The following is a 123,263-nucleotide window of genomic DNA, read 5'->3' on the forward strand; positions in this document are numbered from 1 at the left end:
AAAATAAGCAAACGTGAGACCTACGGGGAAGCCAAGATACACAAGGTCAGATTTACTGGGATTTTATTTTTGTTCATTTTGTCATAAAATGGAAGGCCTGCCCAATCGGAATGAGTCTTGAATAAGCAGTCTGAAAATGGCACCCCTGCACTGCTCGCGCTTAGGATCAGTTATCTGAAACAGAGCTAATGACAGGTGCAATCATACATTAAAATCCATTCAATCTGCTCTCCTGTGGGAGGCAGCCTGCCAGCCAGCTGGGCAAGACTGCTGCCTGTTGTGTTTATTCACAGATACATTATTCATTGAATACAATAAGTCCTTGGAATTACCAAACTGAAGCCCTTTGTGTTGCAAGGAACAGGCTGCGGGGCTCATCTGGGGTATTGTCGAGGCATTGAGAATTCTGTCATATCCGAACCCACACCCACCACTTCTGTAACATTTCAATATTGCTTGCAAATGGATTTGCAGTACATTATAATTTAGGATGGTGGTTCACATGTACAAAAACACACAACAATCCTCCCACTTTTTTTCCCCATTGCCTCCATCATCTATCAACCTCTCAACACAAAGCAGAGGAGGCATCTCAGCTGCTCACCAGTGAAGATCAGCCGTATTGTGCAAGCCAACAGGATGTATATTACTGTCTAGGTAAATGAATGACCTTATTGCTTTGTTTTACCATTCACTCTGAATTTGTCCAAGTAAAAAACATGATTATACAGAATAATCTAAAAATCATTCGAGATTGCTATATTATGATTCAAATACAAATGTTTTTCTACACAAACCTCATATACAGACGTTAATCTGAGCTCTCCAATATATACAAAAACAGCAGCATGTTTTGAAACTGTTGGCAGCAGGTAGATGGCACTGAAGGAAACGAATTCCTCTCCCAGCAGGGAAAGCGCTGACAAACTGCTACAGGAGACAGTGACTGGAGGGGAATGCATTTCTTCAAAAGGGGAAGGGAACTGCTTTATAGATTGCCAAGTTGTCTGTAGCTCACTAGAATTAATTACCCTGCAAATAAACAGTCTTACTTCTCTTACAAACACATGCAATAGGAACTCTTCAGGAAGGGTACGCTCATGTAACTGAAACTGCGACATTGTGACTTGTGGCTGCAGATAGCAATGCATCAATGACCTGCAACCAAGCAGCCAACACACAACGAAACCTGCCAGCTTCTTCACACGCAAATCTGTTTAGAATGTGCAATTATATTTCCACAACGGTTCAGAAGAGCTGAAGATCAGCAGGTGACCCCACCAGCAAGTCAATCCCCTCTTACACCAGCTGACGCTGGCAAAGTACCCCTCCCTGGAGGACACCTGGCCAGCAGGGGCTGCTGCAGCGCTGTGAGGTGAAACCAAGGCACACTGGCACAACCTGCTCTCTCCTGACTGCACCACTCCCAAAGTGATGGAGGCTGTTTGCAGTCTTCCGAGATCACCCGTGATGATTCAGCCCTGGTTCAGAGACAACCACCTACTGCCGGAATCCCCTTGGGAGTGGAACTTCTCTTAATAGTTGAGCCAGTCATGACCACTACCTTCCATCACACACTCTTAGCATCATAAGTTAGTGACATGGAAACACCTCCTCAGTACACTTGAATCACAAACTTCCACCACACACCTTGATGTTGTTACAAAAAAGTCTATTTTAAGGAAACACTACATATAAATAACACTGAACACCATTTTTTTAAAAAGATAATACAATTCTGAAGAATGAAAATAGTTACATTGATTTACTGTATCTGACGATTAATTTAAAATCTTTAGAGAGCAATACAATATTCAGCCGCTTTCACAGTTCCTAATGCCCTCTCACTTTCCTCCATACTGAAGCACACAATGTGATGAATGAGGAACTTCTTTGAAATCATCAGACAACAATGACCTTGCCTAATATTTCTGTACTACTTAGGTGCATCTCTGCATCAAGATGTGCTCATTACCCCCCACCCAACCCCCCACCCCCCCCCCCCCCCCCCCCCCAGTGCTCAGTACTAACTTGAAATGTCCGTCTTTTAGATATCCAGTACCAAGCTCTTTGTACTGTTTGTTGGCTGTCAGTGTGTGAAATGCTGTGTTTAAAGCTGTTGGCTCTAAAAAGGCAGGGTACTTATGCAAGCAAAGAATGATAAAATAAGAATGAATCCATTGTGTTAACACACACACACACAATATCCACATCGATATGGCAGAAGCCAGGACTGGCAATCCCAGTCCAGACACATCTCTCTACACTTTATAGTGATTAAGAAGTCTGGTTTTATTCCCCTGTGTTTGTAGTGAGTTTAGAGATCACAGTGCTTGTGAAGTGCCTGCAGCAATGTGATCCAGAGCCTCAGGATATGGAGGAGAACTCCTTCAGCAGGACGTCCTGGCTCAGGGTATTCAGGGAGACGTTCTTCCGCACGTTCAGGCTAATGGATCTTACCTGAGAATTTCAAAAAGGAGTTAGTAATCTCGACATAACAAGGGGCACATTGACTGTGAGATAAGGATGCGATAGTCTAGGAAACTTTTACAAGTCGAATTAACTTGCAACCAAGAGAAAATGACTCGCCAGGCTATTTAACTTAAGGTGTCATTTCTGTGTTACTTAGTGCTGAAAGAGTTAAAAAGCTAGCAACAACTGTAGAGCATTTGGGCCTATGAAAAATAAACCAGATTCTTTTTTCTTGTTTTTTTTTTTTGGTTTAATTTTCCTACATATATTTTTTTCTAGCAGAAACTGCAAATGGAAAAGCAGCATGACATTTTGGAGCACACTTAACCCCCTTTCTCTCACCAGCTCTTTGAAGAAGGCTGCCTCTTTGGGTTGCTCCGAGTATCTCTCATACTGATCCAGCCCGTCCTGCAGCTTTAGTGTCAGCGTGTCGTAGTTCGAGCGCACCACCTCCAGCACCTATAAGCAAGGGCAGGAAAAAAGCTGTGAACTACAGGCAACAACAGAGATCTCTCCACAAGGATGGAAGGAACAGCAACACAGGCAAGAACAGAGACCTTACCCGAGCGAAGAGCCTTGGAGCAAGGCTGTGTTGTTGAGCAGTCTTATGCAAGACAGACATGCTGCTGCAACACAGCACTTTCACTGCCCTTGTAAGAATAACGTTTGTTCCCCATTATGACAAGCCGAATACATGTGTTTTGCTGCTTGACAGGACACTTGGGGCACATGTGAATACGTCCACAGAGATTTTAAAACACACTCAACCGTCATGTTCCATGTGAAATGACCCAGAAAACCCTGTTCATCAGAGGGCAGCAGCGCTCCTCATTTCAACAGAAAACCCTGTGCATCAGAGGGCAGCGCTCCTCACTTCAACAGAAAACCCTGTTCAAAGGGCAGCGCTCCTCATTTCAACAGAACACCCTGTGCATCAGAGAGCAGCAGCACTCCTCATTTCAACAGAAAACCATGTTCATAGGAGGGCAGCAGCGCCCCTCATTTCAACAGAAAACCCTGTGCATCAGAGGGCAGCGCTCCTCATTTCAACAGAAAACCCTGTGCATCAGAGGGCAGCGCTCCTTATTTCAACATAAAACCCTGTGCATCAGAGGGAAGCGCCCCTCATTTCAACAGAAAACCCTGTGCATCAGAGGGCAGCGCTCCTCATTTCAACAGAAAACCCTGTGCATCAGAGGGCAGCAGCGCTCCTCATTTCAACAGAAAACCCTGTGCATCAGAGGGCAGCAGCGCTCCTCATTTCAACAGAAAACCTTGTGCATCAGAGGGCAGCGCTCCTTATTTCAACAGAAAACCCTGTGCATCAGAGGGCAGCGCCCCTCATTTCAACAGAAAACCCTGTGCATCAGAGACCAGCAGCGCTCCTCATTTCAACAGAAAACCCTGTGCATCAGAGAGCAGCAGCGCTCCTCATTTCAACAGAAAACCCTGTTCAGAGGGCAGCGCTCCTTATTTCAACAGAAAACCCTGTGCATCAGAGGGCAGCGCCCCTCATTTCAACAGAAAACCCTGTGCATCAGAGAGCAGCAGCACCCCTCATTTCAACAGAAAACCCTGTGCATCAGAGGGCAGCGCTCCTCATTTCAGCAGAAAACCCAGTTCAGAGGGCAGCGCTCCTTATTTCAACAGAAAACCCTGTGCATCAGAGGGCAGCGCCCCTCATTTCAACAGAAAACCCTGTTCATCAGAGGGCAGCAGCGCCCCTCATTTCAACAGAAAACCCTGTGCATCAGAGGTCAGCGCTCCTTATTTCAACAGAAAACCCTGTGCATCAGAGGGCAGCGCTCCTCATTTCAACAGAAAACCCTGTTCATCAGAGGGCAGCGCTCCTCATTTCAGCAGAAAACCCTGTTCAGAGGGCAGCGCTCCTCATTTCAACAGAAAACCCTGTGCATCAGAGGGAAGCGCTCCTCATTTCAACAGAAAACCCTGTGCATCAGAGGGCAGCAGCGCCCCTCATTTCAGCAGAAAACCCTGTTCATCAGAGGGCAGCAGCGCCCCTCATTTCAGCAGAAAACCCTGTGCATCAGAGGGCAGCGCTCCTCATTTCAATTCCACAGCCCCTCCAGCAGGCAGATCCTTACGGGAAAGGCAGCTGCTCGTTTCTGTTGCGACAGGTCTGCTCTATAAGTATGCAAGCTGGTAGCAATCTCAGACTGACTGGACTGTGACAAGCTAACACTCATAAGAACATAAGAAAGTTTACAAACGACAGGAGGCCATTCGGCCCATCTTGCTCGTTTGGTTGTTAGTAGCTTATTGATCCCAGAATCTCATCAAGCAACTTCTTGAAGGATCCCAGGGTGTCAGCTTCAACAACATTACTGGGGAGTTGATTCCAGACCCTCACAATTCTCTGTGTAAAAAAGTGCCTCCTATTTTCTGTTCTGAATGCCCCTTTGTCTAATCTCCATTTGTGACCCCTGGTCCTTGTTTCTTTTTCAGGCTGAAAAAGTCCCTTGGGTCGACACTGTCAATACCTTTTAGAATTTTGAATGCTTGAATTAGGTCGCCACATAGTCTTCTTTGTTCAAGACTGAACAGATTCAATTCTTTTAGCCTGTCTGCATATGACATGCCTTTTAAGCCCGGAATAATTCTGGTCGCTCTTCTTTGCACTCTTTCTAGAGCAGCAATATCTTTTTTATAGCGAGGTGACCAGAACTGCACACAATATTCAAGTTGAGGTCTTACTAGTGCATTGTACAGTTTTAACATTACTTCCCTTGATTTAAATTCAACACTTTTCACAATGTATCCGAGCATCCCGTTAGCCTTTTTTATAGCTTCCCCACATTGTCTAGATAAAGACATTTGAGTCAACAAAAACTCCTAGGTCTTTTTCATAGATTCCTTCTTCAATTTCAGTATCTCCCATATGATATTTATAATGTACATTTTTATTTCCTGCGTGCAGTACCTTACACTTTTCTCTATTAAATGTCATTTGCCATGTGTCTGCCCAGTTCTGAATCTTGTCTAGATCATTTTGAATGACCTTTGCTGCTGCAACAGTGTTTGCCGCCACTCCTACTTTTGTGTCGTCTGCAAATTTAACAAGTTTGCTTACTATACCAGAATCTAAATCATTAATGTAGATTAGGAATAGCAGAGGACCTAATACTGATCCCTGTGGTACACCGCTGGTTACCACACTCCATTCTGAGGTTTTTCCTCTAATCAGTACTTTCTGTTTTCTACATGTTAACCACTCCCTAATCCATGTACATGTGTTTCCTTGAATCCCAACTGCGTTCAGTTTGAGAATTAATCTTTTGTGCGGGACTTTGTCAAAAGCTTTCTGGAAATCTAAATAAACCATGTCATATGCTTTGCAATTATCCAAGCAGAGAAAGCTTTAATTGGGCTGCCTGCCATGCACATTACATACTGTCCTGGCTGCCAAGGAAGAATTCCTTTACATTCTTATTTATGGGAGCACAATTCTGTTCAGGAGATAATCTGGACCGACTCAATCTTCCAGTAGCCTAGCATGTTGTGTGCAGGTGACAGTGGTACCAGCCCACTCTTGTGTCAGTCACTCTGCACACCTCCCTATTTACCCGAACTCAGGTGCTGAAGTCTAATACTAGGCAGTCATGTTGAACACACTGTATGATCTATGTAATGTTCATCAGTATAACGTAAATAAATCAACAATGAACATTCAGAGAGGGAATGAAATGGTAAATGAAATAAACAGGAAGGATAAACACCATGGCTGTGTCCTTTCAAAAGGGTTTCAGTTCATTAATCTTTTCTGCAGATATCTGTGTAATTCATTTTTAATTACGTCAGTGCCATTTTTATCTCAATTTCTTTATTTTTGGATGACTATTTAATTTGAATCTTAACTTTTATAGACAGAGGGGGTGGATTTGTGGGAGCCCCTGTGGATAAATATCCAGTCAACCAAGAATCTGGCTGCCAGCACAAAAACACAGGACAGGCAAACTTCAAAGTTGAATGTATTTTAATATGTCTGTAAATTTTATATATATCTACGCATCATACGCCACACTGTAAAGGGAAAAAAAATTTTTATTGAGAAAAAAAAATTCTGTATTAAAAATACAAAACTGAAAGATCATAATTGGATAACTTTCAACCCCCCTGAGTTAATACTTGGTGGAAGCACCTTTGGCAGCAATTATAGCTGTGAGTCTGTTGGGATAGGTCTCTACCAACTTTGCACATCTAGATTTGGCAATATTTGACCAATTCTTCTTTACAAAACTGTTCAAGCTCCATCAAGTTCCTTGGAGCGTTGATGGACAGCAATCTTCAAGTCATGCCACAAATTTTCAATTGGATTTAGTTTGGGGCACCGCGTGGGTCACTCAAGGACATTTACCTTTTTGTTCCTTAGCCACTCCAGTGTAGCTTTGGCTGTGTGCTCTGGGTCGTTGTCATGCTGAAATGTGAACTTCAGTCCCAGTTTCAGCTTTCTTGCAGAGGGCAGCAGGTTTTCCTCAAGGACTTTGCTGTACTTTATTCCATTCATTTTCCCTTCTATTCTGACAAAGTCCCCAGTCCCTGCCGATGAGAAACATCCCCATAACATGATGCTGCCACCACCATGCTTCACAGTAGGGATGGTGTTTTTTGGGTGATGCGCTGTGTTGGGTTTGCATTTATATAATACCTTGCATTTAGGCCAAAAAGTTCCATTTTAGTTTCGTCAGACCACAAAACTTTTTGCCAGATGTCTACAGAATCTCCCGAGTGTTTTTTTTGCATACTTCAAAACGGGACTCAAGGTGAGCTTTCTTGAGTAATAGCTTCCTTCTTGCCAGCCTACCATACAGGCCAGATTTGTGGAGTGCTTGGGATATTGTTGTCACATGGACACTTTGACCAGTCTTGGCCATAAAAGCCTGTAGCTCTTGCAAAGTTGCTATTGGCATCTTGGTAGCCTCTCTGATCAGTCTCCTTCTTGCTCAGTCATCTAGTTTGGAGGGACGGCCTGATCTAGGCAGGGTCTTGGTGGTGCCATACACCTTCCACTTCTTAATTGTCTTGACCGTGCCCCAAGGGATATTTTTTTTTATACCCATCCCGATCTGTGCCTTTCAACAACTTTGTCCGAGAGTTCTTTTGAAAGTGCCTTGGTGCTCATGGTTGAGTCTTTCCTTTGAAATGCACTACCCAGCCGAGGGAACCTACAGGAACTGCCGAATTTATTCTGAAATCATGCGAATCACTACAATTTAACACAGGTGGAGGCCACTTAACTTGGTGTGTGATTTTGAAGGTGATTAGTTACACCTGAGCTAAAATTTAGGATTGCTATTACAAGGTGGGTGGACACTTATCCAACCAACTATTTCAGTTTTTATTTATAATTAATTTTCTACAAATTAGAAGTTGTGGGGTAGGATGTGTAGATAAATGAGAAAACCAAAACAAAACAAAAAGAAAACCAAAACACTATTTTAATTCCAGGCTCTAAGGCAACAAAAGGTGAACATGTATAAAGGGGTTGGGCACTGTATATACACAATATATAACAATACATATATAAATTACAAGTAAAGCAGAGCTGTCAAGAGTGTTTGGCAAAGAGACAAGAAAACGTTCCAGCCCAGGTCTGTAGAGAGTAGATATTATTTCCATGTGTAATTCGCATGCAATGATTCCTGAAGAACTGCACCAAGTTCCTAGAGTCCAGGTGTCCACACCAACAGCGCAGCGACCCACCCCCTTAGCTGGCCCTGTACAGTAACACTGGGTAACCATGGAGACTGAACTGCTTGCACAGCCCCCTGGGGTGGTGCCGAGTGCATGCGAAAGAAAGGAAAGTCAGAGCACAGATGATAATATTCCAATCTCGTGTGTTTGAAGTGATCAACAAAAAAATAAGCAGACAGGTACAGATTCATACCCACACTCTGACCATGCACATTATCACACTGCAATTCTAAGTTGAAAAAGCATCAATACAATCCCAGGCTCTGGTCCCCTAAGGGAGTCTCCACAGCTCCAGAGTTAACAGTGGGTCAGCAGCAGGTAACAATAATACTGCCTTCAGTGACTGGCAACTAACTTATTTATAAGAGATCTATAAAACAGCACCTGAAGATAACTTTGATGCAGTTATTTCGAGGGGAAGATTAGTTAATGATCTGCTCAGCTACACCCAAAGCTAAAAGAGAAAATTAACAGCAGATATAACCCTTCGTTGAGAAGCTTCCGTCTCAGAGACTTTTTAAAGCTTTTGATATTGTTGTTTTTAAAACTTATAGGGAATGGGGAAAAAAAAAAAAAAAAAAAAAAAAAAAAAAAACACACCCAGTGAGCTAGAGAGAATATAACATTTCCAGTGTTGCTAAAAACTGGTACACTTCTGAAAAACTGGATCTTGTTAAAACAATAAAGTTGCACTCCTCAGCTCTCAGCACATAGACTAAATCAAAGGTGTCCTCAAACAAGAAAACAAGATTTTGATGTTACAAATCCATTACCAGATATATCTGTCCAGTTTACAACACAGAAGAAAGTTATTGAAAATCAGCATATAGAATGAGCCACAGCTATACATTGGAACTTTTTCCAAAAAAAAAAAACCACCACAACACAGGATGACTGCCAGAAAAAGGAGAATATGGTGAATGGAGCGTTTAACCTCAAACTGGCGTGGGCGTTTACTGCACTCCAATTCCAAAGCACCAAGAAGAGAGACCATTAGGATGCAAGAGGATAGTTTTGGCGAAATGAATAGCCATGTTTATTACTGAAACCTCCCCTTGGGGGGCAGGCTCTGAATGCAGCCAGAAGGCATGTTCTGATCAGGACCCCTGCTGGTTCTAGGGTGCCCAGTCTATCTGCCCCCAATGCCCTTAACTTGCATCTGGTTTGAAGGGTGCAGGAGATGTGATGGTATCTTTCCCACACAGGGAATCTTTGCCTTAACATGACAACCTGAGAGGTATTTCAGATGGCTGATTAAAAGAGGATAGAGACATGCACTGTTAAAACTGTTACTGTAAAGCCATAAATACTTGCAACCAAAATATTTGGCAAATCACAACCATAAAACCTATTCTGCTCCAGAAATGTTGGTGACCTGTTGCAATATACAAAGTACGCATTGTTAGTGGAACTTGATATTCATGCCAAAAATGTTTGCTCCCCCCCCCAAACATACAAAAAATGCATAACAAAAAGGCTCCTAAATATTTTTGGTTTTATAGTAATAAGTGGTAATACTGTTACTGAGTAATCAACAGTATGCCCTTTTATACTTTGTTGCAATTATTTGGCACAACATTATAAATATGTTTTTTGTCACCATGTCAGACAGCAAGGCGTATTCATTGGTTGGTGTTGAAATGCCTCTTATTTTTCATAAAGTTAGTCATCGCCAATTTTTTACCTGGTTTTTCTTCCCAATTTTGTATCCCCAATTATTATTTGTATCCTCAGCTCACAACTCGCAATACTACAGGGCACACCTTAGATGAGCTGTGTCATTTTCAATACTACAGGACACACCTTAGATGAGCTGTGTCATTTTCAATACTACAGGACACACCTTAGATGAGCCGTGTCATTTTCAATACTACAGGACACACCAGATGAGCTGTGTCATTTTCAATACTACAGGACACACCTGAGATGAGCTGTGTCATTTTCAATACTACAGGACACACCTTAGATGAGCTGTGTCATTTTCAATACTACAGGACACACCTTAGATGAGCCGTGTCATTTTCAATACTACAGGACACACCTGAGATGAGCTGTGTCATTTTCAATACTACAGGAGACACGAATGACAGAAGCTCCAAATCAGATTCAATTAATTGTCTTTACTGTAAATCAGTGAACATGAGGAAACTGCTTGTGTCAGTGTTGATTAGAACAGAGTTCAGGGCAGCTCTGACACATGCTCTCTTTGCATTGCAGTCAGTACCTGCACACAGTGCCTACTTTTACAACCATTCAGACACTCTGAGTCACTGGAAGCACCATGAACAGGTAAGAGGACAGAAACAAATAAAATCATAATGTACTTACTGGACAGAGCTTTGCAATAGAATATGAATTTGATAGAGGTCAATGGTTTTATTAGGGCAGTGTTTCTCAAACTGGGGGTCAAGACCCAAAAGGGGGTAGCAAGGCTATTGCTGGGGGGGTCACATGATCACAAAAAATACTGGCATAAACTTAAGATTAGGGCTTAGTTTAACCAATAAAACACTGGGTACAAAAAGACTGGAATTGGATACTCAATTGACATGGACTTCACCCCTTTCTCATTTAAAAAAACAAAACAAAAAACTACTGCAGAACAAAAAAACTAACAAAACCACCTTTGACCAGTGTAGCTGGGCAATGCCCCTCCTTATTGTTACAATCATTATTTACAAATCAGAGGAGTCTGCAAGTAGACGGTACCGATACCATGCAAGGTGTCAATGCTTCCCTCCATTTCTGATGGCAAAATGAAATCTTAATTCACATTGTTTCTTGTGTAACCTGGTTATTTATTTTACAGTTGCAAAATTTGGTCAAAATAAAAGTGCATTTTATATTCGTTAAATAAAAGTTATGACCGCTGTTACCCCACACCCTTTTAGAAAGGCTCCAGAGCAGCTGACAGCAGGCGTAATGTTTGCATGTCCATGCTTCATACAGGGTTCCTATGCAGTATGTACAGTCAGTTCTTATGATATTGTACTGGGGGGGGGGGGGGTCACAGCCTGAAACATTTCCAAAGGAGGGCCCAGCAAACCCTGTATTAGGGAATGGGGCAACATGTAAACAAATGTGGAAAAAAAGGGAGAACATTTAAAAATAAATAAATAAAATACATACATACATTCAAATAAAACGCTCATTTGCTCCTCCTGAAATCCCAAATCCATAGGAATGTCTTGTGCTTTGGTACAGCACTCACACCAGCTGTCCAAGCACTGCTGGACTTCAAACCCACCCTGCCCCTTACCTGGTCCTCTGAGAGCTGGGAGATGTGGTTCACAGCAGCGTACGATTCAATCTTGGGGTTGAAGTGGTTAATGATAGCTCTGAAATAAAATAAGAAATACTTCTTTAGATAAAAGCCCCTTGGTTGTGGTTTGCACACAACACAGGTCAACATTAAGTGTTTATATTTAGAAATCACTGGCAGTGTTTACAGAACTCATGGAAGCCAGGTCCTAAAGACACACATTACAGGTTAGTCACTGCACTGGGTTTGAACCCTGGGTCTCTAGTCTCCCACTCGTTTGGTGTATGCCCTCGGCAAAACTGTCTCCTATAAATAATGAAACAGTATTACAATGAAACCTGTCAGAGGCTTACATGCAATGCAGCAACCATGTGAGCACAGAACTGCACAGCACAGCATCGAGGAGGATTTCTGAAACTAGCAAACTTTAAAGGAGCAGGGCTTTGAGCTGAAAAACAAATGAGCATTAAAAAAAACCCTAAATGAGGGAGTTAGGATTCTGAGAAACATATATAGCTGTGGGGGTGTTGCAGCAATATGGCTTTACTAGTGGGCAGCTAGAACGGTTCAGTGAAAATGTTTTTCACTCTCCGCATAGCTGCTTTTACATTCAAACACACTGAGCAACGTTTACACGCCACTATAACCAGGTGCACAGACAGTCCATTACATAAATATGTAACCTCCTCCTCCTCCTTTTAATCTGCTAATGTACTGAGAATGAGGCATGCTTTATGGATGCCCAGAGCCCAGCTCCTATCTGTCATCACAGTGACCAAGCTGATTTAAACCAGCACTGTGAAATTACTACCTTTCCTGCACACCTAATGAGTTTCAGTCTTTTCTTAAGCTTTCCAATTAACGCTGCTCATATTTCTAGTCAATTATAATGTATTACACATTTATGAGAAACCTTTGCCTGACATTATTACAAAGTAATATTTTAACAAATCTCTATAACGAGAGTCATTTGTGCACTGCAATGCTTAATATTGAAGAGGTGCCGGGCTGTATAATGTAATTGTATGTACTGAAGGTAGAGTCTACAGTGACACAAAAACTCTGAAATCTTTGAGCCAAACATTCAGTTTTAATGGCTCAAAGAGTTTTCGTAGGGACCTTCATAGTCACGCTCTCACCATAGTTCTTCAGAAGGATTCAATACTTAACTCGTTCTCATTTATATTCATCAATAAAATCTCTACCTGTATAAAAAACATGGTCGCAAAACAAACAGAGAAAACGCATTGTTTGTTTGTCGGCCGTGTTTGTTAAACAAATAAAGAGATTTCTTCTCCCTGTGCGCACTGCTCTCACACACCTGTCTCTGGCCTTCTGATGCTAATTGGCTGAGAGCTATGAGCTGGTGCCAACAGCCATTGTTTTTTAATGAAATAATGGCAGCAAGCAGCCAAGGCTTAAGCCACAGGACAGGACATAAAAAACTCAAATGAATGTGTTTGCACTGTTTCTGCACACTTGGTGGCCCTCTGCTGCTATACATTTCACACTTCATATCATAATTCCATTTGCTGTTTTCTTAACACCCTGCCACTGTGGGCTACAAAAACAGGGATTTTTCTTTGGGTACCACAAAGAAAATAGGTCTCATATACAAAATATCTCTTCTAATCTTAAATAGCATGCTGGGTTTGAAAACCCTTTTGGAACACAAACAAAAACATGTTTTAGCCACTATGACAACAACACAAGCCTATTTTGATAAGCAATGGGTTCTTAAGGAACATCTTTTGCCCCAGCTCCCTTTGTGACTCTACCACTGGGGTAATAAAGCATGAACCCATCACTGACAACTTGGTAAGCAGTATGTACCCCAGGAAAAGAGTTCATTAAGAATGCCAAGAACTAACCAATTTAATGACTTCTCTCCTTTTTTTTTTTTTTTTTTTTAATTTACTAGTGTGTTATCTAACTGGGACAAAAAGTTTTTTAAACTTGATCGGAAATATATCAATTCCGAGTCGGATCAGTTGCGATGGTGGGATGCGACAGGAGGCTTTGACACACGACAGTCAAGTCTGGTGAAGAAAAGTGAGACGTCCGGGCGTACGTCGGTTGGGCTCGATGTCGCAGCCTCCTGTTACGTCGAAACCTCGTCGAATGTCTGTTCGGGTGTCCGGCCCCACAGACTGGTCAGATGTCCCACAAGCGGGGCGCTGGCCACTCGCACTACCTGAGAGGACACCCTGGCCGACCTAGGCCCCCGGCCCCCATGCGCCTTTACCGGATGCACCACTTGGGAGCCCTATAATGATTGATGAAGCACGCTTCAAAGATTGGATGCATTAACCAAAGACAAAATGACTTGCCAGTGTTTCTGCAATATATTAACATGTCAAGGGTTTGTATCAGTAGTTTACATTAGCATAGATTGAGGCAATACTAGTATTTAAGATGTTACAGTGACTATGTGTTTTTAGATTTAACTCAAACTGCTTGCATTCTGTAATGTTATGAACTACATAACTAAACAAGCTCCTCGTTCACATGGTCTTCATTACTACACTTTCCCAGAGTTGGTACATGCTGTGCCATTACTGCTCACCACTGTAGTGTGTGCAGAAGAGCAGCCCAATACCACAGCCATATGAGGGCTGCACAATGGAAATGAGACTGAAGGGTTTAATTATCTTTCCAAAATCGAAAAAGACTAATTCCCTTATTAATGAACACATTAGAAAAAACAAGCGCTTATTCATCAACATTAAAGCCTCTAATAAAAGACAAGGCAAGTTAATTGAACGATTACCAAGTAATTGATTGGTCATTAAAAACACTAAAGAGTACAAGATCTTCAACTGAAATGTTCTGCTGTTACATTCCCTTCCACGCTCAAAGGTGCTTGTTCTCGTATAGTTTTTCTTTAATGACAGGTTTCCCCCAGTCATTTTAAGTCTCGTGTGTTCTGAGGCCAACCTCCCTCAGTGCGAAATATTATCGTCAAACGGCTTCTCGCAATTATACAGGAACCTATTCTCTATTTCTATCTTCCAGAAACACAATATGATGATTAATTGCAGCAATTATCTTGAACAAAGAATAGCTGAGTTTACTTTGCACAGCAATGGAAATGGCATGCTGAGCATCCTGTCAGGTAGGAAACATGCCACAGAAAGAAGGGCAGCTCTGGAGGGACTAGGAGGCACAGAGTGCCTACCTCCTGCCCATTCATCTCTCTCAGACTCCTCCTGACTGGCATATGGTCTCTGTTTTTCATGGATTTCAGACTGAGCTGTATGTACCACATGTCTCAATTTGGAGCATCATTTTATAAAGAGAGGCATTCACAGTCTTATCATTCAGTAGGTTTGTTGTGGATAAGATTTTGTGTGCCAACTGATTTCAAGAGTTTAGTTGTAGATTTTCACATCAAGTTCCTTTCAGTGAAACACAGCAAGCAATGGTGCCATCGGTCAATAAACAGGCCTCCACAATTCAGGCATTAGCTAAAGGAAACCAGGAGAAATATGAAAAGGTGCAACGTTTTAGAAATACTCAAAAGAAACTAAATTCAATGACAAGCGCTTTCACTAAGAGTCTTTTTCCGTGTCAAGACTAAGTCAAAACATGTGTCACTGAATTTCATTTCTTTCAGTATTTATAAATGCACTACTGAATGTTTAACAGTTCCTGATTAAACATCAAGAGAACACAAATAACTGTTCAGTAAGAATGAGCCTCTGGAGAAGTCGTGGAACTCAAATGAAATGCATGCACGTCTGACCCACATGGTACTCACAGGTAATTGTACTCAGCAAGAAAAGCGCTAAAATGGGTCTAAATGAGTGCCATGTTTCAGCAGTGAATACTGAATGATGAAATTATCATTTTACTTCAACGCAGACCTACTATGTTCCTGCCCCATTTTTAGCAACATTATTAGTCACAAGATCAGGACTTTTATTCTGCTCACCCCGCTCCAAACACCTGTTATTGATCACCTATTCCTTACCAAACACCTGTTACTGATCACCTATTCCTTACCAAACACCTGTTATTGATCACCTATTCCTTACCTGATGTTGACGAGGGCGAGAGTCACTTTGCTAGCAGCTTCTTTCCACTGCCCAGCATTCGTGGAAAGCCTCAGCACTGAAACAGGAGATGAAATAACATGCCGTCAGTGTTTCAGGTCTCCTATTAATTCAGGGAGGTTGTGATTGTATCCACTTTTATATCTGGGTTAGAGAGGAAAAAACTTGGGAATCTTCCTCTCATTACATTGCCACTACATCCCTTTGTGCATGATTCAAATGAATATTTTACTTGATGCATAATTTAATTCACAGCCATGGCAATAACCTACTTTGCATAGCTGCTGTTTAGAGAAGTGTTAGGGAGGATAGATTTTAAATTAAAAACAAGATATAAGTCTAAGACATGTATTTATGTTTTATTTATAAACAACTGCAAATTGCTTAAGGTGTTACTCTTAAACATCAAAGGAGGGACCTATTTGTTCCTGCAGGTGTTCATCAGCTATGTTCACCATCACACGGTGGTTCTCTCTGCTTGTACTCTGTACTGGATGCCAGAAGCATGCCATTCCACACACAGAGATGCAAGGGTCTGGGCCTGAGAAAGGGCAAAGGATGCCTAGCGGGTTCCTTCCATCCCCATGGACAGATATGACTACACAGTGTGAGCTCCAAGTGTTGTACAGAACCTGGAGTCCTGGAGGGCAGGATAAAGCAAATCTACACAGAAAACCTGAACTGTATTACTCTTGCTTTGCTGAAATTACAATTTTCAAGAGTACACATAATAGTCTACACTAAACTTGCAGTACGGATCAAAGCTCAATAAAATAGCCAGGCTCCGCAGAGCACCATCTAGGTCTAGTACTCCTACAATCATTTTGTAACAAGCTCGCCCCCCTAATCACATTAATACCATTCCTTTTTTCCATCAAACTTACATTAGGTGCTTTAAGCCAAGCTGATTTTATATCCCATTAAAAAAGGTTCACGGTTATTCAAACGAAGTATAACTGGTACCAAAAATATCCACTATCAATTTCAATTCCACGACGAAAGCGACAAGTGATATTGCAAATCTAAACGAATCTGAATGTGCTGAGCAGTTTAACTCCAGTGAAATCAAAAGAGATTCAGAAAATCAAAGAGATAAGTGGATGAAGGCCAAAGGAGACATCCTGCAATTTGACACATCTTTACTACAGCGTTTCTTAAAGAATCTGTTCGGGTCCTATTTCATCCAGGTTTAACCGTGTTACAAGGGGTGTTTCCACTACAGACTGGCATAGGAGCCAAATAACTCGGGTGCTAACCCTGGGGAGATAGGTCTGGGGTCTTACTGCCCTGGTCAGTTATCAGTACATAACTAACAGCCTACCAACCATCAGGACCCTTCGAAAACTGACCAGGATCAGGGGTGTCCAATCACAGCCCTGGAGGGTAAGACCATTAAATACTAACACAGGAGGCTGTGTGGTCTGGTGGTTAAAGAAAGGGCACTTCTAACCAGGAGGTCCCGGGTTCAAATCCCAGCTCACTGTGTAAAGCTGAGCAAGTCACTTAGCCTCCTTGTGCTCTGTCTTTTGTGCGAGACGTTGTAAGCGACACTGCATAGTTCACACACCCTAGTCTCTGTAAAATAAACAAACAATACTATGTGTCTTAGTGGAGGTTTCATTGGTTCAATTAACAATTTCGAACACGGTTGAAACAAAAGACCAGAAGTGGAAGGGGCAGCTTTGGCCACCCCTGGTCTAGATGGTAAGTTCTGTGCTCAATCACTAGGAACCAAACCGGACGGGAGCTGATGGTGTGAACGGTTTCTAACTTTTTTAGATTAAGGAATTTTCTTTCCTTAATCTGTCCACTCCCATCTCTTAGTAGGTAAAGTCCCACTTACCCATACAGTAGAGGTTATCAAAGACCTGGTGCATCCTGACGATCTCGTAATACAGCTCATCATAACTGCTGGGAGTCGGCAGGAAGGTGTCGCCGTATGTTATAAACATGTTGAATAAATTGATCACCTGCAGCATAAAGAGATAAAGGAATATCCACAATTACAAGTGCACACAATACTAGAGCCATGTAAAGATATCTCTCATACATCCCCATTGTCACAGATGCAAGAGTCATGTAGAGATGTCTTTCATACATCCCTATTGTCACAGATACTACAGCTATGTAACTATGTCTCCAATACATTTTTAAATGCACTAAGATAAATTATCTTTACACAGGAAATTTGGGTAGACTGCCATCATCTGGATTTCTACTTTTCAATTTGACACTTCTGCATTCCTCCGAGTTTAACCTTACACCTCAGAAAGCATACAGTCAATATTCAGTGAGTATTGTTTACTGCAGGCTCCTGTTACAGGTTAATGAAGTAGGATGTTATAAATGGCATAGTTAATGAAGTAGGATGTTATAAATGGCATAGTTAAGCCTCCTTACAGCTTAGGAACCAAGAAAGAATGTGCAAGAAAAACTTACCAGCAGTGCCAGGTGAAAGACGTTGTATTTGGTCAGCAGAACGGTCTCATTTGACATGAGAAATTTCACCAGGTTAATGAGCGCTTCAACAGAAGAGAAACAAAGACCTCAGGACTCTGTATGAAAGCCCCCCTATTTCTAGTTCGGGTACTTCTAAAAGCTACGATAACATTGCCCCCCGATTTGGAGCTCCTTTATAGAAAAAAGGCCCAAGCAGGACTCTATCTCATGACTGAACCTGACAGTAACTTACTATATAAAGATGCAATAAAATCTTTTTTTCACAAAGCCATTACAAAAAAAGAACATCCTGCCACCATTTGACAGAAGACATAATTTCCTCTATGTGGTCTATATGACAGGATCTGTGTGGTGTAATTCAGAGCCAGGGTTTTTAGTTTTCAGAAGTCAATATCCCTGGATGATCCTCCTTGCATTAGCTTTGCTGAGAAGGCACAAGCTCAGCGTAATGAAGGGAACCAGTGATTCAGGCGATGCTGTTACTGTCAGTCTCGTAATGAAGGGACCAGGGGGGTGCTGTTACTGTCAGTCTCGTAATGAAGGGCCAGGGGGGTGCTGTTACTGTCAGTCTCATAATGAAGGGGCCAGGGGGGTGCTGTTACTCTCAGTCTCATAATGAAGGGACCAGGAACCAAGGGGGTGCTGTTACTGTCAGTCAGAGCAGTTTGCAGGTTTCAGATCTCATCAGGTGTACATTTGAAAACAATAGTACAGATTCCACATACAGACTGCCAGCACAGAGAAATGACTGGACATAAGTCTGTCCTGGGGGTTGTCTACACACTAAATATATTGAAAAGCTGCTAGATTTCACCTTCAATTCACCACCACAGCTGCTATTTCACAGCAGTGTTTTTTTCTACTATATGGAATGTGAAATACAGGACAGACACTGTACATGAATGTTTTGAACAGGTACAGTTGACAACACCCTGAAAAGCCCTGCTGCTTTGGAAGTTCACTTTAATTACTTCCAAAGCTCAGTCTCTGGAAAGGCACATTGTCTGCGACCCATCATTCTAATTATCAGCAGATTCAATTCACAGGTTTTAATTACAGCCTGGGTGGCCACCAGTTACAAGCTATTCTTTGGTTAAGAGATAGCAGCACATCAGGAGTTGAAACTCACTTCTATGGGTTTAGAGTAAGCAAGTTGGGGGCTTTCACAGCCAAGCATTTTTAAAATTACAATTTCCAATTCACCCCGTTTCAGCTTAGTGCAACCAGGTCCTAATCAAAACCCCTTCTAGCTGAATGCCTTCAATTAAAACCGAGGTAGAGTTTCCTTCCTTTCGGAAGGATTAACAGCAGCCCACGAAGATACATTTCCCTGATGTGGAGCATCATATGGACTTGTTAACTTTCAAAGTAGCCAGGAAAAGCGCTGGAGCTGCAGCCTCATACCTCCATGCTGTGCATTTCAGAGTGTTCTATTTCCAGTGCATTCTGGAATTGCTTCAGTACAATGTGTTGGCTTGTGCACTACATACTGTACTCTATACATAGCCTTACCTGACCAGAGCTCCCTCCAAGTGTAGTGTAGTCTAACTCGGCACTTTTTCTGATAGCAGATCAGCTTGTGAACTACCTGCACACAGCGGCTGTGATAGAGGACAGACAGACTGGTGTCAGAAAGAGGGTTCTTCGGCTAAAACTCTTTATGCAATAAAACTATTAACTACTCTTAACTTAACTATTAAACAAAACAAAACAAAACACATACTTTCTTCTTTAAAAGTATAAAATTGTTGAAAAAGCCTTTAATTCTATAAAAATGTGTATCAATTAAAAAAAGGTAAAGAACTACCACAAGTCACTGCTTTATTCACAGGTCATAAATAGGGTAAATGTACGTTCTACCAGGATACAGTTCAATCTGCATGGGAGTGCGTTGTGTTAAGCTTGCTAACTGGTTCTGTGCCCTCTTACAGGTAGAGGTCCATTGGAAACTCCTTCATCATGTGAGTTACTATAAATTCCACCATCAGATCTGCAAGAAACAAAGTCAGAAGCGTCAGGAGCTCACACAGTTCAGGAAGCCTCTCTGGCTGCCTTTTGTACTCCAGTCCTAGTTTTATTCTACATTACCTCTGCTTCCCAGCTTTCGGGTTAGGGAGGTTAGGATTAGGATTAGGGTACCAGGTCATATCAATGACTTATTCATTTTTTAAATCTTTGTGTTGCATTAATACAAGTAAAAAATATTTGGGTGAACCAATCCTGAGTGCAGATTCCCTTTGCTGCAATTTAAAAAACAAACAAGGATGCCTGTCCAATATTGCAGGGTTCTCCCAGTACAACATGCTGGGGAATAGAGGGCTCCCCTTGGCGTTTTCCAACAGCCCCCACACATCCCCAAGCCAGTCTGATAACCAAGGAATTTCCAAGTTCTAATAGAGGTCAAGTCAGTCTGATGCAGATTATCTAGTGTCGACTAAGAGTGAAACATGTGCTCACCTAACACTGCACACACCAGGGGTCTGGAGCAGATATTCTTGTCTGCTCCCTTCTTCCTGTGTCTCATGGGCTACAAATGAAACAGAAGCAAAGGTGTGATTAACCTGGCACAGAGGATACTCCAATGGCCAGTAGAAGTGGACTATAGGAGGGCTATAGCAAATATAACATGAACTGTGGCAGATCTACATTTAAAATGTAACCCATGAATCATTCTCCATCTTCACTAGCTACCCCGTGACTATGTCCCGAGTCCTCCGGGGAATGCACATTTTTGACTCAGAAAAGTACATTACAATGTAGGGAAGTAGCAGACAATCTGTGCTACAGAAAGTACAGTATGAGCCCCACACTGACAGCAGGTGGACACATCGGCACGACAACAATGGAGTACATAGCAGGCACAAGGCATATCAGCCTAAGGGAGAACAGAAGACCTTTGTAGTGTTGTCATTTGGTATTTCCTAGGGAAACAAACAAGCTAATGGGGTCTAGTCATTACTCCCAGCAGAGACCCTCACCATTCTGTGCAGGTTAACTCTGAAATTCATGTTGTCGTCGTGCAGAAATGCATTGGCGTATTGATCCTGCAACACAGACAAACAGTAAGAGAGGGAGAGGGATCAAAGATCTTCAGACAGCAGAGCTGCTCACAGAGACACCTATCCAGCACAGGCCTTCATTGGTTGACACACAAAATATGTCGAATCAGACAGCCTAGAAATACAAATTGGTCCCACAGGGCTTGAAGGAGGTAATGCTCATACAACATACTGCTTTTGTGCTTGTTTCACATGACAAGGTGCTACTGCTGAGGTTGAGATTACCTACCTCTGCTATGCACGTCAGAATGATGAGGCACAGTTTGGCACTATTCAGTCTGTGTTCGTCTGAAAGGAAGGAGAGTCTGTTTCATTACTGCTGAACATAATGTGGATGTGCAATTTTTAAATGCCGTGGTTTTTGCCTCCCGTGTTGATTGCAGAGCAGCTCTTACCTCTGGTGTCCTGCATAACGATGGAGGAGTACTTGAGGAAGGTGATGAGCAGATTACTGGTCTGGAGGTTGGGGTCAAGGGGCAGCTCTGTGGAACTCATCACTGAAATAGAAGGGAATGCCTGGATGACTGGCTCCTTCAGAGGGGTTTACAAAGCACTGCAGCTAGCTTTACATGCCCTGACTTCAAAATGAAACCTCTCAAAAACAGTGCACCAAGCACTTTCAATTCAGCGCTGTATTACATTGCAGAGAGCACAGGCCCTTCAAATACCAACACTAGCAATGATAACATTAAAAATATAAATTCAAGTTAAGATGAATTAGTGCTGAACAACTCCCCCAGGGGTATTTTAACATGAAAGCGTACAGAAAGGGTTTCATAACCTTGCTAACAGTCTGTGTACAAGCTGGTGAGAGGAGAGTTCTTATTTACCATCCACTGAGGGAGGGGCAGTTCCCAGCGGTGCTGTGGGCGTGGTTGGAACCGGGGTCGAGAGTGTCGTCACCAAGTCAATCTCTGGATGACTCTGCAAAGAAAGTAAACAACATCACAATTACAAATCTCCCCTGCTACCTATAAACAGGAAAGCAGCCAGGCGTAACACAGATATATTCAGAACTATCGCTGCACAATATACTGTAAACATAATAAAAATGTGTAACGATGCACAGTACATCATTCTATTACTGCTAACGGCAACAATAACAGCACAAACCCACACTTCACACTTCCATCAAATATCAAGCACAGTACAGTATTTTACAGGTCAAACAGCAGCGCTTTTAACAAACCCTACCTGCGCAAGGACAGTGATAAAGTTTCTGTTTAAATGGACTGCTTCGTATAAGGCCAAAAGAATCGCTTCATTGGTCCTGTGAAAAAAGGAAAATACATTGGCTTCTAATGTTCAGGACAGACCCGCCAAGATGCAGCATCTTACTTTCAGGTAGGTCTTGTCCCCATTCCCCATTGTGAAAGCAAATGTAACTACTTGTGGTACTGTATTAGAATTCAGAGGCAAAACTAGAAGGAACCAAGGTCTGGATTCATTCAAAATGATGGCAGTGCCATAACCATTACCAGCGACAGCAATGGCAATACTACTATCTTAATATTCACTCAGACCCAAGTCAAGGTTTCTAGAGCTTTAACACACAACAAGCGTTTCAAGGTTGGAGGATGGATCTGAATTCATTAAACAAGTTGTCACACTGGGGTTTACAATCCTAGAAAGTGGACTGAACTTCTGTTCTGCTGATCTCAGACAGTGCCCATGCAAAGCTTAACTGCGAAGCCCTAGCTGGGTTGCTTAGCTTCAGAAATGCAATTACAGGAGATCCCGATTCATGGCTCTATGGTTGTAGGCAAGGAGTGCTAGGTTGCTAAGCACGTCTCTTTAGAGATATAGAAAGTGTGCATACAGGATCCAGAGGGGTCCTGTGGGCACAATGTTATTCTTGATTACAGCTGTCCTGCTCATCAAGTAAATGTCGAGATAAAAAGCTTTAAAGTGCAGCAAGGTGAAATCAACTGGAAACTGAATGAAACAAGATAGATTATACTGTGCTTTCATTTTAGATAAGCAAAGAATTCAGTCATAAGCTCTTGAGTTTTCATTTTGTCAAATAAAATGGGAATCTTATGTAACCAGACGCACAGTCAATTTCACTTCAATGGGGTAAGCTTATGAAATCCAATAATACCATTGATGACTTCACAGATTACATTAAAATGTAATATATACGGTCTTAGCTTCTTATTTTTAATCTAGTGTACTCACAAGCCTCGACATCCTTGACTTGTGGATATGAAGATGTCCAATTATGGACCGCATTACAATGAAACACTAGGGTATGATCAGTAGAAAAACAATCTTGTCTGTTTTACTTACTGTACAGAGATCTTCTCCTCTGCATCTGCAATGAACATACTGCCCACCTGTGGATAAACAGAGGTACTGCACTTTGATACAAAATGTATTATTAAACATGAATAATTTCAAGAGTGCTGTTCTTAACAGGGAAGGCTCGACTGTCTTACTTGTTCCAAATATCTTTTGTCATTAGCTTTGAATCTTAAAAATAAATAAATAAAAACTCTATTTGGAAACAGACATGCCAGAGCTATGTTTAAATTAGAAGTCGCAAACTACTGAAATGTAGTTTTGTCACTGCACTTCAGCAGTCCCTGAACTCCTCTCATCCTTCCCGAGTCCCACCTCTGCTCTAGCAGTTTTGTCACTGCACCTCAGCAGTCCCTGAACTCCTCTCATCCCATCCTTCCTGAGTCCCACCTTTGCTCTATGTTAATAGCCCAGACCAAGACATCATGCATGTACTGAAAAACACCTCTACATACACAGTTCGATTGAGAACCAAGATGATAAATACATATAGCACAATCTGAATGATATTGAATGCAGGCTGAGGGTACACAGTTACACAAGCTAAAAGGCAGACAGCAAACAGAGGCTGCCAATGTGGAACTGGGAAGGTAAAAAGTATGAGGAGGACTTCAGATAACCCTTACCATGGTGGTGAGTGCGGAGAAAAAGCCCCCTTGGTTCTCCTCCTCTTTGTCTTTGTACTGCCTGTAAGGAGTGACCTCAGTTACCCTATCAGTACACAGCTCTCTACCACACTAACAACAGATTTACTGTGCACACAGGGCAGATATTACCAAGACAATGTCAAAACACACAGTGCGCACAGGGCAGATATTACCAAGACAATGTCAAAACACACAGTGCGCACAGGGCAGATATTACCAAGACAATGTCAAAACACACAGTGCGCACAGGGCAGATATTACCAAGACAATGTCAAAACACACAGTGCGCACAGGACCGATATTACCAAGACAATGTCAAAACACACTGTGCGCACAGGGCAGATATTACCAAGACAATGTCAAAACACACTGTGTGCACAGGACAGATATTACCTAGACAACGTCAAAACACACTGTGTGCACAGGGCAGATATTACCAAGACAATGTCAAAACACACTGTGTGCACAGGGCAGATATTACCAAGACAATGTCAAAACACACTGTGCGCACAGGACCGATATTACCAAGACAATGTCAAAACACACTGTGTGCACAGGGCAATACCTCCATGCAGTGCTGTGATGACACCTACCTGTTGTACTCTGAAAGGGCTTGTGAGATCACCAGCCCCTTTCCCTGCAAAGACAAAGAAAGTTCTGATTATCTATTTGTTTAGCATTCAAGAACACTGTGCAATACTGCTCAGAGAACACAGAGCAATTCACTTACATTTAGTGTGGTCTCATCGTCAACTATAGACAATTTTACTATGTACGGGTTTACAGACTGCAAAAAAAAAGTAAGAAATACATCAGTTAGTTAGGCTTTCTAACACAGTGATATCATCAACATGAACCCATAGCTTCTGCAAATCTCAATACCAGTTAAAGATAGTACTTTAGCCTTTTCAGCATTTAGTGTTTCTATGCACACGGATAGGTCACCAGTGTGCACTTCACGTCTAAACAGCACGTTTTTACCAACAGAAACAGAAGAAAAAGACACATGGACTGTTACATTCGATTTTCATAAAAAGCTCTACTTTATGTCAGTATTAAGCAAGCCTCTCATGCAACTCTAATACCACCTGCTTTTCTCAGCCACATCTTATAGAAACTCATGATTCAAATGGCCAAGCTAAACATCGCTCCAGGATCACCTGAATGTGTGTTTTAAAAGTGTTGTATTATGTGTATGCTGTTGTGATTTTAAAAACTGGTACATCAACCTTGAGGGATAAGATTTGCTTACGTTCATATAGTTGTGTAGCTATTTTTTTGTTTGTTTTAAAAATCACATCGATCTTTTTGGGATAAGATTTGCTTACGTTCATATAGTTGTGTAGCTGCTTCCCCACCACTAAAGACAGATGAAAAAGAAAAGCTTGCCTCGTATTTCCTGTAGTTAACCAGAAGAGCCAGGAGGACGACTGTGTCATAGCCATGCTGCCTTCTACTGGAAGAACTGGAGAGGATCTGCAAAGCAAGGCTGTGCAGTGAATCATGGGAACCTGGGTCCTGTAACTAGCAGTGTTGCATTCTACAAATCTGACCTTCCACATTGATCCCTGTGGTATAAAAATCCTAACAGTTACCAGATGACACTCAAAGGAATGTTTTAGTCTGTGAGATGTTCAAACACAAGCGCTAAACAGACCTGCACGCCCCATTCCCTCCACCAATAAACTGGTTATTAACATAAAGCTGTAGAAACACAGCGAAGTAGACTAACATTTTGGCAAAATGCTTTCTTCAGTGTAATGCAGCAAGTTACTGAAACCAGTTCATTTACACTGCAAGAGTCAGCAAAACTGCCCTCTGTCAAAGAACAGATGAAAGGAATGCTCTGCACAACGGCGTATAGAAAGGCTGCTGGCATAAGCACAAGAAACAGCATCACGACTGTATGAAAATATGGAAACCATTAGAAAGCTTTTTTTTTCCAAAAAGATTTTAGTAATGCTATGCATTAACTTAGTGAATCTGTAAAAGCCCTGCCATTTTAAATATGTAAACATTACTATACCAGTGTGTTCCAAGCTGTTCTAGTGTTTATTAGCACCCCCATTGCCCTGCTCTTTCATACACCCAACAGAATGTGTAACATTTCAGGGCTGCTCCTTCACAAAGCAAAATCAATCCAACAAATGGTGTGCAAGCTGCAAGTCACAAGCTTTCATAGAAACACACATCCATCCATCCATACAAGCCAACATGTAGCGCATGTGTGAGCAAGCCTCTCTCTTCCAGCTCACCTGCAGAATGGCCTCGAAGATGCTGTTGATCATGACGTACTCCAGGATTGTGTTCTGGCTGATGTTATCAGTCACCTGAAATGCAAGGCATTGTAAAGTCACGTCCCAGTGTGGCAGGGAGGGTCACACCACTGCAGCAGGGCTGCCTACTAATGGGAAACATCTACAATGGCTTGGAAGTGTATGCAAGCATGAATATGCTTTACTTTCCTAACATTACAGTACTGTGGGTTGAACAAAGAGACTGGGCTTAGCCCACATGAATACAATCAGCACTGACAGGCAGAGGTGCAGGTAGACCAAACGTCTCAACGCAGCAGGGTAAGGTGGCACGGGTTCTACCAAATGAATGAATGAACGACAGAATGAAACTTTACCGTCACTAAACAGAGAAGAAGCTTCAGACAGAGGCTTTTTAGGCTTTCTGATCCATCACCACACAGCAGTGTATCCAAACTCTCCATCAAGTCCTGAAATCACAGAATGTCGCAGTCAAACATACAAGGGCACAGTATTTTACACATTAACCTGAAGAAGAAAATAGCCTGAAGAAGAAAATCAGTACTATAAAGAGGACTCGGCTAGAAAACGTTTGAGAACCACTGGTCTATTTTCTCTTGGTCTAGTTTGATAAAAGGCAGCTTTCTCCTCCACGTCGCTTCCCTTCCTCCCCACCCATCAGATCCATTCCTCCCTTCTCCCTGCCCCACCCTCACCTTCATGCGCAGCTCTGCCTTGTCAAAGCCCATCAGCATGTTGATGATGTCAAAGCCGGATGTCGACTTATTCTTCTGGTGAACCCCTCGAAACAGGGCACATAGAGTCTGGAAAAAAGTGTGAAACACAGAAGTCAGTCACTGCCACGGAGCATCACTGAAGGATGTGAAATAACCTTTTAAAACAAATGTCTGTGTTAAGTTTCATTAATCTGGGGTTCAAGGACTCGTGGACACCCTGGTTTAATTGCCAACTGTACCTTTTCATTAGCATAACTTACATTTATAAATTAGATTCCCTCCCCCATTATGTCTGTGACAAAATTCTCATAACTTATGATGAAATACAATGTTATAACACTGCACCTTTTTTTTTTTTTTTTTTTTAATATCAACTTTAAAATGTCTTTCATGATACGAGGTTAACATCCCGTTTCAAAGAGAATGCATTAATTAGACCGCTACTGCTGTTGTATTAAATCCAAGACAGAGACAATTAGTAAGACGGGACTGCCTCACTAATGCATCACACAATAGTTTTGCAATTATTCCCAGAAGAGGTTTTTAATGTCATTTAGCAATTTCTCCAACCAGGTCAAGTAAGTAATGAAAGAACTGACTGGTTCAGTCCTGCAAAAGATCTAGCGTTCCCTCCCCAAGATCCAGATCCCATGCTGGATCCCATGTTGATCCCCCGCTGATCCCATGGACCCTGCAGGAATAACAAGGCACACTGCCCTGGCTTTGTTATCAGCCACTCCACTGGCCCTTACCTGCAAGGCATTTACAACTCTGATCTGGTGCTCCTCTCCCAGAGCCTGAATGCAATGCTGGAACAGGCTGTTGATGTTGTCTTTGATTTTCATCAGTTCATCTCCATCCAGAGATTCCAGCTTTCCCTCCAGGTACTCCAGATTCACCTGAAGAAAAGCAACACTTCATTACCAAATGACAAGCGCACAACAGGCACAATAACTAATGCTAAAAAACACGATTACAAGTCAAGCTGAGGAAAGCTTCTTTCGATTTTTGTTCTGAGCAAACGCTGCAGTGTAAGCAGACGACCATGCTGCTATTGTGCAATTCCTCACAGAACACAAAGAACCTTGATTTCACAGCAGAAGATATTATATGAGCAGCCCAGGGAGGAGGAAATGTGAACAATAATAGGCTTACTAACACCAGTGTGCTTTATACACCAACAAGCATTCAGACAGGCTAATAAATGCAGACCCAAATTCTGTTGCACATTTCACCCACTCAGATGCCTTTCTTGCTAAATATATTGGTATACATGAAAAGGATGGATTGCTAATGAAATGATTATAATGAGCAATCTATCCCATAAGTGCGTTGTACCCCAAGTGGTATTCATTTACAATTTGGGCAGCTTCAAATGCCAAGACTGGAGTGATTTAATCCAAGCTTTATAAAGAATGCGTTCTCTCACCTTCATCAGGAACAGCTCTTCCCAAAAGCGCGGGTTGTTTTTTGCAGGGTCTTCCCTCTGAAATGAGAAACAGAATGGATTTTGTTTCCTTTGCAGAATGCATTTTCAGGTTCTGGGTGGGGTTGGAAGAATAATCACATATTGTGATAGTTTTAGTTTCTTGATTATTTATTGTACTGAAGATGCATCATTAAAAATTGTATTATCTACAAAAACCATGTTTCTGACAGTCATCTAAAGGTAAAAAATGAGAAGCACAACTGCTGCACAGAAGAACGTGTGTGTGAGAGAAAACGTTGCAGTTAACAGGAGTGATGACCCTAGGCGTGGCCAGTTCAATAGGCAGCTACCCCCCTCCTAATAAAATATTACTCTTATAAAGATGGTGTGTGGCAAGATAAGCAAGATGAGCAACGTGAGAGTGAGAATACTGCCCTTACCACAAAGACCTCCTCATGCATCAGGACCACGTGAGAATGCTGCCCTTACCACAAAGACCTCCTCATGCATCAGGACCACGTGAGAATACTGCCCTTACCAGAAAGACCTCCTCATGCATCAAGACCACGTGAGAATGCTGCCCTTACCACAAAGACCTCCTCATGCATCAGGACCACGTGAGAATGCTGCCCTTACCACAAAGACCTCATCATACATCAAGACCACGTGAGAATGCTGCCCTTACCACAAAGACCTCCTCATGCATCAGGACCACGTGAGAATGCTGCCCTTACCACAAAGACCTCATCATACATCAAGACCACGTGAGAATACTGCCCTTACCACAAAGACCTCATCATACATCAATACCACGTGAGAATGCTGCCCTTACCACAAAGATCCTATCATACATCAGGACCATGTGAGAATGCTGCCCTTACCGCAAAGATCTCCTCATACATCAGGACCACCTTCTCCTTCAAAGGCTTCCTAGAGGCGGACGATTTCCGCAGCAAGCCTGCCTTCTTCTCCACCTGGGCCATGGTTTGGGGTCTGGGAACAGAAGTAACAAGTCAATAAGACATTGGGAGAACTAAGTTGAGGCACAGAAGTTTAAAGTTCTATACAGTTAAATGTCAGAGACAGACAAACTGTGCAAATACTGGTGCTCTACAGCAGAGGAACTGTGAAGACATGTCGGTTCAACCATCTGCATAAGACAAGCACACAAGAGCTTAAATGCCAGCAATCACATTGGCTGTGGGCAGCATGCCTTTAAAACTCAGAGCTGCAATGAAATTACCACAAAACGTTTCCCATAGTCTCTAAGCGACAGGCTGTAATTTGTGGCATCGTCAATCTCCTTCTTAAAAAAAGTGGTATATTCTTCGAAGGTTTTTTTTGTTTTGTTTTTAAATCCAATATTAACCAAAAGAAACCTGATTAAAACGCTGTTTTCTGTTATTTTTTTTGCAAAATAAGAATTTAATGATTATTACATTGACATCGTATCAGTAGTCAAAATTATATGTTTTTTTACTCTTTTTTTCGTGTCAGTAGCAAAATACAGTTGGCTTTAAGAAACAAACATCACATCCTGTGTGTGGCAACATAACACGCGGCCTGTACACGCCTCTGCAATCCCCGATGTTTCCTACTATTAAGTATGCGTGTTTCACAACCTTTGCTTCCTAGAACTCGCAGGCTCCAATCTCATCGACGTTTTGTTCTTTATTTATTTATTTATTTATGTATTTATGTATTTATTTATAATTAACGTTAACACATACATTTCAATTAAGTACTCGAATAATGTAATCTAACAGTGCATTTAATATAATTTGCTCCTTTTATCAACACATTTTAAATAAATAATACCGGTTTAATTTCGATTTACACAAAGAAAAAAAAAAAAGTGAAATCGTCCGAACTTCTATCAATAGCGAAAAACCTGCATGGAAATATAATTGGTTTGTGCTGACCTTAAAAAAATAACTGAATAATATGCCAAGATACTCGCACTTCCAATTAGACCAAGATGTGTTTGTGACAGGTTGCAAATGGAAAGCAATGAGTTTACCTGTTTCACTGCAGACCTGCGATATTGTCTGCTTGGCTTATGTGCGATTTCCTCTCACCTGTTTTCGTATATTTTCTTAAATAGCCATCCCCACTCACTTAAAAACACAGCACGCCTCGTCACTGTCGCAAGACCAACCCACCCGACATCACGTTATACATAAAGCCTACATGGTCCTAGTGCTGCAAGCTGAATTAACGGGTGCTGTGTTACAATTTTTATTGGAGAAATTGAAAAAGAAGAAGAAATGGAGGGATAAAAAAAAACATAACCGATATTTAACTCAATTAAAAAAAAAAAAAAAAAAAAAAAAAAGGCTTGACCAATTTAAAAGCCCATTTACTGTTTCACAGAAGAAGAAAAAACGTCAATTAAATCAATGTTACTATTAACACGTTTCTCAGTTGTGGTCGATATACACGAATGGGTGAACACGTATCAATTGAATTGTTAAAGCACAATACACAATACAAGTCGGGAGGAAATACCGAAAATCTGAAGCCCTGCTACAGCCCAGCATGGCAGTTCAGGGGAATAGAACATTGTCCCTTTAAATCCTCTCTGGACTGTTCAAAGTGCAGGATCAGCTGATTCACACCACCATATACTGTAGAGAGCCTCACGCAGCATCATACTTTAAGGACAGAAGCAAGTAAAGTAAAAGTTAAATAAAAACACGCAACCTCCCTAAATTGGAAAAACAGAAAAAACCCATCTCAGAATGAAATTGATGTCGGAAATGAACAAACTCGTGATGTCAGGATGGAACAGACACAGAGAGAAGTGGCTAGGTTGTGTGAGCAAGAAACGTGTTATTGCAGCAGTGACTGGGAGAGCAGGCGGACTCGAGGGTGTGGATTTAACACGGATGCTGGTTATGTGATATTCCTGTACTCGTAATTTACTTTCCTTTTCGTGTGGGGTATTTACACAACATTCGCTTCTTCCCACAGGCTCCCCAGCCAGACAGTAAGTGACGATGAAAGGATTCGCGTTGGAGCAGATAACAGATTTCACTGATTTTACCAGAGGCGGCGATTTGACAGAGTTTTTAAAGCAAACTGATAATGTGTTTAATATGAATAACTGTCGTTCTTATCCTGTCCGGGTCAGCCCAGATGCACAGCACATCCACGCCATTCTTCAAAAACCAAAGCGGGGTCTGGTGACTTTTGACAGGATCCAGAGAGTCGCTGTCGCTCAGAGCCCCAGCTATTTGGACACGGGCTCCGCCCTGTCGGTTCCGATAGTGGAGCTGTTATATTTAGACAGCGGCAGCAAAAACAGCTCGGCGCTGGTCGCGGTGATTCTTCAAAACGGTAAAGCGGAGTTTTGGAAATACTGGGAGAGAAAAGCTGGAAGGGATTTGTTGCAAACTTCAGACGTGTGCAACAGCTCCAGCGCTAAAGTGGTTTCAGTTTGCTCCAGCGCCAAGTTCATAATCTGGTGTGAAGAGAGAGCCGCTTCAGAAAGCGTTTCAGCTTTCCCCGCAGCGCGTAACAACTTCAGATACTGCATCTGCAAAAGAACTTACGAGCGCGAGGAGCGGGGTGTCCGCTTAGGGGGTGTTAAAATATCCTTACACAACAGCCCCTGTTACAGGGTCCTGGCATCGCGGGGAAATGTTTACCTGCTGCCAGACAATCAGGAGGCAGCCCCTGGCAACGGCTCCAAATTCTTCCTCACTTGGTCCCCTAAACAGGACAGGATGACTGTCAGCAGTGTGTGCAAAGGAGCACTGCTGAGCAAAACCCTGCACTCTACCAGAAGGGATTCTGATTACAAGACAATGATTTCAGAGTGCATTGGAATACTGGCTACAATCAGACCACCAGAAATCTGTTCCATTGCCCCTACCAGCTGCGGTGGGCTGCTCTTGGTTCTCAGCTCAGGCTACATTAGTTAATTGCAAAGTGATGGAGTTCTGCAGCAGATCTAAACCCTGGCATTAAGCTGCCCACAGGACTGTAGCAATCAGATCAGCATGCAGATCTACGGCAGTACCCTGGCTTGCATTGTGTACAGGACACTGTACCTGGTTGACACCAGCACTGGCAGGCTGCTGGAGAACATTGCACTGAAGACCAATGGCATGCTGTTTCTAAACTCCAGGCAAAAGAATGGCATCCACTTCCTTTCCAGTACAGGGATGTACTTGGTGAAGGAGTTGGGGGGGGACCCCACCAGCAAGCAGCTGGGCTGCTCCGACACCGCCAGACCAGATGCTGCCTTGGTGGAGGCAGTCTTCGAAGAAGCCTGCAGGTACTACCAGCGCCGGAGCCTGAGCAGCACACAGCTGACTGTGGAGAAACTGAAAAGCGGGGGCATGTTCCAGGCGCCCATCTCCCTGTCTTCCATTCTCGGGGTCTACATGAAAACCAAGAAAGACAGTGAGTTGCCGCAGGGGGAAGGAGGTTACTCCAAGCTGCTGGCATCGTTGGGCACGGAGCTAGAGAGCTTGATGGCCTTGGAGCAGCTCAAGGCATCGGTGGTCAGCGCCTCTGATAGAAAGCTGAGCGTCTCTAGTGAAACTCTGGTGGGGCAAGAGGTGAACCGCCTGTTCTTCTCAGACCTGGACAGAGACAATCTGCTGTACCTGAACGTCATTTTTAAAACCTTCCCCCGAGAGTCTTGGCAAGCCCTGCAGGCTAGTTTGCGACTCGGGTCCAATGGAGAGGGCTTCCTAACGGCCAAGGCAGCCCCAGAGGTCTGGAAGATGGTCCTGAGCCCCGTGCAGGGAGCCCCGGCCCCTCTCTCCAGCAGCCAGCAGCAGACCCCCTCTAACGGAGCAGTGCCTGTCTTTGAGCTCATCTGCCACTCCCTTTTCACCTTCCAGCCCAAGTGGCTGTACAGATTTGTTGAGCTGGCGCAGCAGCAAGCAGGGGTCTCTTCCTGGAACTATGGGGGCAAGGAGAGCCCGGAGAGCGTCCCCTTATACAAGCGGGCCCTGCGTGTGCTGCCGAGGGAGGGGCAGGCGCAGGAGTTGCAGGTGGAGCTCTTGCTCTGCAGCCAGAGACCGAACGCTGTCATGCAGGCCATGCTCATCCTGCTGGAGCTCCGGCGCTGGGAGAGGTTGGCCGAAGTGGCCCAGCGCTTCTCTCAACAGAGCCCCCTGCTCAACAAGGAGATCTTCACCACCCTTCTCTGTGAGGTCTCACAGCACTGGGATGTGGACCCTTACCTGGACCTACTTTGGACCTTGTGTCCCAAGGACATGACTGTCACCAGCAGAAGTGAGCCCGGACCATTCAGAACCGACAGGAACCAGATGACCATCGGGATGCTGAAGCCGCTGTTGAACAAAGTGCTGCAAAGAGAGACCAAGCTGAGCCAAAGGTATCTGGACATCCACCAGTCCCCTTCCTTTCCCCCTCCCACTCCTCCGAGGCAGTCTCACACTGTGCCCAGGTCAGTCACAGAGCCCGCCATGCCCACTCTCTCTGCGCCGAGTATCTCATCTAGTGTGAACAACACCAGCGTGGATAAAAGCTGTTCCAGTCCCCGTCATGAGAATAAATAGCAGCTCTGCACACATTCTCACCTCCGGGGACTAATGACGAAGAAATCAACAAGCGAAGAAAAAAACAACCGAAATCACCAAAGAGATTTAAAACCTTGCTGGAATATGTGTTCGAGTGCAAAGATAAAATATAGAAGAAAAGTTAGGATACATATTCTCTTAACCAAAGTTTTTTATTAAAAGGTCATTCTTTGTTGTCAAAGCTTAAGGCCAATGGACTGGCTTTTGTTTTCAGTTCTAAATATGCAGCCAAAGCAGTTTTACAGTCAAGGCTGTGGTTTTTCAGAGTGGTGCAGATGTATTATATATCTGCCTGGATATTACCCTGCAGCCTGCTGTAGAAATGGGATTTGTGTGCTGCTGACTAAACAGATGCATTGCAAACTGTAGAATGAGTGCCGTGACAAAGTTAAAATGCCACTAAAGCAGCACTAGCAAAGGGCATGGAACAAAGTGAGTATATCATGTAGCGCACTGTAGATACCATTCCTGCTCTTGGTGGCTGAACAAAATGCAATGCAGCCATTCGATTTAATTTCTTATCTCAAGTTTGAGCTTCCTTTTAAAGGTAATGATGAACTCTCAGTAAAGCTGCTGCTTGTGTTTAATACCCGATCACACACCTGCCTATTTGCCTGTTTGTAGGATGTAGCCAATGTTGATGTCTGCATTGTGCACTCGCTCACTCACTCACTGAGATATGCATATGCACACTCCTCAGAACAATCGGCATCTTTAAAGACAATGACACACTGAATCATATTCCACTGTGGTGAATTCAATCAGTTAGATAAAGACAGCAGTCCAGTGTTCTGGGGAAGCTCCGTTTCACACTTTCCATTGAAGTTTGGTGACCTTATATATATTACACATGTGTATATATGTACTGTGTATATCTACAAAAATAGCGTGTATGTTTTATTTATTAGGTACCATACATATAATAATAATATCTTTATTTTTATATAATGCCTTTCATAGTGGTCCACCATCACAAAGCGCTTTACAGAGGTAGGCTGTGAACTGTACATTATATGCAGAGTCACTTACAGTAGGACATTGTAAGTCCTATTGTTCCCTACATATCTTGATTTTAATATAAAGTAGAAAGAACCTAAAATAGTTGCACTCACATTTTTTAATTTCTTTGGTGGAAAGTGTGTTATTTGCATTGTTTAGATGCAGACATCTCTATCTTCTATCCTAACCCTTGTATAATCTAGATTGAGGCCATGTGCAGTGTCTGTGTGTGCAGGGCCACGCCTCTCCGCAGAATGAAGCAAATAATTATTTTAATTTCTCAAATGTGTAAACTGTAGCATATTGCTGAAGCAGACCCTAAGTTGTGTGTCTGTGGTGAGTGAGTGCGTTCGTATGAAATCCTGTGCTGTCTCACACACACATGCATCTCCCTGTGTGTCTCTTTATCTTTGTGCCTTGCTGTTTGTGTGAAATCCTTTGCTGTCTCACACATGGATCTCCCCGTGTGTCTCTTTATCTCTGTGCCCTGCTGTTTGTGTGAAATCCTGTGCTGTCTCACACACACACGCATCTCCCTGTGTGTCTGTTTATCTCTGTGCCTTGCTGTTTCTCCTCTCTGTGCTGATTGTGCTGGGATGTTGTTTGCATTTACGCTGCAGCATTGCTGTTCATTTGCATCTTCCTGTGATCAGAGAGAGGAGTGAGGGTCACTTTGCAAGGATGAAGCAAAGTTTCAGGCTACATTAGCATTAGCATTAGCTGTTTGTAGCAAGCAAGCTATTCACAGGGGTTGTGAGATATTCATACTGCTTTTCCATTCAATTGAGACAATCCTGAGGTCATGCGAGGGATGTCCCGGAAACAAACCAGATAACACATTCATTCATTTTCTTTTGAAGACCTTCATTATGCCTGAGTGATGTTCTGGAAGCATCCTTTTTTAAGTTTCTGATTAGTATTTATGGTAAAGTATGCTGAACAATCAGTTAAACAGATATTCCACAACGTTGACCTGCAGGATTGTAACCATTGTAATCTCCGATTAACAGAAAGCAAGAGGAAGCAACTCAGAGTTACTAACGAACTGGGTCCCCCTAATTACAAGAACGTTCTATGTTTGTTTTCACGCCTCGTAAAGCTCCTCACCCCCCCCCGATATTAAACACCACACACAACATTGACCTGCATTGAAGACAGGCTTCTGGGTTCACCTGATTTTAGTGTTTCGATGACAGTAGAACACGCAGTGCGTAAAGAGGGTCCTATTTTATTTTTAGCCTGTGTTCTCGGCCTTAAGCAAAAATATTGGCCCACTGACATCTGCTAATGAGAGGCAGTGTGTGTGAGAGCTGCTTGTGCTAATGAGAGGCAGTGTGTGTGAGAGCTGCTTGTGCTAACGAGAGGCAGTGTGTGTGAGAGCTGCTTGTGCTAACGAGAGGCAGTGTGTGAGAGCTGCTTCTGGTAATTACTGGATTTCTGTGCTTCATGGAGAACAGTAACAGTATTACAGCTTTGCTCCAAACTGTCTGTACATTTTTAACACTAAAACTATGCATTCGTACACTCAACCTTGCTTGGGTGTCTATACTGTGCATGCATGTGTCCTAACAGCACAGGTATGTCACCCTTTCCAGTGCTAAGAGCCCATTTTAAGAATGCTTATTTCAGCTTTAGCTTCTCTAGTGTTGTATTCACAGCAGTGGAGGGATTATGGGTGCTTTTGCACTGTGTGATGGGTTTTCCATACTGTATATGAACAATAATAATAATAAAAAACAGTGCTGTGTTTCCAGTGATTTTATTTGAATTGTTCCCACTCCTGATCAAGAGGTTGTCAGCGTGTGCTTTCACAGCACCTGTTATTCCCGAAGCAGTCTGTCAGAGATGGGCTGCTTCTGTTTGCACTGTGCATGAATACTGGATTGGCAGGGTGTCCCCGCCTCTGTGCTGATTTTGTGTTTCATGTTGTCTGTTATTTTGTACTATTGTTATACCTCCTTGCTGTACACTCAACCCCATGTGCATGCAACATTCATTCTTTTATACAGCTGTGCCGAGACTCAATTGCTAATCAATCATTCACTTGAATCTCAGCACAGACTGCACATGGACTAATCTGCATGTGAAGTGATGGTGCACTCTCTGTGCTTAATTACACTTATACATTTTACATCACCTGTGCTACATAACCCACACTCTGTGCTCTACTATAATAAAATATGCAACAGACAGCATGAAACACAAAATACCCGGCCACCTGGACATCTCCTCATGCAGCTAACATCATAGTGGTGCACTTCCATTCCAATACAGATCACACACATGCAGTTTACAATGAAACACAGGGAACAGCAAACACGCATTTACAATTAATACAAAAAAATCAGGTGCTAGATTCACAGAATTACATTCTTAGCAAAAACATGTCAGAAAACAGTTGCTGGCCGGGTGGAACGTGGGTTCTGTCTGCGCTGCACTGCGTCCCAGGAGGGTATAACACTTTGATTGGCCACTGGAGTATGTATATAAAAAGGAATGACCGATTTCAACAAAAGAAAGCACAACACATCAAGATAACAATTTAAAAAGAATAAAAACATTATGTTGGATTTTATATTAGCAGTAGTGAGCTCCCTAGTATGAAGCAAGGCACCAGTACAGTAGAATTCCCTGAGCCATGTCCCTCACTGCTGTGTCCAGAGCTTCACAATGGTTGTTCTGGGGCTTTATCACTCACAGACAAACAATCCCATTGACTCTGACAACAAGAATATGGCTTTCAACACTGCACAGCACTGTACAGGGCTGATACAAAGACAAAAGGGACACTTAGCAATGCTGCTGTGGAAAAAAAAAAAAACTGATTCACCAAACAATGGAACTTGGTGAAAACTACAAGATTCTCTGAGTTTCTACATGGTAATATCTGAATAGCTTAATGACAGTCCTTGCTGTTGCATGGAAAATGAAAGTGGAATAAATGTGTGGATTTTTCTCAGGGACTCCTCTTGGAAGATGGAACCCTTCATTTTTTTGCACAGCAGCATAGCCTACATTATGACATCTAGTGCAAGTTATACTGTTGGGGATAATCATTGGTTTAACACAGAGAATGACTGCCTGTTTGCAGTAAAGCTGGGTGAGATGAGCAGGGACGAGGATGCAAGCCCGGCTCCAGCTCTAGCTCTTCATCGCTGCCCTGGGAATGTTGCACATGGGAATGGTGTCCCTGAAACACAGAGAAGCGAGGCTTCGTCTACAACAGACTGTACTGGAAACAATCAAAACAAAACTACTCATCCCTGGAACACCACAATGCTGTTTCATCTTTGAGAATGAAGTGTTTACATATATTTGAATTGAAATGTCACTTGCTTCATAATGTGGTCAATAATCCTTACCCTATCAATGCACTAGAGTGGACATTTTGAAAAGAGCTTTGAAACAGACTGTAAAGGTGTAAGTGTTAACAATGAAGAGAGAAATGACAGGTACAGTATTAAACAGTTGTATCAACACATGGAATTCTAGATTTTTCAGAACACCGCTACTTACTCTATTCGACAAATCACAGATTTACAGTTTTTATGTCACTAAAACGCAATTATTATTTGTCTTGTGCACACATATGTATTATAGGAGAGGTCTGGAAGAAGGCATCTCTCACTCACTCATACACGTCCATATATTTCATCCTCCTGTAGAATTTGGCTAGTTTCACAGACAGGATTATGCTGGGAAGCAGGAACATCAGACACCACCCCATGCTGAACCAGAAAGCATTCTAAGAGATGTAAAATAAAGAAATTAACCAGATTAATCACAGTCAAGTGTCTTTGTTAAGTGTCTGTTCTGCATTACAACGTTACAGGCTGGTGAAGAACATGGTTGTTTCCTGGAAGAAGATGAGAGTTCCCAGTAGAAATAGCTTCTAGGTTTCAATGGTGCAAGACTGAGCCTATCATAATGGAAACTGGGAGTTGAAATTCCTTCAATACAAAATGAAGATTCAAGTTGTATTGCTTTACAGTGCAATTAGAGTATACTGCCACCTGGTGGTTCAGGCAGCAAGTAGCAATTCTGTTTGGGAACAATAACAGGTTTTTACAATATCGTTGCTATATTTCTATGATATCCCCTGACACTGTAGTAACCCCTCCCCACCCCTATGACCATGGCTACTGAGTGAAAGGCTTGTTTGATGGAATTCTAAATCTGAGTGACACAAAAACACTTTTCAGCAGCTTGAAACCTGGTTCCAGGAGACCTAGTTTGAGGCAACTTTACTGCATCAAATCCAAAGTCTACCCTGGTGTGCCGCGCAGTCTCCTGAAACCAAGTTCCAAACTGCAAATACACAATTGTTCCTTCAGCTTTACAGTGGGTGTGACATGAGCGGATGACCAGGATGAAAGACATCGTTTTAAACTGACCAGGGAATCTACGATGTAAACACAGGCGATGAGCTCCACGGCGTCGATGGCGTTAGCAGCAGGCTTGCAGCGAGCGACCTTCTGTGTGATCTGCAGGACGAGAAACAGTGCAGAGACACTTCATTCACCGAGTCCTACCAGATCAACTGCAGCTACATCTGCTGCTCCAGAAACACTGCTGCAGCTCAATACAACTTAACACACTGCCTCCTTGCAGGAACATTGTTTTCTTATGGATATTGCCTTCACCGGTTGCTGTAGGCTTTTTGCAGCAGGCTCGGTTATACCCTAATGGGGGCTCATGTACTGTTCTGAGCTGGGAGCAAGCAGTGCACTCTGCTCTACAGTATATGATTAGACAGAGAGAGCAGCTTATACTGCTGGAGTGTGTTACAAAGTGAAGTCAAACAGACCGATCTACACAGAACTCGTTCCGCAGTGTCTGCAGACAGTCCTCTCCACTCATTTCACATTCACAATATTAGAAAAGATTTGTAAAAAAAAAACAAGCAGCAGCTCTTACTGTTTGATTGGCCCAGCCAACGTATGTCTCAAAATATCCTATCTGACAATTCAGGAATGATCGTCTTTCCTTGAAAAAATAAGAGGGAAACACACCAATAAGAGAGCAGCATGGAGAGAGTCACAAGACCCTGCCTCAGCCCCCCCAGGGAAGGGTATGTTCATGTTTCAGTGTCTGATCAGGAAGTGCTTTACAGACACCGCTGAGCTGCACATTTAAAAGATATTATGTAGATTTGAAAGTGCAAGCATGGATGAGAGGCCTCACATGGAAAGACAGCAGATTAACAGTATATTAATGACTGAGCTGAACATAATGAAATACAATATCTCAACATGGGAATCACACCCTACAAAGTGCCACGTGCCAGGATCAGCAATAACACACATTAATAAAAGAAAGAGACTCCCATTCAAAATGATCAGCCAGGCTGAATTAAAGTATTCGTATCACATAGCCTCAAACAGCCTGGTTTAAAATCACATCACATAGCCCCAAACAGCCTGTTCTTTCTTCTCACCTCTTTGATAATTTCTGAAGTGTTGTTTATGAACTTTTGTGCTTCCTCCACCTTTGCAAGAGTGGCATTTATAGTGATCTGAAAAGTAAAAGAATACATTTAGCAGAGAGCAAGCCATTAATGCTGACAATGATCACACAGTGAGGGGTGTGTTCCTGCTGTGGGCTGGGCAGAGGAGAGAGACTGGCCCAATGCACTGTGCATGCTTCATGATTTCCAGCAGTGTATCCTTCAGTCATCACAAAGACACTGTTCATTATATTGAAATAGACAGGTGCCATTCCAGCCTAGTCCTGCATGTCTAGCACAGCCTAGTCCTGCATGTCTTATACAGCTTACACAAAGCAACAGCAATGCTTACTGGAATCTGGGAAGTGGAGACCTTCAGAGGTTCGATACTGTTTTTCAGGGTTTCCTGTAAGAGAGACACATGCAGGTAACAGACTTCAAACACACACAAGCCGCAATGTTAAAGGTTTTCTATATCGTGGTTGCAAGACTAATGGGCATTCTTCTGGTTATGAAGTTCTACGGAACATGGCAAGTTAAAGATGGACTGCAGTAGACAAGGACAGCCATTGCTCTTCTGCAGTTCTACATCACAGTGAAAGCCTTGCAAAGTGCTACACAGCACAGTGAAAGTGTGGTTAAACCAGATTAAAGCATCCAGTGCAGTGCACTGCTGCAGGGGTACAGTGGCTTGCAAAAGTATTGACCCCCCTTGGCATTTTTCCGATTTTGTTGCCTTACAACCTGGAATTAAAATTGATTTTTATTTGGATTTCATGTAATGGACATACACAAAATAGTCCAAATTGGTGAAGTGAAAAGAAAAAAATAACTTGTTTCAAAAAATTATAAAAAAAAAATAACGGAAAAGTGGTGCGTGCATATGTATTCACCCCCTTTGCTATTAAGCCTCTAAATAAGATCTGGTGCAACCAATTACCTTCAGAAGTCACATAATTAGTTAAATAAAGTCCACCTGTGTGTAATCTAAGTGTCACATGATCTGTCACATGATCTCAGTATATATACACCTGTTCTGAAAGGCCCCAGAGTCTGCAACACCACTAAGCAAGGGGCACCACTAAGCAAGCGGCACCATGAAGACCTAGGAGCTCTCCAAACAGGTCAGGGACAAAGTTGTGGAGAAGTACAGATCAGGGTTGGGTTATAAAAAAATATCCGAAACTTTGAACATCCCACGGAGCACCATTAAAGCCATTATTAAAAAATGGAAAGAATATGGCACCACAACAAACCTGGCAAGAGAGGGCCGCCCACCAAAACTCACGGACCAGGCAAGGAGGGCATTAATCAGAGAAGCAACAAAGAGACCAAAGATAACCCTGAAGGAGCTGCAAAGCTCCACAGCGGAGATTGGAGTATCTGTCCATAGGACCACTTTAAGCCGTACACTCCACAGAGCTGAGCTTTACGGAAGAGTGGCCAGAAAAAAGCCATTGCTTAAAGAAAAAAATAAGCAAACACTTTTGGTGCTCGCCAAAAGGCATGTGGGAGACTCCCCAAACATATGGAAGAAGGTACTCTGGTCAGATGAGACTAAAATTGAGCTTTTTGGCCATCAAGGAAAATGCTATGTCTGGCACAAACCCAACACCTCTCATCACCCCGAGAACACCATCCCCACAGTGAAGCATGGTGGTGGCAGCATCATGCTGTGGGGATGTTTTTCATCGGCAGGGACTGGGAAACTGGTCAGCATTGAAGGAATGATGGATGGCGCTAAATACAGGGAAATTCTTGAGGGAAACCTGTTTCAGTCTTCCAGAGATTTGAGACTGGGATGGAGGTTCACCTTCCAGCAGGACAATGACCCTAAGCATACTGCTAAAGCAACACTTGAGTGGTTTAAGGGGAAACATTTAAATGTCTTGGAATGGCCTAGTCAAAGCCCAGACCTCAATCCAATTGAGAATCTGTGGTATGACTTAAAGATTGCTGTACACCAGCGGAACCCATCCAACTTGAAGGAGCTGGAGCAGTTTTGCCTTGAAGAATGGACAAAAATCCCAGTGGCTAGATGTGCCAAGCTTATAGATACATACCAAGAGACTTGCAGCTGTAATTGCTGCAAAAGGTGGTGCTACAAAGTATTGACTTTGGGGGGATGAATACTTATGCATGCTCAAGTTTTCTGTTTTTTTGTCTTATTTCTTGTTTGTTTCACAATAAAAAATATTTTGCATCTTCAAAGTGGTAGGCATGTTGTGTAAATCAAATGATACAAACCCCCAAAAAATCAATTTTAATTCCAGGTTGTAAGGCAACAAAATAGGAAAAATGCCAAGGGGGGTCAATACTTTCGCAAGCCACTGTACAGGTCAAGATTACAAACAGGTCTCAGAGGTGACTGCCAGTGTCCTGTGCAGGGACTTTTCCACTGTGGTACTGAGGCTTGCAGATTCGTGGTTATGAAACTCACCACTTGTGGCTGGAGTTCCTTTGGAATACGTCTGCTGAGATTTCTCAGGTCTGCTGCCTCTGCCATGAGTTCTCCCTTTATAACTTGATTTTGCTGATTGGACAAAGAAACAGGATTAATGTGATTTGGGTTCATTTGTTTTCTACTTGTTTGAAGCTGTGTTTACAGATACTCAGTCCCCCTTTTCCTCTGAATGTATATAATTCGACCTCGTTATAAGAAATGACCACACTGCTGCCACACTGCTTCGTTCACTTGTGAACCGGAATGTGGCAGCACAGCTAGTGCTGGCTCCAATGATATCATGTAAATATTTTGATATTTAAAAAATACCAACACTTTCTGAACTTTGAAATGTTTTTTTGAACAGTTTAAAAAAACAAAACAAAAAAAAAAACACACATTTTTAAACTTAAGAGTAACGAATAACAGCAATGCCCATGTTTGTCCATTAGGAGGCACCATGTTCCTCAGTTGAAATTCCATGAGTAAAGGGTTTTCACACATTTTAACACTTTAAATGGGAAGATCAGTTTTGCCCCAATATCCTCTTTTTGTCTATTGCCGGTATCCAGAGTGTTACAATACCACAGTTTATCTGCACACCCGTATCCAGGGCTCATGCAGATGGCAGAGCTTCATAAAGCACTTTCAAGTGGCTGTCTTGAACTCACGCTCATTGCAAGTTGATCCAAACTATTTGCAAAGGAGTCGATGTATGGAGTGGTCAAATTCTGGTTTGCCTGCAAGAAGAAAAGAAGTAAACATAAAGCAATGAGATAATAGGACCAATCATCCCTTAAGAGCAGGCTTTTATATTAGCCTCTGCCACCAGAAAGAAGCTTTGATCAACCACCTTCCCTTCAAACATCTCGGCAGGCTTGAATACTCCTGGTTATACAAGAGCTTTATCATAGTGTACCTCTCTATGCTTTACAATGCTTCCCTATGCTTTACCATACCTCTCCTTTACAATGCTCTCCTATGCTTTACCAGACCTCTCTATGCCTTACAAAGGTTCCTTATGTTTTACAAGACCTCTCTGTGCTTTACAATGCTTCCCAGACCTATCTGCACTTTACAATGCTTCCCTATGCTTTACCAGACCTCTCTGTGCTTTACAATGCTTCCCTATGTGTTACCTTGCTTTCACTGTGCTTCACTGCACTTTGCTGTGCTTTTACTATGGGGAGCTCCTACAGGTTTGGGATTAAGAGTCTGGTGTAACCCTCGATCATCTTTCTCTGTCGATGCTCCTCGACCTGGCTTCAGAGTTCCTTTTCTATTTCTCTGATCAGTAAAAGTCACCTGCTGCTCGATGGCAGTGAAGTTGATCCCATAAATTCCAGAGGAGGCGAAGTCCTGCAGCAGGCTGAGCGAGTCGTTGTTCAGCAAGCTGATCTCAGGAGGATGGATGCTGGTCTTGTCGAAGGCTGCTTGGATGTCTCCTGTGTACTGCGGAGGTAAATCCACAGATCAGCAGGGAGACTGAAGGAAAAGCAGCTCCTGTGAGCACAGTGGAGGCTCCACAGTGACACTTACTTTACTGATATTTAAAAGCAGCTCCTGTGAGCGCAGTGGAGGCTCCACAGTGGCACTTACTTTACTGATATTTAAAAGCAGCTCCTGTGAGCGCAGTGGAGGCTCCACAGTGACACTTACTTTACTGATATTTAAAAGCAGCTCCTGTGAGCGCAGTGGAGGCTCCACAGTGACACTTACTTTACTGATATTTAAAAGCAGCTCCTGTGAGCGCAGTGGAGGCTCCACAGTGACACTTACTTTACTGATATTTAAAAGCAGCTCCTGTGAGCGCAGTGGAGGCTCCACAGTGACACTTACTTTACTGATATTTAAAAGCAGCTCCTGTGAGCGCAGTGGAGGCTCCACAGTGACACTTACTTTACTGATATTTAAAAGCAGCTCCTGTGAGCGCAGTGGAGGCTCCACAGTGACACTTACTTTACTGATATTTAAAAGCTCATCCAGATTAACCAAGTCTTCCAGATGCAGGGTGCTCCATATAGGGTCATTGTTCTTACAGTCACTGAAATATAGAAACCACATGATCACAGGAAACACGAACAGCGCTGCCTAGGGAAAATCAGTCCAACTACACCCAGGTTAGAAAGACATTGCAGCTATTCTGAAAGCATTGATTCGATCACCATCATTTCATTTCTTAAGGAAGAGAAGAAAACTGAATAGAAAAGAATACAAGTCCTATTGGTATTGCACACACAAGAGCACCTACCTGTAAATCTGAGAGATTTCCAAAGGGGTGTTCACCCCGAGCATGTCAGAGAGGTTGAACCCCGGGATCACACCTGGAGTGTCGATGAACTGCAATTAAACACATGAGCGCAGGCTTCAATATTCATTTCAATGGGGTTGTGCAGCACAAGCGTGATCATGCAAGTGTAACTGGGTTATAAATAAAAGCTTCTCTTAATCCCATAAACAATCAGAGGAGAGTGTAGGAGCTGTTATACAATGCATGGTTTATTTCACAATCAGAGGACAGTGTTGGAGCTGTGCCACAAAGACAGCTGCAGTGGGTGACGTCAGACCAGAAACAGGAAATAGACGACAGAGCACAGGTTTTGGAATGGTGAAGGCTCTGATGCGCAATTTAATAATTAAACAGACAGAAACAATTGATATTTATAATTATGCTTCTCTCTCTCTCTCTCCCCCCCCGTTCTCCACTCCCGAACACACAACCCAGAGTGAGTGAAAACATGTTGCTTTTATGCAGCTGTACCGAGACTCGATTGCTAATCAATCATTCAATTGGAGTCGCAGTACAACTGCATGTGAATTAATAAAGTGCAATTCCCCGTGCTCACATATTATTACTTTTTACTTGCACGTGAAGTGCTGTGCAATCCTTGTGCCTAAATACAAATATACATTTTAAAACATGGTTTATTTTATAGCCAGCATCACACACTGTAGTTCACATGGTGACCCATTACCTTTAAAAGCTGCTGATTGCTCCAGGGCTTGCAGACCAGCGTGTAGACATTCCCTCCCAGCAGGAACATCAGCAGAACCAACAGCATGAGCAGCCAGGAGTAAAGAAAGCTGAAGCCAACCCCCCTGCAACAGACAGCACAGGAGTGAGGATGCAGCTTTAAACACTCCCATCATCCACACACACTCCACTCAAACACTCACATCACCACTCATTCATCCACACAATCTCTGCTCACGCCATGAAGAAAACGCCTCCGCAGTCTGCAGTGCACGATCGCTTGGTGGGGTCAGCGCTGGGTTGGAGTCCAGCGGGCCCCAAAAGGAGCCCCAGACTGTTACACACAACCACCAGCAGGACCAGGCAGCTCAGGATGAGCCCTGCAATCCACCTGGGGAGGAGAGACACCCAGCTCACAGTCAGCTGCACAGGATTGGGTCGCACTTTACATGAAGGGTCACACATCATTACAATGTTATTATGCAAAGTTCCAATGTACCACTACGTGTACACCTTTGTGCACAATATATGTTAGTGCACAATTGTACATTGTGGTAATAGTTGGATGACTCCTTGTCACTGTTCTGGCCTCACTACAATGTTCATCATACCTGTACTTATCTGCTTGGGAAACCTCTGGAAGATACATGTGTAGGTCGCCCATTACGGTGTCCAGCTGCTTATTCACTTCCGTGAGTTGGTCCAAAGGAATGTTTTGGGCGATTTGCCCAATTTTTTCCTCAATTACCATGAGTTGTTTCTTCACATCTGACACACACAAGAAAGAAGAAAAATATTACAAAAAAAACCAAAACCTTTTGGGTCCTTTGCTAGATCGTTAGTATATCTGGAAAGGGGGATTTTCAGGTCACCGATATCAATGGTTTGTATTCAAGAGCAGGCGCTGTATTCCTTCATTTGTGTGTTTTGTTTCTAAGGTTTGCAATATCACCGATATCAATGATTTGTACTGTATTGCAATGACAGGAACCTGGAGTAACGAATCCAGAAACAAAGCCTTCAGACTCAACCTACCTGCCACCACCCCTCTAGTCTCATTGCTCACTCTCTCGGGAATGCTGTTTAAGGTCTTGTTAGCCTACAGGTGAAGAAATGACACATACAGTTAGACAGTATGCAATAGCTCCTGTGTGAGAGTGGGGCTGCCTGACACATCCTCTTGTGATCAGTCTGATTTCACATACTGCAATACCCCAATTCCTCCCACTGGGAGGAGGTAGAATTAGTCCTGTCCCATTTACAGCACGTTGTATTAATAGGTGGCTTACCTCATTTACTATGGCACTCAGGTTAGCATCCTTCACTTTGCTGATGGCATCCATCGGGGGACTCAAGTCAGGCATCTAACAGAAAGGAAAAATGGGTGTAAACATTGCAAAAATATCGCAACCTGCATCTCCTGATCCCTATCATATCTGAGATTAGTGTACAGTTACACCTGTACAAGTGAGCAGACTCATCACATTCATAGCCCTTGGCTTACCCCACTGAAATCCACATGGAAAGTTAGTTTGTTTAAACTGCCTGACACTTGACTACAGTTTGTACAATCCAGATTCTTCAGTGTTTGCTCTATTTGTTTCTGAATGGCTGTCAGGTTTGTCACAATCTCTTGCTGTTTTTGCTTCAAGGACTCTGTTGTGGAGTTCATGCTCATCAGCGCCTCTCCAATGGAGGTAGCCTCTAGAAATGGAAGAAAGAAAGAGAGATCTTTAGCAAACACTCCTGGCTGTTCTTGAAGGACCACACGGTAAAAATCTCCAAACCCTGCAGTTGCATTTCTCTTTTCCTCAGGAGTGTCAGATGAGACGGGTGGCTTGTGCACACGTCAGTGACTCAATCACTATAGTTAAATCATCATTTGAACGCCACGCTTCGGCAGGGCTGAGTTTGCTGCTCTATTCAGTATTGCTTGTAATACATCATGTCCACTCTCTACACTATGGAGCGCTTCTGTATTGCCCTCAAAGAAACACAGGCTGTGTGTCATGGGCGCTCCACAGCCCTTCCCCAGGATGCTGTGGTTCTGGATTGAGAAAGTCTTAGTAGAACTCTGAAGGGACAGTTACCTTGACTGACGAGGAGGAGCGAGTCCAGCGCGCTGTACATGGGGCCCCCCAGGGCCTGCAGGATCTGCCCCCCAAGCAAAGGGCCAATATCTGCAGAAACACAGCAGAGGTCATCACCATAGAGAAAGAATTCCAGTTTGCTTCACACACGGCTGGATTCATCAAGATCTTTACAGTAAAATGCGATTTCAGACACAACTCAGGAGGAGCCAGGATGCAGTCTAAAGGGGTGACTCAGTTGACTTCTAACCAGTTTCATCTTACTTTAAACAACATGGTGCAACTTGTATTTTTGTGTATAGACTTTGATAAATCAAGTCCAATGTCTTCAACAGGTTTGCGAAGAATTTCCTCTAAAAACTTCCTGAAAAAGCACAGGCTGTGTACTTCTACCTGGAGGACCAACCCATAAACAACTGACTAACAGTCCTTTGGTTCAGATAACTGTGTTTGGATAATCCTGAGTTTCAAGTAATTACCAGATCAGCCTGCCTCCTGGCTCTGCATCACACCAACACTGTCATCACTAGATCAGCCTGCCTCCTGGCTCTGCATCACACTAACACTGTCATCACTAGATCAGCCTGCCTCCTGGCTGCGCATCACACTAACACTCATCACTAAATCAGCCTGCCTCTCTGCATCACACCAACACTGTCATCACTAGATCAGCCTGCCTCCTGGCTCTGCATCACACTAACACTGTCATCATTAGATCAGCCTGCTTCCTGGCTCTGCATCACACTAACACTCATCACTAGATCAGCCTGCCTCTCTGCATCACACCAACACTGTCATCACTAGATCAGCCTGCCTGTCTGCATCACACTAACACTGTCATCATTAGCCTGCCTCCTGGCTCTGCATCACACTAACACTGTCATCATTAGATCAGCCTGCCTCCTGGCTCTGCATCACACTAACACTGTCATCATTAGATCAGCCTGCCTCTCTGCATCACACTAACACTGTCATCATTAGATCAGCCTGCCTGTCTGCATCACAGTAACACTCATCATTAGATCAGCCTGCCTCCTGGCTCTGCATCACACTAACACTGTCATCATTAGATCAGCCTGCTTCCTGGCTCTGCATCACACTAACACTGTCATCACTAGATCAGCCTGCCTCCTGGCTCTGCATCACACTAACACTGTCATCACTAGATCAGCCTGCCTCTCTGCATCACACTAACACTGTCATCACTAGATCAGCCTGCCTCCTGGCTCTGCATCACACTAACACTGTCATCATTAGATCAGCCTGCCTCCTGGCTCTGCATCACACTAACACTGTCATCATTAGATCAGCCTGCCTGGCTCTGCATCACACTAACACTGTCATCATTAGATCAGCCTGCCTCCTCTGCATCACACTAACACTGTCATCATTAGATCAGCCTGCCTGTCTGCATCACAGTAACACTCATCATTAGATCAGCCTGCCTCCTGGCTCTGCATCACACTAACACTGTCATCACTAGATCAGCCTGCCTCTCTGCATCACACTAACACTGTCATCATTAGATCAGCCTGCCTCTCTGCATCACACTAACACTGTCATCATTAGATCAGCCTGCCTGTCTGCATCACACTAACACTCATCATTAGATCAGCCTGCCTGTCTGCATCACAGTAACACTGTCATCATTAGATCAGCCTGCCTGCTCTGCATCACACTAACACTGTCATCATTAGATCAGCCTGCTTCCTGGCTCTGCATCACACTAACACTCATCACTAGATCAGCCTGCCTCTCTGCATCACACTAACACTGTCATCATTAGATCAGCCTGCCTGTCTGCATCACAGTAACACTCATCATTAGATCAGCCTGCCTCCTGGCTCTGCATCACACTAACACTGTCATCATTAGATCAGCCTGCCTCTCTGCATCACACTAACACTGTCATCATTAGATCAGCCTGCCTCTCTGCATCACACTAACACTGTCATCATTAGATCAGCCTGCCTGTCTGCATCACAGTAACACTCATCATTAGATCAGCCTGCTTCCTGGCTCTGCATCACACTAACACTCATCACTAGATTAGCCTGCCTCCTGGCTCTGCATCACACAAACACTACCAATATCCTCCTGCTAAACTCTACCCTTGTGTGTCCCTCTCCATCCATCTCATTTTCAGTCCATAGGCAGCAGATGGACACTCCGAGCTTACCATTCAAGCTCCGGTTGACTTCATCCAAGGGCTTTGAGCTCTCCTTAACCACGGTATTGATTTGCTGGGAAGTACAATAAAAACACCAGAGTTCGTTACCCTTAAAGCAGCCGCCCTGTTATCAGCACTCTGTCTTCCATCTTTCATGCAGACTGCTGAACAAAGACTCCAAGTCAACATGTTTCTAGAGGAACCTCAGAGAATCTGCAATATCATGGTGGCATTTAAATCACGAGAGCGCTAGCTTGCAGGAAAGCTACATGGATTAGAACTAAAAATCGGAGAAGAAGCTTTGCTTGGCTTTTTTGGATGATGTCCTCATGACCCAAGAGCCTCTGCTTTCTGAGGTCCCTCAGTCTACACTGCCTAACATCCCACAGAGGTCACGTGCTACATCACAATTCTTACTAAATGTATATCACTTACTGTTTTTCTGCTGATCAGTTCCCAGCAGTGTCCAGCATGTACCTGGGCTATCTCACACCCTGTACATGACACGGAGAGCCCCTCTCATCAGTGTATCTCACACCCTGTACATGATGCAGTGAGCCCCTCTCAGTGTATCACACCCTGTACCTAACGCAGCGAGCTCCTCTCATCAGTGTATCACACCCTGTACATGATGCAGTGAGCCCCTCTCAGTATATCTCATACACTGTACATGATGCAGTGAGCCCCTCTCAGTGTATCTCACACCCTGTACATGATGCAGTGAGCCCCTCTCAGTGTATCACACCCTGTACCTAACGCAGCGAGCCCCTCTCATCAGTGTATCACACCCTGTACATGATGCAGTGAGCCCCTCTCAGTGTATCTCATACCCTGTACATGATGCAGTGAGCCTCTCTCATCAGTGTATCACACCCTGTACATGATGCAGTGTACCTCTCCATCAGTGTATCTCACACCCTGCACATGATGCAGTGAGCCCCTCTCAGTGTATCTCACACCCTGTACATGACGCAGTGAGCCCCTCTCAGTGTATCTCACACCCTGTACATGACGCAGTGAGCCCCTCTCAGTGTATCTCACACCCTGTACATGATGCAGTGAGCCCCTCTCAGTGTATCTCACACCCTGTACATGATGCAGTGAGCCCCTCTCAGTGTATCTCACACCCTGTACATGATGCAGTGAGCCCCTCTCTCAGTGTATCTCACACCCTGTACATGATGCAGTGAGCCTCTCTCATCAGTGTATCACACCCTGTACATGATGCAGTGAGCCTCTCTCATCAGTGTATCTCACACCCTGCACATGATGCAGTGAGCCCCTCTCAGTGTATCTCACACCCTGTACATGACGCAGTGAGCCCCTCTCAGTGTATCTCACACCCTGTACATGACGCAGTGAGCCCCTCTCAGTGTATCTCACACCCTGTACATGATGCAGTGAGCCCCTCTCAGTGCATCTCACACCCTGTACATGACGCAGCAAGCCCCTCTCATCAGTGTATCTCACACCCTGTACATGATGCAGTGAGCCTCTCTCTTCAGTGTATCTCACACCCTGTACATGATGCAGTGAGCCTCTCTCATTAGTGTATCTCACACCCTGTACATGATGCAGTTAGCCTCTCTCATTAGTGTATCTCACACCCTGTACATGACGCAGTGAGCCTCTCTCATCAGTGTATCTCACACCCTGTACATGATGCAGTGAGCCCCTCTCAGTGCATCTCACACCCTGTACATGACGCAGCAAGCCCCTCTCATCAGTGTATCTCACACCCTGTACATGATGCAGTGAGCCTCTCTCTTCAGTGTATCTCACACCCTGTACATGATGCAGTGAGCCTCTCTCACTAGTGTATCTCACACCCTGTACATGATGCAGTGAGCCTCTCTCATCAGTGTATCTCACACCCTGTACATGACGCAGTGAGCCTCTCTCATCAGTGTATCTCACACCCTGTACATGATGCAGTGAGCCTCTCTCATCAGTGTATCTCACACCCCGTACATGACGCAGTGAGCCTCTCTCATCAGTTCCCAGCAGTGTGCAGTACGTACCTGGGGTATCTCGCTCAGGAAAGTCTTCATGTTGTCCAGTGTGTCGTTGAGGAGTTCAGGGCTGTTGTTGATGGCTTTTGTAAACTTCTCGTTGCTAATGAACATACAAATATTCCCCGCTCTGGTTCAGCACACAAGGAAACAAGTGTAAAAAAATCAAACCCAATCAGTACTGTTCTTATAGCTTGGCAAACAAGTGAATGGTGAGCACTTTGATTTATTGCGTTTGATAAGCCAGGCAGTTACATAATAATCATAATCCAAAGAACACATGAAACAATAAAACGCAAAGCGTTAACCACAGTGATTTATATCAAATGAAGAGAATGAATGCAGTCAAGCAGAGCCACGTTTCCACAAGTCAAGCAGAGCCACGTTTCAAACAGGGCCTTCAGAAAGTGTTTTGAAGTTCTGGATGTTTTTCATCACAATACTCACAGTATGACAATGGTGATCAGCATCAGGGACCAATACAGCCCTCTCCTCTTGCAGCTTGTCTTCCTGGACTGTTTTTGGTACATCCTTCCACCACAGTTGCCACAGCAACGGCAGCAGCAGAAGAAGAAGCCAATCAGAGGCATGAGCAGGATGAAGAGAATCCCGATGGCAACGCAGACCAGGAAGCCAGCCTCATACTTCAGCACCTGGAATGATTTGTTTTGGAGTGCAGTGTCGTTATTCTAGAAATGCTTCAGCACCTGGAATGATTTGTTTTGGAGTGCAGTGTCGTTATTCTAGAAATGCTTCAGCACCTGGAATGATTTGTTTTGGAGTGCAGTGTCGTTATTCTAGAAATGCTTCAGCACCTGGAATGATTTGTTTTGGAGTGCAGTGTCGTTATTCTAGAAATGCTTCAGCGTCTGGAATGATTTGTTTTGGAGTGCAGTGTCGTTATTTTGGAAATGCTTCAGCGTCTGGGATTTATTCATTGTTTTATTTTTTTTTTTTTATTTTTGTTTATTAAAAAAAATTGTCCCCCAAAAAAAAAAAAAAAAAAAAAAAAAAACCCTGCAGTATTGCTCTGAGCCTCCTGGAGGCGCTATATCCCACCTCTGACACCAAGTGTGACAGGCTGGCAAGTGGACAGAGGCCCAGAGACAGACTGCAGTTCAAAAAAATAATACTTTTATTATAAATAAACAGTATTTAAGCACAAATAGAAAGACACAGAACAAGACTTACAAAAATAAAGGTTTTCAGGCTGGGTGATGCCTTCACTGGATCAGAAAATACAAAAAAAAACACAAAACAGCAAACCAAAAAACCCAGCATGCACTAACACCAACTTGCTTCCTCAGCTCCCTCCTCCCCTAATGGGCAGCTGAGGCCTCCTTTTATGTCAGGTGGCTGGGTGCTGATTGATCGTTAATTACTCTAATCAACCCCAGCCACCTGAACACAATAAACCCAGGCTGGTAGGGGAATTTAACCCCATCCCACCCCATTAGAGCTCTGCTGTGCCACAGGCTTGGATTCCTGGGCTGTGCTCAGAATACTCAGGGGCTTGGATTCCTGTCCTGTGCTCAGAATACTCAGGGGCTTGGATTCCTGTCCTGTGCTCAGAATACTCAGGGGCTTGGATTCCTGTCCTGTGCTCAGAATACTCAGGGGCTTGGATTCCTGTCCTGTGCTCAGAATACTCAGGGGCTTGGATTCCTGTCCTGTGCTCAGAATACTCAAGGGCTGTAAAATATGGAGAGTAAATTACCTTGCTTGTGGAACATGAGACGGAGCAGAAAGAAGGTACAGTCAGTCATGTAAGACTGGTTTTGAATCACAAAATCTGTGGTCACGTGTAGATTTGCTTATGGTCTGATAAAAGTTGGCGTATGCTTAAGATCATGCACTGTACCAATCAACAGAAACTCTTGTGTGCAAATAGCTTTTAGATATGAAGGCCATTTTTTCATGCTTTAAAAAATATATATATTGTGTAAGACTTTAGTACTACAGTAAAAAAAAAAAAAAAAAATGTTAGTATACTTTTTTTTGACAAGGCTGTTCAGTTTAGTGCAGGTAGGTTTACTCATTTACAAATAAAATGTAAACAGGGCAGCCTTACTGGGGAAATCAAATCTATACTGTAGCAGATTAACTTTAATGCTAACTTTGAAATTTATATACGTCTGTATATGTATTTTATAATTCTAGTGTAGAAACATTAATTTTGTATTCATCTGAATAGATTCCATGCATAAACAGTAATATTAAGAGGCAGCCACTTCAATACCCTTCCCTGTGTCTCTATGAAGCAAACACTGACAGTGGTTCTGGATTCTTCTCATCCAATATTAGGGTTTTGTTTTCCTCTACTTGGCTTTGAGCTTGCCTGGATAATTCTAACTGCATAGCACATGACAGAGTGACCTTGAAAAGCCAATGAGGAAGCCTTGCTCGTTATGAATACCTATAGATGGATACTAATATCCTTACCTTTCTCAGGGAGTCTTCCTGGGTGATTGCAGAGGCATCTTTTATTGCTTCTGTAAGGAGTTCTGAAAAACAAAACCCGGAACACACCTCACTCAAGGGCTCTGTTGCAGTTTCTGTTGATTTTACTTTTAGGAGAGCAGCGAGTCAAACACTGATCTCAGACCCGTGTTTTTGGGAGAGCAGCGAGTCAAACACTGATTTGAGATCCGTGTTATTAGGAGAGCAGCGAGTCAAACACTGATTTGAGACCCGTGTTATTAGGAGAGCAGCGAGTCAAACATTGATTTGAGACCCGTGTTATTAGGAGAGCAGCGAGTCAAACACTGATTTGAGACCCGTGTTATTAGGAGAGCAGCGAGTCAAACACTGATCTGAGACCTGTTTTATCTGGAGAGCAGCGAGTCAAACATTGATTTGAGATCCGTGTTATTAGGAGAGCAGCGAGTCAAACACTGATCTGAGACCTGTTTTATCTGGAGAGCAGCGAGTCAAACATTGATTTGAGATCCGTGTTATTAGGAGAGCAGCGAGTCAAACATTGATTTGAGATCTGTGTTATTTGGAGAGCAGCGAGTCAAACACTGATTTGAGATCTGTGTTATTAGGAGAGCAGCGAGTCAAACACTGATCTGAGACCGGTTTTATCTGGAGAGCAGCGAGTCAAACATTGATTTGAGATCCATGTTATCAGGAAAGCAACGAGTCAAACACTGATTTGAGACCTGTTTTATCTGGAGAGCAGCGAGTCAAACATTGATTTGAGATCCGTGTTATTAGGAGAGCAGCGAGTCAAACACTGATCTGAGACCTGTTTTATCTGGAGAGCAGCGAGTCAAACACTGATTTGAGACCCGTGTTATTAGGAGAGCAGCGAGTCAAACACTGATCTGAGACCGGTTTTATCTGGAGAGCAGCGAGTCAAACACTGATTTGAGACCCGTGTTATTAGGAGAGCAGCGAGTCAAACACTGATTTGAGATCCGTGTTATTAGGAGAGCAGCGAGTCAAACACTGATTTGAGACCCGTGTTATTAGGAGAGCAGCGAGTCAAACACTGATTTGAGATCCGTGTTATTAGGAGAGCAGCGAGTCAAACACTGATCTGAGACCTGTTTTATCTGGAGAGCAGCGAGTCAAACACTGATTTGAGATCCGTGTTATCAGGAAAGCAGCGAGTCAAACACTGATTTGAGACCTGTTTTATCTGGAGAGCAGCGAGTCAAACACTGATTTGAGATCTGTGTTATTAGGAGAGCAGCGAGTCAAACACTGATTTGAGATCCGTGTTATTAGGAGAGCAGCGAGTCAAACACTGATCTGAGACCTGTTTTATCTGGAGAGCAGCGAGTCAAACACTGATTTGAGATCCGTGTTATTAGGAGAGCAGCGAGTCAAACACTGATTTGAGACCTGTTTTATCTGGAGAGCAGCGAGTCAAACACTGATTTGAGACCCGTGTTATTAGGAGAGCAGCGAGTCAAACACTGATTTGAGATCCGTGTTATTAGGAGAGCAGCGAGTCAAACACTGATCTGAGACCTGTTTTATCTGGAGAGCAGCGAGTCAAACACTGATTTGAGATCCGTGTTATTAGCAGAGCAGTGAGTCAAACACTGATTTGAGACCCGTGTTATTAGGAGAGCAGCGAGTCAAACACTGATTTGAGACCTGTTTTATCTGGAGAGCAGCGAGTCAAACACTGATTTGAGACCTGTTTTATCTGGAGAGCAGCGAGTCAAACATTGATTTGAGATCCGTGTTATCAGGAAAGCAGCGAGTCAAACACTGATTTGAGATCCGTGTTATCAGGAGAGCAGCGAGTCAAACACTGATCTGAGATTCGTGTTATTAGGAGAGCAGCGAGTCAAACACTGATTTGAGACCCGTGTTATCTGGAGAGCAGCGAGTCAAACACTGATTTGAGACCCGTGTTATTAGGAGAGCAGCGAGTCAAACACTGATTTGAGACCTGTTTTATCTGGAGAGCAGCGAGTCAAACACTGATTTGAGATCCGTGTTATTAGGAGAGCAGCGAGTCAAACACTGATTTGAGACCCGTTTTATCTGGAGAGCAGCGAGTCAAACACTGATTTGAGACCCGTGTTATTAGGAGAGCAGCGAGTCAAACACTGATTTGAGATCCGTGTTATTAGGAGAGCAGCGAGTCAAACACTGATCTGAGACCCGTGTTATTGGGAGAGCAGCGAGTCAAACACTGATCTGAGACCCGTGTTATTGGGAGAGCAGCGAGTCAAACACTGATTTGAGATCCGTGTTATTAGCAGAGCAGTGAGTCAAACAGTGATTTGAGACCCGTGTTATTAGGAGAGCAGCGAGTCAAACACTGATTTGAGATCCGTGTTATTAGGAGAGCAGCGAGTCAAACACTGATCTGAGACTGGTTTTATCTGGAGAGCAGCGAGTCAAACACTGATTTGAGATCTGTGTTATTAGGAGAGCAGCGAGTCAAACATTGATTTGAGATCTGTGTTATTAGGAGAGCAGCGAGTCAAACACTGATTTGAGACCTGTTTTATCTGGAGAGCAGCGAGTCAAACACTGATTTGAGATCCGTGTTATCAGGAAAGCAGCGAGTCAAACACTGATTTGAGACCTGTTTTATCTGGAGAGCAGCGAGTCAAACACTGATTTGAGATCTGTGTTATTAGGAGAGCAGCGAGTCAAACACTGATTTGAGATCCGTGTTATTAGGAGAGCAGCGAGTCAAACACTGATCTGAGACCTGTTTTATCTGGAGAGCAGCGAGTCAAACATTGATCTCAGACCCGTGTTTTTGGGAGAGCAGCGAGTCAAACATTGATTTGAGATCCATGTTATCAGGAAAGCAACGAGTCAAACACTGATTTGAGATCCGTGTTATTAGGAGAGCAGCGAGTCAAACACTGATTTGAGACCCGTGTTATTAGGAGAGCAGCGAGTCAAACACTGATCTGAGACCTGTTTTATCTGGAGAGCAGCGAGTCAAACATTGATCTCAGACCCGTGTTTTTGGGAGAGCAGCGAGTCAAACACTGATTTGAGATCCATGTTATCAGGAAAGCAACGAGTCAAACACTGATTTGAGACCTGTTTTATCTGGAGAGCAGCGAGTCAAACATTGATTTGAGATCCGTGTTATTAGGAGAGCAGCGAGTCAAACACTGATCTGAGACCTGTTTTATCTGGAGAGCAGCGAGTCAAACACTGATTTGAGATCTGTGTTATTAGGAGAGCAGCGAGTCAAACATTGATTTGAGATCTGTGTTATTAGGAGAGCAGCGAGTCAAACACTGATTTGAGATCCGTGTTATTAGGAGAGCAGTGAGTCAAACACTGATCTGAGACTGATTTTATCTGGAGAGCAGCGAGTCTCTCAGACCCGTGTTTTTGGGAGAGCAGCGAGTCAAACATTGATTTGAGATCCGTGTTATTAGGAGAGCAGCGAGTCAAACACTGATTTGAGATCCGTGTTATTAGGAGAGCAGTGAGTCAAACACTGATCTGAGACTGGTTTTATCTGGAGAGCAGCGAGTCAAACACTGATTTGAGATCTGTGTTATTAGGAGAGCAGCGAGTCAAACATTGATTTGAGATCCGTGTTATTAGGAGAGCAGCGAGTCAAACACTGATTTGAGACCTGTTTTATCTGGAGAGCAGCGAGTCAAACACTGATTTGAGATCCGTGTTATTAGGAGAGCAGCGAGTCAAACACTGATCTGAGATCCGTGTTATTAGGAGAGCAGCGAGTCAAACACTGATCTGAGACCCGTGTTATTAGGAGAGCAGCGAGTCAAACACTGATTTGAGATCTGTGTTATTAGGAGAGCAGCGAGTCAAACACTGATTTGAGACCTGTTTTATCTGGAGAGCAGCGAGTCAAACACTGATTTGAGATCTGTGTCATTAGGAAAGCAGCGAGTCAAACACTGATTTGAGATCCGTGTTATTAGGAGAGCAGCGAGTCAAACACTGATTTGAGATCCGTGTTATTAGGAGAGCAGCGAGTCAAACACTGATTTGAGATCCGTGTTATTAGGAGAGCAGCGAGTCAAACACTGATTTGAGACCTGTTTTATCTGGAGAGCAGCGAGTCAAACACTGATTTGAGATCTGTGTTATTAGGAGAGCAGCGAGTCAAACACTGATTTGAGACCCGTGTTATTAGGAGAGCAGCGAGTCAAACACTGATTTGAGACCCGTGTTATTAGGAGAGCAGCGAGTCAAACACTGATTTGAGATCCGTGTTATTAGGAGAGCAGCGAGTCAAACACTGATTTGAGATCCGTGTTATTAGGAGAGCAGCGAGTCAAACACTGATTTGAGACCTGTTTTATCTGGAGAGCAGCGAGTCAAACACTGATTTGAGACCTGTGTTATTAGGAGAGCAGCGAGTCAAACACTGATTTGAGACCCGTGTTATTAGGAGAGCAGCGAGTCAAACACTGATTTGAGACCCGTGTTATTAGGAGAGCAGCGAGTCAAACACTGATCTGAGACCTGTTTTATCTGGAGAGCAGCGAGTCTGATCTCAGACCCGTGTTTTTGGGAGAGCAGCGAGTCAAACATTGATTTGAGATCCATGTTATCAGGAAAGCAACGAGTCAAACACTGATTTGAGATCCGTGTTATTAGGAGAGCAGTGAGTCAAACACTGATTTGAGACCTGTTTTATCTGGAGAGCAGCGAGTCAAACACTGATTTGAGATCCGTGTTATTAGGAGAGCAGCGAGTCAAACACTGATTTGAGACCCGTGTTATTAGGAGAGCAGCGAGTCAAACACTGATTTGAGACCTGTTTTATCTGGAGAGCAGCGAGTCAAACACTGATTTGAGACCCGTGTTATTAGGAGAGCAGCGAGTCAAACACTGATCTGAGACCCGTGTTATTAGGAGAGCAGCGAGTCAAACACTGATTTGAGACCCGTGTTATTAGGAGAGCAGCGAGTCAAACACTGATTTGAGATCCGTGTTATCAGGAGAGCAGCGAGTCAAACACTGATTTGAGACCCGTGTTATCTGGAGAGCAGCGAGTCAAACACTGATTTGAGACCCGTGTTATTAGGAGAGCAGCGAGTCAAACACTGATTTGAGATCCGTGTTATTAGGAGAGCAGCGAGTCAAACACTGATTTGAGACCCGTGTTATCTGGAGAGCAGCGAGTCAAACACTGATTTGAGATCCGTGTTATCAGGAAAGCAGCGAGTCAAACACTGATTTGAGACCTGTTTTATCTGGAGAGCAGCGAGTCAAACACTGATTTGAGATCCGTGTTATTAGGAGAGCAGCGAGTCAAACACTGATTTGAGATCCGTGTTATTAGGAGAGCAGCGAGTCAAACACTGATTTGAGATCCGTGTTATTAGGAGAGCAGCGAGTCAAACACTGATTTGAGATCCGTGTTATTAGGAGAGCAGCGAGTCAAACACTGATTTGAGACCTGTGTTATTAGGAGAGCAGCGAGTCAAACACTGATCTGAGATTCGTGTTATTAGGAGAGCAGCGAGTCAAACACTGATCTGAGACCTGTTTTATCTGGAGAGCAGCGAGTCAAACACTGATTTGAGATCCGTGTTATTAGGAGAGCAGCGAGTCAAACACTGATTTGAGACCCGTGTTATTAGGAGAGCAGCGAGTCAAACACTGATTTGAGATCTGTGTTATTTGGAGAGCAGCGAGTCAAACACTGATCTGAGACCGGTTTTATCTTGAGAGCAGTGAGTCAAACACTGATTTGAGACCCGTGTTATTAGGAGAGCAGCGAGTCAAACACTGATTTGAGATCTGTGTTATTAGGAAAGCAGCGAGTCAAACACTGATTTGAGACCTGTTTTATCTGGAGAGCAGCGAGTCAAACACTGATTTGAGACCCGTGTTATTAGGAGAGCAGCGAGTCAAACACTGATCTGAGACCTGTGTTATTAGGAGAGCAGCGAGTCAAACACTGATTTGAGACCCGTGTTATTGGGAGAGCAGCGAGTCAAACACTGATTTGAGACCCGTGTTATTAGGAGAGCAGCGAGTCAAACACTGATTTGAGACCCGTGTTATTAGGAGAGCAGCGAGTCAAACACTGATTTGAGACCTGTTTTATCTGGAGAGCAGCGAGTCAAACACTGATTTGAGATCCGTGTTATTAGGAGAGCAGCGAGTCAAACACTGATTTGAGATCCGTGTTATTAGGAGAGCAGCGAGTCAAACACTGATTTGAGACCCGTGTTATTAGGAGAGCAGCGAGTCAAACACTGATCTGAGACCCGTGTTATTAGGAGAGCAGCGAGTCAAACACTGATTTGAGACCCGTGTTATTAGGAGAGCAGCGAGTCAAACACTGATTTGAGATCTGTGTTATTAGGAGAGCAGCGAGTCAAACACTGATTTGAGACCCGTGTTATTAGGAAAGCAGCGAGTCAAACACTGATTTGAGATCCGTGTTATTAGGAGAGCAGCGAGTCAAACACTGATCTGAGACCGGTTTTATCTGGAGAGCAGCGAGTCAAACACTGATTTGAGATCTGTGTTATTAGGAGAGCAGCGAGTCAAACATTGATTTGAGATCTGTGTTATTAGGAGAGCAGCGAGTCAAACACTGATTTGAGACCTGTTTTATCTGGAGAGCAGCGAGTCAAACACTGATTTGAGATCCGTGTTATTAGGAGAGCAGCGAGTCAAACACTGATTTGAGATCCGTGTTATTAGGAGAGCAGCGAGTCAAACACTGATCTGAGACCTGTTTTATCTGGAGAGCAGCGAGTCAAACACTGATCTGAGATCCGTGTTATTAGGAGAGCAGCGAGTCAAACACTGATCTGAGACCTGTTTTATCTGGAGAGCAGCGAGTCAAACACTGATTTGAGATCCGTGTTATTAGGAGAGCAGCGAGTCAAACACTGATTTGAGATCCGTGTTATTAGGAGAGCAGCGAGTCAAACACTGATTTGAGATCCGTGTTATTAGGAGAGCAGCGAGTCAAACACTGATTTGAGATCCGTGTTATTAGGAGAGCAGCGAGTCAAACACTGATTTGAGACCTGTTTTATCTGGAGAGCAGCGAGTCAAACACTGATTTGAGATCTGTGTCATTAGGAAAGCAGCGAGTCAAACACTGATTTGAGATCCGTGTTATTAGGAGAGCAGCGAGTCAAACACTGATTTGAGATCCGTGTTATTAGCAGAGCAGCGAGTCAAACATTGATTTGAGATCCGTGTTATCAGGAAAGCAGCGAGTCAAACACTGATTTGAGATCTGTGTTATCAGGAGAGCAGCGAGTCAAACACTGATCTGAGATTCGTGTTATTAGGAGAGCAGCGAGTCAAACACTGATCTGAGACCTGTTTTATCTGGAGAGCAGCGAGTCAAACACTGATTTGAGATCCGTGTTATTAGGAGAGCAGCGAGTCAAACACTGATTTGAGACCCGTGTTATTAGGAGAGCAGCGAGTCAAACACTGATTTGAGATCCGTGTTATCTGGAGAGCAGCGAGTCAAACACTGATCTGAGACCGGTTTTATCTTGAGAGCAGTGAGTCAAACACTGATTTGAGACCCGTGTTATTAGGAGAGCAGCGAGTCAAACACTGATTTGAGATCTGTGTTATTAGGAAAGCAGCGAGTCAAACACTGATTTGAGACCTGTTTTATCTGGAGAGCAGCGAGTCAAACATTGATTTGCGATCCGTGTTATTAGGAGAGCAGCGAGTCAAACACTGATCTGAGACCTGTTTTATCTGGAGAGCAGCGAGTCAAACACTGATCTCAGACCCGTGTTTTTGGGAGAGCAGCGAGTCAAACATTGATTTGAGATCCGTGTTATTAGGAGAGCAGCGAGTCAAACACTGATTTGAGATCCGTGTTATTAGGAGAGCAGCGAGTCAAACACTGATTTGAGACCCGTTTTATCTGGAGAGCAGCGAGTCAAACACTGATCTGAGACCCGTGTTATTGGGAGAGCAGCGAGTCAAACACTGATCTGAGACCCGTGTTATTAGGAGAGCAGCGAGTCAAACACTGATCTGAGACCCGTGTTATTAGGAGAGCAGCGAGTCAAACACTGATCTGAGACCCGTGTTATTGGGAGAGCAGCGAGTCAAACACTGATTTGAGACCCGTGTTATTAGGAGAGCAGCGAGTCAAACACTGATTTGAGACCTGTTTTATCTGGAGAGCAGCGAGTCAAACACTGATTTGAGATCCGTGTTATTAGGAGAGCAGCGAGTCAAACACTGATTTGAGATCCGTGTTATTAGGAGAGCAGCGAGTCAAACACTGATTTGAGATCCGTGTTATTAGGAGAGCAGCGAGTCAAACACTGATTTGAGATCCGTGTTATCAGGAAAGCAGCGAGTCAAACACTGATTTGAGACCCGTGTTATTAGGAGAGCAGCGAGTCAAACACTGATTTGAGACCTGTGTTATTAGGAGAGCAGCGAGTCAAACACTGATCTGAGACCTGTTTTATCTGGAGAGCAGCGAGTCAAACACTGATTTGAGACCCGTGTTATTAGGAGAGCAGCGAGTCAAACACTGATTTGAGACCCGTGTTATTAGGAGAGCAGCGAGTCAAACACTGATTTGAGATCTGTGTTATTAGGAGAGCAGCGAGTCAAACACTGATCTGAGACCGGTTTTATCTGGAGAGCAGCGAGTCAAACACTGATTTGAGACCCGTGTTATTAGGAGAGCAGCGAGTCAAACACTGATTTGAGACCCGTGTTATTAGGAGAGCAGCGAGTCAAACACTGATTTGAGACCTGTGTTATCTGGAGAGCAGCGAGTCAAACACTGATTTGAGACCTGTTTTATCTGGAGAGCAGCGAGTCAAACACTGATTTGAGACCCGTGTTATTAGGAGAGCAGCGAGTCAAACACTGATCTGAGACCTGTGTTATCTGGAGAGCAGCGAGTCAAACACTGATCTCAGACCCGTGTTTTTGGGAGAGCAGCGAGTCAAACATTGATTTGAGATCCGTGTTATTAGGAGAGCAGCGAGTCAAACACTGATTTGAGATCCGTGTTATTAGGAGAGCAGCGAGTCAAACACTGATCTGAGACCTGTTTTATCTGGAGAGCAGCGAGTCAAACACTGATTTGAGATCCGTGTTATTAGGAGAGCAGCGAGTCAAACACTGATTTGAGACCTGTGTTATTAGGAGAGCAGCGAGTCAAACACTGATTTGAGACCCGTGTTATTAGGAGAGCAGCGAGTCAAACACTGATCTGAGACCCGTGTTATTAGGAGAGCAGCGAGTCAAACACTGATCTGAGACCTGTTTTATCTGGAGAGCAGCGAGTCAAACACTGATTTGAGACCCGTGTTATTAGGAGAGCAGCGAGTCAAACACTGATTTGAGACCCGTTTTATCTGGAGAGCAGCGAGTCAAACACTGATTTGAGACCTGTGTTATCTGGAGAGCAGCGAGTCAAACACTGATTTGAGATCCGTGTTATTAGGAGAGCAGCGAGTCAAACACTGATTTGAGACCCGTGTTATTAGGAGAGCAGCGAGTCAAACACTGATTTGAGACCCGTGTTATCTGGAGAGCAGCGAGTCAAACACTGATTTGAGACCTGTGTTATCTGGAGAGCAGCGAGTCAAACACTGATTTGAGACCTGTTTTATCTGGAGAGCAGCGAGTCAAACACTGATTTGAGATCCGTGTTATTAGGAGAGCAGCGAGTCAAACACTGATTTGAGATCCGTGTTATTAGGAGAGCAGCGAGTCAAACACTGATTTGAGACCTGTTTTATCTGGAGAGCAGCGAGTCAAACACTGATTTGAGACCTGTTTTATCTGGAGAGCAGCGAGTCAAACATTGATTTGAGATCCGTGTTATCAGGAAAGCAGCGAGTCAAACACTGATTTGAGATCCGTGTTATCAGGAGAGCAGCGAGTCAAACACTGATCTGAGATTCGTGTTATTAGGAGAGCAGCGAGTCAAACACTGATCTGAGACCGGTTTTATCTGGAGAGCAGCGAGTCAAACACTGATTTGAGACCTGTGTTATTAGGAGAGCAGCGAGTCAAACACTGATTTGAGATCTGTGTTATTAGCAGAGCAGCGAGTCAAACACTGATTTGAGATCTGTGTTATTAGGAGAGCAGCGAGTCCAACACTGATTTGAGACCTGTTTTATCTGGAGAGCAGCGAGTCAAACACTGATTTGAGACCCGTGTTATTTTCCAGTTCTGTGGTGCCATTCATCAAATTGTTTCTATAATTTCAGTTAGGGTCTTATCATCAAATACCAACAGTGCAGAACTGCATTCGATTCATTTCTGCAGGTTTGATTAAACGGTTGTACTGATCTCCTCCTCGTGTCCGATGAGTTGATGATCCTGCCATTGTAAGACACATACTCCCCTCCACTACAGAACTTACTCTTCGGTTAAATGGTGAGATGTTCATCTTTTAGGTTAACGGTTTGTATCCAGTCCTTGCCTTTTCAAGTGCCCTCGCGGAGTACATGACTGTCATGCTCTGCCCTCTAACTAGCTCTGCCACAGCACAGGGGCACAAGGTGAAGGGTATAGCCTACAAGGACAGGCCACCTACACCTAGATCTTCACAAACACAACTGAAGCTGAGGGAGGGAACACAAAGCCTGGAATAGTAGCTTGAAACCTCTGTTCTGTAGCAAGACACATTCTGGCCCTCTGTCTGAAAGCTTTCCACGTAACACATTTACAGTGGCATGAGATCTGGTAATTTGCTAACAATGTCTAGGTAAATTGGGCCAGTTCATGACTTCTATGTCACCACTATTTACTTTGGGTCAATCACACACAGACTTACCCGTTAGTAACATTACACAGCAAGATTAGCTGAAATCAATCCAGAAACCTCCCATGCCTGTTAATAGTGAACAAATAAACAGGCTGCACAGTGAGGGAAGGGAATGATTGCCCTTTGAACAATGTATTACATTTCATGCACCACACTTTCACACAGTCTCTACCTCTAAACATAAGAACATAAGAACATAAGAAAGTTTACAAACGAGAGGAGGCCATTCGGCCCATCTTGCTCGTTTGGTTGTTAGTAGCTTATTGATCCCAAAATCTCATCAAGCAGCTTCTTGAAGGATCCCAGGGTGTCAGCTTCAACAACATTACTGGGGAGTTGATTCCAGACCCTCACAATTCTCTGTGTAAAAAAGTGTCTCCTATTTTCTGTTCTGAATGCCCCTTTTTCTAAACTCCATTTGTGACCCTTGGTCCTTGTTTCTTTTTTCAGGCTGAAAAAGTCCCTTGGGTCGACACTGTCAATACCTTTTAGAATTTTGAATGCTTGAATTAGGTCGCCACGTAGTCTTCTTTGTTCAAGACTGAACAGATTCAATTATTTTAGCCTGTCTGCATATGACATGCCTTTTAAGCCCGGAATAATTCTGGTCGCTCTTCTTTGCACTCTTTCTAGAGCAGCAATATCTTTTTTATAGCGAGGTGACCAGAACTGAACACAATATTCAAGATGAGGTCTTACAAGTGCATTGTACAGTTTTAACATTACTTCCCTTGATTTAAATTCAACACTTTTCACAATGTATCCGAGCATCTTGTTAGCCTTTTTTATAGCTTCCCCACATTGTCTAGATGAAGACATTTCTGAGTCAACAAAAACTCCTAGGTCTTTTTCATAGATTCCTTCTCCAATTTCAATATCTCCCATATGATATTTATAATGGACATTTTTATTTCCTGCGTGCAGTACCTTACACTTTTCTCTATTAAATGTCATTTGCCATGTGTCTGCCCAGTTCTGAATCTTGTCTAGATCATTTTGAATGACCTTTGCTGCTGCAACAGTGTTTGCCGCCACTCCTACTTTTGTGTCGTCTGCAAATTTAACAAGTTTGCTTACTATACCAGAATCTAAATCATTAATGTAGATTAGGAATAGCAGAGGACCTAATACTGATCCCTGTGGTACACCGCTGGTTACCACACTCCATTCTGAGGTTTTTCCTCTAATCAGTACTTTCTGTTTTCTACATGTTAACCACTCCCTAATCCATGTACATGTGTTTCCTTGAATCCCAACTGCGTTCAGTTTGAGAATTAATCTTTTGTGCGGGACTTTGTCAAAAGCTTTCTGGAAATCTAAATAAACCATGTCATATGCTTTGCAATTATCCATTATCGATGTTGCATCCTCAAAAAAATCAAGCAAGTTAGTTAGGCACGATCTCCCTTTCCTAAAACCATGTTGACTGTCTCCCAGTACCCTGTTACCATATAGGTAATTTTCCATTTTGGATCTTATTATAGTTTCCATAAGTTTGCATATAATAGAAGTCAGGCTTACTGGTCTGTAGTTACCTGGTTCAGTTTTGTTTCCCTTTTTGTGGATCGGTATTACGTTTGCAATTTTCCAGTCTGTCGGTACCACCCCTGTGTCAAGAGACTGCTGCATGATCTTGGTTAGCGGTTTGACCTGATATTGTTCAGAAAACATCTTAGTGAAAGAAGCAATAAGATCTCTTGATGCTAATAAACAAAAGATGCTTCAGACTTAGGGAAGTGCATCAAAAGAGGGAAATGTTCTCCTCCAGATGATCTAAATGCACACCCAACAACTACTGGGACATTTAACGAGCAAGTAGAAAAACAAAAGGCTCTTCCTCAAGGCTCTTTTCTTTAGTGTGTTTTGTTTGTTCCTGCTGACGACTGTAGCTCTTGCAGTGCTTTATTATTACAAGTGGATTTTGTTCCTCACTTTATAATCCTGCTTCCTGTCAGATTACAATATTTACTGCATGCTGTTTATGCTCCATGTTTGGTTTACAGGTTGCCGTGGTGATTATTGTACTATACTTAAGTCTCTAAGGACTTAATTGCCTTCTAAAATATTGTGCAAATAAATAATCAAGCAGTCAAATCAAACTGGTCATCTTACAAAAGAGTAACTAGCAGCTCGCAAGGTGAATTGAAGGGTTAAAAATGTGCCTCTGTTTGCTACTAGTTAAATAAAAAAGAAAAGTTAGTTTTCTTTCAAATAAAACCAATGGACTATAAATGGATGTGTTCTTCTCCTTGTTTAGATTCACTTTGTATCATTTTCTGTGTCGGTTGTTACATCCTGGGGACTTTTTACAAAAGTTTAAAGTGCCCCTCTGCCTCAAAGGAAGTGCACCACAGATTCATCATTAACCACAAACCTGCGCCCCTGCAACACTCTGCCACTTTCAAACTATTTCATAAATAATAAAGATAACATTTTCCAGTTGTTTTCCAGGTGTGAACTAAATCACCACATCCCATCACAAATAAAGAGATCATGAACCACATCCTATAAACTGAATCACCACATCCCATCACAAATAGAGATCATGAACCACAGCCTATAAACTGAATCACCCACTCCCATCACAAATAGAGATCATGGACCACATCCTATAAACTGAATCACCCACTCCCATCACAAATAGAGATCATGAACCACAGCCTATAAACTGAATCACCCACTCCCATCACAAATAAAGAGGAGATCATGGACCACATCCTATAAACTGAATCACCCACTCCCTTCATAAATAAAGAGGAGATCATGAACCACATCCTATAAACTGAATCACCCACTCTCTTCATAAACAAAGAGGAGATCATGGACCACATCCTATAAACTGAATCACCCACTCTCTTCATAAACAAAGAGGAGATCATGAACCACATCCTATAAACTGAATCACCCACTCCCTTCATAAATAAAGAGGAGATCATGGACCACATCCTATAAACTGAATCACCTACTCCCATCACAAATAGAGATCATGAATCACATCCTATAAACTGAATCACCCACTCCCATCACAAATAAAGAGGAGATCATGAACCACATCCTATAAACAATCACCAGCTCCCATCACAAATAGAGATCATGAACCACATCCTATAAACTGAATCACCCACTCCCATCACAAATAGAGATCATGAACCACATCCTATAAACTGAATCACCCACTCCCATCACAAATAGAGATCATGAACCACATCCTATAAACTGAATCACCCACTCCCTTCATAAATAAAGAGGAGATCATGGACCACATACTATAAACTGAATCACCCACTCCCATCACAAATAGAGATCATGAATCACATCCTATAAACTGAATCATCCACTCCCATCACAAATAGAGATCATGAACCACACCCTATAAACTGAATCACCCACTCCCTTCATAAATAAAGAGGAGATCATGGACCACATCCTATAAACTGAATCATCCACTCTCTTCATAAACAAAGAGGAGATCATGGACCACATCCTATAAACTGAATCACCCACATCCCATCACAAATAGAGATCATGAACCACATCCTATAAACTGAATCACCCACTCCCTTCATAAATAAAGAGGAGATCATGAACCACATCCTATAAACTGAATCACCAACTCCCATCACAAATAGAGATCATGAACCACAGCCTATAAACTGAATCACCCACTCCCTTCATAAACAAAGAGGAGATCATGAACCACAGCCTATAAACTGAATCACCCACTCCCATCACAAATAAAGAGGAGATCATGGACCACATCCTATAAACTGAATCACCCACTCCCTTCATAAATAAAGAGGAGATCATGGACCACATCCTATAAACTGAATCACCCACTCTCTTCATAAACAAAGAGGAGATCATGAACCACATCCTATAAACTGAATCACCCACTCCCATCCCATCACAAATAGAGATCATGAACCACATCCTATAAACTGAATCACCCACTCCCTTCATAAATAAAGAGGAGATCATGAACCACAGCCTATAAACTGAAATCACCCACTCCGCTTCATAAATAAAGAGGAGATCATGGACCACATCCTATAAACTGAATCACCCACCTCCCATCACAAATAGAGATCATGAATCACATCCTATAAACTGAATCACCCACTCCCATCACAAATAAAGAGGAGATCATGAACCACATCCTATAAACAATCACCAGCTCCCATCACAAACAGAGATCATGAACCACATCCTATAAACTGAATCACCCACTCCCATCACAAATAGAGATCATGAACCACATCCTATAAACTGAATCACCCACTCCCATCACAAATAGAGATCATGAACCACATCCTATAAACTGAATCACCCACTCCCTTCATAAATAAAGAGGAGATCATGAACCACATCCTATAAACTGAATCACCCACTCCCATCACAAATAAAGAGAGATCATGAACCACATCCTATAAACTGAATCACCCACTCCCATCACAAATAGAGATCATGAACCACATCCTATAAACTGAATCACCCACTCCCATCACAAATAGAGATCATGAACCACATCCTATAAACTGAATCACCCACTCCCTTCATAAATAAAGAGGAGATCATGGACCACATCCTATAAACTGAATCACTCCCCATAAATAAAGAGGAGACTCATCCTATCATCAAATCATAAAGAGGAGATCATGAACCACATCCTATAAACTGAATCACCCACTCCCATCACAAATAGAGATCATGAACCACATCCTATAAACTGAATCACCCACTCCCTTCATAAATAAAGAGGAGATCATGAACCACATCCTATAAACTGAATCACCCACTCCCATCACAAATAGAGATCATGAACCACAGCCTATAAACTGAATCACCCACTCCCTTCATAAACAAAGAGGAGATCATGAACCACGGCCTATAAACTGAATCACCCACTCTCTTCATAAACAAAGAGGAGATCATGGACCACATCCTATAAACTGAATCACCCACTCTCTTCATAAACAAAGAGGAGATCATGAACCACAGCCTATAAACTGAATCACCCACATCCCATCACAAATAGAGATCATGAACCACATCCTATAAACTGAATCACCCACTCCCTTCATAAATAAAGAGAAGATCATGAACCACAGCCTATAAACTGAAATCACCCACACCCGTCACAAATAAAGAGATCATGAACCATATCCTATAAACAATCACCAGCTCCCATCACAAATAGAGATCATGAACCACATCCTACAAACTGAATCACTCACTCCCTTCATAAATAAAGAGGAGATCATGGACCACATCCTATAAACTGAATCACCCACTCCCATCACAAATAGAGATCATGAACCACATCATATAAGCTGAATCACCCACTCCCATCACAAATAGAGATCATGAACCACAGCTTATAAACTGAATCACCCACTCCCTTCATAAATAAAGAGAAGATCATGAACCACAGCATATAAACTGAATCACCCACTCCCATCACAAATAAAGAGATCATGGACCACATCCTATAAACTAAATCACCCACATCCCATCACAAATAGAGATCATGGACCACATCCTATAAACTGAATAACTCACTCCCATCACAAATAGAGATCATGAACCACAGCCTATAAACTGAATCACCCACTCCCATCACAAATAAAGAGGAGATCATGGACCACATCCTATAAACTGAATCACCCACATCCCATCACAAATAGAGATCATGAACCACATCCTATAACCTGAATCACCCACTCCCATCACAAATAGAGATCATGGACCACATACTATAAACTGAATCACCCACTCCCATCACAAATAGAGATCATGAACCACATCCTATAAACTGAATCACCCACTCCCTTCATAAATAAAGAGGAGATCATGAACCACATCCATAGATAACATTTTAATTACACTGTCCTTACAGCAACAAATATCAAAACACGGTTTTTGTTTGTAGGAATTCTAAAGCCACAATAACAGCACCGTAATTAAAAGTGAACCCCCCTGATGGTCACTCAAACATAGATAGACATGTTTGGGAACGAGAAAAGGCCAGTTTCCTCCTGGGGGAACTCATTTAAAATACTGTAGTCTTGTTTTATATCCTACTACTTCCTCTGATAGGCTGCACTATGACTCTTGACTGTTTGGATCGATACGGCAGGATTAAATGAAGGGTACTCACCTGTGGGGAAGGGGTTGGGCTGGACCATGTCCAGGAAGGAGTGGACCATGTCTGATAACACTGTGATCCCAGTGTCCCGGCTTGGGTCCGGTTTGAAATGGGTCTGATTGAGGCTGTTCAGTTCCAGGGATCCACTGGAGCAGGCACCTGAAGCAGCCCACACTCCACCACACCCCAGCAGCACAAAGAGCAACGTGGTCTTCACAGCCATGCCTGCAGAGGGAGAGTGAGTGTAACAAAGGTTCCAGACTGTATCTATGGGAGTACCCTGCTGTGAGATTGTGAGGGTCATGTCTGCTGAGTCTCCTGTGTGTTCCAGTGTATTCGTGTGAATGACTGAGTTCTCTGTGTGTTCCAGTGTATTCACGTGAATGACTGAGTTCTCTGTGTTTCAGTGTATTCATGTGGGTGATTGAGTTCTCTGTGTGTTCCAGTGTATTCATGTGGATGACAGAGTTCTCTCTGTGTTCCAGTGTATTCATGTGGATGACTGAGTTCTCTGTGTGTTCCAGTGTATTCATGTGGATGACTGAGTTCTCTGTGTGTTCTAGTGTATTCATGTGGATGACTGAGTTCTCTCTGTGTTCCAGTGTATTCATGTGGGTGACTGAGTTCTTTGTGTGTTCCAGTGTATTCATGTGGATGACTGAGTTATCTTTGTGTTCCAGTGTATTCATGTGGGTGACTGAGTTCTTTGTGTGTTCCAGTGTATTCATGTGGATGACTGAGTTCTCTCTGTGTTCCAGTGTATTCATGTGGATGACTGAGTTCTCTGTGTGTTCCAGTGTATTCATGTGGATGACTGAGTTCTCTGTGTTTCAGTGTATTCATGTGGATGACTGAGTTCTCTGTGTGTTCCAGTGTATTCATGTGGGTGACTGAGTTATCTGTGTGTTCCAGTGTATTCATGTGGATGACTGAGTTCTCTGTGTTTCAGTGTATTCATGTGGGTGACTGAGTTCTTTGTGTGTTCCAGTGTATTCATGTGGATGACTGAGTTCTCTGTGTGTTCCAGTGTATTCATGTGGATGACTGAGTTCTCTGTGTTTCAGTGTATTCATGTGGATGACTGAGTTCTCTGTGTGTTCCAGTGTATTCATGTGGGTGACTGAGTTATCTGTGTGTTCCAGTGTATTCATGTGGATGACTGAGTTCTCTCTGTGTTTCAGTGTATTCATGTGGGTGACTGAGTTCTCTGTGTGTTCCAGTGTATTCATGTGGATGACTGAGTTCTCTCTGTGTTCCACTGTATTCATGTGGGTGACTGAGTTCTCTGTGTGTTCCAGTGTATTCATGTGGATGACTGAGTTCTCTGTGTGTTCCAGTGTATTCATGTGGATGACTGAGTTCTCTGTGTTTCAGTGTATTCATGTGGGTGACTGAGTTCTCTGTGTGTTCCAGTGTATTCATGTGGATGACTGAGTTCTCTGTGTTCCAGTGTATTCTTGTGGTGAACTCAAAGAAGCAATACTGTAGCAAAGGAGAGACCATTGAGGAGAGCAGACAGAAACTCCATAGCACACTGTGAAACAGTGTGAGCTTGAGAGGAGAGAAGGTTCTTCCCTATGTGTTCTGCAACACTGCAGCCAGCACTAACACACCTCATTCACACGATATGACATAATTATTTAACTTTTAAGTGGCCTTCAACAAACCAAGCTGTAAATAATTACATTTGCTCCAACAGGAAGAACATATTCTGGGAATGCTACGGTTTTAATAGCTCTTAGATAATTGACACAGTACTGGACGGGCTGTGACTGGCTTGTGCCTGTGTTGAGTGGCTTGCAGAGAGCTGTTGCATCAGAATGTTTTGTTTCTGGGAGTTCCAGATGTAACTGGACTCTTCAAACGCCACACCCATTGGAAAATGAGGTATGGTTACGTTTACTCACAATGATATTGCAAAGGGAAGTACAGAGATCTTTATACAAAACACTGAGAATATGTTGTTTTTATAGTCACAGTTATATATTATATAACATAATATGCAGTTTACAAAGATAATATCGAGACATGTTATAGTGCAGTTTATAATTAGAGATATTGATTTTCTGTGTTTTATCTCTCTTTTAAGAATTCAACTGATATTTGTTAAATCATTCGTGTCTCTCTATTACACTTAGAAACGTGTTCATAATGACACTGATTTCATTTACGGTTTTTCTTTTTCTGTGTAACTACATCGGCCAAGCCTTAAATGTTTGGTTTCCAAGAAGAACGTACACACGAGATCGCAACATGTTAAGTGACTCATCTTTATTAAAGCTAGAATGAAAAATAAAGTATTTTATTCTGGACACACTTTATTACAGTCGTTCTGTGTGACCGCATCTACATTAATGAACAGTCGCTTCTGTTTTGAAATGAAAAAGTAACTTACGATTTAAAAGCCCATTTAGTTAAATGAAATCACTATTATTTTCCATCAATACACTTAACGGTTGTGATTGAGAGACACGATCGGTTTAACAGGTATCAGATGACATCTTAAAGGAGAGTGAAAAAGTCGCGGAAACATGGAAAATCAGAAACCCTATTTTCAATGCTCGTACATCTTGCCATGTAGGAATGACAACACGACTCAATGGACCCCATTACCGGTCACTTCTGGGTAAGGCTCTGTGACTTCATGTATACCTTTTACCGCTACACGTCAGTTCAAGCAAAGAAAAAATACAGGGAAGCTCTACAGAGACACCATCGGCAGTCTGTTCTTGTTCGTTTCTCTAATGCGCAGCACCTGCTTAGAAAACTTGAGTCCCTTCCGTGGTCCCGAGTTACTCCACTGGCACAACTTCATAGCCTAGCGAGCAACTGTAAATCTTCATTAACTTCTGAAAACACGTACCGAAAAAGTTTACTTGTTTTCAGTAATACAGCGTGGTAGACAAAATACAACAATTAAAACATTAATTGGAAAATCTAACATTCTAATGTGAGACTGAAATTTAATTAACACCTCTTACCTATTCTGTTCTCGTTGGCATTCCGGAACTTGGAACTCTTCTATTCACTGGACACCTGGCTTTTCTTAACAATGGAGATAAACACACGTCCGTTTAGGTAAATTAGCCTGTCAGTCTGGGAGCAGATCCTAGTCACGCCTACTAGCAGTTAACTCCTACAGTAACTCGACTATTAAAACGCTACCATCAGCAAACCTGTAACAACAATCTGGGATACTGCGCACGTTTTACACAATCTGCGATATAATAATGACGGAGGATATGTCTCCAAACGTTATTCTAACTTGTTTAATTGAACCAGCAAGCCTTCAACTCTCCATCATCCAGTAAATTAGTTACTTTTAGTTAATTAGTTTTATTGTAACTTTCTTTAAACTTATTAACCCTGGGGTGGGCTGTCCCTTTCAGAATACCTGGATGTAAGCATCATACAGGAACTCTAACTCCTGGGATCTTCTTACACTCAAGGGAAGCCAAGATAAAGCAGAACCCAAACCACAGTGCTGTGTGAAGCAGTGACCTTGTAACACAAACCACAGTGCTGTGTGAAGCAGTGACCTTGTAACACAAACCACAGTGCTGTGTGAAGCAGTGACCTTGTAACACAAACCACAGTGCTGTGTGAAGCAGTGACCTTGTAACACAAACCAGTGTTGTGTGAAGCAGTTACTTTGCAACACAAACCACAGTGCTGTGTGAAACAGTGACCTTGTAACACAAACCACAGTGCTGTGTGAAGCAGTGACCTTGTAACACAAACCAGTGTTGTGTGAAGCAGTGACCTTGTAACACAAACCACAGTGCTGTGTGAAGCAGTGACCTTGTAACACAAACCACAGTGCTGTGTGAAGCAGTGACCTTGTAACACAAACCACAGTGCTGTGTGAAGCAGTGACCTTGTAACACAAACCACAGTGCTGTGTGAAGCAGTGACCTTGTAACACAAACCACAGTGCTGTGTGAAACAGTGACCTTGTAACACAAACCACAGTGCTGTGTGAAGCAGTGACCTTGTAACACAAACCAATGTTGTGTGAAGCAGTTACCTTGTAACACAAACCAATGTTGTGTGAAGCAGTTACCTTGTAACACAAACCAGTGCTGTGTTGTAGTTACTTTTCTATTCTATTTCCTTATTGACTCATCATGTTTAAATACCTAGAATAAATTATTCTACACAGTCCAAAAAAACAAATATGAACCTGTACTCAACATGTATGACCTGCAAACATTGCACAGTGCTCACAAGAAACGTTCTTGCTGCTATTTCTGAAAAAAAAAAAAAAACAACCGAGTAATGAAAGCTACGCATTGCCTGCTTGCACTGTGGCTGGGAATAGGGTTGGAGTGCTGATGCCCCCCTGTGGAAAGAGAGGGTAATTCATGGACTGATAAACAAGCTCTCAGGTAGGTGTACCGGCACAAGTTTAACCCGCACTGGTTCCGGTTAGTGCTAGTTTTGTTTTTTAGATAAGATCCATTTTGGAACGAATTGTAGAATACCGAGGCAAAATAGTCTAGTCTTTGAAAATCATTTAAAATGACTAGATTTAAGAAAAATAGGTTTGTGCTTGCGAGTTCAGAGGCTAGATTGCATCCTTCAAATGAAAGTATTGGAAGCACACACACAGTATAACAGACGAGGTATCTCTGCTTCAATAAAGGATCTGGGTCTATCTATATGGTGGGAAATTGAGCCCAATTTTATGTTGACAAGACATTTACATTTTAACAGCATTGGTAGGCAACATATCAAACTACATTTTACTGGTCAACAGCCATTGGGGGTGTGACATGCATACTGTATATACCTGTGTGTGAACCCTGCAAGTATCCATACATTACCAACAGGATAAGAGATGAAGACACTCCAGTGTTAATCCCTTCTGATGTTAGCCAGTCTGCCAGCTCCTTCACACGACAAATCAACCACTCACACAAGTAAACACAACAGCAATAATGCAAATAAAAGCTCACCATTTTATTAAAGTGAAAATTCATCTTTAGTAGTACCATACAGGAATTATTAATGGCACACACTATGCAAAAAATATTACACTGCCCCACAGACAAGGGCTCTACAGGAAGATTGGAGGGTACAAATCACCATTCGGTTTGCATTTAAAAATCGTACCAAAAAACCTCAGAGAAGAAAGCAAGCTCTTTAAAAATCCAACCAAATTAGCCTTGCTCTGGTTTCTGGACTGGGTCTCTATAGGTTGGAGCTGGACACTTACAAGAAGCAAGTCTACAATACAGAATAGTTACAAAATGTTTCAGGGGTGGAGGTGCACATCACTCAGGTGAGGTTTCAAAGTGTCCCTTCATTCTCAGAAAGCGAGTAGACACACACACACACACACACACACACACACACACACACACACACACACGTTGCAAGAGGTACCGCTTGATTGCAACGTCAAAAAACATTTATAAAAGACGGCTAAACGTCTTGTGTGCTCAGTTGTGTGTGGGTTGTGGCACAAAACAGGCAAGGTCTGCCCATTGTGCAGTGAATAAACAGCAAGGTGAACCAAAGGACAGAATGCAAGACTGGCAGTATACAGTGGCAAGAGGGTCTATTAGCTTATTGATAAAACAGGTTTCCACGCTTCTATTAACATTGTACAGGGCACTTAAACCAATGGGTGTGAAAAGTGGGATAATATCATCAAGATGAATGTAAACAAATGTACATAAACAAAGAAAACACATTGGGAGGGGTTCCAAATGGTGAGAGTACCCAGAAATTCACCAGTCTCAAATCATGTCAAAAAAGTTTTTTTTTTTTTTTTTTTTTTTTTTTATTATTATTTTTACATTAGACAGGGCAGGCTTCTGGGTGCTCTAAATAAGGAATACATTTAATTACAGTTATACAGAACTTTGCTACTACCTTAAATATACAAGCACAAATACACAGAGAAATGTATATATAAAAAGAACAAAAAAAAAAAACACTTCACACAAGCTTACTTTTTTCCTTTAAAAAAACAAAACTAAAGAATGTATTTTAGGGAGGGATTTAAAGGATCTTGCTCGAAGCCTCGTTCCTTGGCGTGTAGCTTTCAGGATCAGTAAAAAACATGAGCAGGGAAATACAGCCCACTAGAAACAGAACTCACTCATTAATTAACCTGTTAATATTCAGAGGTACCGGGTTTCAGTGGATCCAGTGTTTTTTATTATTAAATGAAGTGCCTGGTAAGAAACATTCTCTTGTACATGTTGTCTTTATTAAGGTATTTCATCCCCTTCCCAGCCATGGCACTGGTCAGAGCAGTGCAAAACAGAGGCTTTAAATGTCTCAGGCTTGAACTGCTGGACTCCAGTATTAAAGATACATGCAGCTGCAAATCCCCAAACCAAACTTCCACCCAGCACAGCCACAGACTCTACCAGCAAATGCCTACTAGCAGGCTTTGCGAGAGATCAATGTTGTTCATTTTCACAGCAGGGATCCCTGTGTATTACCTGCTGGAACACAGAGGGGCAGAGAAGGGTTCATTTGTATTCCAATAGTCCACAGCAATCCCTTCCCTCACACAGCATGTCCTTCAGGAGGTCCGGGCAGCAGATTAATGCCTCCTGCAATACAGGCTGGGCAGGGCAGACAGGCAGGCAAACCCACACACACAAACACAACATTAATGCTTTTAGACCCCTTGCTTCCAAACCCCTACAAAGCTTAGTCTAATCACAAGTTTGTCGTTCGATTTTTGGAACATTACATTTTTTGTTGTTCTATAAAAATCTTTAGACTCCTCACAATTATCAAAATTTGATTAACAAAAAAACTAAAGAAATTACTGAGTTTAAACATAGATGGAAATAAAGCACAGTGTCCCTGTTGGAAACTACTTATAGAATCAGGGTATGTGAGCATATCTGGAGTTGTGAAGATATCTGGCTGTGCACAACCAAATCCCAAGTACCTCAATGCTTTACTGTTTGTTTGTATTTAAGTTTTAACGCAGTGATTCTCAACTCCGGTCCTCGAGCTCCAGAACAGTACGGGTTTTTGTTCCAACCAGGTCCTAAAAAAAAAATAATTTAAAATTTTAAAAATTTGCATCATAGCCTGAAGTGCACAGAAAGAAAATCCAGACTAAAGTCTTGGAGACACAGTGGATTGCTGTCTTTAATGCACACCAGTTAGCAAAGCATACTTTAAAACTGGTATTTAGGTTCTGGTTGGAACAAAGCTGGCACTGATCAGATTCCATTGCACTGTTAACTAAAACTGTTTGCTTACAAAACTCCTGCTGCGTCTGAGTAGCACTTCAGCCAGCAGCATCGCTGTTGCACCTCGTTGTGTGCAACACAGCAGTGCCCAGTATGAATTCCACAGGCTGGAAAACACTGGACCTTACAGCTGCCATGTGATCTTATCCAAAGCAGAGTGCAGCATGCCAGCATGTACAGAGCTGAAGGACCGGAGTGGAATGGCGCTGTTTAGAATGTGTTTTACAGGGAGTCCCTACACAGTTGGGATCTAGTCCCGTCCCTTGCTGCGCCCCGCTCCTCCCCCTTTTACTGGGATGCCTGCGATGTGGGGTTGTCGTTCTTGCTTTCCTGGCTGGAGGGAGCTTTGTTGTTCCAGGGGCTGTTGGCTCCCAGCGCTGGGGAGTTGTTGAAACTGTCCTCGTCATCGATGCCATTGGCAGCGTCAAACTGCGTGTTCTCCAACCGTGTGATCAGACGCTCGTCTTCGTCCCCGAACTCCCCTCCCATCAGAGTGGGCTCTCCCACCACCATCACATCCTGCAGGGGGGGACAGGAAGGGGCGCACACATTATCCCCGCAACAGGGGGAGGAGAGGATGCCCCGCAACAAGGGGAAAGGGAAGGGGGTGGCTAGGACTGCTGGCCTCAGAGCACTACATTTATTTAGATCAGGAAACTGAAAATGTAAAGACCAGGGTTGCCACATCCAGCATAGCAAGCTGAAATGTACAGTGGTTTCATGTTGCCCCCTTTGTAAAAGAGTGCTTGATGGTCTTCATTATGGGTGTGCAAAAAGGAATATCGTGTCTAACATGTCTTACCTTTCTTTACGAAATCCCTTTTACCCAAATTAAGTATTCATCACTATACACATGCAAATAAAACAAACCCTAAACCCATAAAAAAAGCAACAAAACACAGCACTTGCACACAAACCCACACCTTCACCCAAAATGCACAGGCGCTTGCCTTTGAGCACAAATCTGACATAATTCAACCCCATTTCTCCCCCTCTCCTCAGTAATGACAGTGAGATGCCCTGAGGCCTCTCCCCCTCTCCTCAGTAATGACAGTGACATGCCTCTCCCCCTCTCCTCAGTAATGACAGTGAGATGCCCTGTAGCCTCTCCCCCTCTCCTCAGTAATGACAGTGACATGCCTCTCCCCCTCTCCTCAGTAATGACAGTGAGATGCCCTGTAGCCTCTCCCCCTCTCCTCAGTAATGACAGTGAGATGCCCTGTAGCCTCTCCCCCTCTCCTCAGTAATGACAGTGAGATGCCCTGTAGCCTCTCCCCAGTAATGACAGCGAGATGCCTCTCCCCCTCTCCTCAGTAATGACAGTGAGATGCCCTGTAGCCTCTCCCCCTCTCCTCGGTAATGACAGTGAGATGCCCTGTAGCCTCTCCCCCTCTCCTCAGTAATGACAGTGAGATGCCCTGTAGCCTCTCCCCAGTAATGACAGTGAGATGCCTCTCCCCCTCTCCCCAGTAATGACAGTGAGATGCCTCTCCCCAGTAATGACAGTGAGATGCCTCTCCCCCTCTCCCCAGTAATGACAATGAGATGCCTCTCCCCCTCTCCCCAGTAATGACAGTGAGATGCCCTGTAGCCTCTCCCCCTCTCCTCAGTAATGACAGTGAGATGCCCCTGCACCCTCCCCTCAGTAAAGTAATGACACTCCGATGCTTACAGGTACCTGACTGGAGAGAGCGAAGCTGCTGGCTGGGCTCTTCTTCTTGCTGTTGCTGTTATTGTTGGTGCCCCCTCCGGAGCTCAGGGTGCTGCCTCCTGACATCTTCCGTTTCCTGCGCTTGCTGGGCTGCTGCCTCGCCGGCTCCGCTGTGGAGTGGGCACATCAGTTAGGAGTTAGAAATTATATATATATATTATATATATATATATATATATATATATATATATATATATATATATACATACACACACACACACACACACACACACACACACACGACATGCAAGAGCAGCAACCTGCCCAGCTCAGCAATGCGGATGACTAATCTAAAACAACTAACTTGCTCACCATATACAAAGCAACAAATGTAACTTTGCCCAAATGCAGGTACTAAAATGAACAATTAAAAAAATCTCGTCTTGTTCATCGTTTCCCTTGGTGACCCCCAACTTGTATGTACGAAACGTGAAAGTTTTTTTTTTTTTTTTTTTTTACCACCCTCAAGTTTATAGTGGCTTATTTCTCTGGAGTGACAGCCTTTTCACTCAAAGATGTCATAACCAAAACACAGAGAAGCTGTGCTCTTATATTCCACATGGTAAATATTCATTCAACACACAGGGTTAATGTTAATGGGTGCTTTTACAGCTGCAGGTATAAAATGTGTCCTATCATGTGTAAACAGCTCTGTCTCAATACAAGTCCTCACCTGGGGGCGCTACCATTCTCTGCCACTTTTGAAACAGACATGTCTTGAGGCAGTCACGGGGACTTAAGCTGTAGGTCTTGTGTCTGGACATCAGCTCCTGCATGGGCTCTAAAATTACACACAGCTGGAAAGGAGGAGAGACAGAGAAAGAAAGAAAGAAAGTCAGTCTAGATGTGCAACACACACACTGAAACAACGGCTTCAAACCTCAGCTATGCACTAAAGTTAAACTGCATTCTAAAATCACCAGAGGAGAAAAAAATGTATTTCTGCTGGAAAATGTGTCAAGCCAAACCAGACTGAAGCCAGCAAACAAACATTGTGGGAGTCTGGAACCAACTGACCAGTAATGTTAGTGAAGCCGACACCCTGGGATCCTTCAAGAAGCTACTTTGAGATTCTGGGATCAATAAGCTATGAGCAACCAAAACAAGCAAGATGGGCTGAACGGCCTCCTCTCGTTTGTAAACTTTCTTATTTGTATAGTATCTAGTTTCTGATCATTTTAAAATGCTGCATCAAAGTATTGATTTTTTTTTTACTTCCTGAGAGTGCCTCCATTTACTGATTTCCTCTACCGAGATGTATGTGAATGGCAATAAAATAAAACACACATACAGTAGGAATCAGGAAAACAATGCTGAATGCAGAACAGAAATAAACCCAAAATGAAAAAGGCTAAGCAGCATCATGAAACTCACTCGGAGATAGTTCAGTGTGGAGTTCGAGAGGCCGCATCTCGTTATGTTCTTAGACAGCTGGTCCAACATCTGGGGATCCTGGGCCTGTGGAAAACAAAACCAGAATTACTAACAGACACATTGCTGCTACAGAACAGAGTTCAGTGCTGATTTTTCCTCAGAAGCAGGTGCTGTAGGTCAATATGGTCCCCGGGTACTTTCTTTGCCGTTTAAAACTCAACACATGTGTCCTAACTTGAGTTTACCAGATCTCAGTTCTCTTTAAAGAATATTTTGCCACGTAATACCACATCCACGTACATAAAAAAAAAAACAAAAAAAACAACAGTATGCTTACACAGCAAAGCACGTTGACACAGACAGAATAGAACTGATTTCTCCAGCGCTACTCACATGCATGGCAAGGATGCTGCGAGGAATAAGCTCACGGTGCTGCCTTATGCTGAAATGCCATGTCTTTATCCTCATCATGTCATCAAACATGAACTCCAAGTACAGCCTGCCCTCCACACACACCTGGGGAGGACAGAGAGCACGCATCAGACAGCAGTAGAAGGAACGGGCAAAGGAAACACAGCAAGACCTGGTTTACTAAAATAAACAGGTACCTGTGTAAACATGGGCTTTCCATTCTGTGTGACCATAGTGCACTGGTCACAGTCCAGAGACACAAAGTTATTGTGAAATGATTCCTTAGGATGCTTTAAGATGTAGTACAGCTCAGTGGCGCCCCCTTCGAAGATACTGCGGAAATAGCGAGGAATCAACGTCCGACCAATTGCTGTGAATGCAAAGAAGAGCAGGAGTGAGTCATGGAATGTAAAGCTCTATCCCGGGTTCGCTGTTAGAACACCAAGTAATTTCCATCAGGGGCTAAGGGAGAGGCTATATTTACCTTGGTGAAAGGAATTCCTGTGTCCACACCACAGCCAGTAGTATTCATAGATTAACAGCTGGATAGGGAGAGTGGTAGTTTCTCACTGTGAAATAAAGGGCTAAATAAGAAGCTTACTGTATCGCTTGGGTCCATCTTCCAGGCAGAAAGTGATTGTCAGCATGGCATCATCCTCAAAGAACTCTGTAGTGAAGGCATCCCACCAGAGATTGTCACACTCCTGCAGAGCATGTGAGAGAGAGGAGGGCAGGAATACCACTGAGACACAGCCTTGTATGGAACCCCCAGGGTTGGGAGATGGTGTACCGAAGCAACAACACAATACTAATCCTGTGCTTGTCCAAATACACATGTCCATTTTTACATCTTTTTAGCATGATACACTGAAACTTTCCACAGTTAATTAGCGTTGCCTGAAAGAGGCTGGAGTAGACCTGGTCAGTTAGTCAACTGCAGTGCTTGCTACTCTAACTGCAACAGAAAACTGAAACATGCGGACAGGGAAGAGGTGAGTTACCTCTGTCCAGTTCTGTAGACGTTTATTGAGCTCGAATATCCTGTAATCTGTCTGGTTCCCGTACGGCGTGTGCCTCCTGCAAGAGAAACACAAGAATAGAGCTCAGATGCAACAGAGCTCAAAACGCAAGCGCTCAGATCAGTGGCACTGGAACAATTTTTAAAGGGTGCTGAAAGACACTGAACATAACTGTGACCCATGTATGTGATGGAAGCCATGCAAAGCCAGGGGGTGCTGCTGCACACCCCCAGTACCCTTAGTTTCAGCACACTTGGCTCAGATGCAATAGAGCTCACACGCAATGCAAGCACCCATTTCTTTCATTCGGCAATTTGAAAACAAGGGCAACTGCCGTGCAATTTAATAAACGCAGCAAATGTGTCATTACTTCCTAATGAGCATCCCTGCCAAAGCACAGTGGAACTTGTAGCTGCAATAATGAAAACTGCAGAGTTTTTGCTGCGTATGAAGCAACACAAAAGAAATTAAAAGCGTGGTAAACAGCTCCTTAAACATGAAATCACACGGAGACAGATTTGATGCTTCTCATATCTATTATCAATATTGTGCATACAAGACTGGGGAGACGGCACACTGACACTGGCACACAAAGACAGGATAGAGAGAAGTCTTACCCTATTCCGGGCTCTAGATATGTAGGGGGGTACATAGGTGTTGGACTGCAAAGATAAAGAGAGAACATCAGCTACCCTGTCACACCATCCTACTGGTTAGAATACAGAAAACCTGAACACGCATGCACGCACACACACCCACACACAACGCTGCAGACCAATTCACTGATTGAGCAGGAGGGAGCAGTCAAACTATTTTTTACAAGTTATGCTTTTCCAGAGCTAACCTTGAGCTTTTTCCAACAGCCAACAATGATACGGGAATGATGACATTAAGAACATGAATCAGAAAATGAAGCCCTACTCATTGCCAGGCAAGAGTTTTATTTTTTTCTCTATTCTTGTGTGCACCAGCACCAACTCAGCTGAGCAAAAGAAAACTAATTTCAACACAGACTTAACACTAGGAAAGAGGCAGCATTAGTTCAACTGCAACTGGAAATAAGAATAAAAGAAATGAATTAAAAAAGCTGAAATTCTGTGAAAGGTCAAGCAGATTATCTTTGCACAAGTGAGTGCTTTTCCAAGAGATCTGAACTTAATGTGAGCCTACTGAGACAAACGTATTACTTAAACTGACAACGGATTAAACTGTTATGCAATGGGAGTTCGGTTTTAATTATAGTCTCACCATTGACACTCGCTGTACCAGTAATATAATATACATATAATTAAAAAAACAAAAAAACACACTCTACAGATTGCGCGATTTTGCAATCCATAAATTGTGTTTAATTGTGTTCTTTTTCTGCAGTTTTTCATGGAAAGCGAGGCTCAGAAAATTTTATTTGGTTCCAAATAATCAAAACGGCTACAGTATTTGCCTAACAAATTGACAAAATGTAAAACTTTCACAAGTTCACGGTTGTTTAAAGCTCTTTTTTAGAGCAATGAGGACTCACCCCACGTCTCGGTCTAGCACAGTGCCCGGGTGGAAGGGTTAGGGTAGGGTTTTAGAGCAATGAGGACTCACCCCACGTCTCGGTCTAGCACAGTGCCCGGGTGGAAGGGTTAGGGTAGGGTTTTAGAGCAATGAGGACTCACCCCACGTCTCGGTCTAGCACAGTGCCCGGGTGGAAGGGTTAGGGTAGGGTTTTAGAGCAATGAGGACTCACCCCACGTCTCGGTCTAGCACAGTGCCTTGGTGGAAGGGTTAGGGTAGGGTTTTAGAGCAATGAGGACTCACCCCACGTCTCGGTCTAGCACAGTGCCCGGGTGGAAGGGTTAGGGTAGGGTTTTAGAGCAATGAGGACTCACCCCACGTCTCGGTCTAGCACAGTGCCCGGGTGGAAGGGTTAGGGTAGGGTTTTAGAGCAATGAGGACTCACCCCACGTCTCGGTCTAGCACAGTGCCCGGGTGGAAGGGTTAGGGTAGGGTTTTAGAGCAATGAGGACTCACCCCACGTCTCGGTCTAGCACAGTGCCCGGGTGGAAGGGTTAGGGTAGGGTTTTAGAGCAATGAGGACTCACCCCACGTCTCGGTCTAGCACAGTGCCCGGGTGGAAGGGTTAGGGTAGGGTTTTAGAGCAATGAGGACTCACCCCACGTCTCGGTCTAGCACAGTGCCCGGGTGGAAGGGGTAGGGTAGGGTTTTAGAGCAATGAGGACTCACCCCACGTCTCGGTCTAGCACAGTGCCCGGGTGGAAGGGGTAGGGTAGGGTTTTAGAGCAATGAGGACTCACCCCACGTCTCGGTCTAGCACAGTGCCCGGGTGGAAGGGTTAGGGTAGGGTTTTAGAGCAATGAGGACTCACCCCACGTCTCGGTCTAGCACAGTGCCCGGGTGGAAGGGGTAGGGTAGGGTTTTAGAGCAATGAGGACTCACCCCACGTCTCGGTCTAGCATAGTGCCCGGGTGGAAGGGGGGGAAGGCGCTGCCGTTTGGGGGCTCCTTTGGAGAGTACAGCTTGAATGACTTGGAGGAACAGCCTGCAGAAACACAGAGGGAAAAACAGCATGGTTACTAGCAATACTCCATAACCCCCATGTACTTCATGTTAACTGTATTATTTATTTATTTATTTTGTATTCTGAAATCAGTGCACTTCTGTTTACTCACTACTGTAACTGGCTATTGATGGCCTTTATAAAGAAAGCGCTGTGGGGGTCTCAATCTAGTTTCCAGCTCTGGGGTCCTGAATGTTTTTTTTGGCTGACCTGTGACCTCAGGTTCAGATCACAGCTTTGTGAGGCCAACCTCAGCACTGGAATTGGACAGGTCTAGACCGTCCTCTTTGTGCTCGGCTGCACACACCGATGTCGATGGACATCGACAATGAGGGATGAGTTCAGAAGGAAAAAAAAAACACCCTGCTTAGAAAACATATTCTCTCCAGAATGCAAAACCAGAATGTGAATGACTTGACAGTAATGCTGTTCAAGGGGAATGATGAACAGCTGCCTCAATAATTAATAACATGGTTACCTAAAGGAGAAAGAAACGCTGTAGCTATATCCATTAAGGGCTCCAGGACTGGGATGAGGGTCAGTGTCATGGGACTGCACACCAGCCCATAAACCAGCCATTTATAACCCCAATTATCGTAAATGCTGGTATATACATCCTGCCCTGCCATTTAGCAAGCTTTGATGGATAAGAATCACCTGGGATTGCTAGACTCAAGAGGACTCCAGCTCATTTCCAACAAGGGATCTTCAGTAGAAAGAGAAACTAATGCACATTTTCTGATTCACTGATGGCAGCCATCAAACTTCACAACAAGCTTTCCTGTCAACGTGCACTCTAGCAAGAGAGCGAATTTGAGTGAACTCTCCATTCCCCGTGTATATGAGCTCCCTCCATATCAATTCCAAAAATCTGAGCATGAACGATTTCTCTTAATGGAAAAGACCAACTCTTGAACCAAATCCTTGCTGAAATGCAAAAGGCAAAAAGGTTAAACCATTGCTAGTTTCTAATGAATCAAGGCCAAGAAAAGGTCACCTTCTTCTGAAACAGATTATTGAAATGGTTTAGTAACTCGAAGCAAACCGATATTCTACAGCAGCGAGCAAGAGATGTTCTAATGCATAGCCCAGTACTAAAAAATGACATCAAAATCAAATGTGGCACGTTTTCATTGTCTGAGAGCATCTGTTCCACAGAATAGAAGGTGTACTTGCAGTTAAAGCTCTTCACTGCTTGAGGTTATTCTAGGTCTGGACAACCTCAATTGACTTGGCTCTAGCATTGTCAGTGTGTAGACCTAATCGCCCACTCCTATTGTGAGCTGTGATTCACCAATTACAGACTGATGACAGCAATGTCCTTCTGTCCAGCAAGTTTGTAGACCTGTTGAATCACAGCTGTCTTCTGGACAACAGATATTTTACCACATACTGTGATAGGACACCCAATACTCCTCAGATGCAGAAACATGATTTTACAAGCAGGTGTAGTGACCAGCTATCCAGTCAACGTCAGCTAAACGATGTTCTCCTACCACACAGCATGGAAGTCAGACCAGACCTCAAATGGACAGTTTTCTGCAAAGGTGCCCAATAATGCCTTCTCAGTGGTGGCTTGTGATGTGGACTAACTGGTTCTGAACAAGGTCTTCAGAGGCAAGACACGAAAGCATTAACCCACTGCGCCACCTAGCCCATCGCTTTGCGATGCTTTAACCAGTGCAGAACCCCCGTGTGGAGTTGCTGAAGTGGTTACGGGGAGAGGTATGATCTGGGCCGCAGACTGACAGCTTCACAGCACTGGCATCCAAAGAAGTGTAGGGAAAGAGGGGCACCAGGGTATCCTATATCCCCTTCCATCACCGTTTTATAATTTCATTTTTACAAATGTTTTAAACACTTTGTGAACTCTGTAGGCTGGCCCTGCCAAGACTTTGAAAAAAACACACGTGATGTATTAAACAGACAGGAGAATGATATAGTACAAGTATGCATGGGGATATACAGCAAACACATCAGTAATAAAACATTAGCTAACAAAATGTAATCTTCCTTGTCTATATATTTGTATTTTTTTCACAGTATTATACAAGAGAGCTTTTTACCAACAAGCTTGCAGGTGGACACTTCTCAGCTGGTGCCACTGCACAGGCCACATTCAGTTTCCATTAAGGGCAGTCTGACCATGTTATCACCTTTCTCGTTTTATTGATTATCGAATAATAAAAGAAATGCACTGGGCCGCGTTTTAACAATCATATGCTTTTTAATTTCTACCTACACCTTACAATGACCCCTTCCTCCTGAATTCCGCCCCCCCATCCCATTGTTAGTATCTATATATAACAATCGTTTGTGATAGTCCCTTTGACCTCTTATTTCAGGCCTCAAACATTATTTTGACAAAAAAAGGTAACGCTTTTTTGGTTGTGAAATATAGCTTCAGTAGTTCAAATATTCTACACATTTTATTAATTATTATTAGATGTTCAGTAAAACACATGCAATTGGTGGTTTTATATGACTGTATTTAAATGCTTAGTGGTGTATAAATACTCCCCCCCCCCCCCCCCCCCCCCCCCCCAAAAAAAAAACCATATAATTGTTTAAAATCAATGGTCGACAAATGTACTTTATTAAACCATATTCTCCTCCCCCACATCGAACTCGCGTCAGCTACGGGCCATTTATTACAAGCTTAGCGTTTTTTTTTTTTTTTTTTTTTTTTTTTTTTTTAAGTATATTAAATAAAATACTGTCAAATCTGTTATTATATATGTGTGTGTGTGTGTGTGTGTGTTTGAATTTGCAAATCACATTTAAAAACTCGAGACCGAGAAACCAAACGAACCCGAACAAAAACACACATGTATGTTTGAAGCAATGTTTAGGCCTGAGGTAGGCATTCGTTGTGTTATTATTTCGATACATAAAATAAATAATTACATTAAAAAAATTCATAACGGAAACATGCATTTTTAAAAAAACAAAACAAAACTCACTAAACACTGAATACACAAAACGGAGCAGAACAAATTTAACACCGTACCTGCACAGAAGTCCTGGTCGGAAATTGATGTTTGCAGAAATCCACGGTAATATCTTGTTCTCTTGTTTTTTTGTTTTTTTTTGCTCACTGTATTGAAGTATTATTTCTAGTATGTATTTATTTTGAATACAGACCTACTTAAGGAATAAATTAACGCGAAAACGAACACGTTTGTTCGTGCCTGGTGCTGTGGCAATGGAGCAGGCCTAGTGCGCTAGCAAAAGCCTGGTGTAGAGGGAGGTAAGGAGCCCGAACAGCCCTTTGTTCCTGGATAGACATGAACAATAGCCCTAGGCCCTCCTCTTTCTCCCCCCTACTCACTCCCTCCCTCCGTCCCTCTCTCTTTCCAACAGCCGCACAAACCCATCCGAAATCCCTTCTCTCAGAGGCCCACAGAATACAGACGCAAACGGCCCTTCCTCCACTCTCCCTCCTCTAATTCATCGTGTGTGAAAGGCAAGCTGAACACACACATACTGGACTATAAATACACTGCCCCCACATGCTCGCTGGTAATAAAAAACACATACAGTAACACCCTCTTTTCCAACAAAGAAAAAAACATATCAAATCTACATAGATATTTCACAAAACTTGAATCCACACTTTACTTAATTTGTGTGTATTTTAAAACGTGTTTTGTTAAATTTAAAATAGGGGTTTCATTCAACGTTTTAAAAGACGATTCAGAGTTTATTATTTTGTTCTCTGACAGACAGCAAGATCAATGCAAAAGCGAGTCTCGGGATCTCAGAATCAGCAAATTCATCACAAAGAAGTCAGCGCTTACTGGAGATTCATGAGTATGTGTATCTAATAAGAGAATGGGAATTCTGTCCTGGGGCTCGGACAGCCAGCTTATACAGCACAAGGGTGCAAGTCCTATAATAAATTCTGTGCACGGTGCAGTGGATCTGCCACTCAGTTCAGGGATTCCTTGGGATTATGCTGCACCTTTTTGTTTGTGACAGGAGAGGGTGTGTCCTAGGATCTTCCCTTCATTAGAGTGACATTATAACTGTACCCTCTTTTTACTGAGCAATGTCTGCCCCTGGTTGGTGTTACACAACACACTGTTCAACACAGACACCACATGTGCAATACATTACACACTTTACTGATTCCACACTTGACAAAAGAAAAAAGTAACTCTTCTTACAAAACAAAGCCCAGCTCTGTTCCACAAGCAGCAACACAAGCCTACTTCAAACCACTTCTAGCACTGTATTAAGCTCTGCATTTTGTAGCACTGAATTAAGCTCTGCATTTTGTAGTATTATTATTATATAGTTCTGCTTATTTAAAATGTGCAATAACGTTTCCTTGTTTTGTTTCACAATCACTAAACTTTAGTGTATATTGAGGTAACATGTGGAGAGTGGAACCAGTAATAGAGACTATAGCACATACTGTAAACCCACAGACTGCTGTTATTACTAGGCCAAGCCAGACTAATGTTTGCCCTTTTGAACACACACACACAGGAAAGCACACGTTTGAAATCAGAAGTGCTTGTGTGTAAGTTTTGTAACTGTGTTTTGTGTCCGCACATACAGAAACTGTGAACACCACAAGTCAAGTAGGATGCAAAAAACTGTTTACTCACGTGCTGTTTTGTTTTTTTTTAATCTCCAAAATACAGTCAAACCTGAAATTACCATGTCATGCCACGCACTGGATGTTTGGTTATTCAAAGTGCCTCTGCCACTCACTCAGTCTTGGGTAAGCTGGCTATACTTCACTTTCCAAGTCTCTCATTTACATTCATGCACAATTAAGGATGGTTAGAGTGGGCTATAGACTGCAATGTAGCCAGACCAAATCAGTTCCTTTTTTTAATATAGAAAGTATACAGCATTGTGTTTTTTAGAAAAATCCTCATACCTGCAAGATCAAGTTGGTTGCTCATGGCTCATATGTTGCTTCAGTATTGTTACTCTGCAGCGTTGCCTTGCTTGTGTTGTGTCAAGAACCTTTTGACCTCCAGTGACTAGCAGAGTTATCTCCTAACTGCTCTGTAGAGAGGGTGGGGGAGAAATGATACAGATAGAAGTGTAAAGTATGACCCAACCCCCTTCCCTGCTCTGAGCCTCCCTCACCCAACAGGAAACCACGAGCAGGATCTGCGAGGGTCCTGATAACACAGCCACGCAGCGACACGAGAGACTGCTAGCACAGCCACGCAGCGACACGAGAGACTGCTAGCACAGCCACGCAGCGACACGAGAGACTGCTAGCACAGCCACGCAGCGACACGAGAGACTGATAACAGAGCCACGCAGCGACACGAGAGACTGATAACAGAGCCACGCAGCGACACGAGAGACTGCTAGCACAGCCACGCAGCGACACGAGAGACTGCTAGCACAACCACGCAGCGACACGAGAGACTGATAACAGAGCCACGCAGCGACACGAGAGACTGATAGCACAGCCACGCAGCGACACGAGAGACTGATAGCACAGCCACGCAGCGACACGAGAGACTGATAGCACAGCCACGCAGCAACACGAGAGACTGATAACAGAGCCACACAGCGACACGAGAGACCGATAGCACAGCCACGCAACGACACGAGAGACTGATAACAGAGGCGCGCAGCGACACGCGAGATGCAACTCACTGACCACTGAGAGCACAGGGCGCTGAGGGCAGTTTACTCTGAGCGGTTTTTTATGAATGCAAGTCTCACTGTATCTCATAGTCGACAGTATGTGTGGCACTGAACAGCAGAACGACCACCACCATCACAGTCTGAGTCTTCATAGCCGTACAAATCTAAACTTTAAACTAAAGATACATTCATACCGACTCCAGCCAGCCAAGGCACTGACTTCATTAGGTGAAGCATACCTGACCCACACACAGTACCTTACAGCCTGCTCTGCAGGACTCTGCCTTGAGAACAAGAGATAGCAACACTGAGTCCAGCGTTCCCCCTCTAAGCTTTTTAGATACTGAGAAACTTGCCATTTTGACTGAGAAAGGGTAAATTATCAGTGAGAAATTTTGCCACGCATTAACCCTTTTAATATATTTTTGTTGCATTATACAATTTTGAAACAATATTCCAACACAAGCATCTCAAAAATTTTACAATTTACTTTAAATTTAAACAAGACATTTATTGTAGCTCTGCCTCTGATCCTATGCAGCCCTTTCAGTTGTCATATATATACATAAACACAGTACCAGTCAAAAGTTTGAGTACACCTGCTTGAAACCAGGTTTTTCATGATTATCTATGCTTTTAACTGTATAAACTTGTCTAGAAACACTTAATATTTCATTATATGATATGTGTACTTATATAAGCTGGTAATCATAAGTGAATTGCATTCAAAAATGTAATTTTTAAATGAAAATGTAAATCTTGTCAATTTCAATGAAATGGTCACCCAAAGCAAAGTGATTTCAGTCTGAAGCCCAAGTCAGTTAAAAGTCTGAAATGTGTATAACACAGTGTTAGAACACTGGCCTAAGTATAAAAGTGTCTTTGTTAGATGTTCTCCGAGTTAACTAGCATGTTACCTAATTAACCTTTTGCCACCAATTATTGTTAACAGGTGAGGGTCCATGATTACAATAAATATAGGTAGCATAGCACAAGTTTGTCATTCCTGAATGTAAGGGAGCAGAAAATGGCAAAATACGCTCAGTTAAGCAAAGAAAAAAGACAGTCAGTAATTAATTCAAGAAATGAAGGTCAATCTTTAAGACAAATTGCAAGAACTTTGCAAGTTTCTGTAACTGCTGTGGCCAAGACCATCAAATGATTTGAAGAAACTGGCACTCATGAGGACCGGCCAAGGTCTGGCAGGCCAAGGGTGACCTCAGAATCAGAGAACAAGTTCACTCGAGTCACAAGTCTGCGAAAATCTAATGACCTGGCCTGCCCAGTCTCCAGACCTCAATCCCATATAACTTGTATGGGATGAACTGGAAAGAAGAGTCAAAGCAAAGCTACCCAAAAGTGCCCTACATCTCTGGGACTTGCTGCAGAACAGCTGGGAAGACATGTTGGGTGATTTCCTGCTGAAACTTGTTAACCGAATGCCTTGTGTTTGTGAGGCTGTTATTAAGGCAAAGGGTGGCTATTTTGAGGAATCCAAGATTTTAGAGACAATTTAAAATTTTCTTGAACATTGCTTCGATACTCCTTGGTTTAGTTTTGTATATTGTAACATGTGTTTTCATTTTCAAGTATTTACAGAAACGTATACGATGTAAAACATTGTCAGTTATGAAAAAAACCTAGTTTCTAGCAAGCGTACTCAAACTTTTGACTGGTACTATATATATATATATATATATATATATATATATATATATATATATATATATATATATATATATAATGTTTTTGTACAGTGGAGGAAAAAAGAAAAGTAATTCCTCACTCCTGTGAGACTACTGCACACGCCCCTCACTCTTGTCTTCTGCCAGTCGTGCTGTACAGTGTGTTTGCAGTACAGAAGGCCTTGGCAGACATGGGATGCTATTTATTATTGTACTTGCATTGCTAAAAACAAGCGTGCTGCAAGCTGGAGGTGCATTCCCGTGTGCTGCATCTCCAGTCATTACAAACCGCACTGAATACAGGAATCACCACTCAGCCTCTGTTCATTGTACGTGTTCAGACAAGATCAGACTGAGGCACAGATGGCTCTAGGGAACTGTGAACAAATACTATGCCATAGTTTAAGGATTTTGGCACCATCTAGTGGGTAAATAGGGTACAAGCAGCCATCCTTCATAAAGTCGGTCCCCACATTAAAAACAATGAATTAGTAAAGAGCCCTTACACAGTAAAATATAACACATGTTCAACTGACTGGAAACATGATGCAGCGCGTGTTTAGAATCGGGTTTGCTCTGCTTTGAGTTTCATAGGAAACAAATTGGATCACTTTGTTATGTAGTCTATGTCAAGCCTCAGCAACACTCGACTATGAATTCCAGCTTGTGGAGGCTGCAGTTCTGTTCAGGAAGTTCACATGACTTTGAAAATGCAATGCAAATATTTGAAATGTTAATCACATGACTGAGAATGCAATGCTAATATTGCTGATAGCATTAAACACCTTTTCTAGGAAGGGACCCAGCAATTCCCATGTAGCCTTTATGGCTTCATGATGTGGTCCGTCTCCCCAAAAAAAGCTAAGCCCACCACGCCCAAGCCACCTGGAACCGGGCCAGGGTTTACTGGAAACTGTAGTAAACCCGTTGAGCACTTAGAATGCTTTTAATTACAGCATTTTACATAGAGCCCCACCCCTTTCCTGTCAGTAACCAATCAGCTGCTTCCCCCAATGACGGGCGTGTTTTGTAGCCAGTAAGATTCTTTGAGCCCCAAGGCAGTGATGGGGTTAATGTTATAGGAAGGGAAGCACGAACCAGTTTTCTGGAAGGCAAGGCAAGCACACTGTGCTGTCATTAAATGAGAATACAAGCCAGTACTAGCATGTGCTGCTTTTACTACAGCAACACTGACACAGCTCATGGATAGAGATGAAATGCATGACAGCTAGGACTTCTCAAATGACTTTGTTAGCTACGGTCAGAGGTTAGTAGTACATTAGCCCAAAGCACTACCTAGATGCAAAAACGGATCTGTACTTTATTTTAAAAAGGAAGACACTTTTCTGTTTAGACTTCAGTCAAGCTGCACAGTCATCTGCTAGCCCTCTAATTATCTAAAGGAAAGTGTTTTGGCTCCTGCTCTGAAGAACATCAGGGCTGTGTCTGGAACAGGGGAAGCCTGAGTCAGTGCCTCTGTTCCTGCGAGCCTCTCCACAGCTAATGCAACTGCGACAATTAAACAGACTGCCTCTTGTTTGGTTTCCATTTTAGTGCTTGAAGTAATTTTCCTCCAATCAAGGGAAACATGTGACTTTCTGCTAGAAGCAGCACAGCTCCTTCAGAAATGTGTGAGAGAGAGACAAAGAGAGACACAGAGAGAGAAAGAGAGACAGAGAGATTATTTACCATTTTCTAAAATTGTTACTGTTCAACATTCTGCTTTATACTGCGCTTTACTAAAATCTTCACGCATAACATTCCCACACAGATCATGACATGACATTCCCACACAGATCATGACACTGGGGTTTGTTGTAGTATTACTGCAGTACATGTCTGTTCAGGGAACTTGATTAACACAGAGTCAATACTACCTATCAAACATTCCTTTTTCTGTATCTCAATATTACAATTTCAATATTCAGCCAACCAGTGGAAGGAAGTAATACGCCCATAACAGAGGTAAACAATAATACCTTACTGAAGAAACAGTAGTAACCCTAAAAATAAAAATATATATTTTGATACTGCACAGAGTAAAATAAATACACAAACACACAAAACTTTCTGCTACAGTTATTCAATTGTGTGTTGGGATAATTATTATTTTTTTTTTAAACATGATACTCGGTCAGGGGATGTATTTGCTTGTGCCGAAGGGGAATTTGTAAAACATGGATTTAAAAGGGTTACATCCATAGAGGTACAACACTAGCATCTCCAGCACACCCATCTCAGCCCAGGACCAGGTTCAGAAGACATGAAGAAGGCTGGGAGAGAGTGGCACTGGACTGGGCTCCCCCCTGCCTTTCTCCAATGTCTTGTTTACTACAGAGAGCACACAGAGAGACTGGATGGAACAGCAGCCAGCTATCCAGCACACAGAGAGACTGGATGGAACAGCAGCCAGCTATCCAGCACACAGAGAGACTGGATGGAACAGCAGCCAGCTATCCAGCACACAGAGAGACTGGATGGAACAGCAGCCAGCTATCCAGCACACAGAGAGACTGGATGGAACAGCAGCCAGCTATCCAGCACACAGAGAGACTGGATGGAACAGCAGCCAGCTATCCAGCACACAGAGAGACTGGATGGAACAGCAGGTACTGCTTCTATTCTTCTTGAGCTTTTAACCTCATCTGATCTCAGATGGGACAGGACAGAATCCGGATGAGCAGTGCATCACACAACACTGCCCATTACACAAGCTCTGTCTGAATTCACTGCTCCTCCGATCCCCAGCACTGGGCTCTCAGTATCATGTTTAATATCAAATGATTACAAACCCTGCATGCAATATGAGAGTGAAGGGTTAAGAAGGAAAGTATGAGTTTGGCAAAGCAGATTGCTGCTCTCAATTAAAACAGAAATGCAGCTGACACTTGCAGCTAAGCCTGCTGTGTCTTGTTGAAGGCTGGCTACTGCCCAAATCCTTGCATTAGAAAAACATTAAGAAAACAAGTCCTTTATATGATGGTGATAAAGCAACTTTTTCAGAATAAGCACAAACACCAACCAGACTGCTTGTTTTGTATAAGGTTTGCAGTAAACACAGGCAATATAATTCTATATGGCATAGTAGAAGAATATTATACAAAAGATGTAAGTCAAGGCAGCTCAGTCATGAATGTTATATATCATTAAATAAATAAATAGAAAACCTAAATAGGGCTGTTGTGGCAGGTCACCACTGCAGCCCCCTGCTGGTCACCACCTAACATAAACACAAGAGCCATGTCATGCCAGCTCAATCTGTTCACCTTTAATTTAAACCCCATGCAGTATTTTTAGCCCCATACACCTCTTTGCAACCAAAAGCAGCAATGGTGTAAAACAGAGAGAGAGACAAAGAGAGACACAGAGAGAGAAAGAGAGACAGAGAGATTATTTACCATTTTCTAAAATTGTTACTGTTCAACATTCTGCTTTATACTGCGCTTTACTAAAATCTTCACGCATAACATTCCCACACAGATCATGACATGACATTCCCACACAGATCATGACACTGGGGTTTGTTGTAGTATTACTGCAGTACATGTCTGTTCAGGGAACTTGATTAACACAGAGTCAATACTACCTATCAAACATTCCTTTTTCTGTATCTCAATATTACAATTTCAATATTCAGCCAACCAGTGGAAGGAAGTAATACGCCCATAACAGAGGTAAACAATAATACCTTACTGAAGAAACAGTAGTAACCCTAAAAATAAAAATATATATTTTGATACTGCACAGAGTAAAATAAATACACAAACACACAAAACTTTCTGCTACAGTTATTCAATTGTGTGTTGGGATAATTATTATTTTTTTTTTAAACATGATACTCGGTCAGGGGATGTATTTGCTTGTGCCGAAGGGGAATTTGTAAAACATGGATTTAAAAGGGTTACATCCATAGAGGTACAACACTAGCATCTCCAGCACACCCATCTCAGCCCAGGACCAGGTTCAGAAGACATGAACAAGGCTGGGAGAGAGTGGCACTGGACTGGGCTCCCCCCTGCCTTTCTCCAATGTCTTGTTTACTACAGAGAGCACACAGAGAGACTGGATGGAACAGCAGCCAGCTATCCAGCACACAGAGAGACTGGATGGAACAGCAGCCAGCTATCCAGCACACAGAGAGACTGGATGGAACAGCAGCCAGCTATCCAGCACACAGAGAGACTGGATGGAACAGCAGCCAGCTATCCAGCACACAGAGAGACTGGATGGAACAGCAGCCAGCTATCCAGCACACAGAGAGACTGGATGGAACAGCAGCCAGCTATCCAGCACACAGAGAGACTGGATGGAACAGCAGGTACTGCTTCTATTCTTCTTGAGCTTTTAACCTCATCTGATCTCAGATGGGACAGGACAGAATCCGGATGAGCAGTGCATCACACAACACTGCCCATTACACAAGCTCTGTCTGAATTCACTGCTCCTCCGATCCCCAGCACTGGGCTCTCAGTATCATGTTTAATATCAAATGATTACAAACCCTGCATGCAATATGAGAGTGAAGGGTTAAGAAGGAAAGTATGAGTTTGGCAAAGCAGATTGCTGCTCTCAATTAAAACAGAAATGCAGCTGACACTTGCAGCTAAGCCTGCTGTGTCTTGTTGAAGGCTGGCTACTGCCCAAATCCTTGCATTAGAAAAACATTAAGAAAACAAGTCCTTTATATGATGGTGATAAAGCAACTTTTTCAGAATAAGCACAAACACCAACCAGACTGCTTGTTTTGTATAAGGTTTGCAGTAAACACAGGCAATATAATTCTATATGGCATAGTAGAAGAATATTATACAAAAGATGTAAGTCAAGGCAGCTCAGTCATGAATGTTATATATCATTAAATAAATAAATAGAAAACCTAAATAGGGCTGTTGTGGCAGGTCACCACTGCAGCCCCCTGCTGGTCACCACCTAACATAAACACAAGAGCCATGTCATGCCAGCTCAATCTGTTCACCTTTAATTTAAACCCCATGCAGTATTTTTAGCCCCATACACCTCTTTGCAACCAAAAGCAGCAATGGTGTAAAACAATGCTCCCGAAAGGAACACAGTAATAACAGCAACAGGCCCACCGTTAATAAACGGACGGTTCTGCTAACTCAAGCACCGTGAAGTTTTTTCTGTGGCATCAAACCCCGACCACACAGCAGAAGAAAAGCATTGCATTTTAAAACGCGCATAAGCAACCCGTTCCAGCAAGCTGCTGCGCGCCGGGGGAGCCAGGCTGCCTGAAACCCGTGCTCTTATCGCAATGCCAAACCTCAGAAGCCCTTTATTATCACAGCTGCAGCGCCTCTCGTTTGAAGAACTACACCTTTACTTTCTTCCTCTGTGTGTTATCATCTCGGGCCTCACTTTAAATGGTCTTTATTTACTCAGTTGACAGGCAAGAAGAAACTTGGAACAACAACAAAACAGCCAACTTTCCCGTGAGCAGCGCTGGCTGTCAGAGCACTGGAGGGGCACACACTGAGGATACGATAAGCGGGATACAGGCTTTGATCACTCTCCTTGCAGCAAATACAACGACACGTTGCGTTATTTGTTTGACCTTCCGTTTCTCTTCTTTGCAATTTAAATATAATAAACACAAATACGTTTGAAAAATTAACTAAAGCCACGTTCTTCTCCTGCGCAGTCTGCCACAAACCGCAGGCCTCGATGCCTTGCAACACTCTAACGTTGTTGGAGCTAATTGACTTCACATGGATTAACAGAAAAGCAGCTCTTACCAGGGCAAGCGCAGCCTACAGACATCTTCTTACATGCTTGGCCCTGCTCGGAACGGAATGGTTGTGCCAGCTTCGCACGGTGCGAGCATGGGTTTGTTCTGAGCAGGGAAAAAATGAAATGAAGAAATAGGGGCGTTCTGAGAAGCAGGAAGAAGGAATTATATTCCTGTACAGCTCGCTGCGCTGTGGGTCATTAATATGCAAAGTGAACCGCTGGTGGGAGGAGAGAATGAGAGACAGACAGGGAGAGGAGGCTGTCAGAGTGACCGGAGACACATTTCATAGAATATCGACCATGTGATCAAGTTTTTTTTTTTTTTTTTTTAAAGATGTACTCGCTATTATTTTGCACAAGGCTCTCTGTGTTCGCAATCACTCTGTATTGAACCCCTCTTTCAATCTAATTTGATGTGCCCTTCTGATTGCAGGGTGAGTTTTTTAAAAGCAGTCTCGTTCCTTGATTATCTTAGAAAGCTGAGCTGGCGCTATAGTCGGGGCACCGCGGTGCTGGGGGGCAAAGATGACTGTCACCCAAAACTGATGCCACATCTTTGCATGGTAAGGGTGATGCAAGGTCCCAGCAACGCCATCACCCTCAACACCTTTATCCCAGTTACCGACTAGGCTGGAGCGCTGGTTTAACCCTTCGAGTCACATGTTTCTAAACAATCCTCGTTTAAACCCGGGAGCAGCGAAGCATCGTTTCTAAAGAGCAGAATTTAGAAACACTTTATTTCTTTGCATCAGTGGTATTTGCACTAGATTTACTGTGTTATATACGCTGTTGATGCGCTGTGAGCAGTTGCACTGTTTCCAGAGTCAATGTGAGAAGGTCTGTATTAAACCCTCAGCCCTGATATCTGTGCTGGTGCTGGAGCGTGTACAGATAGAAATCGACACACGGGTTTCCAATCCAGCAGAATGAACAGGATGCAGAGTCTGAAAACTTCTTCAGCAGACAGGCGCACCCAGGGGGCACTGTCGCCATGGCAACACCAGAGCAGCGCTCGTGCAGGGCACAAGGAGATGCATTATTCTGAGTGAAAACTTGCAGCTCCGCGCATCTACAATTCAGTGAATTCGAAGGGACCTGCGTGTTTCAGGTGTGTCCTAGTCAAGCTTACACAACGCAAGCTTGCAACATTGAATATAGGCAACTCTGTTTCCGGTCCCTTTAAACTATATTGCCCACCTGACATTAACCCTGTAATGTCCAGGCGTTTCTGAGAAAAGCTTCTTTATTTAATGTAACAGATTCCCTTTCTTGTACAAAACAATACCTGCTAATGCCATTCTGGGAGCTCTGGGCACGCTAATGCCATTCTGGGAGCCCTGGGCACGCTAATGCTATTCTGGGAGCCTTGGGCACGCTAATGCCATTCTGAGAGCCCTGGGCATACTAATGCCATTCTGGGAGCCCTGGGCACGCTAATGCCAGTAAGAACATAAGAACATAAGAAAGTTTACAAACTAGAGGAGGCCAACAAGTTTGCTTACTATACCAGAATCTAAATCAATAATGTAGATTAGGAATAGCAGAGGACCTAATACTGATCCCTGTGGTACTCCACTGGTCACCTCACTCCATTTTGAGGTTTCTCCTCTAATCAGTACTTTCTGTTTTCTACATGTTAACCACTCCCTTTCTGGGAGCCCTGGGCATGCTAATGGCATTCTGAGAGCCCTGGGCATGCTAATGGCATTCTGAGAGCCCTGGGCACGCTAATGGCATTCTGAGAGCCCTGGGCAATCTAATGGCTTTCTGAGAGCCCTGGGCACGCTAATGGCATTCTGAGAGCCCTGGGCATGCTAATGGCATTCTGAGAACCCTGGGCATGCTAATGGCATTCTGACAGCCCTGGGCATGCTAATGGCATTATAGGAGCCCAATGGGCATGCTAATGCCAGTACTGGCAGCAACGAGAGCTTCTGCGTTACATATTGAAGCTTTGTGCTGTTCTGGCTCTGGAAGCCATCAAATCTACACACCTGGATTGTCTTGTAGGTTTTACCTTATAGCTCAGGAAGCAAAAAACTTTTTTTCCACACTGCTGTTTTATATAGCTAAATACAGTGGGAACACACACAATTTTTGATCGATTGATGTCCTTAATTGACCTCCTGCTTTAGTGTCCTGCAGCCAAGATAGCAACTCGGAACCTGCAATGCTAGAACCCCAACCTTGAGAGGATGCGACAACAACCAGCTATCAGCACACGTGACGTCAGCTGCCGTGAGCTTGTTTTGATCAGCGATAAAGGTGGAGTCAGAAGCTTCGGGTTTTCGTCACGCCCTTTTTGAGAGTTAGAAAAAAAAAAGGAAAGGAAGAAAGAAAAAAGAAAGGAAGAAAGAAAGAAAGAAAGAAAGTCCCACAGTAAAGATGTGGTGTCATTTCAATTAATGGCCGACTGGAAATAAAACACATATATGTGACTTTTAAAACTTTCAGTCACATTCATGTTTCTTGTACTACAAAACATGGGGTAATTTCCGTGTGTATATATATATATATATATATATATAATATTATATATAAAATATATAGATAATATATATATATATAATATAATTTGTAACACATTTTTTATTTGCCACGCCACGGTGCCTTTTTTTATTTTTATTTTTTTATTTTTTTTTAGTTAAGAGCTTTTTTATATTAAATATTGAAATAAACATATAAAGCATACTGAATTAAAAAAAAAAGAGGACATGATTTGGCAGAACATATGACATGGCATATTTGATTTACTGTGGGTTGAATGAATAAGGGCACACATGCGTCCTCACTTCGAAAGTAGCCGCAGCAGTAGGACAAAGATGTCTTAGATGTGTTTTGCTGTCACAAACACGTGTGTTTTCTACAACACTGTGTTTTACTCGTCATTTTTAACATGTACCATTTGTATATTGCATTTTTTTTTCGGACTGACACTAAATAACAAAGATGGCAGCCGCCTCGCCTTGCCCACATGGTGTGGCGGTGAGTGCTAGCCGGCAGCACCACGTGTTTGCGGCTCCGCGCTGAATCAGATCAGCCTGCCAGCAGGCAGTAAGATGGCTGCGCGGTGGGGAGCAGGAGGGGAGATCTTGAGCACCGGCACTAGGGATTGTTTCACTACATACAGTCAGAGCGAGGTAAGGGGATGCGAGATCTGTGTATCGCAGTAGCAGGAGACGCGCAGGCATGTTAGAAGACAGCCTCCAGGGTTTCAATTGAATCTACAGGGGGTAGCTAGCGAGTGACACGTGGATGCACTGCGCTCTGTCCTAGGCAGGGTAAAATGGAAGAAAGAAAAGTCAGCGTGCCGCTTTCTGTGTTTGAATCTGGAGACTGTCGGAACAGAGTATGTACGTGGCAATAAGACACGCTTTAGCGGAGTTAACCAGCCTGTCAGTAGACTTTGTTGCAATGCTTTTGTGCGGGGAGCAAAACCAGCATACGCCAACGAAAGAAAGGGAAAGTTGTTTTTGTAATGATTTTTTTTAACATTTGATAAATTGGAACAAAAGCAAAAAAAAATCACGCTGTTTTTAGATGTCTTGTGTTTGTATAGCTTGGTTCGTTTGTTCTTATTTCGTGTCCATATCAAGGCCTTGTCATGACTGTACTGTGATGTAAATCACAAAAACTAACGATTGCAATGCAGTGCATACACATGGTACTCCCTAATCCCATTTGAATGTCCCGTGAATGTATTTGTGTTTTAAAGCGCTTGAAACTTCGTTCTTCACGTGCTTTCTCTCTGGCCCTAACCATAGTTTGTTATTGAAGCAGTGGGGACCGAGTGGCTGTTAGATTCTCTCTTTAAATACACCTGGGTGGATGTCTCTTTATTTTAGTGTCGCGGGGATCCCAACACGCAGACCTTGTCTGATCCCATGCTGTCGGCATGTGTTTAAATGATGTGCAATGGCAGATTGCTCAGTTATAAATGTACAGAAATATATAGCCGACAGTTAGAACGAAATAAATATTTCGATCGTATTCCCGCACATCTTGCAAACACAGGGACTTGCTTTGCAGGGTAAACACGTGGGGACGCTGACATGTTAGGGTTAAGACAGGCAGGCCTATATATATATAAAATTCCCCACTGCAGCTATTTCGAGCCTGTGCATTCTGATGCCCGAGTTTGTTGGAGTACCAAACACGTGGGTATGTCCTGCCGGCGTGGATTTCGGGATAGCAGGCGGACATGCTTGTTCGGTGATGATTAGTTTTTTATATTACTGTGTACTGATTTCACGCATTGTTCTTAGGGTTTCGCTGTCTGTGTGAAGAGGTTTATTCACACTGCATATCAGTAGCAGTGTTTTAGAATGGGTGTTGTGATTTTAAATCTAACCCATTAAAGCCGCACTGGGTTTCTTCGGCCAGGGCAGATATAGCTGGCATACCTGTACACTGCACAGGAAGTTGATTTTTCGAGTTTTACAGCAGGAAGGAATGGCTCTGGTTTTACAAGTGGTTAGTTTCATTGCTGTTCTGGTTGGCTGTGTATTTGGCGCTGAGTTCATCCAGGGTGTGTCCACGTTTCTCTCAATTCCTGGCATGGGAACCACACAATAGATTGACGTGTTCATGTTTATTAATTTCTCAGGTTTTCTATTTGTTTATGTAAGGTTTAATGGTTTGACATGTATTAACAGCTGGCTTTCACATTTTTATTGCATTTTTAGAATCGCTTTTATATTTGTGACTTTTGTTATGTATAATGTTTGTGTTTTTTTTATTGATATTTTTGCAAAAGGGGGCGCTCATTCTCAGTCTCATGTTTTGCTCTGGTCATGTTGGGGAGGGACCTCTCAGTATCATGTGCATGTTTTATTCAAGTTGATTCCCTTCTATTTCACGTTAGGTAATGTAAACGTCACGTCCTGTAAATTGTCGCCTCGTGTCCATTGTTGACCAGTGCGAGGGTTTGATTCAGCATGGTGTTCAGTGTTGACCAGTGCGAGGGTTTGATTCAGCATGGTGTTCATGTTGAGATTGTGTTCATGTTGACCAGTGCAAGGGTTTGATTCAGCATGGTGTTCATGTTGACCAGTGCGAGGGTTTGATTCAGCATGGTGTTCAGTGTTGACCAATGCAAGGGTTTGATTCAGCATGGTGTTCATGTTGAGATTGTGTTCATGTTGACCAGTGCAAGGGTTTGATTCAGCATGTTGTTCATGTTGACCAGTGCAAGGGTTTGATTCAGCATGGTGTTCATGTTGAGATTGTGTTCATGTTGACCAGTGCAAGGGTTTGATTCAGCATGTTGTTCATGTTGGACCAGTGCGAGGGTTTGATTCAGCATGGTGTTCATGTTGAGATTGTGTTCATGTTGACCAGTGCGAGGGTTTGATTCAGCATGGTGTTCATGTTGACCAGTGCGAGGGTTTGATTCAGCTTGGTGTTCAGTGTTGACCAGTGCGAGGGTTTGATTCAGCATGGTGTTCAGTGTTGATCAGTGCGAGGGTTTGATTCAGCATGGTGTTCAGTGTTGACCAGTGCGAGGGTTTGATTCAGCATGGTGTTCATGTTGAGATTGTGTTCAGTATTGACCAGTGCGAGGGTTTGATTCAGCATGGTGTTCAGTGTTGACCAGTGCGAGGGTTTGATTCAGCATGGTGTTCATGTTGAGATTGTGTTCAGTGTTGACCAGTGCGAGGGTTTGATTCAGCATGGTGTTCATGTTGAGATTGTGTTCGGTGTGGTTCTGTATTCTCTCCTGCTGCAGGGCAGGCAGTGCAGTTATGTTGCTTCTGCTGATGTTGCTATCGAGATGCCATGTTAAATGTACAACATCCTTTAACCCTTTCAGTCCTGAATGCTATTTCAAAAAGGAACTCCTTTATTTAGTATACATGAGGACAGGACACATATATAGCAGGGGTGTGTGTTTATTTTATATATATAAAATAATGCATTTCCTCTTGTTGACCCTCCCTGTACTCTTCTCCTGTGCAGAGCAAGCTGCTGGGAGGTTCTTTATCCAGCAGTGGTCTCCACAGTCTAGGCCTGAATAACCTGGACGAGGGAGAGACCCTGGAGTCCTTTCACGGCTGCTTTGACCCGTCCATTATCTCCATCCTGGAAGACTCCACTGTCAGTGAGGTGAGCGTCTAACCCCACCCTTAAACCTGCCCCTACCCCATTATCTCCATCCTGGAAGACTCCACCGTAAGTGAGGTGAGATTCTAACCCCACCCTTAAACCTGTCCCTACCCCATTATCTCCATCCTGGAAGACTCCTCCACCATCAGTGAGGTGAGCGTCTAACCCCACCCTTAAACCTGTCCCTACCCCATTATCTCCATCCTGGAAGACTCGTCCACCATCAGTGAGGTGAGCATCTAACCCCACCCTTAAACCTGCCCCTACCCCATTATCTCCATCCTGGAAGACTCCTCCACCATCAGTGAGGTGAGGGTCTAACCCCACCCTTAAACCTTCCCCTACCCCATTATCTCCATCCTGGAAGACTCGTCCACCATCAGTGAGGTGAGCGTCTAACCCCACCCTTAAACCTGCCCCTACCCCATTATCTCCATCCTGGAAGACTCCACCGTCAGTGAGGTGAGCGTCTAACCCTAACCCTCACCCTCCCTTTCTTTTTTGCTGGCCCCTTGAAACAGCAATTAAGAAGCAATTGTTGCATGGAAAACATTGAAACTGGTTTAAAAAGACACAGTACTTCATGCCTCTCGTTTAATTGGGGCAGCCACTTCTTACTTCTCCCAGGGCGTTCCGATAAAGCAGCATAGACTATATATGAATATTGAATGGGAGTTGTTTTTTCATTACTGAATTCATTTTTTATTATTTTTTTCTCCAGACTAAAAGCCGCCTGGATGAGGAAGGTGAAGCTACACTGCTGACTGCTCTCACTGAGATTCTAGATAACGTGGACGACGAGAATTTATCACCATTCGATACTCTCCCTGATTCAGAGCTCTTCACTTCCAATAAAGAAAGGGACCGCTCCCCGGTAAGGGCACTTCTGAACTCTGTGTTAATGAACCGCACTGGGGTAGAATTGCTGAAGAGACCTGCATTGTCAGCTCTTCTATGGTCACCCCTAGCACTCGCAGCCCATCTATCAGGTGCTCATGTTTCCACCATTGTACTGCCTGGTGAGGCTGGAGAACACAGTAAATATGCAGTGAAGGGTCCAGATTGAAAGCTGATCTAAATCTCCATTCTCTTCTGTCTTTCAGCTGAGACGACTCCTGAGCCTGGCCAGGTCTCCCCTTAAGCTTGAGGCTCTCAACCTTGAGGACCTGGGGAGACCCAAACCCCTCTCCGCCAGCAGCGCTGTGAAGGTGAGGAGATCCTAATATCTGGACCGGACCGTCTGGTTTTGAGAGCAGTAAACCTCAAGCCTGGGTTTGAGAGCAGTAAACCTCAAGCCTGGGTTTGAGAGCAGTAAACCGCAAGCCTGGGTTTGAGAGCAGTAAACCTCAAGCACTGTGCTGTAGAAAGTACTGGCCGTGAAGGACCAGGAGGATTCCTGGAAAGACACTGGCCTCTATAAAATCAGAGGTGACATTACCCTTTTTACTTTTGTCTAACAGCATTTAATGATTACACTTAGTCATGCAGATTTCCTGCAGATGTAAATGTAGAAGAGATTGCTGAAAACAGTTATCTAATTGTGATTGTCCTCTGTCCTCTGGTTTAATGAAGAAATATTGCATTAACATGTAGTACAAGAAGTTACTCCACGCCCCGGGAGTTTAGCTTTGCTCCTGACATCTGCAATGTCAAGGGATGTTGTTCTTCCACTTTGTTTTTTCTCAGGTGGAGAATGGCGCTCCTGACAGACAATGGGAGTCCTTCCTGGAAGGATTTATGAAGCCTCGGGCTGATGGTCCACCTAGGAAAACAAGGACCGCACCCCGCAGAGCTGCAACTAGGGGCCACTTCAGTGTGGAGACCAAGAACACAGCCCTGCAGAGGAGTGACGGAGAGGAGGAAGATGGAGAGGCCAGCAGCCCTACCCAGGGGTCTTCAGAGAGTGATGGGGACCCCTCTTCGCCTTCTGGAGCACATCTGGGGATCCCCTTGACCTTTGAGGCTAGCTCAGAGTGCCTAGTGAATCCACAGAGCTTTACCATCAGCGACCTGGTCAAGTACACGCACCCCTGCTACCTGGCTGTGTGCCTGGAGCCAGGAGACGGAGATACCGAGCAAATAATTGCCAATGGAGGGCTGGTGCTTGAGATTGTGGAGGGAGAGGAGCAGGGAGGTCTCATGGCTGGCTTTCCAGAGCTTGGAATTCTGGTGGCGGATTCAGGAGACGGTTTGGCAGAATCGATGGAGCAGTCTGCTCATCCAGAAGAGGAATGTCGGAGCTCAGAGGCTCCTGGGATAGAGGCTCAGCCCATGCAGGACACACAGCCGGATGTTGGTGCTGGCATCGAAGTTGAAGGGAAGGTTGCCGAGGAAAGAGCAAAGGGCCAGAGCCCGGAAAGACGAGCATCCGGTCGGAGAAAGAAACGGAAGAGCAGAGCAGGTCCAGGGGGGGTGGTTCGAGAGGACAAACCGAAGAGCTGCTCGAGAGAGGAGGTGGGGGAGGAGGAAGAGGTCATTGATGTTTGCCAGCCTCCTTCTACACAGTCTGTTACTTCTGGTGCCGCTGCCCTCAAAGAATCACATTTTCGCCAATTTGAGAGTTCCAGATTGCAGTCCACCCGGGAAAGCTATGCCCAGACCCAGTGCCGAGCTAAAACCAGAGAGATGGCATTAAAAGCCAACACTGCTCCAGTGGCAGAAAAGCCAAGGAGCCCCAAGAAAAGTTGTGCTGTTTCACAGAGGCTGACTGGGGTCAAAACCCACAGACAACGAGGGTTGCCTGCGGAGCCACAGCCAAGCCCAGGGCTTGTGGCAGCTCCCAGCTCTGCTGTGACCAACGCAGTAGTACAGGAGCCCGAGGGTCCAAGCCCAGCTACCGCCCCACAGGGGGAAAGCAGCCCCCTGGAGTCTGAGGCCCCCCTGACAAGAGGCTCCTCAATCCAGGAACAGAAGGATCCTAAACCGAGAATGCTCAATCTGGAGCAGTACCGGCTCCTCCGGCAGAAGCAGCAGCCCGCGCCTGTCGAGAAGACCCAGGACCAGAGCATGAAGTGGCCCACCCTGCCGGAGCTCCCCAGGGAGCTGCCACCCATCCCCTGCTTACCAGAGCCTGTGCCGACTGCCCAGAGAAAAGCAGACTGGCCGCCCACAAAGATGGGGTCTGCCTGGCACCCAGTGGGGCCCGGAACTCCACCTACACCGGAGGCTCTGCTGGTCCCGCCGGGCATGAGAGTGGCCCCGAGCAAGCCTGCCACCCACTTGACAAAACATGCCTTGCCAGGCTTCAGACCTTCCCCTGTAGATCCTCGAATCTACCGCCTCCGAGCCGGGACAACCCTCCCTGTTGTACCTGCCGCTGCTTTGAAAGCTCCTTGTGTGCCTAGTGTTGCTGCTGCCAGTGATGCTTTACACAATCCCACTACAGCCAATGGCCCTAGCCTGTTGTTTCATGCCACCCAGAACTCCACGTCGCCTCCTATTGAACAGGATGTGCATCGTGATGGGAGGACACCACTACAACCGAACGCTGCCTCCGTAGCGTCTTTCAATAAACCACGAATGACGTCTGACAGCCAGTCAATCGCGAGTCCCCAGCAGCCCCTTAAAGCAGTGACACTTCAGAACAGCATTAGAGTTCACTGCGAACCAGCGACCCAGACTGCTGCGGGCGTCCATCAGCCACGACCCAGACCCAGTTTACCAAAGGCTCCAGTTCAGCAACCTAAGAGTGGAGCACCTGGGAACACTGTGGAACACAGGCAGTCGGGATCAAGGGTTCCCACACCATACCTCTCAGCCAAGGGATCAAGGGTTCCCGCACCATATCCCCAAGCCCAGGGATCAAGGGTTCCCGCACCATGCCCCCCAGCCCAGGGATCAAGGGTTCCCACACCATATTCCCCAGCCCAGGGATCAAGGGTTCCCGCACCATGCCCCCCAGCCCAGAGGAAAGCTGTCAGTGTGGATTCTGCTCCACTGAGACCAGGTATAGCCCAGCCATTTACTACAGTGATGAAGATTCCCACTGAAGATCTCATTCAAGCTTTTACCAGTGAAATAGGTGAGTGATCTGCACATCTTTCTGGTGTGCGAGGTAAGTGGTAATCTAATCCACTCTTGTTACGATCTCTGAGAGAGTTCTGCTTTTTAGAATCCCTGGGTGTGACCCGTCCACTCACTCTTGCATGGTCCATGGATATTTCAGGATGTTCTCCTGGACTTGCTCCCTCTCCTCCATTGCATCAGCAGCTCTTCACTAGATCATATGGCTTTCAGTAAAGCTCTGTTTGGTGTTGACAGATGGATTGCTTTTGTTCTTTTAAAGGTATCCAGGCCTGTGACCTGACAAGCTTGCTGGAACAGTTTGAAGAGACTCAAGGTAAGTATTGGTACATCTGAGTTTTTAAACGCATGAATTATCTGTAATAGGGGAGCAGCGATTTGGGTTTTCCCCAATTGATACCAGCAAACTGGATTGTGGGTTCTAATCCGACTGCATTCCCAGCCTGGCTGTGCTGTGTTGGTTGAAGCTTGGCATGTAAGTCTGCTAGGCCCCTAACATTTTATAAAGACTGATGTGCTGTCCCTTTAAGAGAAGCTGCTGTGTGGGTCCAAGCAGCTGTTGATGTGCTCAGTGGCTAAACTGTTGGAATTCTGTCCCACCAGCAAATTCCTTTTAACTCTTCATTTGTTAGCTTAATGAAGTCTGGCCACAATAGTTTGGGTCTTTTTGTTTTTTAAATGTCTGTGTGGAAATAGCAGTGTGTGCGTCTGCACAGACGCTTGTCTTGAGTAAATCTGTAGCGTTGTATGTGTAAGTGTTAGAGTGCACCCTCTTTTGCTAAATGCTTCTTGAAGCCTGTCGAGGGAGTCTATTGTCCTTCCCTCCCCCACACCACAGTGAGTTTAACTCCTTCCCTTTCTTTCCAGCCAAAGAGCAGCACTGTGTGCCGGAGGTCTGTAGTAGAGCAGCAGCTGTAGGAAACTCTGGGTGAGTAAAGAGGGAGAGATGAAAGCAGGAGTTACATTACAGCATAGGCTGGGCATGGCCAGGACCTACCACAGCCAGCACAGCTAAATCTGACATGGGTCTGCTTTTAGTTTTGAGGATTTCCGTGTGTAGGACTGGGTTGTGGTGGGGTTTATGAAAACGAATCCCGTAACCCTGACCAAGGTGGTACGAATGTACTGGTATTCTCGCTGCACCCAGCTCACGTTTGGTAAACAGTTTGGTGGTCAGCTATGAACTTCTCGTCTGACAGCTGAAAAGCACTGGACTGTGCATCCCAATGTAGACGCCATCCTTTTAATAGTGGACTCGCAGCAAAAAGGAAATGTCCAGTTCAGTGTTAAATGTACCCTTCAGCTGTCCTGGTTCTAATAGAAGTTTTTATGTGGCCTAAATGGCCTCTGAAAGATAGGGTTAAATGTCTTGATTGCTGACACTCCCTACCAGCAGTACTGTGCATGTGCTAGAGAGAATAGGGTGCTGTGTGCTCCACTAGCTGGTTCTGCTGCAATGGCTGATATAACAAGGCTAGTGCTTGTTTCCAGCTCTGAGCCCCAGATGGACAGGAAGGTGTTGGACCGTGTGCGTGGACCGGAGCTGGCCAGCACTGCCGGTGAGTAAGGGGAGGAGGGAGGGGGTTGGGTGTCAGTCCGCCTGTTTCATTAGGAATGCATGTTCTGCTAATACTGTATGCTAGATGTCAGTGTTGTTCACCACAGTGAAAATGTACTTCTATGCCGATGCAGCAGTCTATCAGAATTGCCACACTGCTGGACTCCCTCATTGTTACTGTTGGGTTGGTTCTGTTTACAGTTTAGTGATCAGGCTGAAAGAACCTGTATATTTCTAACTTGCACTTGGTCACGTCCTAATGGCGAGGGAGCACTTGCTTCCCACATGTATAGCTCATTATAAGACCTCCTCTGTCTCCCTGAGTGGGTTTGAAAGGCTGGACTTTTCTTTCTGTTGATTGATTGATTTCACGCCAGGTCTGACTCCTCCTGCCACTCCTCCTCATCACATGTGGAAGCCCCTGGCCCCTGTTTCCCTGCTGAGGAAACCCAAACTGCCAGAGGGACCCAAGCTGTCCCCTGCCAAGGCCATCCAGATCATCGACCCGAAGCCTCTGCCCCACGGCAAGACTTGCACCAAGCTCCCCAGCAGCCTGGCTCCCAGTCTGCCCAGTGAGAACCCTTCCTTCGCAGATCATGATTACTGCCTGTCTGGGACGGAGCCTGCCTGCGTGGAGAAGGGAAGGTGCTGGAATGTGAAACAGCAGAGAAGCATTACCATTAAGCCTATAGAGCAGTGTGCTCCTGCAGGCTGCCCTAGGAAATGTGCCGTCCAGCCGCTGGATCGCAGGACTCTGTCAGGCTCAGTCCTGCTGTCCCCAGATTCCTCCCCCTGCAGGCTGGAGACTGACACTGCACCCCGGGACAGCACAGCGTTCTCAAGCAGCAGGCACTTATGTTACTACAGCCCAGAGAAGAGCAAGAGGGGAAGGGCCAGGAGAAGATCCCACACACGCTTGTCCAGCTCCTCAGAGTCCGATTCGTCTAGGTCCAGGTCCAGCTCCCCACTGACCAAGAGACGGAGAAGGTGAGAGACCCCAGGCTCGGTCTGTCTCCGAGCTTCAGGATGACCAGTCCTGATTTATATATTGAATTCGGGTCGGGCCAATTCCTCTTCAATTCAGATTCCTTTTTAATCGGTTCAAAGAATCATTCATCAAAATTGCAATTGGCAGTATTGTGTTACAATGAGGTTCTCTCAGTGGCGACAGGTTACTTCAACTGAAGCCGCTGTTAGTCAATTCTAAATTGGCTTCCAGTGAAAGTCGTTGAACAACCACAACAGTTGTCTGTAAAATATAAATTCCAATTTCTTTGAAGGAAGTGATTTTTCAATTGGAATTGAACAGGGCTGTGCACAAAGGCTTGTTTGCTGGCCAGGAATTCGAAGGTAGTTTCAAAAGTTCTTCGGGTGGTATTCATGCACTTTTTTTATTTTTTATCAAACCGTTTGACAATGTGAATACTATAAATCACACATTAGATGTCACTTGCATGTAAAATTCGATCTTTTGATTTGTATAATGCGTATTACGTAAACAAAAGTTGTTTTAAAATCCACTACCAAATGATTACACGTATACAACTCTGTGCCACTGCTGTGTATGGAGCAGGGTCTAGTAACCAAAGCACCGGAGCGCTTCAGTAAAATATGTACTGAATCTCTAGTGTACAAGACAGTGTAAGAGAAGTGCTATGGTACAATATGTTTGAAATATTCACTGACACTAAATTTCAATTTCCAGGACATTCCTGTGCTCTCCTAATCGTCTGTGTGTCTGCAGGTACAGATCCTGGCGTTCCCAGAGCAGCTGCAGTGCCAGCTCCTCCTTGCACTTCAGGCAGCGCAGGAGAGCGCACTCACACTGCAGCTCCCGCTCTGGGTCCTGGAGCCGCTCCAGCTGCTCCGCACGCTCCCGCTCTGGGTCCTGGAGCCGCTCCAGCTCCTCCGCACACTCCCGCTCTGGGTCCTGGAGCCGCTCCAGCTCCTCCGCACGCTCCCGCTCTGGGTCCTGGAGCCGCTCCCCCTCTCCCTGCAGCAGGAGCAGCAGCAGGAGGAGGGACGGCCGCCGCAGGTACGCAGTCTGCAGCTAGGGTTCGCTCAGCTCAACACTGATATACAGCACCTCGTTTAGTGCGGATGGAGAGATGTGCTCTGTGGGTTACAGAGGGGATGGAGAGATGGGCTCTGTGGGTTACAGCAGTGATAGATGTATGTAGGGTGTTTCTGTATCCTGTAAGAACTCTTGATGGTTTTTAAAGTGCCTTTGTTTCTCTCTGCAGACCCGGCTATGACTGCCACAATTCTTATAATTCAAGAGACCGTGTCCACAGGCAGGAGTTAAGGAATCGGCGCAAGGAGAAGGCCATTGTGAGTAGCCTGCTCGGCTTCTGGCTCGGAGCTTCCTGGCACTGCCAAGTGCTTCTGAAGCACCTATAGCAAGGGCTCAGTCCCTGGCTGGGTCTGTCTGGGGATCTCGAGGGCTCAGTCACGTGGTCGGGCTGGGTCTGTCTGGGAATCTATTGGACTGTCTTGAGAGGGAATGACTTGCATTCTAATAGATCCTGTGTAATTATCTGAGCTCAGCAACATGCTCACCCAGGGTCTTCTCTTTGCTTGTGTCAGGAGGAGAGGCGCGTTGTCTACGTGGGAAAGATCCGCAGTGGCATGACGAGGAAGGAGCTGAGGGAGCGCTTCTCTGTGTACGGGGAGATCGAGGAGTGCGCCCTGCACTTCAGAGAGGAGGGGTGAGTGGGTGGATTATTGTGCTGCACCTTTCCCTGAGGTCTCTTTAGCAGGGTCGGTCTATCTCTGATCACACAGTCCTGCCATTGGGATCCTCTGACTGTTGGGAAGGGATAGTTACTCCTTCCTTTTAAAGTCAGTAGTGCTGTCTGTCAAGTCAGCTGATTTGCCTGCATCCGACAAGGTTATCCTCATGAATGTTTGTATTTTATTTATTTTTCCTCTCCAGGGATAATTACGGCTTTGTTACATACCGACACACACAGGACGCGTTTGCTGCTATTGAAAACGGGCAGAAACTCCGCCAGTGGGACGAACTGCCCTTTGACCTCTGCTTCGGGGGGCGCCGACAGTTCTGCAAAATGAGCTACGCAGATCTGGGTGAGTGTGTGTGTGAGTTGTGCAGATCTGGGGAGGCCTGTGTGTGTGTGTGAGTTGTGCAGATCTGGGGAGGCTGTGTGTGTGTGTGAGCTGTGCAGATCTGGGGAGGCTGTGTGTGTGTGTGAGCTGTGCAGATCTGGGGAGGCTGTGTGTGTGTGTGTGAGCTGTGCAGATCTGGGGAGGGTGTGTGTGTGTGTGAGCTGTGCAGATCTGGGGAGGCTGTGTGTGTGTGTGAGCTGTGCAGATCTGGGGAGGCTGTGTGTGTGTGTGAGCTGTGCAGATCTGGGGAGGCTGTGTGTGAGCTGTGCAGATCTGGGGAGGCTGTGTGTGAGCTGTGCAGATCTGGGGAGGCTGTGTGTGTGAGCTGTGCAGATCTGGGGAGGGTGTGTGTGTGTGAGCTGTGCAGATCTGGGGAGGCTGTGTGTGAGCTGTGCAGATCTGGGGAGGCTGTGTGTGTGTGTGAGCTGTGCAGATCTGGGGAGGCTGTGTGTGTGTGTGAGCTGTGCAGATCTGGGGAGGCTGTGTGTGTGTGTGAGCTGTGCAGATCTGGGGAGGCTGTGTGTGTGTGTGAGCTGTGCAGATCTGGGGAGGGTGTGTGTGTGTGTGAGCTGTGCAGATCTGGGGAGGCTGTGTGTGTGTGTGAGCTGTGCAGATCTGGGGAGGCTGTGTGTGTGTGAGCTGTGCAGATCTGGGGCAGGCTGTGTGTGTGTGAGCTGTGCAGATCTGGGGAGGCTGTGTGTGTGAGCTGTGCAGATCTGGGGCGGCTGTGTGTGTGTGAGCTGTGCAGATCTGGGGAGGCTGTGTGTGTGAGCTGTGCAGATCTGGGGCGGCTTTGTGTGTGAGCTGTGCAGATCTGGGGCGGCTGTGTGTGTGAGCTGTGCAGATCTGGGGCGGCTGTGTGTGTGAGCTGTGCAGATCTGGGGCGGCTGTGTGTGTGAGCTGTGCAGATCTGGGGCGGCTGTGTGTGTGTGAGCTGTGCAGATCTGGGGCGGCTGTGTGTGTGAGCTGTGCAGATCTGGGGCGGCTGTGTGTGTGAGCTGTGCAGATCTGGGGAGGTGTGTGTGTGTGTGAGCTGTGCAGATCTGGGGCGGCTTGTGTGTGTGAGCTGTGCAGATCTGGGGAGGCTGTGTGTGTGAGCTGTGCAGATCTGGGGCGGCTTGTGTGTGTGAGCTGTGCAGATCTGGGGCGGCTTGTGTGTGTGAGCTGTGCAGATCTGGGGAGGCTGTGTGTGTGTGAGCTGTGCAGATCTGGGGAGGCTGTGTGTGTGTGAGCTGTGCAGATCTGGGGAGGTGTGTGTGTGTGTGAGCTGTGCAGATCTGGGGAGGCTGTGTGTGTGTGAGCTGTGCAGATCTGGGGAGGCTGTGTGTGTGAGCTGTGCAGATCTGGGGAGGCTGTGTGTGTGAGCTGTGCAGATCTGGGGAGGCTGTGTGTGTGTGAGCTGTGCAGATCTGGGGAGGCTGTGTGTGTGTTGAGCTGTGCAGATCTGGGGAGGCTGTGTGTGTGTGTGAGCTGTGCAGATCTGGGGAGGCTGTGTGTGTGTGTGAGCTGTGCAGATCTGGGGAGGCTGTGTGTGTGTGTGAGCTGTGCAGATCTGGGGAGGCTGTGTGTGTGTGTGAGCTGTGCAGATCTGGGGAGGCTGTGTGTGTGTGAGCTGTGCAGATCTGGGGAGGCTGTGTGTGTGTGAGCTGTGCAGATCTGGGGAGGGTGTGTGTGTGTGTGAGCTGTGTAGATCTGGGGAGGGTGTGTGTGTGTGTGAGCTGTGCAGATCTGGGGAGGGTGTGTGTGTGTGTGAGCTGTGCAGATCTGGGGAGGTGTGTGTGTGTGTGAGCTGTGCAGATCTGGGGAGGCTGTGTGTGTGTGAGCTGTGCAGATCTGGGGAGGCTGTGTGTGTGTGAGCTGTGCAGATCTGGGGAGGCTGTGTGTGTGAGCTGTGCAGATCTGGGGAGGCTGTGTGTGTGTGAGCTGTGCAGATCTGGGGAGTGTGTGTGTGTGAGCTGTGCAGATCTGGGGAGGCTGTGTGTGTGTGAGCTGTGCAGATCTGGGGAGGCTGTGTGTGTGTGAGCTGTGCAGATCTGGGGAGGCTGTGTGTGTGTGAGCTGTGCAGATCTGGGGAGGCTGTGTGTGTGTGAGCTGTGCAGATTTGAGGAGTGCTGTGTGTGAGCTGTGCAGATTTGAGGAGGCTGTGTGTGTGAGCTGTGCAGATCTGGGGAGGCTGTGTGTGTGTGAGCTGTGCAGATCTGGGGAGGCTGTGTGTGTGTGAGCTGTGCAGATCTGGGGAGGCTGTGTGTGTGTGTGAGCTGTGCAGATCTGGGGAGGCTGTGTGTGAGCTGTGCAGATCTGGGGAGGCTGTGTGTGTGTGAGCTGTGCAGATCTGGGGAGGCTGTGTGTGTGTGAGCTGTGCAGATCTGGGGAGGCTGTGTGTGTGTGTGAGCTGTGCAGATCTGGGGAGGCTGTGTGTGTGTGTGAGTTCTGCAGATCTGGGGAGGCTGTGTGTGTGTGAGCTGTGCAGATCTGGGGAGGCTGTGTGTGTGAGCTGTGCAGATCTGGGGAGGCTGTGTGTGTGTGAGCTGTGCAGATCTGGGGAGGCTGTGTGTGTGTGAGCTGTGCAGATCTGGGGAGGCTGTGTGTGTGTGAGCTGTGCAGATCTGGGGAGGCCTGTGTGTGTGTGTGAGCTGTGCAGATCTGGGGAGGGTGTGTGTGTGTGTGAGCTGTGCAGATCTGGGGAGGCTGTGTGTGTGTGAGCTGTGCAGATCTGGGGAGGCTGTGTGTGTGTGAGCTGTGCAGATCTGGGGAGGCTGTGTGTGTGTGAGCTGTGCAGATCTGGGGAGGCTGTGTGTGTGTGAGCTGTGCAGATCTGTGGAGGCTGTGTGTGAGCTGTGCAGATCTGGGTAAGTGTGTGTGAGCTGTGCAGATCTGAGGGAGGTGTGTGTGTGAGCTGTGCAGATCTGGGACGGCTGTGTGTGTGTGTGAGCTGTGCAGATCTGAGGAGGGTGTGTGTGTGTGTGAGCTGTGCAGATCTGAGGAGGCTGTGTGTGTGTGTGTGTGTGAGCTGTGCAGATCTGGGAGGCTGTGTGTGTGTGTGAGCTGTGTGTGTGTGAGCTGTGTAGATCTGGGGAGGCTGTGTGTCTGTGAGCTGTGTAGATCTGGGGTGAGCTGTGTGTGTGTGTGAGCTGTGTAGATCTGGGTGTGTGTGTGTGTGAGCTGTGCAGATCTGGGGGGGGTGTGTGTGTGTGAGCTGTGCAGATCTGGGGAGGCTGTGTGTGTGTGAGCTGTGCAGATCTGGGGAGGCTGTGTGTGTGAGCTGTGCAGATCTGGGGAGGCTGTGTGTGTGTGTGAGCTGTGCAGATCTGGGGAGGCTGTGTGTGTGAGCTCTGCAGATCTGGGGAGAGCTGTGTGTGTGTGTGAGCTGTGCAGATTTGAGGAGGCTGTGTGTGTGTGAGCTGTGCAGATCTGGGGAGGTGTGTGTGTGTGTGAGCTGTGCAGATCTGAGGAGGGTGTGTGTGTGTGTGAGCTGTGCAGATCTGAGGAGGGTGTGTGTGTGTGTGAGCTGTGCAGATCTGAGGAGGGTGTGTGTGTGTGTGAGCTGTGTAGATCTGGGAGGCTGTGTGTGTGTGTGAGCTGTGTAGATCTGGGGAGGCTGTGTGTGTGTGAGCTGTGTAGATCTGGGGAGGCTGTGTGTGTGTGAGCTGTGTAGATCTGGGGAGGCTGTGTGTGTGTGAGCTGTGTAGATCTGGGGAGGCTGTGTGTGTGTGAGCTGTGCAGATCTGGGGAGGTTGTGTGTGAGCTGTGCAGATCTGGGGAGGGTGTGTGTGTGAGCTGTGCAGATCTGGGGCGGCTGTGTGTGTGAGCTGTGCAGATCTGGGTGAGTGTGTGTGAGCTGTGCAGATCTGGGGAGGCTGTGTGTGTGTGAGCTGTACAGATCTGGGGAGGCTGTGTGTGCGAGCCGTGCAGATCTGGGGAGGCTGTGTGTGAGCTGTGCAGATCTGGGTGAGTCTGGCTGTATATGTGTTGCACTTTATTTCGTGATCCTGTTGAGAATGAGGACAGCAGGTTCTGTTTGTGTTTCTTTTCTAATCTCTCTCTCCCGCTCTCAGATTCCAGTCGTGACTCTGAATCCACTCCTGCAAGAAGCAAGTTTGATGCACTAGACTTCGACACTTTACTGAAACAGGCCCAGAACAGTTTGCGGAGGTAACACCAACATTAAGGCCATTGAGTGCAGAGAGAGAATTACCTCAGAGCTGCTGACTGGCTCATACCTCCAGCTGCTTTTTTTTTTCTTTTTTTAGAAGCAGACTCCTTCTATGGAAGTGATGTTTTGTAAAACTAATTTTAAATCAGTGTTTTTTGGTGTTTTTTTAAAGCAATATTTAAAGTATTGGAACATTTGCATTCCCGAATGCTGTGTAAATTGACACGACAACTGTTTAAAAACAAAGAAATGACAAAAAGAAAAGTAAATGTTTTGGGAGGGAAAAAATTATTATATTAAAAAATGTATTTAATAAAATAAAAAATAAAAAGGTCTCGCAAAACCTGAATAAAAATTTGTAGTAAATTCAAATTGCCTGTGTTTTTGTAGGTGTCGGTAACAAACATCCGCCTTCACCATGAATTCAGAATAGGAGTAATCTAATGACAATTCAACACATCAACATTGTGTAGAGTGGCATATAAGAATGAATGGTAGTGTGTAGTTTAATGTGGATAGAGTGGCGTGTATGAGGAGTGGCAGTGTGTAGTTTAATGTGGATAGAGTGGCGTGTATGAGGAGTGGCAGTGTGTAGTTTAATGTGGATAGAGTGGCGTGTATGAGGAGTGGCAGTGTGTAGTTTAATGTGGATAGAGTGGCGTGTATGAGGAGTGGCAGTGTGTAGTTTAATGTGGATAGAGTGGCGTGTATGAGGAGTGGCAGTGTGTAGTTTAATGTGGATAGAGTGGCGTGTATGAGGAGTGGCAGTGCGTAGTTTAATGTGGATAGAGTGGCGTGTATGAGGAGTGGCAGTGTGTAGTTTAATGTGGATAGAGTGGCGTGTATGAGGAGTGGCAGTGCGTAGTTTAATGTGGATAGAGTGGCGTGTATGAGGAGTGGCAGTGTGTAGTTTAATGTGGATAGAGTGGCGTGTATGAGGAGTGGCAGTGTGTAGTTTAATGTGGATAGAGTGGCGTGTATGAGGAGTGGCAGTGCCTAGTTTAATGTGGATAGAGTGGCGTGTATGAGGAGTGGCAGTGTGTAGTTTAATGTGGATAGAGTGGCGTGTATGAGGAGTGGCAGTGTGTAGTTTAATGTGGATAGAGTGGCGTGTATGAGGAGTGGCAGTGTGTAGTTTAATGTGGATAGAGTGGCGTGTATGAGGAGTGGCAGTGCCTAGTTTAATGTGGATAGAGTGGCGTGTATGAGGAGTGGCAGTGTGTAGTTTAATGTGGATAGAGTGGCGTGTATGAGGAGTGGCAGTGTGTAGTTTAATGTGGATAGAGTGGCGTGTATGAGGAGTGGCAGTGTGTAGTTTAATGTGGATAGAGTGGCGTGTATGAGGAGTGGCAGTGTGTAGTTTAATGTGGATAGAGTGGCGTGTATGAGGAGTGGCAGTGTGTAGTTTAATGTGGATAGAGTGGCGTGTATGAGGAGTGGCAGTGTGTAGTTTAATGTGGATAGAGTGGCGTGTATAAGGAGTGGCAGTGTGTAGTTTAATGTGGATAGAGTGGCGTGTATGAGGAGTGGCAGTGTGTAGTTTAATGTGGATAGAGTGGCGTGTATGAGGAGTGGCAGTGTGTAGTTTAATGTGGATAGAGTGGCGTGTATGAGGAGTGGCAGTGTGTAGTTTAATGTGGATAGAGTGGCGTGTATGAGGAGTGGCAGTGTGTAGTTTAATGTGGATAGAGTGGCGTGTATAAGGAGTGGCAGTGTGTAGTTTAATGTGGATAGAGTGGCGTGTATGAGGAGTGGCAGTGTGTAGTTTAATGTGGATAGAGTGGCGTGTATGAGGAGTGGCAGTGTGTAGTTTAATGTGGATAGAGTGGCGTGTATGAGGAGTGGCAGTGTGTAGTTTAATGTGGATAGAGTGGCGTGTATGAGGAGTGGCAGTGTGTAGTTTAATGTGGATAGAGTGGCGTGTATGAGGAGTGGCAGTGTGTAGTTTAATGTGGATAGAGTGGCGTGTATGAGGAGTGGCAGTGTGTAGTTTAATGTGGATAGAGTGGCGTGTATGAGGAGTGGCAGTGTGTAGTTTAATGTGGATAGAGTGGCGTGTATGAGGAGTGGCAGTGTGTAGTTTAATGTGGATAGAGTGGCGTGTATGAGGAGTGGCAGTGTGTAGTTTAATGTGGATAGAGTGGCGTGTATGAGGAGTGGCAGTGTGTAGTTTAATGTGGATAGAGTGGCGTGTATGAGGAGTGGCAGTGCGTAGTTTAATGTGGATAGAGTGGCGTGTATGAGGAGTGGCAGTGTGTAGTTTAATGTGGATAGAGTGGCGTGTATGAGGAGTGGCAGTGTGTAGTTTAATGTGGATAGAGTGGCGTGTATGAGGAGCGGCAGTGTGTAGTTTAATGTGGATAGAGTGGCGTGTATGAGGAGTGGCAGTGTGTAGTTTAATGTGGATAGAGTGGCGTGTATGAGTAGTGGCAGTGCGTAGTTTAATGTGGATAGAGTGGCGTGTATGAGGAGTGGCAGTGCGTACTTTCATTGAATTTGGGTAAGTGGTGTTGAAGACATAGGTAAGCAAATGAGGTGTCAGGATTGTGTCAGTAAATGAGGGAGTGATTTAAGAATGTGGGATAATTTCTTGTGTTCAAGTGTATGAAAGACAAATGGCTGGACCGACCTGACCTCGTCACAGTGTAACCAATACATCCCTGTACGATAAACAATGATCATGTCTGGTTTCAGCGGTTTAGATGCTTCTCCTGTTGCTGTGTGAATAAGCTCAGTCTCAGCTGCATGTGCAGAGTTCCAGTGGGGTGCAGTAAGGAGGGTGTAGGTACTATGACGATCTCATTTTCGATCACTGGTTCCAAGACAAGTCTTTTAATTGACGTGAACAGGAGTGCTTATGAAACCTCTCTTACAGGGAGTCTCTGGTTCAGTGTTGTGTTTAAAAGCACGTCAAGGTTTTGTTTTTGCACAGTGGTGGATCAGAGCAAAGGCATTTCGGGTGAATTGAACAGAGCCACAGGGACGCTGCATTGTCAGCTTGGCCACACACATCTATGCAAGTGAAAATATCATCTCTGCACTCTTCAAAACAAGCAGTGGTTAGTAAAACACCAATTTGGGTCTAACTTGCATCCCCCCATCCCCAACATAATGTCCTGATAACTGGAAAAAGGGCAGTTCAAACTCTATTCTTTAATGGACTTGCTTCTCTTCAGCTTCTTCCTGGCCTGAGTTACTGCAAAACAACCCCCTCAGATCACCCAACTGTTACAGGACTGCTGGGGAAACTAGTCTTCTGCACTGATGCATCCTGTCTGAAAATCAATACCAGCACATTCTCACGTGATTTAACACATAACACAGGTTATGGAGTCCTGCTGCACTACAGAATCAATCCATCTATATATCTATTTTATATAGCACCTTTCACCATCACAAGATGCAGTAAATACATGAAAATCCATAATACTTCAAATACAGAGAAATGCATAATACATGATATACAGTGGAAAGTACATAGTACATGATAGCATAGTACATGCAATAGTACACTAAATACAATGAAAAGTGCAGAATACAAGACAGTAACAATACATGAAATAGCAGCAGCAGCTAATAACAGATATCAGGCTTAAAGTGCATGGAAAGCAAGAGAGAACAGGTGGGTCTTGAGAGCTGATTTAAAGTGCGCCACGGTGGGAGCATCATGCACCAAAGCTGGGAGAGAGTTCCGAAGAGTTGGAGCCATGAAGCTAAACAAGCGTTCTCCAAGTGTGGTGCACTTTTGCTTGTGAATAACAAGCAGGCCAGAGTCAGAGGACCTCAGCTTAAGAACAAGAGGAGGGTGCACAGGGAAAGAGAAGAAAACAGAAATATAACCGAAAAGATCGAAAAACCGTAATTTCAGTTTCTGAAATAGCAACCGAAAATCATACTGGACCGTAGAGTTGAGAAGATTCAACTTTGCATTTTGAGATTTTATTTTTAAATTGTTAACAGAACACATGAAGTGATTTATAACAAGAGCTCTCCACACTACAGCACACGAAGTGATTTATAACAAGAGCTCTCCACACTACAGCACACATGAAGTGATTTATAACAAGAGCTCTCCACACTACAGCACACATGAAGTGATTTATAACAAGAGCTCTCCACACTACAGCACACATGAAGTGATTTATAACAAGAGCTCTCCACACTACAGCACACATGAAGTGATTTATAACAAGATCTCTCCACACTACAGCACACATGAAGTGATTTATAACAAGAGCTCTCCACACTACAGCACACATGAAGTGATTTATAACAAGAGCTCTCCACAGTACAGCACACATGAAGTGATTTATAACAAGAGCTCTCCACACTACAGCACACATGAAGTTAAAGCACTGTCTCTGTGCTGGTATTCAAGGGGTAAAGCTGAGGGAATCATTTTTTCAAGAACAGTGGTTCCAGGAGACCTAGTTTGAGGAAACGTTACTGTATCAAACCCCCAAGTCTCCCCTGGTGTGCTGTGCAGTGGCCTGAAACCTTGTCTCCTGAAACCAAGTTCCAAGCCACAAAGTGGCTTTGTGTTTTCCTCAGTTTAAGATATGATATTCATTGATGATTGTTTACTGTCCATTTCCAGAGCACTTTATTTATTTATTTGGCAGACGCCTTTATCCAAGGCGATTTACAGGTGTGACAGGGCAGTACAGGGTTACATTGGAAGCTTCATACTTAAATACAGCGTAGTGAACGGTAAATGCAAATAATACTACAAGAAGTTAGGATTCCAGCACGTTATATCTACAAGACATCAAGGAGACCTTGCTGCCTGGGTGATTGTTGCTCAACCCCTGTATATTTAGGGCTTATTGTCTATATAGAGGATGATGATTTCACTGCATTCGTTTATGCAGTAATTTAAAAACCATTCTGTGCTATAACTAAGAAATCCTCGCCGGGCTGCCGGTGTGGAAGTGCGCATGCGCAGTTTCCCAGTCAACGAAGAACAAAAACAAAGAGAGAAGCAGTTGAAGTTTGCCACAAGGGTGAGGAAAATGTTTTTTGTTATTTTTATATCAGTCTTTCAGTGAATAAACTACTATTTTGGACGCTTCGGTTTTAAAATAAGGCGTTTTGGATGAAATGAACAGGTAGAGTGGTGTTCTGTTTCTCGGGGTTGGCCGGTTGTAACCAGTCTGATCTGGCTTGTTGCGGCTGCGCAGTTGGTGTAAACAGGAAGAAGCAGTTCGAGCGGAGAGGGTTCACAGGGAAGGAGAGTTAAACACAGAAATATAAAACAGAGAAAACATAGAAATATAACCGAAAAGAGCGAAAAACAGCCACTTCTGCTCTTGAAATAGCAACCGAAAATCATACTGGACAGTAGAGTAAGACACCGAGAAGAGTCAACTTTGCAATTTGAGATTTATTTGCAAACATCTGCATTATATAATTATATGAACAAATTCAAGCGTTATACAAGTGAACATACCGAGAAAAAAACGAATTTCCTGTTTCACTG

At 44.2% G+C, this 123,263-nt stretch overlaps 6 protein-coding genes across 17 annotated transcripts; 3 read left to right on the forward strand and 3 right to left on the reverse strand.

The window, feature by feature from the left end:
* Positions 1–2,018: 2,018 nt before the first annotated feature.
* On the reverse strand, positions 2,019–30,540 carry LOC121325822 (armadillo-like helical domain-containing protein 3). 4 transcript variants are annotated; one of them, XM_041268907.1, is made up of 26 exons: positions 30,468–30,539; positions 29,271–29,382; positions 28,390–28,446; positions 27,713–27,859; positions 26,940–27,047; positions 26,601–26,693; positions 26,224–26,298; positions 25,358–25,444; positions 24,699–24,755; positions 24,562–24,605; positions 23,948–24,008; positions 23,310–23,356; positions 22,215–22,290; positions 21,851–21,944; positions 21,416–21,517; positions 21,250–21,308; positions 20,940–21,005; positions 20,419–20,488; positions 19,891–19,951; positions 19,474–19,562; positions 17,941–18,023; positions 17,345–17,471; positions 15,484–15,559; positions 11,444–11,522; positions 2,815–2,931; positions 2,019–2,460 (listed from the first exon to the last, which is right to left on the reverse strand). In XM_041268907.1, exons 2-26 carry the CDS (start codon positions 29,370–29,372, stop codon positions 2,368–2,370), a joined length of 2,070 nt encoding a protein of 689 aa, XP_041124841.1. In that variant the 5' UTR covers positions 29,373–29,382; positions 30,468–30,539; the 3' UTR covers positions 2,019–2,367. The 4 variants fall into 4 exon arrangements, with proteins under 4 accessions (XP_041124841.1, XP_041124840.1, XP_041124842.1 ...); XM_041268906.1 differs by having other exon boundaries at positions 30,410–30,539; XM_041268908.1 differs by lacking the exon at positions 25,358–25,444 and having other exon boundaries at positions 30,410–30,539.
* An 848-nt stretch (positions 30,541–31,388) lies between these two features.
* Positions 31,389–32,315, forward strand: LOC121325614 (Hermansky-Pudlak syndrome 6 protein-like). The gene has a single exon (XM_041268424.1). It carries the CDS (start codon positions 31,389–31,391, stop codon positions 32,313–32,315), a length of 927 nt encoding a protein of 308 aa, XP_041124358.1.
* A 78-nt stretch (positions 32,316–32,393) lies between these two features.
* On the forward strand, positions 32,394–33,929 carry LOC121325613 (Hermansky-Pudlak syndrome 6 protein-like). Its single transcript, XM_041268423.1, has one exon. The coding sequence runs from the start codon at positions 32,394–32,396 to the stop codon at positions 33,927–33,929; it is 1,536 nt and encodes a 511-aa protein (XP_041124357.1).
* Positions 33,930–36,692: 2,763 nt separating this feature from the next.
* Positions 36,693–74,542, reverse strand: prom2 (prominin 2). 2 transcript variants are annotated; one of them, XM_041268422.1, is made up of 25 exons: positions 74,436–74,542; positions 74,210–74,303; positions 71,467–71,679; positions 54,527–54,588; positions 52,532–52,737; positions 52,094–52,214; positions 50,082–50,145; positions 47,903–47,992; positions 47,317–47,516; positions 47,102–47,176; positions 46,848–46,911; positions 46,424–46,580; positions 46,051–46,203; positions 45,814–45,937; positions 45,090–45,178; positions 44,798–44,882; positions 44,144–44,290; positions 43,510–43,578; positions 42,836–42,928; positions 40,748–40,801; positions 40,387–40,464; positions 39,867–39,935; positions 39,344–39,433; positions 38,582–38,694; positions 36,693–38,139 (listed from the first exon to the last, which is right to left on the reverse strand). In XM_041268422.1, the coding sequence occupies exons 3-25, from the start codon at positions 71,675–71,677 to the stop codon at positions 38,091–38,093; spliced, it is 2,463 nt and encodes an 820-aa protein (XP_041124356.1). In that variant the 5' UTR covers positions 71,678–71,679; positions 74,210–74,303; positions 74,436–74,542; the 3' UTR covers positions 36,693–38,090. The 2 variants fall into 2 exon arrangements, with proteins under 2 accessions (XP_041124356.1, XP_041124355.1); XM_041268421.1 differs by lacking the exon at positions 74,210–74,303.
* A 1,853-nt stretch (positions 74,543–76,395) lies between these two features.
* On the reverse strand, positions 76,396–99,030 carry LOC121325513 (LIM domain-binding protein 1-like). 7 transcript variants are annotated; one of them, XM_041268048.1, is made up of 12 exons: positions 98,825–99,030; positions 90,656–90,786; positions 85,641–85,743; positions 83,816–83,860; positions 83,181–83,256; positions 82,781–82,883; positions 82,377–82,549; positions 82,162–82,284; positions 81,769–81,852; positions 81,068–81,191; positions 80,356–80,504; positions 76,396–79,202 (listed from the first exon to the last, which is right to left on the reverse strand). In XM_041268048.1, exons 2-12 carry the CDS (start codon positions 90,678–90,680, stop codon positions 78,972–78,974), a joined length of 1,236 nt encoding a protein of 411 aa, XP_041123982.1. In that variant the 5' UTR covers positions 90,681–90,786; positions 98,825–99,030; the 3' UTR covers positions 76,396–78,971. The 7 variants fall into 7 exon arrangements, with proteins under 7 accessions (XP_041123982.1, XP_041123983.1, XP_041123981.1 ...); XM_041268049.1 differs by lacking the exon at positions 90,656–90,786 and having other exon boundaries at positions 80,362–80,504; positions 98,825–99,028; XM_041268047.1 differs by lacking the exon at positions 90,656–90,786 and having other exon boundaries at positions 98,825–99,028.
* Positions 99,031–101,791: 2,761 nt separating this feature from the next.
* LOC121325771 (peroxisome proliferator-activated receptor gamma coactivator-related protein 1-like) lies at positions 101,792–117,816 on the forward strand. 2 transcript variants are annotated; one of them, XM_041268768.1, is made up of 14 exons: positions 101,792–101,959; positions 104,778–104,924; positions 105,646–105,798; positions 106,028–106,132; positions 106,611–108,945; positions 109,210–109,263; positions 109,815–109,875; positions 110,439–110,506; positions 110,883–111,492; positions 112,250–112,540; positions 112,749–112,836; positions 113,092–113,213; positions 113,441–113,592; positions 117,687–117,816. In XM_041268768.1, exons 1-14 carry the CDS (start codon positions 101,879–101,881, stop codon positions 117,785–117,787), a joined length of 4,368 nt encoding a protein of 1,455 aa, XP_041124702.1. In that variant the 5' UTR covers positions 101,792–101,878; the 3' UTR covers positions 117,788–117,816. The 2 variants fall into 2 exon arrangements, with proteins under 2 accessions (XP_041124702.1, XP_041124703.1); XM_041268769.1 differs by lacking the exons at positions 101,792–101,959; positions 104,778–104,924; positions 105,646–105,798; positions 106,028–106,132 and adding an exon at positions 106,248–106,352.
* Positions 117,817–123,263: the final 5,447 nt, after the last annotated feature.

The sequence above is a fragment of the Polyodon spathula genome, chromosome 13 (genome assembly GCF_017654505.1).
Source record: "Polyodon spathula isolate WHYD16114869_AA chromosome 13, ASM1765450v1, whole genome shotgun sequence".
NCBI lineage: Eukaryota > Metazoa > Chordata > Actinopteri > Acipenseriformes > Polyodontidae > Polyodon > Polyodon spathula.

What these genes read in the sequence shown, in the direction of transcription:
- LOC121325822 (XM_041268907.1), bottom strand. Translation starts at nt 29,372, where the DNA reads ATGGCCCAGGTGGAGAAGAAGGCAGGCTTGCTGCGGAAATCGTCCGCC. An exon ending in TCTTCGAGGCCATTCTGCAG is followed by an intron (nt 25,445 to 26,223) that starts GTGAGCTGGAAG and finishes CTTGCTTTGCAG; the next exon opens with ATCCTCTCCAGTTCTTCCAG. An exon ending in CGTTATGCAGGACACCAGAG is followed by an intron (nt 21,309 to 21,415) that starts GTAAGAGCTGCT and finishes CCTTCCTTTCAG; the next exon opens with ACGAACACAGACTGAATAGT.
- LOC121325614 (XM_041268424.1), top strand. Translation starts at nt 31,389, where the DNA reads ATGAAAGGATTCGCGTTGGAGCAGATAACAGATTTCACTGATTTTACC.
- LOC121325613 (XM_041268423.1), top strand. Translation starts at nt 32,394, where the DNA reads ATGCAGATCTACGGCAGTACCCTGGCTTGCATTGTGTACAGGACACTG.
- prom2 (XM_041268421.1), bottom strand. Translation starts at nt 71,677, where the DNA reads ATGGCTGTGAAGACCACGTTGCTCTTTGTGCTGCTGGGGTGTGGTGGA. An exon ending in GCCCAACCCCTTCCCCACAG is followed by an intron (nt 54,589 to 71,466) that starts GTGAGTACCCTT and finishes TTTGTTTTTCAG; the next exon opens with AACTCCTTACAGAAGCAATA. An exon ending in CTGATCACCATTGTCATACT is followed by an intron (nt 52,215 to 52,531) that starts GTGAGTATTGTG and finishes GTGCTGAACCAG; the next exon opens with AGCGGGGAATATTTGTATGT.
- LOC121325513 (XM_041268048.1), bottom strand. Translation starts at nt 90,680, where the DNA reads ATGAGCAACCAACTTGATCTTGCAG. An exon ending in GAAAGCCCATGTTTACACAG is followed by an intron (nt 82,285 to 82,376) that starts GTACCTGTTTAT and finishes TGTCCTCCCCAG; the next exon opens with GTGTGTGTGGAGGGCAGGCT. An exon ending in GCAGCATCCTTGCCATGCAT is followed by an intron (nt 81,853 to 82,161) that starts GTGAGTAGCGCT and finishes TGTTTTCCACAG; the next exon opens with GCCCAGGATCCCCAGATGTT.
- LOC121325771 (XM_041268768.1), top strand. Translation starts at nt 101,879, where the DNA reads ATGGCTGCGCGGTGGGGAGCAGGAGGGGAGATCTTGAGCACCGGCACT. An exon ending in AAGACTCCACTGTCAGTGAG is followed by an intron (nt 104,925 to 105,645) that starts GTGAGCGTCTAA and finishes TTTTTTCTCCAG; the next exon opens with ACTAAAAGCCGCCTGGATGA. An exon ending in GGCGCAAGGAGAAGGCCATT is followed by an intron (nt 112,837 to 113,091) that starts GTGAGTAGCCTG and finishes TGCTTGTGTCAG; the next exon opens with GAGGAGAGGCGCGTTGTCTA.